The sequence below is a fragment of the Juglans regia genome, chromosome 5 (genome assembly GCF_001411555.2).
Source record: "Juglans regia cultivar Chandler chromosome 5, Walnut 2.0, whole genome shotgun sequence".
Lineage (NCBI taxonomy): Eukaryota > Viridiplantae > Streptophyta > Magnoliopsida > Fagales > Juglandaceae > Juglans > Juglans regia.
Genome location: NC_049905.1, coordinates 1,778,510 through 1,896,882, shown reverse-complemented (window position 1 = coordinate 1,896,882; position 118,373 = coordinate 1,778,510). Strand labels below are relative to the sequence as shown.

The 118,373-nt window shown below is 35.4% G+C and overlaps 18 protein-coding genes, 1 long non-coding RNA gene and 1 other non-coding gene across 29 annotated transcripts; 11 read left to right on the top strand and 9 right to left on the bottom strand.

The window, feature by feature from the left end:
• The first annotated feature begins 1,513 nt into the window (after window positions 1-1,513).
• Window positions 1,514-5,200, top strand: LOC108990061 (RGG repeats nuclear RNA binding protein A-like). Its single transcript, XM_018963911.2, has 7 exons — window positions 1,514-1,973; window positions 2,809-3,121; window positions 3,215-3,277; window positions 3,410-3,542; window positions 3,846-4,001; window positions 4,107-4,163; window positions 4,866-5,200. Exons 1-7 carry the CDS (start codon window positions 1,766-1,768, stop codon window positions 5,037-5,039), a joined length of 1,104 nt encoding a protein of 367 aa, XP_018819456.1. The 5' UTR covers window positions 1,514-1,765; the 3' UTR covers window positions 5,040-5,200.
• Window positions 5,201-7,091: 1,891 nt separating this feature from the next.
• Window positions 7,092-9,880, top strand: LOC108990054 (protein mago nashi homolog). The gene is made up of 3 exons (XM_018963905.2): window positions 7,092-7,369; window positions 8,957-9,133; window positions 9,603-9,880. The coding sequence occupies exons 1-3, from the start codon at window positions 7,136-7,138 to the stop codon at window positions 9,660-9,662; spliced, it is 471 nt and encodes a 156-aa protein (XP_018819450.1). The 5' UTR covers window positions 7,092-7,135; the 3' UTR covers window positions 9,663-9,880.
• Window positions 9,881-10,374: 494 nt separating this feature from the next.
• Window positions 10,375-14,727, bottom strand: LOC108990012. The gene is made up of 5 exons (XM_018963849.2): window positions 14,145-14,727; window positions 13,117-13,551; window positions 12,910-12,999; window positions 12,188-12,327; window positions 10,375-11,057 (listed from the first exon to the last, which is right to left on the bottom strand). Exons 1-5 carry the CDS (start codon window positions 14,565-14,567, stop codon window positions 10,616-10,618), a joined length of 1,530 nt encoding a protein of 509 aa, XP_018819394.1. The 5' UTR covers window positions 14,568-14,727; the 3' UTR covers window positions 10,375-10,615.
• Window positions 14,728-16,512: 1,785 nt separating this feature from the next.
• On the top strand, window positions 16,513-24,724 carry LOC108990020 (ELMO domain-containing protein A-like). 6 transcript variants are annotated; one of them, XM_018963877.2, is made up of 11 exons: window positions 17,022-17,128; window positions 17,265-17,364; window positions 18,163-18,272; window positions 19,582-19,663; window positions 19,955-20,043; window positions 20,303-20,418; window positions 21,762-21,816; window positions 22,932-23,052; window positions 23,357-23,404; window positions 23,692-23,786; window positions 24,162-24,724. In XM_018963877.2, exons 2-11 carry the CDS (start codon window positions 17,337-17,339, stop codon window positions 24,261-24,263), a joined length of 846 nt encoding a protein of 281 aa, XP_018819422.1. In that variant the 5' UTR covers window positions 17,022-17,128; window positions 17,265-17,336; the 3' UTR covers window positions 24,264-24,724. The 6 variants fall into 6 exon arrangements, 5 of the variants coding, with proteins under 5 accessions (XP_018819427.1, XP_018819415.1, XP_018819406.1 ...); XR_004801571.1 differs by lacking the exon at window positions 17,265-17,364 and having other exon boundaries at window positions 16,522-17,128; window positions 23,332-23,404; window positions 24,162-24,189; XM_018963870.2 differs by lacking the exon at window positions 17,265-17,364 and having other exon boundaries at window positions 16,522-17,128; window positions 22,944-23,052.
• A 221-nt stretch (window positions 24,725-24,945) lies between these two features.
• LOC108990044 (nucleoside diphosphate kinase B) lies at window positions 24,946-27,388 on the bottom strand. The gene is made up of 4 exons (XM_018963893.2): window positions 27,107-27,388; window positions 26,602-26,650; window positions 25,727-25,958; window positions 24,946-25,251 (listed from the first exon to the last, which is right to left on the bottom strand). Exons 1-4 carry the CDS (start codon window positions 27,155-27,157, stop codon window positions 25,137-25,139), a joined length of 447 nt encoding a protein of 148 aa, XP_018819438.1. The 5' UTR covers window positions 27,158-27,388; the 3' UTR covers window positions 24,946-25,136.
• A 2,032-nt stretch (window positions 27,389-29,420) lies between these two features.
• On the top strand, window positions 29,421-31,983 carry LOC108990005 (F-box/kelch-repeat protein At3g23880-like). The gene is made up of 2 exons (XM_018963837.1): window positions 29,421-30,671; window positions 31,632-31,983. Exon 1 carries the CDS (start codon window positions 29,462-29,464, stop codon window positions 30,668-30,670), a length of 1,209 nt encoding a protein of 402 aa, XP_018819382.1. The 5' UTR covers window positions 29,421-29,461; the 3' UTR covers window position 30,671; window positions 31,632-31,983.
• A 792-nt stretch (window positions 31,984-32,775) lies between these two features.
• On the top strand, window positions 32,776-36,300 carry LOC108989999 (pentatricopeptide repeat-containing protein At1g02150-like). The gene is made up of 2 exons (XM_018963824.2): window positions 32,776-33,221; window positions 34,605-36,300. The coding sequence occupies exons 1-2, from the start codon at window positions 32,853-32,855 to the stop codon at window positions 35,862-35,864; spliced, it is 1,629 nt and encodes a 542-aa protein (XP_018819369.1). The 5' UTR covers window positions 32,776-32,852; the 3' UTR covers window positions 35,865-36,300.
• Window positions 36,301-39,086: 2,786 nt separating this feature from the next.
• Window positions 39,087-40,546, top strand: LOC108989997 (cyclin-U4-1). The gene is made up of 2 exons (XM_018963809.2): window positions 39,087-39,466; window positions 39,979-40,546. The coding sequence occupies exons 1-2, from the start codon at window positions 39,132-39,134 to the stop codon at window positions 40,277-40,279; spliced, it is 636 nt and encodes a 211-aa protein (XP_018819354.1). The 5' UTR covers window positions 39,087-39,131; the 3' UTR covers window positions 40,280-40,546.
• A 3,065-nt stretch (window positions 40,547-43,611) lies between these two features.
• Window positions 43,612-46,737, bottom strand: LOC108987499 (ankyrin repeat-containing protein BDA1-like). The gene is made up of 2 exons (XM_018960427.1): window positions 46,159-46,737; window positions 43,612-44,394 (listed from the first exon to the last, which is right to left on the bottom strand). Exons 1-2 carry the CDS (start codon window positions 46,735-46,737, stop codon window positions 43,612-43,614), a joined length of 1,362 nt encoding a protein of 453 aa, XP_018815972.1.
• Window positions 46,738-49,777: 3,040 nt separating this feature from the next.
• On the top strand, window positions 49,778-51,636 carry LOC108989991 (trihelix transcription factor ASIL2). The gene has a single exon (XM_018963795.2). It carries the CDS (start codon window positions 50,154-50,156, stop codon window positions 51,237-51,239), a length of 1,086 nt encoding a protein of 361 aa, XP_018819340.1. The 5' UTR covers window positions 49,778-50,153; the 3' UTR covers window positions 51,240-51,636.
• Window positions 51,637-52,807: 1,171 nt separating this feature from the next.
• On the bottom strand, window positions 52,808-52,879 carry TRNAW-CCA. Its single transcript has one exon. It is a non-coding gene; the product is annotated as a tRNA-Trp (tRNA).
• A 949-nt stretch (window positions 52,880-53,828) lies between these two features.
• LOC108989980 lies at window positions 53,829-58,786 on the bottom strand. Of its 2 annotated transcripts, none has more exons than XM_035690341.1 (5): window positions 58,189-58,786; window positions 57,138-57,236; window positions 56,158-56,202; window positions 55,361-55,498; window positions 53,829-54,477 (listed from the first exon to the last, which is right to left on the bottom strand). In XM_035690341.1, the coding sequence occupies exons 1-5, from the start codon at window positions 58,576-58,578 to the stop codon at window positions 54,133-54,135; spliced, it is 1,017 nt and encodes a 338-aa protein (XP_035546234.1). In that variant the 5' UTR covers window positions 58,579-58,786; the 3' UTR covers window positions 53,829-54,132. The 2 variants fall into 2 exon arrangements, with proteins under 2 accessions (XP_035546234.1, XP_035546235.1); XM_035690342.1 differs by having other exon boundaries at window positions 53,841-54,477; window positions 55,361-55,453; window positions 58,189-58,727.
• A 3,721-nt stretch (window positions 58,787-62,507) lies between these two features.
• Window positions 62,508-67,899, bottom strand: LOC108989969 (heterogeneous nuclear ribonucleoprotein Q). Of its 4 annotated transcripts, none has more exons than XM_018963759.2 (12): window positions 67,450-67,899; window positions 66,059-66,633; window positions 65,880-65,969; window positions 65,540-65,779; window positions 64,759-64,980; window positions 64,361-64,652; window positions 63,952-64,274; window positions 63,717-63,826; window positions 63,510-63,613; window positions 63,334-63,410; window positions 63,140-63,239; window positions 62,508-62,952 (listed from the first exon to the last, which is right to left on the bottom strand). In XM_018963759.2, the coding sequence occupies exons 1-11, from the start codon at window positions 67,688-67,690 to the stop codon at window positions 63,141-63,143; spliced, it is 2,373 nt and encodes a 790-aa protein (XP_018819304.1). In that variant the 5' UTR covers window positions 67,691-67,899; the 3' UTR covers window positions 62,508-62,952; window position 63,140. The 4 variants fall into 4 exon arrangements, with proteins under 4 accessions (XP_018819304.1, XP_018819308.1, XP_035546003.1 ...); XM_018963763.2 differs by having other exon boundaries at window positions 66,059-66,630; XM_035690110.1 differs by having other exon boundaries at window positions 62,508-62,883; window positions 67,450-67,889.
• Window positions 67,900-70,678: 2,779 nt separating this feature from the next.
• Window positions 70,679-78,954, bottom strand: LOC108989961 (2-dehydro-3-deoxyphosphooctonate aldolase). The gene is made up of 15 exons (XM_018963752.2): window positions 78,783-78,954; window positions 78,510-78,553; window positions 78,300-78,397; window positions 77,704-77,800; window positions 76,580-76,645; window positions 75,437-75,496; window positions 75,242-75,316; window positions 75,049-75,133; window positions 74,723-74,781; window positions 74,055-74,099; window positions 73,324-73,422; window positions 72,922-72,969; window positions 72,710-72,757; window positions 71,759-71,839; window positions 70,679-70,938 (listed from the first exon to the last, which is right to left on the bottom strand). The coding sequence occupies exons 2-14, from the start codon at window positions 78,543-78,545 to the stop codon at window positions 71,783-71,785; spliced, it is 873 nt and encodes a 290-aa protein (XP_018819297.1). The 5' UTR covers window positions 78,546-78,553; window positions 78,783-78,954; the 3' UTR covers window positions 70,679-70,938; window positions 71,759-71,782.
• A 3,047-nt stretch (window positions 78,955-82,001) lies between these two features.
• LOC108987480 lies at window positions 82,002-83,894 on the bottom strand. The gene has a single exon (XM_018960408.1). The coding sequence runs from the start codon at window positions 83,892-83,894 to the stop codon at window positions 82,002-82,004; it is 1,893 nt and encodes a 630-aa protein (XP_018815953.1).
• A 2,255-nt stretch (window positions 83,895-86,149) lies between these two features.
• On the top strand, window positions 86,150-87,547 carry LOC108987890. The gene is made up of 3 exons (XR_001995594.2): window positions 86,150-86,210; window positions 86,299-86,376; window positions 87,464-87,547. It is a non-coding gene; the product is annotated as an uncharacterized LOC108987890 (long non-coding RNA).
• Window positions 87,548-90,366: 2,819 nt separating this feature from the next.
• LOC108987746 (uncharacterized protein At1g28695-like) lies at window positions 90,367-93,604 on the bottom strand. Its single transcript, XM_018960739.2, has 3 exons — window positions 93,408-93,604; window positions 92,889-93,287; window positions 90,367-91,171 (listed from the first exon to the last, which is right to left on the bottom strand). Exons 1-3 carry the CDS (start codon window positions 93,519-93,521, stop codon window positions 90,638-90,640), a joined length of 1,047 nt encoding a protein of 348 aa, XP_018816284.1. The 5' UTR covers window positions 93,522-93,604; the 3' UTR covers window positions 90,367-90,637.
• A 10,610-nt stretch (window positions 93,605-104,214) lies between these two features.
• On the top strand, window positions 104,215-105,955 carry LOC108989923 (cytochrome P450 71D8-like). Its single transcript, XM_018963690.2, has 2 exons — window positions 104,215-105,139; window positions 105,296-105,955. The coding sequence occupies exons 1-2, from the start codon at window positions 104,222-104,224 to the stop codon at window positions 105,902-105,904; spliced, it is 1,527 nt and encodes a 508-aa protein (XP_018819235.2). The 5' UTR covers window positions 104,215-104,221; the 3' UTR covers window positions 105,905-105,955.
• Window positions 105,956-111,661: 5,706 nt separating this feature from the next.
• LOC108989932 (cytochrome P450 71D8-like) lies at window positions 111,662-113,806 on the top strand. Its single transcript, XM_018963704.2, has 2 exons — window positions 111,662-112,673; window positions 112,913-113,806. Exons 1-2 carry the CDS (start codon window positions 111,741-111,743, stop codon window positions 113,531-113,533), a joined length of 1,554 nt encoding a protein of 517 aa, XP_018819249.1. The 5' UTR covers window positions 111,662-111,740; the 3' UTR covers window positions 113,534-113,806.
• A 1,839-nt stretch (window positions 113,807-115,645) lies between these two features.
• On the top strand, window positions 115,646-117,393 carry LOC108989947 (cytochrome P450 71D8-like). Its single transcript, XM_018963735.2, has 2 exons — window positions 115,646-116,609; window positions 116,773-117,393. The coding sequence occupies exons 1-2, from the start codon at window positions 115,677-115,679 to the stop codon at window positions 117,391-117,393; spliced, it is 1,554 nt and encodes a 517-aa protein (XP_018819280.1). The 5' UTR covers window positions 115,646-115,676.
• Window positions 117,394-118,373: the final 980 nt, after the last annotated feature.

Here is a 118,373-nt window from a genome sequence, read left to right as displayed (position 1 = left end):
CTTCAATGAGATTATATACAGGGCCCCTTTTGTGAAGTAATTGAACCGAACAAAACAAAACTTAACTAGCGTAGACCCTTCACTAAAGTTTCAAGAGAACATTTTTTTTTAGTAGTGCTACATATACTTATAATTTTTATTTATACTTTTACTTACAAGACTCATTTTGTCAGTTTTGTTTTCAAATCCAAATCCAAATTTTAAATTTTAAATTTTAAATTTCATAATTTACAGCATATCAATAACTGATACGCGGAGAAGTAGGTTTTTCTTAAGTACAGATAATATATATATTTTTTTGTGTAGGTGAATAAGCAACCAACTGATATGCGGAAAAATAAATTTTTTATAAGTTTGTCTAGAATACAGATAACATTTTTGTTTTGTAGGGGTGAATAAGCAACCAAGATCAGGTGGTAATGCATGTTTGTATTCATCACAAAGCTTCATAATTCACGAGAACCTAATTTTTCTGTCCAATTCCCACATTCTCTCTGCAACCAAATACTTAAAAAAAATCCCCTTTCTCCACCTAAAAATTTGATCAGCTAAGTAAATAGAAGAATAAACTATTTTTCTAATTATTAAAAAGTCTTGTTAAGTATAAGCAATTTAGTGTACCAAATCGCGTAACGATGTTGACATAATTTTTTTTATTAAAAAACAAAACAAAATAAAACAAAACAAAAAAAATCTTGAGAAAAAATAATAATTTGTCTCGTAAAAATTATTTCTACCTTTAATTCGAATCATTTTATTAAATATATACTTTATATGTCAATATTAATGCATGATTTGAATAAAATTATTAAGTATTCTCGAGATGTGATAACGTAATATTCTCAATCTATAGATGTATCTCATATAATTAAAAATATATATTAATTTTAATTAAAATAATATTTTATAATATAATAAAAATAGCACGTGTATGTACTTAAAAAAAAAAACACCTAACAATAACAATTACTCCAATGAGTTTGTTTAGAGTTGCGGCACGAGTCCTTTTCGAATAATTTAAAATGTAGTTAAAATTTTAAAAATTTTATTAATAAATAAAAATATTTATATAATTTTAAAATAATTATAATTTTAAAATTTTTAAAAATATGATCATAAAAAATTAAATGATCATAATTTATACTTCAAAAAATACTTTTAAAATTATTTATAAATAAATATAACATATTTAAAAGTATTTTAAATAAATAATTTTTTAATAATAAAATTTATTACTTATATAAATCTTAAAACTATATAAATTATATTTCTGACGACAATGTCAAGAATACACGTAGATGAGATGAATATGACATTGCACAGTTCCTTGGAGATGCCAATTGCCAACGAATTTAAAACGGATAATGGTTCCCACTACTGTCACTGGCATATCCGTAATTAACTCAAAAAAGAAGGCCCCATTGGAAACAAAATAAATAAATAAATAAATAGATAATATGGTACACCGACCACACTCAACTCCTGCTCCACTGTCTACACACCAACAATAAATTCAGCCATTCAGGATTAGATTCTTTTCTCTTTCCTTCTCCCTCTTTCTTTTGCGCACTCTCCTTGCGGCTAGGGTTTTACTCTCTCTCTACCTCTCTCTTAGCCCCCGGCGGATCTTTACTGAATACTGTTCGTAAATTTATACATCAATGGAGGAGTTATTTAGTTAGGGTTTCTTTGTCGCCTTTCGCGGTACAATCTCTGAAAGTTTAGCTCGTTTTCTTGGTTGGGATTTTTATCTGTTTTGGAAAGAATGGCGACTACCAACCCCTTCGATTTGTTGGGCGACGATGACGCCGAGGACCCCTCGCAGCTGATCGCAGCTCAGCAGAAGCTTGCCGCCGCAGCGGCTCAACCCAAGAAGGTGGCTCCAGCTGCACAGGCCAAGCCGTCCGCTGAACAGCAGCAGACCAAGCCGCCTCCTAAACTCCCCTCTAGGCCTCTGCCCCCTGCTGAAGCCGGTGAGCTTCTCGATTCATCGTTGTTTTCTGCTTTTGCTTTCTATTCTAAAATTTTATTTAATTGTGTCGTGCTTGGATTTTTATGATTTTCAATCTATTTGAAAATAAAATCGAAAATGTTAGTAAAAAAGCAATTTTCTAAATTCCGTTGTTGCTGTACACTTTCTAAAATGGAGAATGAGCGATTAGAACTAAAACTTGAGGTGTGACTACTTTTGCGTGTGGTTTTTTATAGAGTAGTTTCTTATATTTGCGCGGAGTCTGATGTTGGAAAGGCGCTCGCGCGCCTCTGAAATCTTTGTGCTTTTACTGAATGGTTTAGTATGCTTCTGCTCGTTGGCATATTTTCAGCGCTACTTTTGTTCTGTCTTTGAAAACTGCACCATGTAGAGCATAGGGAGTATTTGGCTTATGATTAGCTGCATCTTTTTATGTCCATTTGGGTTGATCCATGGATAGCTGGTAAGTTTCAGTTGTTTTACAATAAAAATCAATTGAAGTTCTGTTGGGATCATGGAGTTCGTTCTCTTGTGGAACACAGCTGTTGTTTTTTACAAGTCGTTGGTAGAATATTTTAGTTTTCGTTTTTCTTTTATTTTATTGGTTGTTTGTACAGTCCGTGCATTGCCTTTTTAATTCCTTTTCACTCGTTATTATTCAGAAAATTTTCACCCTATTTTTTATATTTATGAAAATGCTAATTTGGACATGCAAAAAAGAGTTTTCAACTTGGTGGTAATACATTCTCTACTTTCTTGTTTGGAGTCATGTTATTCTTTATCAACTTCTTCCTATCGTATTTACTGGGTTTTTTTTTATTTTCCTGTTTGACTAGTGAGGGAGGCAAGGAGTGAAGGTGGTCGCGGAGGAGGTCGAGGAGGTGGACGCGGATATGGGCGTGGCCGAGGCAGTGGTGGATTCAATCGTGACTCTGCCAACAGTGAAAGCTCATTCAGCAACAGTGGAGTTCCCGCTGGCCAAGGCATGATTGAAGAAGGAGAGCCTGGGAAGTTAACTGAAAGGCGTGGCTACAGTGGACCACGTGGTCCATATCGTGGTGGTCGCCGTGGTGGTTTCAGTAATGGAGAAGTTGGTGATGGGGAACGTCCTCGGAGAGCATTTGAACGTCGAAGTGGGACTGGGCACGGGTGAATACTTCTTTAACTATCCATTTAGTATATACTTTTTTTTCATGGCAATAGTTCTCCATAAAAATGCATTCAACCTATGTGTATGTGCAGAAATGAGGTCAAACGGGAAGGTGCTGGCCGTGGGAACTGGGGAACCCAGACTGATGAAATTGTGTATGTCCATCCCGTACACCCCTTCCTTTTTGGCTACTTTAGAGATATAATTATAATTTTTTTTCCCAACGATGTGCTTTATTTTTATGAACTAGTGAACTTTACTTGTTCATCATCTTTTGTCATACTTAGCTTGACTGAAGAAGTTGTCAATGAAACTGAGAAGGATGTGGTTGACGAAAAGCCAGCAGGAGAGGAAGAGGCAGCAGATGGCAACAAGGAGAATCCTGCAAATGAAACTGAAGATAAAGAACCTGAGGATAAGGTGAGCGGCTTTGATTTTTATTTAAAATATTTTGTTGCTGACAAAGGACATTTCTGTTCTGACTTTTCTTCTTTATTTTCTACTTTTTGAAGTTATAGTCTATGTTTGTACCTTTTTTTCCCCCTGATGAGTGAGTTTGACCCCCAAGAGGTGGGGGATGGGGTCCGACCCATGATCTCCACTTCATTAAGCATGATCCTGATCATACTGCCCTTTGGGGTTCATATGGTCGTCCTTACCATAAAGAGAACTTAAATGCAAAACAAGAGGGCTTTAGTTTGTGGTTTCTTTCCTTGATAATAGGAGATGACTCTGGAGGAATATGAGAAACTGCTAGAAGAGAAGAGGAAGGCCCTGCAGACACTTAAGTCTGAGGAAAGAAAGGTGGATGCTAAAGAGTTTGAATCCATGCAGCAGCTATCAAGCAAGAAGGACAGTACTGACATCTTCATTAAATTGGTGAAACCCGTTTACCTTTGGGAACTTCTGAAGTTTTATTGATCTTATGTACCTGGCATCGGTACATTAATCATCTTTTTCTGGGTGATGTTTTCTTCTCATCAGGGATCTGACAAGGATAGGCGGCGAGAGGCTTTTGAGAAGGAAGAGAAGGCCAAAAGGGTAGTGTTACGTCTCTATTTATTCTTCTGTTTTTTATTTCAATTTTAATTTTATTGCTCGTTGGTTTTAGCAATTCCATCAGATCTGAAGCAGGGCTCATTGGCATTGTCTCTTGCTGAAAAATCAGTACATGGATTAACTATGTTTTTTTTTTCATTTTATTTTGTCTTGGATGAACCTATTTTCATGTATTGCCCCCCTCCCCACCAAAACCAGCAAAAAAAAAAGGAGGGGCGGGGGGGACATGGGCCTTCAGGCTTCCAAGGAGTTATATTGATTTATTTTGCCATTGCTGAAGTTGCTGGATTAGGAAAACCAAACATTAGAGTGGTTGCTCTAGAAAATTACTCATTTTTTTGAAAATGTATTATTGTAATATCAACCCTTTAGTTTTAAATGTTTTTGCTTAGCTATTTATATTAACTTTTGAAAAATGCTAATTCATTCAATGGAAGCATTAGAGTGGTAGACCACTTGGTATGTTGGAGAGGCTGGTGTGATCACTGATAACCCTGAGAGGGCTACTTTATGGAACCTGAGTTATTTTTTGACATGTCTATCCGAGAGTTTTATATCTTTCATATTATTTGCTGCTTAATACTTGCTCCCTTGACTTAATTTTTTCTGCTTCTCATTCTCGCCGGGTTGCCTGTCTCTTCCTGGTTAATACTAAAGTGCTATTATGTGGTGTGGTTGTTATAGTCTGTCAGCATTAATGAGTTCTTGAAGCCTGCTGAAGGAGGAAGGTATTACAGCCCAGGTGGTCGTGGTCGTGGTCGTGGTTCAAGAGGAGGGTTTGGTGGAAGTGCAACGAGAAATGTGGCAGCCCCATCTATTGAGGATCCTAGTCACTTTCCAACCTTAGGTGCCAAGTGACATTTTCCAGGCATTACATTCTCAATGGTTTTTTTTTTTTTTTCAGTTTTGGGTTCTGTTCTTAGATCTCTAGCAGGAAAATGACTAAAATAATTGGATTTCCTGTATTTAAAGGATTGTTTAAATTTTATGCCTTGAAATGTATATTTCATGTTCATGAATCATGTGTTCCCCTGGATCCCTCCTCCCCCAACCCAAAAGAAAAAACTATGCTGTCCTTACTGTTGTCGAGACTAGGGGGGGCATATGAAACAATTTTCTTATGACTTCAATTCGTAGTTGCTCAGTTTTTTTTAGGGGTGGCAATATGCAACACAACCTGATAATCTGATACGAATATAATACGATAAAAGCGAGTTAGGGTTTAGCCTTAACAGATTCGGATCAAAACGGATTGACTGATTAAGATACAATTGCTTAACGGGTTGATAATGAATCAACTCGTTATAACCAGTTAAGAAAGTTAAAGTTGCAATTATACCTTTATATCTAAAAATAAAATTGTTGAGATTTTAATTTTGATATTTTATTGTTTGAATTGTAATTTTAGACTTGTAGTTAGTTTTATATTTTTTTCTATAAATATTATGATTTTAATATTTATATAAAATTATACTAAATTTAATTAGGTCAAACGGATTAATTTCGGATCGGTTTAACCTATTTACATAAACGGGTTAAAATGGATTGACACGGCTTGTTATGTTAATAAGTCATGTTATAATTTAAAATTTTAACACGATAAGCTCAATGGGTCGGGTTAGGATTGATCTATATAATATAATATACATATATTAATATGATACGAACAAGATCTTTTAACACGATTTGATATTTTTAATTGTTTTAATAGATTTGAAGATATTTTAGTCTTTTATCAAAAAAAAAAAAAAAAAAAAGAGTTGAGAATGAAGGTGCTTGATTTTCGCATTTGCACTTTCCCTTGTTCGGACTAAAACAACATCAATGACACCAAGAAGCAATCTTATGTGGAATCTTTTAACCAATCAGGCAAAGCAATTGTGAAATTATGCCGTGTGCCTAGCTAGCTAGCTAGCGTTAAGAGTGTACATAGTGTTAGTTTCAAGCTAAATGTAAACTAACGAGTACGCTTCTTTTGTGGTTTTGGAATGGGAAGCATGAGTAGTAATTAGCTACTAATACAAATTATTCGCGACTCGTCCTATATTAAATAATTGAGTTCTACTGTAATGTTCCGACGGAAGTCTCAAGTCACGTGATTTATATTTTAAAAGAATTTGTGAATGATATAATTAGAATATTATTTGAACATTATATTTATGTGGCACGGCTGAATTCTTATATTTTTTTGTTGGAATATGTTTTGATATTATTTGTAAATGTTTTAATGGAAGGTCCAATCCACATGGTCTATATTAAAAAAAGATCGGTCAATAATATAATTGGAACTTCATTTAAACATTATAAAGAACAATAACTTTTCATTCTCAAGTAATGTGAAATTTTATATACCTCATCATATAGAATGGGGTATCATATCTATTTTCTCGCACCTTTAACTGCATAAACATGAGGTTGTTTTTGCCTCTCTTTCTTGATCTTTCTCGAGGTGTGTGGTGTAAAGGCAGACGAGTAGAACACCTCGCACGTTGTTCATTGTTGGCGACCGTGCTGGAGCACAATGTATTTTTCTTTTTTAGTTTGGCAAAGCACACCAATTAATTGCAATAGAAATTTTCGTCTTTCAAATTATATATTTAGGATTTATACAAATTATTTATTCTTAACAAAAGATAAGTATTACAGTCATAAAAATATTTTATAAAAATAAATTCATTTTAGTAAAATCTAATTTATAATAAAAATAATTATATTAAATTATATCATTTACTTTTATAAGATATCATTTTGTATAAAAAATTTATGAGAATTTTATATACGCCGGGACTCTCTTCCTCTAATAATTGATCGTTACAGGCCCAGAGCCCAACAAACGGCGAGTCCACACAAAGCCTCAGCCCAACCCGAATCCAGAAAATCCTCGAACCCTTCTAGTTTGCGAATTGCGACTAATATAACAAGTCACGAGGATCTGTGCGCACTTGCAATTGAGAATGGCGGGAGCACCGGCAGGAGAGATGGAGGAGATGGAGGAGTTCTACGTGAGGTACTACGTGGGGCACAAGGGGAAATTCGGGCACGAATTCCTGGAGTTCGAGTTCCGCTCCAACGGCATGCTACGCTACGCCAACAACTCCAACTACAAGAACGACACCATGATCCGGAAGCAGGTCTACGTCACCCCCGCCGTCCTCAAGCAGTGCCGCCGCATCATCCTTGAGAGCGAGGTACCCGCGACTCTTGTCCTTTTCTTTTTCCATTTTAGGGTTTTGTGTCTTCAGAATGGGGGTGTTTATATTGCGTGTTTCTTTTTAGGGTTTAATGGGTGCTCTCTTTTTTTGTGACCTTATCGGGGCTTCAGGGTTTAATTTTTAGTTTCTGGTTCCGGATTACCTGTTTAGTTGCTGGGATTACGAAGAAATACCAAGAGAGGAAGTGAGACCAATGGATTTACTTATGTGGTTTTTTCCCGGTGCTTTCCTTCTAGTTCTAGAGGATTGAGCCATTTCTCCGATATTTACTCTTTCTAGGGTTTTTGTTTGTTGGACTTTTGATTGCTTTTGAAGATTCTAGGGCTCGGCTTCCCGTGTTTGTTTATTTTGGTTACTTTCGGGATTTTTTTCTCCGACTCATGAGAAAAAATGCAGGAGAAAATAAAAAACTGATTTTTTGCATTGTATCCGCTACAAAATTAGACTTTCATAGAGGGAGGGTGGGGACTTGATAAAAGCGTAGTTTTCTACGATCGAGTTTACATTTAGGTTCAAGAAACTGCGGTTGTGGTTCGTTGGCGCTCATTGTTTAAATATTTTTACATATTGAGGTTTTGTACTTTGGGAATTTTAAGTGCTCATAACCCCTAGGGGTTGGCGCACAAGTGGCATCGGCCTTTGTCTTGAGGGTTTTCTTCACCAGGTCTAAGGTTTGAAGCCTTGAATGCAAACAATTTCTCGGGGCCTAGTCCCATCGGTGAAAAGTCGATGAAATAGCTAATTCATGTGTTGTGCGGGTCTAGAGTTTAGTCAGGAAATTATATGTGGCCCTTTTTCAAATACAACAGAGTTGTTAGAGAAAAGCTTCAAAGAAATATATATATATATATATTAGATAATTTAAAAAAGAAACATTTTTTAATCCGTTTCCATTCCTTCATGCATTGTTACCTTGAACCGGATGGTGCTTACACTTGCTGGTTTATGCTTCTATAAGTTGAAGCTACATTTTTCACTTAACAAAACAAGAAGAAAAAAGTGAAGCTAAATTTTTATTCACTTTGCAACTTTCATCTTCAGAATCCCTAGAAGCCAAACCCCATTTCGTGGCATCGTCCATATCTTGCCAAACAGAGTAAGGAATTCTACTGATTCAAACGTATGTATGGGGGGAATTAAAAATTGAAAGAGAGAAATAGAGAGGATAAGTAAGTAACACGGAAGTACCAGAGTCCATATTCTAAATGAATGGCTGCGTGACTGATTTTTGGTGCAAGTTACACGTTGGGACACTAGAAAAAGACATTGAAAGTAATGTATGAGGAGCCGTATGAGGTGAAAATCTCATGTACCACTTTGACTTATTTGAACAGTCGTAAAGTGACTTGTCTGTTGGCTTGTTTGAAGTCTCTGCTGATATTGACCCTCTAGAATTCGCATTGGAATTCTCTTCTGATTTTTGATCAAGTTTGATTCCTACAATTGTTAACATCATGTTCTATATGTCACTAATATGTAAGTTTTTCTATTATCTTTTTTTCAGTTAGGTTTCCTCTTAATATTGTTCAGTCTAATAATCTGGTTTGTTGGCGTTTTGTTCAGATCCTGAAGGAAGATGATAACCAATGGCCAGAACCCGACCGTATTGGGAGGCAGGAACTTGAGATTGTGATGGGGAATGAGCATATTTCTTTTACCACTTCGAAGATTGGATCCCTCGTTGATGTCCAGAGCAGTAATGACCCGGAAGGTCTTCGCATATTCTATTACCTTGTTCAGGTATGCTAATTTGTATATTCATTTTAATGGTTTCTAGGATATTATTTTTATGTAATTTGCATTAGAAAGGGTACCGACCTAATCCATACCATTAGGTTACTTGAGATGTTTGGAATGGTGAGCTTTACAGGCCCATAGTCTAGTCAAAGGGCATTTGGCCAGCTTGATATCTTGGATAGAAATGTGGCTTGGTGGCCCTTGTTTTGAATGTCTTCTTGTGGAGGATAATTTAAGGTGCAAGCTTCCTAGTCGGTGTTTCCTTAATAATACCCTGGAGAACTATAGGGGCGATCCTCTTTTGGGTTAATTGTATTTCTACTCTTTTCTTTTTGTCGATATAGATATGGTCTCCCTTCCTTTAATGTCGCTGGTATTGTTTTTTCTTTCTTATGAGTATACTTCTGTCATTACTGGTTATACACGTTTTATGTCGCTTGGCTTGGTTCTTATTGGTCTTCTGTGGTTGCAGGATCTGAAGTGCTTTGTATTCTCTCTCATTTCACTCCATTTCAAGATTAAGCCAATATAAGGATGGATCAAGAGTTCCTGCTTTTTTTCTCTGCGATGTCCATTCCAAGTATTGTGTTTGCAATTGTAACAGTTCCTTTTTTATTTTTTGCGTGCGATCTTTCCCATGTGACAGTTGAGTACTTTTTTTTGTTATTCAGTATGTGAATGATCGGTTAAATTAGATTTGAGACTGTGCACACTTGACTAGAAATGGCATACTAATTGCTTCCCATCTCATTGCATTTCTAAGCCCCCAATTTGGATTGAAACGTGATCTAAGTATCATCATTACAATTTTTTCAGATTTCCATACAAAATATGGAAAACAATTAAATTTTTTTAAATTTCAAAATAGTAATAATAATAATAATAAATAATATTAGAATAATATTTTATTCAATTCATCTAAAATCATCTCATCTCTCAATCCAAATAGAGCCTAAGTTGCGTGGATGCAAGAAGGTGAGAGTTGAAGAAAACGTAATTATATAGACTCAAGAGGAACCCTCTAGCCCTCAATTATATGAAAAATGTATTTTCATGGAATAGGTGATACAATCTGAACTATTTAACTAAAAAGTGATTCTGAGGATTTCTAAGAACTCTAGCTTGAAGACCATAACAAGAACTTTTAGAACATCTTGATCGTAGATGCGTAACTCTATGTTTGTGCACGTGTGCATGAGAAAATTGGCTCATTTATTGTGGAAAGTAAAACTATTTTCAGTCAATTGTAGTTCCAATCTTTCTTTTATTTTTACAAAAAAATGAAAAGAAAGAACATGTATCTCAAATAATGAACTCACATTCCTACTATGTGTATTCATGCGCTCAAACGTTTTTTGGCCAATTGAACTCTCAAGCACATGTATAAGTTTATTTAGATTCAGGGTGTTCTACTTTCCTTGATCCGAATAAATACACGAGCATTTACCCCAATATACATACCAAAACTGTTGAAAAGTGAAAGTTTTACTTAGGGAGTGGATCAGACCATCTTCTCTTTAACTCTGACTTCCATCGAACCTCCTTAAGCTTCCCATCTACACCATAATCTCTCTCCATAACGAGATTTATTCCTTCATCTGAGTACCACCCAACTCCAATACAAAGGATGCCATCCTTGTTTACGTCAACATAGCATGTGACACCACCTGGAAGCCAAAGGATGGTGGCATCCTGCATGTCTGACATCTCTTCCTCCTTAAAGTAGACTGGGTTTTCAGGCAAACTCCTCTTCTTTAAAGTTTCAGTACAGAGGTAGACATATGGGGTGCCATTGCTTCCCCCCAACACCACCTCCTCGCCAAATACCGGAGTAGCACTAATCTCGAACACCTTCCAGGAGCCAGTCAGCTCTGATCGTTGGGTACGCTTCCGCTGAGAAAATGGCTTCAAATCGAACTCCTGATCACTGCTAATCATAATTTTATAATTAGTTTTCTCATGTAAAAGCGGAAGGTATAAAATGTTTACAAGTCAAACTCAAAACGGTAAACCCCTGGAAATTAGGAAACCATGCACCTGAACAAAATAATGGCTTCTTGGTTTATTTTAGAAACAATAAAACATGTACCCTTGTCATTTTCATTGAAGTAATGCTGACAGCATATTGCTGTGAAATCAAAGGCATTCAGGTCACCCGGTAAGGTTTCCCAGGAAAGACTGGTTAGTCAGAGTTGTGCCTATTGGTTAGAATCACCCATTTATTCAAGCTTTTGTGCACAAGACATTGGTTAGAAACATCTAGTATCAGTCAATCATTGAGATATAGTATTATTTAATCCAAAGCAGCGTTACATAATGAGATGTTAAGTCAAGTCTAAGAATGCACAGATTATAGAGGAAGTAAAAGGTTCTCCTATATTTCCTGTAAAAGGAAATACTTCTTGACTAGTTCATCCTCATGTCATGGCAATATCTCTGACCCTAGGGAGCCAAGAACATTTGGATATCTCCAACTCTGAAAAGTAATGACAAAAATAAATTGCAATAATGCATCCTTTTTTTTTATTGGTACCGGGTGTCTGGAAACAACATCCCGACTAATCTTGGGGGCAATTGCAATAATGCATCCTTATACTCCTCAAAGAAAGAAAGGAAAAGAAGAAGCGAATAAATTGAGCACCTCATGTAAATGCCAAGTTCCATTTAATAAATCTTCCAGGCTAAATTCTTTCCTCTTTATCCATAGCTATTGAAATCAGGAGAAAATCTTTTCACATAGAGAAATTTCACTGATCTTCCACTGAACTGTAATTAAGGCTAGTTTTACAAGCATGGTAATGAGAAGCCTATTAGCTGCACCAATATCGGGCATAAATGGAGAAGCTATCGAGGGATTTCATATGGTTTAAGATTCCATCTCTACCAATACAATAACAATAGGTATCTAAGCTAGTATATCAAATGACCATACTGGATTTTCATATTGTTTGATGTTTCTAGTCGAACGAAGAGATCTTTTGAATTATATTCCTCTGATGATGAAAGATACATTGGAACAATAAGCATTTAAACTGTAAAAGTGAAGCACAACGGTACCTTTGGTCAGGAAGACTAGCAGGACTGACCCACTCTTCTTCATATATGGCTACTCTCATTATCTGTATGTCTGAACCACCATCGTTGAATTCTATAGTGTGGATGATCCGAAGTCTTTTGTGGCAACCTTTTACCAAACACTAAGGAAAATCAAGAAACTCAATTTACATGCATTGAAATTGATTTTTTTTTTTTTTTTTAACTCCTGCAGTTTCGAAGCAATTCAATAGACAATAAAATATTTGCAGACATGGATATATAAATGGGTATTTTTTTTTATCAGTAAATAAGAACTTTATTAGTAAGAAAATTAGGCATAGCCCAAATACACGGGACATATATTTAAACACGTTAGAAACCATTTAAATATTTTCTTGGAATAGCTCCACAATATTTGGAAGAAAAAAAACAACAGACAAATCCCAAAATTAAGGAAACTAGAGTTTCAAATAACCAAAAGATAAAGGCACCATTTATCGAGTCAATATCACATATTACCACATACTTATAACAAAAAATATTACTACACATGGTGTATATTAGTTAAATGAAATTATAGAGACATCAGTTTGGCTCTGACACACTCTAGACCTAAGGATCAATCAGTGACCGGCAAAAGTAATGGTTGAAAGTGTTAAACCACCTGTTATGCCACTTAATAGAGGCAGCTACGGGAAAGTATTTCTGCTGACAATTATCGTCAAGTGTCAAGTTAAACTTACTTGTTCAAACTTTAAAATTGGAGAAAGGTAATATTTGGAATCATCAACTTCGATTGGAATATCAACGGGACCCCGAGAATAAGATCCATCCTGCCAATAAACAATTAGATATCACCTGAAAGGTAAACTCTCAATAGCATCATTTACTTCCTCCTGGCTCCATGGTACTCATTCTGTAATCAAAAGGGGGGCAGGGGTAATCCATACCTCAAAAAAGACAAGACCAGGTTCTTTGTCCATGACATCTTCTTCCATTACGTCACTGGCTTTGAAGTCAAAAGACTCAAATTCAGGCAAAGTATGACTTGGTGTAGTTTTACTAGCCATTGCCTTTGTGGGTAATGATGCACCTCCAACTTCATGCTCTTCTTTACTTCTGTTACTGCCACCAAGTACTTCACCATAAGGATTCAAAGTCACCCAATTTATCTTCCTCCGGATTTCAGATGTATGCCCTCCAGAAGGGGATGGCAATGCCTCAATGCGTGAAAGAGTATAGCAATCGTATAAGTTTTCATTCCTGTTTCCCATATCAATTGGCTCCATTTCAGCAGTGATGGGTGAAAATACTGCCCCCACACCCTTCCATATTCCACTGACACTACTTGCAAATGTATTCCACACTGGTTTTATCACAGGTTCCTGAGAGTAGAAACCACCCTTGTCATTAGGTTAAACACTCCACGAGTCCAAGACACCAAAAGTAGCTAGTAAATTTCTATGTAAGGTATGCACTAATCGTTGTAAAAATCACCTAGTTTGAACGTTGAACGTTAACCCTAAGCTTCAGCCACTTCTGAATGTATTCTAGTTAATTCCCTACGTATAAAGGATTACATTCTCGTCATTAATCCTTTTTTTTTTTTTTTTAATAATTAAGATACAAAATTATATATATCACCAATTCAAAGTTATAGTTTTCTACTTCCTTTTCCTCGAATTTCAGAACTCGGAAATACTAATTTCTACACTTCATTTTCCAACCTTTACTCCATATCAGATCAAAGGAATCAGTAGAATACATCAAACTTTCAGAATCTCAATTTATTATCTCCAACTTCAATTCAAGACGCACAGAGACAATCACGTTCATATCGCACTAAATATTCGAACATTAAACTCGCCTGAGTTTACCGACGTATTAAAGCTTTCTGAAAAGCCCAATCCCTAAATTCCCCAGAGTAAAGCATCTTACTTGCACCCCATAACTCCAAACTGAATAAAAATGACAGTACCTGAGTTTGTAGAACAGTCTCAATCTCCATTAGCATAGCACCAGAGACCACGACCCTAGCATCAGCACCACCGGGCTTAATTCTCTTCCTCCTGGCCAGTCTCTTCCCCCTTGGCATTCTTCTACTGGCTCTCTCTTTCTCTCTCTCGTTCTGTGAGAGCTCGTTGTCCACACTCCACACATTATCCTTGTTTCCCTTCACGATTCTTAGACTCCGCTTCGGGGTAGAGGCTTTGTTGTTGCGATGGTGGTGGGGTTTGTGGGCCTGCGTTATAATAAGGCTTCTGGGGCTTCTTGGGTTTGGGATAATGGAGGTGAAGAGGGCTTGGGTGGATGAAATCGTGTGGTGAAACCCCATGTAGCGGTGGTGGGTTGTGGCGGCTAACGTTTTGGAAAGCTCGATTGTTGGAGTTGGCGATTGCATGTCTGAGGTTTGAGCAGAGAGAGGGATAGATCAGAGAGAGACCACATCAGTGAAACGTATCGGATTGCAAGACGGTTGAAATCGAACACCGGTTGCTGTATAAACGACGTGTAATGGAAAGGTTGTGTTTTCCTTAGACGACCTGTAGCACGTGTATCAGGCCGACGTGGGAAGACTTGCTCTTATGTTCATTCGTCCCAGCACCTAAATATAATGCTATACACCATTACACCTGGAAGAGGTCCCTTGGCAACAAGCCCACCACCAGAAGATAGGTTCAACATATGGGCTACAGATTGGGGACTCACTGTCCAAGAGCCTATATGATCCGTGGGCCTAATCGTGTGATATGATAATATCGATAGATCAGAGTGATTATCTAATCCACTTATTACAGAATAACTAATGCCTATTTATGTCATCAGTACCTCTATAAATAACACTTAAAAGTAATAGATAATGCATTTTACTTATATACTCGTATTGAGATTATGCATCGGAGTTCTTCTGGACACCCAGTATCGTCCTCTCATATGTTACAAGTCATCTGAACAGTTGGTGGTGTGAAACACGTCATTTACAACATCATACTCTCATTCTGTATTTATCTTACTATATAAGTTTAATGATAAATAATTGTCTAATAAATAATTATCTAATGGTGATAAATGTACTACATTTTACATAATGGGATGAAAGTAGAATGTGAGTGTGGTGTATAAAATTTTCCATGAAGATAAACTATTACTAGCTTGTTATTTACGTCATAGACTATTGTTGGCCTCTATATCTTCCATTGTTTATATGATATAATTTAATTTAGCAGATAAATTTTAGAATTTAAATTTTACAAATCAAATTTTACCATTTAAGTGAAGTTGTGGTATGTTTTACACATTAACTTGAGAATATAATAATTCTTACATCATGAAATATCATATCATTAATAATTCAAAAAAATATTACTTTCAAATTAATAAATTTAGATAAAAAAAATTATATTTACAACTTAAGTATGGATTATTTAATTTGACAAATTAAATAGGTGGAATGAATAGGTACTTCTTAACTGAATTTTTTAAAGTTAAAAAATATATTTCTAATTATTCTGAAATAATTAAAAGATTTTATAAAATAAAGAGTTTTGATATATATAAATTGTTGTGTTAACACACTATTTATAATGAGACTCTTTATAATTTTAAAATATTTCAAAATATCAATTTTCTTTAAGCATAATTGAAGTGAAAAACTTTCACATAAACAATGTGTAAAAAATAAAACTTATAAATATATTTTCTCTAAAATAAATTGGATGATGCTTCTATGCAATGCTTGTCTAGTCTTCGATGTTGATGGAGTCAAATCAACGTAATGCTATTATATTTCATAATTTATATCATTCATTTTATTTCTGACGTGTTATATGTAATTTTTAAAAAAAATTAAAAATATAAACATAAAATATTATAAAGAATGATTTTAGTTTACATCTTTTTATATTTTTAAATGTTATTTTATTTTGATTTTATATTTTTTAATGTATTTTTAGATGATGACACGTCAAATAAATAAAATAGCGATATCAATAAGAAAAATATTTTAATCATAAAAAAATTTTATAAAAATAAATCTATAAATTAATGTAATTTAAAGTAATACGTTAAGATTATTTATATTTTAAAATAGATTTAATATATACTTAAAATTATATTAGTATGAAGATTTAATTTTTCAAAATCTTGGCTGTAACAGTTATTAATAAATAATACATACACGCATGGGTTAAAATTTAGAAAAAAGATATTTATAATATTAAATAATATAATTATTGCGTAATTATTTTTAAAAAAATATGGTATTTATAAAAAACAATTAATTTTTAATAAAAAAAAAATATATTTTTAAAGCCATTAGTAGAAATTTACGCATTGTTGGTAAAATTACTTTTGTAACACACTGCGCCAGCCATCCACCGAAAACAAACACGCAGGGAGAGAGAGCCCCTGCGGGCTGCGATAGCTATATATTCATTTCCATCCCTTCCTTCACAAAATATTCTCTCCATTTCCCTCCCCGCAAGAATCCTTCTCGTTCTTCTAATAAACTGTTCCGACCTCGGCATCCGCTGCGTTCCGATCCCTTTCTCGTCCGTTTCCGTGCACTTTTCGCCCGAATCAAACTCCATTTCCTCGATCTTTCTCGGAGTGATAGGATTGTTTTTTTAATTTTTTTTTTCGGATACTGCGATTCCGGTGAGTTTTAGACTGTTTCTTGCTGGTTTCTACGGAAAGGATCTGTCGCGGTTTCCATTCGGTTTCGGTGAATTTTTGTTGCAGCAGTGTTACTTTTTTTTCGCTAGAGTTTGATTAGACTGTTGGCTTGAATTCCGGTTGTGGATCGCTGAGGAAGATAATTTTTAGGGTTTTTGAGGTTGTCGATGAAGGTAGTGATGGTATAGAATATTGTGGTGAATATGGACGATAGAGAAGGGTCATTTGTCGCTGTTAGGAGAATTTCTCAAGGCCTGGAGAGAGGCAACACTTGCCATTCAACTTCCGGTAATTTTCCTCCGAGTCAATTCCCTTACTGTTTTAACCGTCTCCAACTTTCTCTCTCTAGAAGTTATCGCCTCACCCCAAAAGTCCCCCCCCCCCCCCCCCCTCCCTGAACTTTTCTTTCCTTTTCTTTTTTGAGGTTTGGATCTGTGACTTGGAAGTGACTCTTGGATATATAACCCTAGTATAAGTGAAGTTCTACGCTGACTTCATGTCTTCTGCTATTCTTGGTTGCTGTGGTGGGTGAAATTTTGAGATGGCTACTGTATATATCATAATTTCTTATTTCACATGCATTTTTATTGTAGATATTGTATGAATTTAGTGCCTGCGAAGCTCATGAGAGCGAGACTGTGATGATGACAATGTCGGTTACTGGCTTATACGTCCATGTTATATTGGATTGATTTTTCCTACAAAGCAATGGCAGTAGATGGTGCCTATAAAATCTTATTAGTGTGCCTGTGGAAGATGGCATAAAAAACGAGCTCATTGATCCGTTATATTGGATCATTTTGTTGTTTGATTTCAATTTTCAGCTGTTTCTGTTGAAAAAATTTTAATTTACCTGTTTCTGTTGAAAAAACTGTTTCAACTGTTTCTACTTTTTGACAGGACTTGTAAAAAAAAAATTCAACTGTTTCTGCGCATTTCATGCTGTATGGGGTTCTGACTACTGGAATTTTAATTTACCTTTTACTACTACATGATGCTTTCTAATTTGTGGTCTGTGCAATTAGTTTGTTCATTGCTTTTACGTCGCCACATGATCTGATTTTGCTTTTTATTTTTAATAATTTTGTATTCTCAAATCAATTCTCACCTCTTAGTAGTCCTAAAATACTTTTGCATCTCCCCCAAAAAAACTTTGGTCTAATCATTATTCATTAGTGGACTCCACATTAATATAAACCTAAAAAAAGTCAACCATTTTAAAAAGTTCTGAAATATTTTGATGTGCAATCATGGACTAAAAATTTGCAGCTGAACATTTTAGAAACTTGGTTTTCATTAGTGGGTAATTTTATTTGTTACAGCTGAAGTTGTGGCAGGATCAGCAGCATGGCTTGGCCGAGGTCTTTCTTGTGTGTGCGCACAAAGTAGCGAGAGTGATGCTCGCCCTTCATTTGACTTAACCCCTGGCCAGGTTTTTTTTTAATGATTTGATTAATTAGCAGTAGTTATGAACAACTGTATCAGTTCCTTTAATGTTCTGTTTGGGTACCCTTTCAATTCTAAGTCTCTAGTTTTCAAGGGGAAAAAATGAAACAGTTATGTTATTACACTTAGGGAGATATTTGGATTATCTATTAACCATCAAAGTAATAAAAACTAAGACCTCGTTTGAGGAATGAGATGAGATGAGAAATCCGTGAATAGTAGTGAAATGGTTTGAGTTAAGATGTTTTATTGGGTTTTGGGAAGTGAGAGAAAAAAAGTTGAATAAAAATATTATAAAGTTAAAAATTGTTAGAATATAATTTTTTAATATAATTTTTGTTTTGGAATTCGAAAACGCTAAATTGTTTTTTGTGTTTTGTTTGGAAGTTTGAGAAAATTGTAATGATTAGGTAATGATTAGATGAAAAAGTGGAAGATTTGAAGTTGAAAAATGTTTGTGTTTGAGTATGTTTGGGAAATAAATCATGAGAAATTTTGAGATGAGATCAGATGATTTGTGTTCCCAAACGAGGCCTAATTTAAACATTTGACGAGTCGATTAATACTAGAAGAAACATGGTCTGATGTTTTTTTCCTTCTTGGTGGTCCTGGATACCATATTGTTGGACAGTAGTCCGATATTTTTAGTTCTTAGTTTCATCCACATAGAGATTGGTGTACAAAGGCTAGTTCATTTTTTGGGCAATCTAACTCACATTGGGCTTTCACAAGTATATTTGAGGATTTTGGAGGCCCACTTCAGGTTCTTGAAATCTTGCATTTCTGTTGTAACTCCCCCCTACGAGGCAACCTTCCTCTCTGGTTCACCACCCCAAGGGTATGAGAGGCACTTTGAAAATCAATACGGGCCTTCACTTCTATGTTTGTTGAGGGATATATCGCACAATCATGGTGCCCTTTGGACAGCTTCTATAGACTTCAGTGAGCTTAATTTACATGATTTTCTTGTATCTTTTGTATACATCATGTGAACTTGAACTGATTGCGCCTTTGTGCTTTTAATGATAGTACTTTTTATAAGTAAATTACTTTAGAAAAAGTGTCATCCTGATGTTACGGACAATTTTAATGTCATTTAGTGTTTTTTTTAATATAAGTAACGTCATTGGATGTATTCCACTCATCGAACCATCATCCATTTACATTTTTCTCTTTTATTAAATGTCATTGGGAGTTGTAAGTTTGGTGTGGAATGTACCAGGCTGACGTGGAAACGCGTCATGCTAATGAAAATTGATTATGAACTAATATTGTGGCTAATTTTGAATTTGTAGTGTCTGGTATCCCTGATTTTGAAGTTTCATAAGCCCTTGCCACTTGCTTTTGGGTTTTTTGCATCCGTATGCCCTCCCATATGTACGTAACTGTCCACCTATTCTGGTGGGGCATTTTTTTTTTCACATTTGGCACTGTTTGAAGTTGGCATGAACTTTTTATATACCTTTAACTTTGTTGTGGTTTCTTATATTTGATGAACATCTACCTTAGCTCAGCAAAGTCATGGTGCTTCTTCCTCTTCTTCTTCTTCTTCTTCTTTTTTTTAATGACGGTTTTATCATCTTATTCCTCTATCATTGCTTGTGAATCATTTAAGTTTTGAACTTGTCTTTCAAACTACTCTCTATGATTTATTGTGATTTGTATCAGTTCGACTTTGGTGTTGTCAGGAGGAATGCTTGCAGAGGCTGCAGAGTCGTTTAGATGTTTCCTATGATTGTTCAATCCCTGAGCACCAGGTACCCCTTTGGCTGCTATCATGTTTAATTCTTGGAAGTAGATTTGGTTTTCGGGTTAATTGATAGATTATGTGGGTGTGTAATTTGCATGAGTTCCTACATTTTCTATCCTTATGGTTTATTAGTTTGTTGAATATACTTGGAATATCTGTACATTTAGACAAAGATTGTTAAACACACATGGATCATCCATAAAATCCAGTAAAAAAATATTGAATTGTGAATGCTCGAATGTTTATATGTCTTATCTTTATTTCAGGAAGCTTTAAGGGCTTTATGGAATGCTGCCTTTCCTGAAGAAGAACTCCGTGGTCTTATATCTGAGCAGTGGAAAGATATGGGTTGGCAGGGCAAGGATCCATCAACAGATTTTAGGTAGATATTATCTGTTTCCTATTCTTTGCTTGCTTTTAGGATTAAATACACATTTTTGTGCACATAAACTACAAGGTGTTTTATAGTTTGTTTTTTTTATAAGAATCTTTATTGATCGAATGAAACTAGGCAAAGCCCATGTACACAAGAAGTGTACAAAATGAGACACCTAATTACATTCTAGAAAGCTGAAAAGAAAACAAAAACTCATGAACATTCCCTCCCTTGAGTACAATAGGAGAAAACCACTGAAAAAGAGAAGACACAAAGAAATTCCAGATTTCCTCCATTGCTTGCTCCTTGTTGTTAAAGCACCTGTCATTCCTTTTTGTCCATAAACACCACATTAAGCACAAAGGAATCATCCTTCATCCCGCTGCCAGTTGAGAGCTATTATGATGCCTATTCCAGCATGCTAGTAGTTCAACCACACTCTTTGGCATAACCCAACTCAGCCCAGCTCTACTAAGAATGCCAACCGATAACTCCCCAACCACCTCACAATGTAAAAGTAAATGATCAATCAATTCCCCATTCTTCTTACACATGAAGCACTACTCCATAACAATCACACACGTTTCCTTAGATTATCAACCGTCAAAATCTTTCCAAGTGCAGCTGTCCATATAAAAAAGGCAACTTTAGACGGCACAAAAACCCACCAAATGCTCTTCCACAGAAAAGAGATATGCTGTTGGACTGTCAACACCTTGTAAAAAGATTTAACTGAAAACTTATTACTCCCCGTGTGTTTCCACAGCATTGGATCTCTCCCATTTCCTCCTATCTTCACAGAATACAAAAAGCTGAAAAAACCTGCAATCTCATCAAGTTCCCAATCCTGAGCATTTCTAGTGAAAATAACATTCCAATGCACAGTCCTAATAGCACGACACAACACCTCTGAAACAGCAGCGTGCTGATTTCCAACCATGCTGAAGACAACCGGAAAAACAGTATAAAGAGCTCTCTCACCACACCATTCATCAAACCAAAAACGGATTCTTGCACCATCTCCAACCTCAAACTTAAGATGTTTTATACTCTATACCCGCTCAACTACCATCAAATGTGTCAAACAGTGCCCTTTATTGAGATTTGATGTGACATTCAATATTGTGTCAGAACTTATTTCTTGTGAGCTTAGCAGTTAGAATTGGATGAAGGGTGCTATTTGCCAGTTCCTAGCCTTTTGAGGGTATAATGTGTGAGTTTTGGAAGTTTAGGTTGCAAAGTGTAAAACCCCTGGTAGTTTTGGGATTAAAAGTGTATTTAACCCCTGTTTTAATCTTGGTTTTCCTTTTTCTCCTCTAATTAATTGAATTTTGATTTTTGTCTGGTAGGGGTGGTGGTTTCATATCATTGGAGAATCTGTTGTTCTTTGCCAAGAATTTTCCGGTATAGCCTGTTTCTTTTATTGTTCTCTATACCCCTCCCGCTTCTTTTCCATAATTATTTCTAATGTTTTCAACTAGATGTTTTGATATATGGCAATGCTTTTGTTACCAACAATTCTGAAGAAATTTGATCATAGAAAATGGAGGAGCACTTGTGAATTCTATGAGAGATGAGCTTCCTTCTACATTGCAGTGAATGCGAGAACTAATGCCACTTGTTTTTGTCTTGTTAAATTAATTGCGTAGCATTTCCTCTAAATATGGTAAAATTGGCTAGATGTTTTTTTCTTATATTAGTAATGGCATTTAATGGCAACATTCGGTGAACCCATTTGTTTTTGCAATATCATCCAATAATGAAGTTAGTCACATCTCGATAACCTTTCTCATGTTTATTTTTCACTTTGAAAGACACAAACTAAAAGACTGCTAATTTTGAATGAAAGTGCTCAAAGGAAAGGGAAGAAAGCTAGATGATTAAAACGTGCAAAAGGGCAACAGAAGCCACTGGAATTTGGTAGTTGCTTCTTTGTTGGCTATGAAATATGTTCTCTTCCCCCCCTCTCAATCAATTTAGAAACCTTGGTAAACCCACTTGCCTTGTGTGATTTTTCACATTATCGTTTCTGTTGAATGATGAAGTATTTTGGAGGGCAATTGTATTTCCTTCCCCAAGATAAACAATGATCCTGTTAATTTTTATATTTTTTAGCCGTCTTATGCTCCGGACTGTAGTTCTGCTTGACACAAGTAACCTGAGCAAATGATAGTAGGTTATTTCATACATATACCTCAAGTGCACTGCTGCCTTGTATTCCATTAGAGTCTGGTAGTATGAAATAGTTCATAAATTTTGGACATTGCATGTGTTCTGGGTTATTTTACTAAAGTGTCTTTTCAAGTTTTTCATGCTGACAACAGGGCGTGGGAAGTTTTATATCTTGTATGGTACTAGATGCATATCACCGGCTATTCTATGTGCCTCATCAACTTGTTATTATTTATGGAGTTGTGACACTCTCCCAACTGGGTTAATTTTTAGAGTCAAGCAAGTTTAAGTACGGCCTTCTATGCTATTCTTTTTGCTCATGAAGCTCACTGAACCTTTAAATCTAGAAAACCTTCCAGGATCTTCTCCAAAAGCAGGAAGGTGATCGGTCAGTGTGGGAATACCCATTTGCTGTAGCTGGTGTGAACATCACATTCATGCTTATTCAGATGCTTGATCTGGAAGCAGGTTAATATTTTTTTTCTTGTTCAATTTGTGTTATGAGCAATTATCTGCTTTTTTGTTTTATTTGGGCAGGAGGGGCACTGAAATAGAATTCTCGGTACTTGTACGATGTTATGGATTTTATATTTGATAGAGATCTCTGTTGATGTATCTTTGTAAACTTCTGAAATGATTGTCCTAGAGTATAGTGGTGGATAAAAATTTCAAATTTGAGAGGTGCACCTATGGGTTTTTTGTCTTTCAATCAAGTAATTTAAATAGGAGTTTAATGCTTTTCGTCAGTTGATTGTGTGCATCAACTCTACAGTCAAACCACGGACACTGGTGGGAGCAACATTTTTGAAGTTTCTTGCAGGTAATATTTAGCTGGTTCTTAGTGTATACTGCTTATTCTACATTGTTGTTTATGGAAGTTGGTGTAGAGCTTATATGGGAGGAAGCTCTACTTTCACCTAATTCATCATTCTTTTCTGAAATGCAAAATTTGTAGGATTTGCCGATCCACCACATTAAAAAAACAATTTCTGATATGAATTGCTCAATATTTAGAACTTAATCAACTTTTTTCATTCAATTCTACCTTACTGTTTGCTATTTCAAGTACTAATGTTAAAAATAATCTTCAACGCTTTTGCCTGGCAGAAAGTGAATCGGCATTTGATCTGCTTTATTGCATCACGTTCAAGCTGATGGATCATCAGTGGCTTTCTATGCGAGCATCATATATGGATTTCAATGTATGTTCTCTCCAACCAAAAAAATATCCTTGTAGATATATATAGGAAAGGTCTATGAAGAGAACGTTTCAGTTACCTGAGTACTTTGTAGATAGATAATAGTATCATGGACTAACAGTTTAAAGGAATGCCTTATGCTAGTAATGCCTCTTGCTTAATAATTGCTGGAATAAACCTTTCTGGAGTGGTGGTACTCTGGATGCACAGATGCTATCTTTATATTGCAGCAGAGGCTATTCACCTGATTGCTTTTATGATTTTTATTTTTTTTATTACGTGTAATTTTTCCTGATAAGTTGTGTTATCTTATATTACTTTATATATAAAAAAAAAAAAAAAAAAAGGAAAAATTGTTTTCACTCGTGTTCCTTACAGGCGGTGATGAAATCAACGCGTCTTCAGCTGGAACAAGAGCTATTGCTTGAAGACATAACAAGGTTGGAACAGTTGCCATCATACGGCCTTCTTTCCCAATAGTGTTACAGTTCTCAGATTTAACATACTGGCATTTAACGGCAACATTCGGTGGAGACACTTGTTCTTGTGACGGCAAGATTTATCGCATCGCTGGAGACAATCGTTTTTACGTATATGGCATGTTGTATATGATATGTTGCTTCTAGTTTCAAATATTGCTTGATTTCACCACAGCATGTTACCATTTGATTTCGCAAAGGGTGGGTTTCCAGAGTTTGTAAGGCTGAGAAAGTACCCAAAAAAAAAAAAGGGATTTCAAGCAGCAAGTTTAAATGCTGCATTTATCCTTCTCCGCAGTTGACTTCCCTAAAACATTTTTTACAATTTCAGAACGTTTGGGCACCAATGTGGGATTTGTTTTGAATAAATGGTCTCTTCTTGGGCACCAAAATGCAAAGAAACCTCATTTTACATGTATTGTTTTTGGGCACCAAAAATTATGGTTAGGATGTTCTCAGCCAGTGAATGAAATTCGGGAGTCCTCTTGTTCTCTTTTTGAGAAATATGTACTATTCTCAGTGAGATTGTCTTGTAAATCGTCATCTGCGATGGTAAATGGATGATAATTTAGGAGGCTCGGAAGAAAGCTCAAGATGACACTTCGGTGCTATCCGTACAGCCTGTCCACATTTCTCCCAAGTCGTGTTATCATCTCCAGTGGGTTAAATCAACCATCCATGCATCCGCGCAAACCCACATCCAACTTTATATTTAATAAATATCGTTACATTAAAGGATATGCAGCAAGTCTAATGTTCCAAGGAAATAGGTATGACCCAGCCAGGTCAAAACTTCATAACTAGCTTCTCAAAATAGTCTAACAATAAATGAAAAAAAGGATGATGGGCATCAAGCACCAGCTCAATCAAGCATTTACTCATAGATCCAAGGGTGAAGGCTACTCTCCCAGTTAGCTGGGCCTTCGGGGAACCAAAGAGCAATTTCTTTCCTTGCACTTTCAACCGAATCGCTTCCGTGAATAACATTCCTGCAAACAAAGTAGCTTCAACATCAGATATTTACAAATCCCTGAGTATCTATCATTTATCAATTATCAGCATATCGGTTTCATGGTTGAAAACAATTCATTAGAAAGATATTCAAAAGAAATAGGAAACTAGGCATAGAGTGCTGTGACCAAAATGTGAAAATTGAGGTTCTTCAACTCATAATCTGCGTTTCTAAATAATTGAGACTAGCAGACAACTCGCATCCAAAACAGTACTTGCTAGTTGCTACCTCATTTCTTTAGGCTAACAACCACAGTTGAAAAAATCTGTTGACACCAGAGCCAAACCAAGGGGGATAATAAACATACATAACAATATAAAGGCAATTAATGCCTACATGAGATGACTATAACTCACAAGAAAAATACATGCAAAAGATAGTTCCAAGATTTCCAACTTCTGCAAGATGGCCAGACCCTGAATGTCAATTGGTACAAGGGCGGATGAAATTACCTGCCAATTTCAACTGCAAAATCACCACGAATTGTTCCAGGTGCAGAGTCTGAGGGGTTTGTGGCTCCAATAATCTTTCGCCCAGTTGTAACGACATTCTTACCCTCCCAAACCATAGCAACAACAGCACCAGAAATAATGTAGTCAACCAAACCACTGAAAAAGGGCTTTGCAGACAGATCCGCATAATGCTTCTCAGCAAATGCACGGTCCACAGTGATGAGCTTCAAACCTAAACAAGTCACAGGTACTCAACTAGAGAAGAAAAAAAGAGTTCCAATATTCAACAGCTAACTTTAAGCCATACCGAGTTGAGGCCATAGTATTTTTCAATCAAACTCAGACAAGATAAGTAAAAATTTATTTATTTTCAATAAGTTAAACATAGACTATAAAAGTTCATTTTTTAAAAACAACCAAGGAAAATTCCATCAAAATATTCCCTTTGCCAGTCACAACTTCGGGTCTGCACATCTAGTTCAGAAGTTTTCATGCTTCCTTTAGTTTTTCATTCCCTGCTTCTAGGACAGAATATAGAGGATTTGAAAATGAATAATTCTATTTTAGGACCTCTACACTACATACAATTCATATGACATAATTTGATTTGGAAGATAAATTTATGCCAAAAACATAATTTTGATGCAATAAAAAACATGAGTATTTTAGATTGACTTTCAAAGAGTACGCCACAGATGGCATAACTGCCATTTCAGAGTCCAATACAGAATTAAAAATCCGGTTATGACATTAAACCGCATCTATCGAAACCATCCTATATAAAGTTTACAAGGTCACAAACAGATCGGATGGTACAGCCAACCGCCAACTCTCACAGCTCATATTATAGGATGAATTGGTTAAAAGATATTTACCTTTCAGATAGAACCCCTTCTTCTCAAATCTGCTAATGATCTCACCAATCTGAGACAGATAAATGCTTTTAGAAAACTGAACTATCTTTGTTACCAAAAATTGCACGTTGTAAATTCAATAAAAATATTGACAGAAAAATAAAGGAATTCCATTTTCTACAGATGAAAATTCCCAGCCCAACCAAGAAAAGCAAGTTGCATGATAGATTAAGCGTATCCATTTTTAGATCATTCAGCCAATAAATTCTCTGTTATTTTTTAAAACTCTCATCGACCAAACACTAGATATATAGACAGCATCAACACTTTACATAATAAATGAAAACCCAGAAAGCCACTTCAGATTTATCGAAAACGAGCAAAATCACTGGACTCGAGGAAACAGGAAAAAAAAAAAAAAAACTTTCATTTCCTTCCCTACAAATCCCCCAACAACCACACAGCAGATAGATACACAATCAAAAAATTACAGTCCCAAACAAAAAAAAAGACGAAGCGGACGTACCAGGCCCCTCTGGACACCATCGGGCTTGATCATGATGAAGGTCTGCTCCATAATTTTCTCCCTTGAAGGCTTTTGGGTTGCAGCTCTAAAAAGTGAGTGAGAATGTGACGGGGAAATCAGGGAAGTGGTATTATATATAGGGCTGAAAAGAAAACCCTAACTGCACGGGAATATTCGGTTGAGACCAGTTTGTATTTATCTCTATGATATGAAAATATTTTCCTTATGAACAGAGGAACAGGAAGACGCCCTAGTCCCTACCACATATTAGGGTAGAAAAATAATAATTATAATCGTGAGTAAGTGTATAAATATTGTGTAATTTTATTGAATAAATATAAGATTTATATAAAAAAATTAATTTTTTAATAATAAATTTTATTTTTTTAAAACGATTGTACGATATTTATGTATTTTATAGCTATATATATTATTACTCATTAAAAGAATCCATCCACTTAAATACATGATAAAATATTTTTTAATTTTAAATAAGCTAAAATATAAGTTTTAGGAAAACTTTTACTCAAACGTACTTTTGTTTTTTATGTAGTTTAAATTTTAAAAAAGCCTATCAATTAATAAAAATATTTATATAATTTTTAAATAATTACAATTTCACTATTTAATCTTTTCACATAAACGACAGTACAAATTACAAATAAACTTTTATATCATTTCTACTCAAAAAATACATTTTTATATTGTTTCTAAACAAATATAATATATTTAAAAGTGTTTTAGATTTATAATTATTAAATAATAAATAAAATTTTAATAATAAAATTTATTACTAACACTCTAATTATAAATCTTAAACTAAAATTTATATTACCGACCACAGTTCCAAACATGCCCAAATAAACAACGACTCTAGAGGATCGTGCAGTAGATGTGTCAAGTTCAAAAGTCTCTCTTCCTCCTGCTGCTGTTGGAATTGTGTGTTTGTCTCTGCCTGCCGACAATCAATGGTATTAAGGGAGTACTTTTAGACTTCCTTTGTATTTACGGTCTATCTTAATTCATCTCACAGTCTATTTCAATTCATCTCAACTCATCTCACTATTATTTATTATTATTCAATAATTTTAACTCATAAATTTTACTATTATTTACAATTCATCTTATTATTATTTACGGCTCATCTCAACTTATCTTTGAATCCAAATGTCACTAATTTTCGGCTCATGCATGTCTTGCTGCAAAATATTCACATAAGATCAGAGAATAGAAAGAAAATCGCAACCAATCAAATCCGGCACATCCGATCAACAGCTTGGAGGTATGGCTGAGTGGTTTAAGGCATTGGTTTGCTAATTTAAATGAAACTTACTAAAATTTGACATATTAATTACCTGTTATTGATTGAGTTAGTTAGTAAATAATCTAATACTATTAACTAACTAATCACTTATCATTGTCAATAACATTATATCATAAAATAACTAATACTATTTTCACAATCTTTTAGGTTTTTACATAAATATATTTTAAATAAAAAGTATTTTTATAAAATAATTTATATAAAAATAACGTCATTTTATAATAATATCCTCATTTTATAATAATAATTCAAGAACACAGTTAACAAAGCATCACAAAATAATTCTTTTGACTTTAGTTGTAATATAATTGTTTCCGTAACATTTTCCCAATCCCTTTAAGTAACAATATCATATCTCCCATGTTATAAAAATTATTTGAAATTTTCAATCTTTGGTTTTTCGAAAATTAATTTAATCAAAATAAAATTTATATATTTACGTGATTTGAAATAATATATTTGATTAAAATTATTGTTATTATCAAATAAATTTAATATATTACATAAAATCATAGTGAATAAAATGTCTTTATCTTAAATTGGATTATGTTTCGATGTTGAATTGAGTTTAATTCTTTATAAATAATAATGAGTTGAAATGGTGAACAAGTTTTGTAGGATCTATTTAAGATGAGTTTAAATGTATTTAAAAGTTAAGATGAATTTAGATGTATTTATAAAAAACTAAAAAAGATTATGGATCTCGCATGTAAAAAAATATTAACTTGAAAAAAGTTATTGATCCCATATGTAAAAATGTTTTAAGTTGAGGTGAGTTAGTGATTTGAAAATTTGATGTTTAGATGTTAGATTCAGTTTAAAATTAGACGTTTGAGAGTCTGCTATAGAGAAGCTGATCATGAAGATAAAAAAATAAAATAATATATTTTTAAGTAGTTTATTTAATTTTTCTAATTTTCAGGTAAAAGCATATTGGAATCTTCTTTTAACTGCGGGTAATTTTTAAACTAATTTTTTTGGTGCCGGGGTTTGAGTCAGAGGTGAAGCAGAGCATCGCAGAACTCGGAAGAATGTCGAGCTATCTGCCCGAGGACGTGGTGGTGAGAATTCTCTCGTGTCTGCCTCCAAAATCCTTGATCCGATTCAGGTCCGTCTCCAAAGCTTGGCTTTTTCTCATAGGGAACCCCGATTTCGTCTCCAAAAACCTCCTCAGTCAATCTATTCTCACCCAAAATCCCACTTCTCGTCTCCCTCTCATCCTAGTCAAAGCCACACACAAATCCAATCCCGGGAAGCAAATTTACTCTTTCCTCTCTCATGGGAACCTCGACATCGTGTCTCAAGTTCCTCTGAATCTCCCGGAGTCACCGGACCGTCGTTTCCTTAATTCAACCCAAGGCGTATATTATGACCTTAAGATCGTCGCTTCCTGTAATGGTCTACTCTGCCTATACCACTATTATGTTGGAACCAGAGACATCTATATCTGGAACCCCTTCGCACCATCGGGACTCAACGCTCTTCCGAGCGTATCCCATCACGGTCAACCCGAGCTCACAGTCCTTACCTACAGTGTCGGGTTCGGTTTCGACCCGAGATCAAACGACTTCAAGGTGGTGAGGCTTCTTGCGTTTTTGTCCACCACTGCTTCCTTCCTAATGGATACTCATTACGAAGCGGAAGTGTACAGCATGAGTGACGGGTCTTGGAGACTGCTCGACCTACTCGTGCCCGTGAATATTTATTCAGATTCGCCGACCGTCTCTTTGGGAGGTCTTTTTTTATGGTATCTTGGATTTCACTACGATGAGGCCACCGATGAGGACGAGACGATTTTTGCTTTCGACTTCAGCGATGAGGTTTTCCGAAAGACGCGGTTCCCGGATGCTAGTGTTTTTCGGGATTACGGTCAATGCGCGCGGACTCTCACTGGGCTAAAGGGCTCCATTGTTATGCTGGTTTTCCCTCGCGCACCGTTGAATACAAAGTTCTGTTTGGATTTATGGGTTTTGCTTGAATTTGGCGTCAAGGAATCGTGGACTAGACTTATATCGATTGGACCTTTATTGGATGTGGAAAGGCCATTGGGGTTTTGGAATAACGGACAATTGTTCCTGGAGAATGGTGAAGGGCAGCTGGTGTTGTATGATCCTTATACAGAGACCAAGAAGAATCTTCAGATTGAAGGGGTTAAGGGATCATTAGAAGTTGATCTCTACATGCAGAGTCCGGTGGCAATCAACGGAGCGGTTGAGATTAAAGGGCAGGACAACCTGTGAGGCAAGGCTCATGGTCCTTTTTTTTTTGTTTGATATATGATTCTGTTCTGACTTTTTATTGATAAGTAGTTGGTCGTCTTAGAATTGCTGTTGAGTGTTACATTATTGTGGAAAAAAACAAAACTTTTTTAAGAGCAATTTGTTTGAACGTAGCTGACTTGATATAGATCAATCACGAGTTCTGATATTGTGATCCGAAATTGAATCTGCTCTCTGTAGTTTTGATCAGGAGGGGTCATTACTCTTATGAGTAGATCGGTGGAGAATATATAGCTCTCTTTTTGGGTGGTTATGTTTGGCCTAAACATTGCAAGAATGCTACAGAAATTGTTTAGTTTTTGAAATTCCCCTATCTCAAGGTAGAGCAAAGATATTAGCCCTAGATTTTGTTCCTACATTTGCACCACCTCTCTGAACAGGATTGCCAAAATCTATAATTGCCAGGTTAAGAATCTTGAAGTCAATGTGTCAAATTCTATTGAGTGCAAACGATTTCTAGGAGCCGTTGGACTAGAGGAACTTCTCCTCGAATTATCCAAAGTGCACTCACAAGAAACTCCTTATCGAGAGCCTGTGCACCTCCGAGATTAGTCGGGACTTTGTTCTCGAACACTCACTGCCAATTAAAAAATATATATATATATTGGGAGTCAGGAGTTGGAACCATCTATTGTGGGTTCCAACATTTCTTGGCCTCTGAATTTAGAACTATCCACCATCACTTTTACAGGCCTTGGGCATCTTGATTTTTGCCCTTTTGCATACTCCTTTCATTTGGATAGTATAACCTGATCTTTTTGTACAAAAAGATACAAGAATTCTCCTCCCCAACTTTTCTTGTTTATTCCTCTTCTGTATATTTTTCTCATCGTTAGTAGAATTCCAAAGGACATGTTTTTACTACCAATGATTGAATTTGACTAAAATAGCCCAAGTTCCTTCTCATGATTTACTTTTGCAGGTAAAATATAACAGAAGTGATGAGACAGACAAAATAGCAAGATATGAAAATTTGAAGTCTCAATTCAATCAGATCCCAAGTTCCAACATGATTATTCACCTTGACAATACAAGAATGGAAGGGAAAACAGAAAACAGAAACAGAAGAAACAGCATGTCAGTGATAGAATTGCATTATTTGTCGTCAAGCATTAGGAATTGAGCAGAGCTGCCTCTCGTTTTTTTTTTTTTTTTTTCTCTAATATCCTTTTGTAGAATTTTCCTTTTATGCGAACATTTCATATGTGTGTGTATATTTACATAAAGTTTCTACATTCTCAATGTCTTATTCAAGAAAGGAATTAAATTGTGCATCAGAATTAGTCGGGATGTTGTTCTCGGACACCTCGTGCCCATAAAAAAGAAAGGAATTAAATTGACACATTCTCTTCTAAGGTGGCAGGGTCAGGGTGGCTGCAATTCACAAAGATGTGGTTCAAATGAGAACAAATGTTGAAGACGTATAATAGGAATAAAATTATAAATGCCTTCCATTTACATGTATAATACTATTATAATAATAGTATATATATAAAATGAGGACTTTCAAAAAAAAAAAAAAGGGAAAAAAAGATTTTTTTATTACCATACATAGTAAAAAAAAAAAAAGGAAAATATTGCTCTTTCCGTTGGAGCTCTTGTTGGAATTTTTTATTTTTTTTATTTAGTAATTAAAGAAATATTTTTTAATGATGTTATAAATTTTTTATTTTTTTTAAAATATTTAAAAGTATTAAAAAATATATGTAAAAAAATTAACAAAAATACATTTAAAATACACTAGCGGAACCCCAACGTGAACTCCTAATGGTGCTGTAGAGCCGCCCTAAAAAAAAAAAAAAAAGGCGTTGCTACACCCACACTGCTAATTTTTTTTTATATTTTTTAAATCACAAACTCAATAAAAAAATGACTTTATAACTATTAAGTTTTTTTTTAATATATATGTTAAAAAAAAAAAAAACCTCGAGTCTCGGTGGCATTTTATTTTCATGGAATAATGTGTCGTCGAAGGACTCTTTTAGCCCAATAGTGTACGAAGAAACAAAACAAAACGCAAGGGCCTTTAAGGTAATTCTGAAAACTTATCTACAAGCACGAAGGGAAAGATCAGACCCAGACAGCCAAGCCCTCTGTTTTCTTCGATAGCAAAACCAAAGACACACCAAAAGCCCTACTGAAAATGCTTCTCCAATCGCCTCTTCACCACTACAACGCTTACCTCTCCTCATCCCTCTGCTACTCACGGCCGCTGCCATGCAGGACTCCCACTTTGAACCTCTCCACAGCTGCAAATTACCGGGGAGTGCCAATCACACTCACCTGCTCAATCTCAAAAATCCACAGCTATGGGACTATTGACTACGAGCGGAGACCCATGGTGAAATGGAACGCCCTATATAAGAGAATATCGTTGATGGAGAACCCCGAGTTGGGTTCTGCGAGCGTGTTGAACCAGTGGGAGAAAGAGGGCAGGAAACTCTCGAAATGGGAGCTTTGTAGGGTGGTCAAGGAGTTGAGGAAGTTCAAGAAACACAAGCTAGCTCTTGAGGTGAAAAATAAAAAATGATAGTTTCGTTTTTTTGGGTCAGTTTCGCTTTGTGGGTTGTTTCTTGCAGAAAAGCCAAGACCTTGAGTAATGAGAAAATTGTGCTGTTACTTGACTCTTTATGTGTTTTACTTAATGGGTATGTGCTAGTTTTCTATAGAAATATGTTAAGTTGACTAGTTCAGTTTATGGGGCTGCGATATCCTGTCGAAATTTTGTTCTCTATGCTGCTATGATCTTTCTGTTGAGCAAAAATCTGATTGTGGAATTTGGTATTACATTTTGCATTTTTAGTGTGTTTTGCTTAATGGGTAGCATTACTATTGGCTTAATTCCTTTGAAATGATGTGCTTGTTCGATGAGGTTGCTAGTTTTTGCATCATTTCTGTTTCTCTTTCTTGGTATAATCTCTTTGTAAAAGCTACTTAATTGGTTATTTGGTGCTTTATCAACAAAGTCTGTGTATAAACAGAAGCCATAGAGAAGTCAGGTGCTTTATTAACGAGTTCCTCATGATGCTTGGGTACCAGTCTTATTCCACACAATTCGGACTACAACCCAAAAAAGATTTGGGCCAAATTGTACAAAGGTTAATGTTATCTAGTAAAGCCACATAAGAATTTCCATGATCCTGGTATTTTTTTTCTTGGTTATGATAACGTGTTAGGTCTTTTGGTTTTCCAATAAATGTTTTTCGTAGATGTTCTTGCAATAATAGCAATTTTCTATTGGGAGCATTAGAACTTCTTTTTGTAATTGGCAGTTGTTTGGATGAATATATACTTATTTTACTTATAAAAAAAAAAAATAGCAATTTTCTATGCTAACCGTCTAGCACCTTATTCATTTGGTTGGTATATCTTATTTGGTTTTCCCATGTTAAAGAATGAACTATGAAGAGCATTTATTCTGCTTGATTCTACTGTTCACGAGCTGCTCTTTATTCTATGGGGCCATAAAATTTTATCTAAAAGAGATGCTAGGGTTATCATTAATGAGTGGGCCCATGAACTAATTTGTGCTAAGGGTTTCAGTAGCTGTGCAATTTATAAAAAAGAAAAGAAAAGAAAAGAAAAGAAAAGAGAAAGGCTTTCGGCAGTTGTGCTGGTTGTTTCTGTTCACAAGATCCTCTATCTTGGATGCAGGCATAAACTTTCTAATTTGTTATATGAACGAGTAGATTGTAAGCTTATATGGAAATAGTCTTAGTTCTATGCATTGCATGTGTCTTTATCAAGTGTCTGTTAATGGAATGCTCATCCCTGATTTATTTGGTTGTGGCTCTATATCATGTCATTGAATGATTAGCCGTATCTTGCTACCTTAGTTTTCTTTTTTTGGATCGTGAGCCTTTATTCTCAGCCTTCTATTTTATGCACTTTGCAGGTATACGATTGGATGAACGACAGAGGAGAGAGGTTTAGATTATCCGCTGGTGATGCTGCAATTCAATTAGACCTCATTGCCAAGGTTCGTGGAATTTCTGGTGCCGAAGATTACTTTCTGAAGCTGCCTGATACTTTGAAGGACAGAAGAATATACGGAGCTCTTCTAAATGCGTATGTGAAGGCTAACATGAGAGAAGAGGCAGAATCTTTGCTTGAAAAAATTAGAAGTAAAGGTTATGCCGTACAGTCACTTCCCTTCAATGTGATGATGACTCTCTATATGAACCTCAAGGAGTATGATAAAGTTGACTCGATGATTTTAGAAATGAAGGAGAAAAGCGTACAGCTGGATATATATTCCTATAATATCTGGTTATCATCTTGTGGATCACAAGGATCTGCAGAAAAGATGGAACAAGTATATGAACAGATGAAACTAGACAGAACTATTAATCCCAACTGGACCACATTCAGCACAATGGCTACCATGTACATTAAGATGGGGCAGTCTGATAAAGCTGAAGATTGCTTGAAGAAGGCAGAGAGTAGGATAACAGGTCGGGATCGAATGGCTTATCATTATCTAATAAGTCTTTATGGGAATGTTGGTAACAAAGAAGAGGCTTATCGGGTGTGGAAAGTTTACAAAACAATTTTTCCCAGTATCCCGAATTTGGGATACCATGCTATAATATCTTCTCTTGTTAGGCTACGTGATGTTGAAAGGGCAGAAAAAATATATGAGGAATGGTTGCAGGTGAAGTCATCCTATGACCCCAGGATAGGAAATGTTCTCATGGGTTGGTATGTTAGAGAAGGAGATTTGGATAAAGCTGAGAGTTTCTTCAACCATATGGTCGAGGGTGGAGGAAAGCCAAATGCAAGTACATGGGAGAATCTTGTTGAGGGGCATATGGGGGAGAAGAGGATTTCTGAGGCTTTATCCTGCTGGAAAGAAGCTTTTACGGCTGAGGCATCAAGGAGTTGGAGGCCAAAGCCTGCCAATGTGTCTGCCTTCTTTGAGCTCTGTGATGTAAAAGATGACAAGGAGAGCAAGGAGGCTTTGGTTGGACTGTTGAGGCAATCAAGATATCTTGAGAACAAAGAATATGCATCACTAATTGGCCTATCTCCTGGTGATGTCATCGGTAATGAACTGTCAGTGGGGATTGATAAAACAAAGGTTAACAATGAGGGTGATGAGGACGAGAATGATGGGTCTGAAATGCTTCTCAACCAATTTCAGGGTAGTGTATGATAGTTATGCTTCTGTTGTATTACATTGGAATTTCGATTATTAGCCCAAAAGGTGCAGGAGGGAAGTTCTTGCTGAAGTGGATTTCTTTCAAGTTCCAAAGAGCTCTCACGAAAATGGCGGTTTAGTATTATTATAAAGTTCTGCTAATGGTTGCCAAGGATATGGATTTTGGAATTTCTCCATTGGCCCTTGGCAACCATGCGCGTGTTAACGCATGAAACTTTGCTTGCAGAGGAATATCTCAGATGTTGGTGTCTGAATTTCTTCTCCCATTATCTTCTGTTGGACTCATTTTTGTGATTATCATTGTCGCTAGCTTTTGGATCATGCAAGTCAAGTTTTTTTCCTGCTTTTACCGTTAGCGGATGCAATATGAGTCATGTTACCGATTGTGGCTTCAATCTCAAATTCCAATTTAATCCGTTTCTTCATCTCTTTTGGGAGACTGTCCATTGATCATATGCTTGTCTTTGTGGTGTTCCTTCATCCGTTGATGGATATTAGGTGTAAGAGTTTTGATAGGGATCAGCCACTGTAGCAGTGTGCACACCCTACGTGGCAATCCCGTCTTTTTTTTTTTAATTTATTTATTTATTCCAAATGCACCATCATCTCTCTCCAGCACATCTCTCTCTCTCATCAGTGGCTCTCTCTCTCATTGTCTCTCATTCACTCTCATCTTGACTCTCTCTCTCATCGTCTCTCTCTCATATGAAATTTTTTTAAATGAGTGGAAAGATCGTATGATGGGAAGAGCGTGCGATGGGTGCCACGTAAGGTATGCAAACTGGCTGATGCCACACAATGGCGGATGCAAAGACTTTTTGTAGGTGTAATTCTCAACCGAGAAATACTTGATCCTGAAAAGTAATTACAAAATGTAGTAAAATATATCTAGTGTATATTTAGTGTATTATATCAAACTACCACAATATAATTTTTTTTTTTTGTTTTGGTCATGATCATTGTTTAGGACAAGTTGTATGGATAGACTTTTCTATTTGGACCTTCAACTCGAAGGGTCATATCCCAAAGGGTTGGGGAGGCCCACCTTGCTAGCTTGATTCCAATGGAGTTAGATCATGTGGCTTGGTCTTATTTTCAGTCGTTATAAACTACACTCATTTTATTAGGCAAAATGTGACTTTTTTTAACCTTTAGATCATCATTTATTTTTTTAAAGAAAAAAAATTATAAAGTCGACAGATAATGTTATAACTTATCACATGAGATGATAACGGGATGAGATTGTACTTTGTAGAATTTTTATTATCTTCCACAATAAATTAGAAATCATTTCAATTTAATTTGCGAGCCAATATGGCAATTTAGTAGCGAGAGAGAACTCATATGGGATAGCATGCACATGGAGAAGTGGTCCTTTTTGAATAGTTAAAGTATTTCATCTCATCTATCATTATAATTTTTTTAAATTTTTATGTAAAATATAATAAACAATTTAATTTTTTTTAATTTAAAAATAATAATAATATTTTATTCAACTTTTATTTTCTATTTAAAATTATCTCATTTCATCTCACTATCCAAACTGTAACTAAGTTAACAACGGACAAGCTTTTGAGTTCTGATTACAATTCAGCTGCTGACAATTTCTCTATAAAAGACATGCATGCTTTAGGGTCTTTTATACTCCAAGAAAAACATGCTTAATTCCAGCTTGACAGTTTGTCTCTTTGGTACCATTTTCTCGAATGACCCTTTGACTTAATTATTAGCTAAACTTAGTGGTTAATTGTGTGATTATCAGAAAGTTGTGGGTTAAAAAAGGGTTTTAAACTCTTTCTACTACTTTGCAACAAAGCTTTTTATGTTTGAAGAGCCTCGAAAAAATAACAGGGAAAAGCCAATTGTGGAACTTTGAACTCACCTTGATACAAGTGCATGCTTAATCCATAGCATAATTAATGGCTCACTTATGCCTGTAACATAGTAAGATTGCAATTAAGAAAATAGGGATATATCATCCATTTCAGTAAAAATTGTTAATATTCTTGAATTATAAATACTTACTATATATTTTGATCATTACAAAAATAGTTTATATTTTGTCTCAATGGATATCGTTAATTTCAAGTGAAATAAATATCTTCAATCATATTCTAATTTTAAAGCATATTGCACTTACGTCTCGGCTTGTTCAAAGTGGTTCGTAAAATATATACATATGTGTATGTGTGTGCACACGCGCCGTCACAAGTGATCATCTAAGAGATCTACAATGAGATTATATTCTTGCCTCCTACTTACAACTTTATTATTCAAGCTTGGTTCTGAACCAAATCATATAGACAGACAGATATACAAACATACATAGATATATGTCTGAAACATGAATCCAACCCTCCAGTACTTAAAAAACTGATCATGATTTGCTGTATGCTTGGAATAATATGTAGCAGCATATAGTAATGCTACAAATCAACATTGCAAATTCATGTTATGTCACCTAAATGTGTGGAATCAAAACACATGCAATATTGCAATACCTCTCAAAAATGTGGGACCTCCCATTATATTACTCACTAATTTCTCACATGTACTCACATGATCATCATGGGGTACGACATCCATCCCCATCACCATTGTCAAAAATAAATCACCGAAAAATACCATACTTTTTAAAGAAAAAACAGATATTAATTAATCTTGTTGGGGAGATTTGTCACTTACCATATTTCAGACAATTAGTGATTGAAAAAACCAAAGATCATAAAGCTCATTACTGGAAAATATTACCCTAAAGTTCAAACAAATTATCTTCAATTATCTGTTGAGGACGAAAAATCAATTTGTTAATGCATAATCATACTAGTTTTTTACCATTTTTTTTGAGCATTTTTTATTATTCGAAAAGAGATAAATACAACATATAGATCTCATAATATTAAATGTTAGAATTTATAAAAAAAAATCATCGAAAATCAACATTGTTCTTGACCGACCCTATGTTCCCTCTTTCACAAGTTTTGAAATCAGAGAAAACTAAAATCATTACGATTCCACTCAAAATCATAAACTTTTGATTCAAAAAGAACTTATTAGACCCACTAACACATGAGTACTTTGCCGTCAATGTTTAAATTCATGAGGATCTTTTGGTCAATTGCAACACTAACGACCACTGTACCTACCTTTTAATTTTCCTAGTAAATTAAATCCTTAAATATTATATTATATGGATCCCAACATATATTCGAACCCACAAACTTCCTTCAAAGCCTGTGAACCATAAACAGTTTCACAACAATGGCGGATTTAGAGAACCCAAATGAGATGCCAAAGCTCATAACATTTGTCTCTTCTCTTCTCCAAAAAGTGTCTGAGTTGAACGATCTAAACCGTGGATTCCAGCCCCAGAAAATCTCAGTCTTCCATGGCCTGACTTTGCCTACCATCTCAATTCAAAGCTACCTAGAGCGAATCTTCAAGTATGCAAATTGTAGCCCTTCTTGTTTCATTGTTGCTTACGTTTATCTTGATCGCTTTGCTCAAAGGCAACCCTCTTTGCCTATCAATTCCTTCAACGTTCATCGCCTACTAATCACAAGTGTCATGGTGGCTGCAAAATTCATGGATGATATGTAAGTACTCATGTTCATCAAGCTCTACTTTTTTTTTTTTTTAATCCCAAAACCAGAAAGCAGAATTTCATGAAATCCCTGCAATTTATTTTCCCTGGCCGGCCTTCAACTTTCATGAAGATATACATACTCGTGTCTGCAGTCTAATTTGAGCTGTAAACAAGATGGAAACCAGCTTGGAGATTAAGGACAAGTACTACTTCAAGTTGATCTTGTCTTTGCTAATTGGCTTTGTAGTTTGTCTTTATGTTGTAGTGGTCGTTTCCGTCTGCTTTCTTTTCTGGGTTTTGTATTTTGGTTGTCTGATCTTTGTAATCGCCCCAAAACGGCAATTTTATTTCCGACCAACACAAAATCGCCGGAAAAAGTACTTTTTCTTACAGTGACGAGACCCTGATTAATCTTTGGCAGATCGCCATCCAAGAACATTAGGGGATTTTGGCACTTCATGTGTATTGGAATTGCAACGTCTAATATTCCATTTTTCTGCTCATGTTTTTACAAATTTCCAGGTACTACAACAATGCTTACTACGCAAAAGTTGGAGGAATCAGCACAACAGAAATGAACTTTCTTGAAGTGGATTTCCTGTTTGGTTTGGGGTTTCGATTAAATGTGACCCCCACCACCTTCCATACCTATTGCTCATACCTTCAAAGAGAGATGTTAGTGCAGCAGCCTCCTCTTAATCCAGCAGCTGATCAGTCTTCTCTAAATCTAGGAAGATCACTAAAAGTTCACTTGTGTTTGATCAATCATGATCAGGATGAAGTAGTACCCTCCCATCATCAAAAGCAGCAACTAGCTATTTAATCTCATGTATAATGCACATCTCTTGATGATCATCATGTAGTTAGAAAGAACTCTAATTTGTTTTCTTCCTCTATATCTTTTTCTTTAGATCTCTGTCTGGCCGGGGTTTTGGATTTGTAAGTTAGTTGGGTATGTACAGATGGGACTTTCGTCTTTACAGTCTGGCTCTCAAACTCTCTCTCAGTCTCTCTCTCTCTCTCTCAGTCTCTCTCATGCCATTAATATATAAAAGTTGTTTTGTTGTGGATCGATGCATGTTCTTATCCACGTTCATATTGTCTGACGTTTTGGGTTTTACCAATATAAGTGCAGAGGTTGCAATAATGGCTAGAACTTGGACACAATCTGTAAAAGAAGAGTGAAATGATTTTAATTGCATAGATATTCACAAGACAAAATTCAATAGATGTGCGAAGAAATTTATAGCCTAATTTATTTCATAAAATTAATTTTATAAGAAAAATTATTTATTTTTTATAAATATATTTAAGATCTTATCTATAAAAAATATGTGATTATTATTCAATAATATAAAATTATGTTTGTAAATTTAAGTTTCGTTTGTCTTTATAACTACTCTCAATTCATCTCATCTTATCTAATATAATCATTATAATATTTTTAAATTTTTACACAAAATAAAATAAAAATTTTTTAAATTTTTAAATTTTAAATAAATATAATATTAAAAAAATATTTTAAAAATATTTTATTTAATTTTTAATTTTTAATTTTATTCTCGTATCATCTTATTTTATTTATAAAAACAAACGGCATCTTATTTTTATAATTTTTTTTTTTTTTTGAATTACCTTAAAAATCAAGTTGGACAAGGCAATGACAGTTGATTCTATCTGACAGTTGTACTGATTGTTTAAAGGGCAGACAAGGAACATGTGCAATCATGGGCAACTGTTTTTGCTACAAACTAGGGCTTGCTTTGTTCAATGCCGATTATGACCTTGAATGTTGACCCCAATCATTCTGTCAACTTGGCCAAGTTTTGGGTTTATGGAAAGTAAAATGACACATAATATTTTTTATAATATTTTACATAATTATATTTTAAATAATAAATATTTTTATAAAATATCTTATAAAAATAATATTATTTTATAATATTATTATACAATATATTATGTAATATGTTGGGTATATATCATTACTCTTATAAAAATTTAGCTATAACCTATATGTAGACTTCAATAACCATATCCAAGCAAGTGTATAGTGCTCATTGTTATTGTTAGTTATTTTTATAATTTTTTTATTTATATTTTTTAAATTTATTTAAATATTTTTAAAAAATAAAAAAATACATCAATATATTTAAAATTATTTTTTTAATCATTAAATAAAAAAAAAATTAACCAATGATCAACTAGAGTGGTCAAATATAGACAGTAAAGAAGCTTTTTTCGTGTTTCTTTTCACTAAACTCAAGATCTCCTACCAAAAAAGTGCCAAATTTGTAATAAGAGTAGGATGTTATGCTAAGTTAGTTAAAAGGAAGGAAGCCATTCATCGCTCTTAGGAAGAGAATTATCCATATTCTTACTGTAAAAATATATATATTTATATATATGAGATAAATATTTTAACTATAATTTTTTTTTATAAAAATAAATTTATAAATTGACATAATTTGATATAGTCTGTCAGATTATAATATTATTTTTATTATAAAATATTTCTAATATATCACTTAAAATTATATTAATTTATAAAATTATTTTTATAAAATTTATTTGTGACCGGAAGACTACTTAAAAAAAAAAAAAAGGCAGCATAATGCTTGTCTTAAATGCTCTTTAGGGTGAGTTTGGTTGCCAAACTCATCTCAACTCATTTCAATTCATCATTACAACTTTTTCAAATCTCAATATAAAATATAATAAATAATTCAATTTTTTCAAATCCTAAAATAATAATAATATTAAAAAATAATATTCTAACAATATTTTATCATCTTAACTCAATTCAACTCAACTCACTTTAATATTCAAACACACCCTTACTTGGGTGGCGTTTTCTCACAGTGGTGAATGGACCCACCCCAAGAATATCAGCTATAACACGTTTCTCTTTTTCATTTTCCTGAAAATGAAGGAAAGAAATCAAGCTTTTGCAATTTATTTTGATAAAAATGAAGAAGGAAAAATGGAAGCTGAAAAGAAAAAGTTAAGGGAGGAAGTAGCTAGCAGGCCGGGGCATCCATTCATGCACGGGTCATCCCAAACTTAAAATCGTTGTCCATTATTTATTACTGGAGATCAAGCTGTATCATCCTCTTGCTAGCTTTGATCACTAAAATTGTGTTTGATTATAAGACTTAACTGAATTTAATCTAATTTTAAATTGAATCTAACATTCAAATATCTAACTCTTAAATTACTAAACTCATATTAATTCAAAATCTCTTTACACGTGAGATCCACAATTTTTTTCAACTTAACACATTTTTATACGTGGAATCTACAACCTTTTTTAACTTTCCATAAAAAAGTATTAAACTCATCTTAACATTTAAATACATTTTAAACTCAGTTTAGATGAGTCTCACATAACTCCATCCACTACTCAACTCACTACTATTTATAAAAATTGAACTCAACTTAACATCCAAACGCAGCCTAAGAGACAGCTTTCGCTATCCCTGGCGTAGAGAGTTTCCTTCTTGGTAGCAGCTACCCAACACAATGTTCTATTTTTAATTATTTTTTTAAGAAGATGGATGGTCCTTCCAATTTTCATGATAGCTTTCATTTTATTTTCAGAAAAATAAATGTTTTAATTATAAATTGACGTAATTTGATATAAGGTAAGGAACAAATAGATGGATAAAAATGACATATGTATTCAATAGGAAAAAAACAAAGGCTCTCTTTGAGGGGAGCTCTTCCACTAATCGAACAGTAGAGAAATTTATGAAGGTTCCAGATGGTTCTTTAGGTTGTTACTACACTAGTGATATGTAAATATTAAAATATCTCTTAGCACATGCTATTACAAAGAAAATGATAAAGTAAATAGTAAAATAATTCCTGAGCCAAGCCCTCAGCCCTTTCATGTCCACGCCTTAGGCCCAACACACACCCCAGCCTTAGGCTCAACATCTTCCCAAGAAACTTTAGGTTATCAACATTCTTGTAAGATACTAAGATATGAGGTCTTATATATATATATATATATATGTCGTGTAAAAGCACACTTTTTGCATAGTTACCATTAAACACAAAACAAACGAAGGAAGAGTGACAATATTACAATCAAACCCCGAATCGATTACTTGTAGAGGAACATGATCTTGATCTTTTGAAAGGAAGAACACCCTATTTCCTCAGCAACCAGAGCATGAACCGAGCAAACTCTGCAAAGACACCCACTCCCATTAGCGCAGCCACAACATACACAGTTCCATCATTCGTAGGGGCAATGTAGAAAACTCCGATAACAAAAGTAGCAGTCATTGAAAGCATAGCAAGCCGCAAGCCTGCCCTCAGAGGAAATCCTTTGCTGAGGAGTGATATTATGCCAATAGATGCAATGAATCCTATGCCGTTAAAAACACTGAAAAAGGCAAAAACTTCAGGATCATTAGCCATGGCAGCTTCTCCAGGCGCTACATATCTCCTTCTAAAATGAGTAGTACCGAATTTATAAGTCCTTCTGCTCTCTGGTGACAAAATACCACTCGGAGGGCTAAGCATTGCTTGGTATGTTATTGTTGCTATGAGTACAGCCACAACCATCAGAGCATTTTGGCTTTCCATTGATGATTCTTCTATTTCTTTTGTCAGTTCCTTCCAGATTTTTGATAGACGAGAAGAAGGAGGAGGTATTGTTGTCCCTGATGATGGATTTGCATCAGGGTGCTGATCTTTTGCTTGATCATTTCGATGACAAGCTGTAAGAGTTTGATTTATTGTGATCATTTCCCCAGATTTCAGTGCACCAGCATGGTGAAACATTTCAACTAGATCATACAAAGAGGACTCGTCTCCACTTTGAAGCATTAATTCTAGGACATCTTTGGGTGTGAATCCACTCGAGTTCACAGAATTTACATCGACCCCAGTAGCAATGGCATCTTCTCCAATCAGCATCCCTATGGTCTATCCATAATATGCATAATGTGTCATTTGATGATCATTAAGAGTAATATCAGATACAACTTTAGAGTGTGCAAACATCGTGCACTCATTTAGAAAAAAAAAAAAAAAGAGTTTAATATTAAAAAAATAATTTTAAAAATGCTTTTTTTATGTGGATCCCAAATTAATCATCTTTTTTAAAGAGAGTACATGAGCTTACATATATATCATAAAATTAAACCCTAGTAGGATTGTGCCATGAAGCAATTTTTTTGAAAGATTGACTTTCAAATACTACATATAATTAGTTCAAATCCAATCCTTGATAAGCAAGCATGCATGCATATAGACTGCATATATTAACACTTGGGTTATCCTTTCTTTACAAGCAATCTACTACTCCCCATAAATCTTTTTTTTTTTGTACTTTTACTTTCACCATTTTTTAAAGCTATTTAGATATTTTTTAAAAATAAAAAAAATCACATATTCATTTAAAAACACTTACTTAATCACTAAATTAAAAAAAAATCGGTATTAATATTTATTTCTTTACAACCGAAATCCACTGTGAAACTAGTGTTTTCCATGATCTAATTGCGTTCAGGATTGGAAAATATTGGAAGAGAGAGTACTCCCTAATCCTCAAAATGTAATTAGGCGTATTAATATATATATATATATATATATATATATTTATATGATGATTTAAAAAAGGGAAATGCTTTGGGTCCCGAATTCGGCACTCAAAGTGTGTCCCGAATATTCTTTTTTTCTTTTTATTTTTTTTTTAACTGAATGATTAAAAAAAGATTTTTTTAATAATGTTGTGATTTTTTATTTTTTTTAAATGTTTATGATGATTAAAAAAATATATAAAAAATAAATAAATAAATAAAAAATTTATTCGAGACATAAAATGAGTCCCAAATTCGAGACCTATAGCAGTGCCCTTTAAAAAAAAAACATTGATATACGGAAATAAAACATGGCTGTTTGATCTCTTAAAATGTTGTTAAACTTTCTTTGACACCTGTCTGGCGGTAGTACTTGAAGCAGCTAGAGCTAATCTATGGAGATAATATGAAATGAAATGAGAAATATGTGAATAGTAATAAAATAATTTGTGAATAGTAATGAAATAGTTTGAGTTAAGATGTTTTATGAGATTTTGAGAAATTGAAGAGAAAAAGTTAAATAAAAATATTATAAAATTAAAAATATAGTTAGAATATAATTTTTTAATATAATTTTTGTTTTGAAACTTAAAAAAGTTGAATTATTATTTATATTTTGTTTAGAAGTTTTAGAAAGTTATAAGGATTAGATAATACTTAGATGAAATATTTGAAAATTTAAAATTAAATAATATTTATATTTAAATAATGATATTTAAATGTTGAGATATGATAGATTGAGACCATGCCATTTGTGAAACCAAACGGGGCCTAAGTAAACTGTGAGCAAGGCTTTTATGTCTCCTAAGATGAAAGCTATTTGTTAAGGATTGTTATACTCGGTGGTGCCACCTAGTGTAAATTATATATATTTTTTTAAAACTATTTTTTAATATATATATATATGTATATAAATATCAATATATTCACTTACTTAACTATTAAAAAAAATACAAAATTGAAATATATGAACAGTAAAACTGAAAAGGCAAGATAATTAAGGGACAAACTAGCATTTTTCATTTGTTAATTTGTTCATATGGAAGAGTAGATCATTGAGAGACTAGTAGATGAAGATCATTCGCAAGCAAAGGCTTGCTAAACTTACCTCATGTTGTTTCCCCAACGTTGCCAAGTGCAATACTGTGTTCCCCTTCTTGTCCGTACAGTTAATGACCTCCATCATCATGTCCAGCCTCTTCATCTCTTCAAGCAAGACCCTGACAACTTCCAACTGGTTATTCTTCACTGCAAGATGAAGCGCCGTTTCACCTTGAACCGTCACCTGTGCTAAAGACTCTTTACAAGCGAAAACCAGCACCCTCACAACATCAACTCTACCTTTGATTACCGCACAATGAAGTGGAAGCTTGCCATCTTTTCCCTTCAAAAGACAGACATCAACTCCAGCATTATTCAAAAGCTCTCTCACTATCTCAACATGCCCATTCGCGGAGGCGATGTGCATGGGGCTAAACCCTTGTTGATTTAGCTCCCAAGCAAACTCTGGCTTTCGCAGAACAATATCTTTTGTGATTGCTGTATTTCCAGCCAACGATGATATGTGTAGAGGGTTATCGATCGAGTTGAGGGCAACACGATGAAGTAAAAGCGGATCTTCTGCCAGTAGTGTGTGAAATGCAGCAACGTCGTCGTGAAAAACCACCTGAAACAATCTTGCATCCATCCTAGCTAGCTAGCTAGCTCGTACGTACGTGTGAAATGCAGAGACGTTTTACGGTAAGAGCTACTTTTGGTGTTGATTATTGAGGTGATCAGATCTTGCATTAGTACTGAAAGATTACCTGCATTTCAAGTTTCATAGGGATTTGGAATTAATAATAGGTAAGTCATCTACTCGGAATTCACTTTGCTTGAGAATATATATTATCTATTCTCTCTTACAACTTTTGGCCTCTCTTTGAATATATAGCATATTCACTGTGTGATTAATGAATCAATTCCAACATTATATTTAGGAATTTACTTCGTAACGAAATCGACTTTACACATTGCAATTTTTTTCTTTATTTTAGAATGTATATGTTTCTTTTCTTTTTTTTTTTAGATTTCTGAAGTTTTTTTTAATTTATTAATTAATTTTATTTTAGGATCCATTTGGATAGTGAGATAAGATGATATAGTTTTAGATAAATGTTGAATAAAATATTATTATTATTTTAAAATTATTATTATTTTAAAATTTGAAAATGTTGAATTTTTTATTATATTTTGTATGAAAATTTTAAAAAAATTATAATAATAAAATAAGATGAAATAAAACCGTTTCTACGTCAACTTATTTTTATAACATAAGTTCTCAAGTTATTAAACATATTTAAGTTGTTTTAACACTTGGCATGTCATTTGACATATCATATCAACATAATTACCAGTTTATTTACGAACTTTTGATAGATAGATCAATTTCATTGATATTAAAAGTTTGTAGAATAAAAAATTTGATTAAAAAGTTAAGAAAAAGCAAGCATTTCCGTTAGTTGGGCTTGACATAGTCACATAACTGGAATCTGAAACAGGCCCGTATGCTGGGAATGGTAGATGCTTAATTGGGCTTGGCCTTTTGAAAAAACTTTATCCTATATTATTTCTTATACGACAAATACAAAAATTTATCAAAATAAATTTATAAATTGATTTTCATTTATATAATCTGTTAAATTTATTTTTTAATAAAAACTTTTTACAATTAAATATATTATTATCTTGTTTATTTTTACAATACATCTCATCTTATCTCATCTCATTTAAGAGCATTGGCTTAGCCAGATACATTTTTATCTTTAAATTTAACTAATATCATCTAATTTTGCCTATATTAAATTAGTCAAATTGATTTAATCTAAAATATGAATTATAGTAATTCTTTAATTATTTTCAAACATGAAATATATGTAGCAAGTCTAAATATTTTTTTTTTAATTATATTTGAGCAGAACTATTGCCATATGAAGGGCTATTGAGCTGTTATTTTGTTATATGCTTGTGATCATGTGATTTTTTCATATGTGATTTTGTTATATTTTGAGATTATTATATTATAGATTATTGGATTGTAAAAATAAAAATGAATATGATTGTTGGAGATGATTGAAGATTATGAAAATAAAATAAAAAAATAATTACAATAACTTTGAAGATTGGGATGATCAATCTAATATCAATGTTCTAATCATTATAATTTTTTTAAATTTTTTTACAAAATAAAATAAATAATTCAAATTTTTTAAATTTTAAAAAATATATATTTTAATTAAATTTATAATATTTTTTTTCTTTTCTTTCTTTCGATGGCAGGGAGAGAGCGTAAGTAAAGATTCTCAGTAGGGGTGTAAACTCAAACCGGAAAACCGGACCGGACCGGACCGAACCGGATCGGTTTTACCTGTTTTGAACCGGTCCGGTCCGGAACCGGTTTTTAAAACGTAAAAACCGGCCGGTTCCGGTCCGGTTCCGGTTCCTGAATTTTTTGGACCGGACCGGACCGGTTGATTAAAAAAAATATAAAATAATATTTTTATATATAAGTTTTATACAAAATATTTTATATATATTAAATATTAATATATATAAGTTTTATATATAATGTATAATTATAAATTTTTATGTGAAATTTTATATATAACATATATATTCATATATGAAATAATTTCTTATTATAATTTATAAATTATTACATAAAATGTTAATACTAAATCACTAAAAGTTTATAACTAATACTAATATATAACTTATAACTATACCAATAGTCTAATATTAATACTATTATATAGTCTAATATATTAATAAAAGTATAAAACAGTTTTTTTTAAATCAATTTTTTTTTTTTTTATAAACAAATTTTTAATGACAAATTGTGAAATTTATATTTTTAAAAAACCGGAAAACCGGACCGGACCGGACCGGAAACCGGTAAAACCGGAAGTACCGGTTTAGGAGGGTAACCGGTGCGTAATCGGTTTTGAAAAATATAAAATCGGTACATACCGGTTCGGTCCTAAATTTTATCTAAAACCGGACCGGACCGGACCGGTTACACCCCTAATTCTCAGTTGTCTTGGCAGACAGCTCACCCGAAGTGAGAGCCAAACCACAACTGCCCCTAGTTAGAGTAGAGTTGGTTTGAACTTCAAACTAACAAAACTTTAACCAAATTCCAAAGCAAATCAGATTGAAGTCTGGCTTTCACTTTTGGGGTAATTCCTTCCTTTCTTTTACTGTACCAAGCCATGTGAATTGATGGACTTTAGACTCGGATTGCCCCTTGGAATACGCAAACGCAAAACCCATTCCTCCCCCACCACCAGAAATAAAAGTTGCTTTCACGTCCTCCCTCCATTCCTGCCCCTACTCCTCCTTCTCTCTCTCTCACCCCTAACACACCAATAAATACAATTCCCCCCACCACCTCTTGTCCCCCCCCTTTTCAGTCAAACTCAACACGCAATCACACCCAAAAAACCAAAAACAAAACACTACATCCAAGCACCCAAAATAAAAATAGAAATGGGAACCAATCACCACTTAAAAAAAAAAAAAAAGAGGAAATTAACAGCCGCCCACACCCACACCCACGCCCAGAAGAGGCGGTGGCTAAGATGTTTCACTGTTGAGAAGGAGATGATGGAATGTGATGAATTGATGATGATGGGTGCGTAGTGGCCCAAGTCAAGAGGAAAGAATGGAGGGAGGGAGGGAGGGAGGGAGGGAGGGGTGGGGGGGGGACCTAAATGACTTGTTGTTGGGAACGGGTGCGCAGCCTATCACCCTCCCCCCTTCAACCCCCCTCCACCTAAGCGGTGGCCTCCACTCCTCACATCTTAGATACATCTCAAAATCAGCCGCACACCAAATCATGTATCACCAAACTCCACCTTACTCCACCTCCTCCACCCCATCCTTTTCTCCCTCTTCTCTTATTTTCCCTCTTGCTTTTCTTCGCCGCCCTCCTTATCCTTCACCCCTCTCTGATTTCTCAATCTCTGCCTCCTCCACCACCGCTGTTTTCTACCCTTATTAACCGGTGCTTCCCTTTCTCCGTTAGACCGAGAAAAGTGCCTCCTTTTTACCTATTCCTCCGCCATGGCTTCCTCATCCTCACCACCACCCACGTCTGACATCACCACTCCTCCGGGCCCACCCACCGCCATGCCTCTCCCGCTCTCTCTACCTGCTCCACCCGATCCGCAACTCGATTCCCAACCCCCCACCACCACCACCACCACCGCTTCCCGACGCCTCCCTCCTCCCTGCTGGTCTCATGACGAGACGATGGCTTTGATTGACTCGTACCGTGACAAGTGGTACTCGCTCCGCCGCGGTAACCTTAAGGCCACCCACTGGCAGGAGGTCGCCGATGCCGTGGCCCAACGGTGCCCAGCGGCCTCCCCTCCCAAGACCGCAGTCCAGTGCCGCCACAAGATGGAGAAGCTACGCAAGCGCTACCGCACTGAGCTCCAGCGCGCCCGCTCCATGCCCGTCTCTCGCTTCACCTCCTCCTGGGTCCATTTCAAGCGTATGGATGCCATGGAGAAGGGCCCCTCCTCCAAGAAACGCGCCAACTTGTCCGATAGCGATAACGACAACGACGACATAGACGCCGACGATGATGAAGATCAAGATTTGTATGAAGAATTCAAGAATGGAGGAGGTCCCAATATGAGGCACATGAGTAAATTGTACAGAAACAATGGGACTGGTGGTGATAACGGCGATGGTGGTAGTGGAGGAAGTGGGTTCCGGATTAGAATCCCGACCGGGGTCAGTATAGCGCAGGCCGGATCGAAATATTTCGGCAAGGCTGAGCACAAGTATAACTCCAACCCTAATTCGACCCCGTACCCTAACCCTAGTTCAAATTCTGGTGGTATTTTCGGCGCTAGGGTTTTGAGGGAATGTAATTCGGCGAAGTCGGCAGGCTCGGGTAAGAGGGAGAGGGACCCGTTGACAGAGATTGTGTCGGCGATACAGGTACTGGGGGATGGGTTTGTGAGGATGGAGCAGATGAAGATGGAGATGGCGAGGGAAATCGAGGCAATGAGGATGGAGATGGAGATGAAGCGGACCGAGATGATCTTGGAGTCGCAGCAGCGGATTGTGGAGGCGTTTGCGAAGGCCGTCTCGGAGAAGAAGAAGAAGCCAAAGAGAATGCCCTCTCCAGAGTCTTAGATTGACCCTGGTAATTGGAATTTGTGGGTTTCTTGGCCTTGCTATTCCCACTCCCCCCAACAAAACAGCAAAAAGAAGGGTGTTTGCCCGTGAACTTTTTGTGCAACTGAGATTTGGTGAGTGGGTTTGACATTGGACATTGATGGAGCTTGCTCTAGAGGCCAAGTGACTGAGCTTATGTGAGTTTGCTAGTTTAGTTGTCTCTGTCTAATCTGGGTTTTGTCGCTTTTCTAAGAGAGAGTAGAACGACGTGGGATTTAACTAGTTGTAGCTTGATTTTCACTGGAAAAAGGTAGCTTTAATATTCTGTAATTGCACTTGACGACTCTTTGAGTTTTTGATTCAAAGCTTAGTGACAATAGTTTTTCTGATGAATAGTGTATCTTTACCAATGTCATCTGCATATCTAACTTCACTACCAATGTGCTTTTCTTCTCTGGGGTATTTGGTTATGTTGGTGGTAGTATTAGTATGTTTTGTTTCAGTTGATCACACTTGGGAGATTAGATAGCAATTCATAAAGTATCAATGCCGAATGTCATCTGTCTAAGTGCTCTGCTCGAAGAAGAAAGATTGTGAAGTGGGTAGAGATTATCCCAAACTCGCGCCGACACACACATTTATGTGATTCCAGAACATTTTGACAGTAGTTTTCTGGGATTTCAATTGCTGTTGTAAGGATTCCATGTCTGAATGTGTGTTAGGAATGTAATTAAGTTCTTGCTTATCTTAATACAGCTGGACATAATCAAGTTCTTTTTGCTTTCAGAAATGGTTTTTGCCCCCTGAAAAAAAAGGGTTCTCTTGGGCGATGGAGGCCAGATGGTTTCTTACCTTGTGTTGATTGTAAATACCATGTTTCCCACCAAATGTCTCCTTGACTAGTTTCAATTCCAGCCACGTGATTCTGCAGTTGATTTCTACAGACACCAGGACCTGGATTTGAACATTGAGGGCCCATTTGGATAGTAAGATGAGTTCAGATTGTTTGTGAATAGTAGTGAGATTATTAATTAAAATTGGATTAGATGAGATGAAATGAGATGTGATAAAAATCTCACATCTTTATCCAAACGGGTCCAATGCTTATGTTGTACATCTTGTTGGACCTCAGAGATCTTACATATCATTGCCAGAAATCATATGGTCCTATTCACAGTGAGGGAAGTGAATCTATAGTGTTGTGGTGGCTCAGTTGTCACAACCGAACCGGTAGCTTGATTGGGATTATGGCGTTTGGTAATGTCTGTCAAGAGTTGGGCACACTCTGCTTTGGCGATCAAACCTTTCAATCTTTATATATTTGCTGCGTGATGTCTGCAGAAAAGGAAAAGTGTGATCCCACAAAAGTTCAGCATCTTTGATTCTTTATTCTTTAGTGATGTTACTCAAACCCTTTATGGGTAATCCAAAAAGAAAAAAAGAAAAAAAAAAAGGTAATTTAGAAACGAAGGAAAGTGCGTGATTCCGTGAGATATAAATGAGGTTCCAATTAGCATTCGAATGCGATGTTTTATATATTTATTGAAAAAGTGGGTTTGAGAAAAATAATAAGATCCGAGGGGAATTGAACCCGACGTGAATCGAACACGCAACCTTCTGATCTGGAGTCAGACGCGCTACCATTGCGCCACGGATCCCTTGAAAGTTTAAAGTGCTTTAGATTTTATTTAACTATGTGTCTTTAATCAGCTAGTACCTTCAGAATTGCTCGATTTGTGTTCTTGGGACTCTCACCCAGGAAAATATTCCTTGATAATTATTTGTAATGCGTAAATAAATTTTATATTCCACTGAGATTATTGTCTGCCGATGCTACAAACTTTAGAAGTTAAAAATAGGTTTCGGGTTCAATTATTCTTCATTGTGTAAGTTATTATAGTTGCTTATTATTTTATGTTTTACGTTGTTAATAGGGCTATAAAAATAAATCGGAAAACCGGTTTGATTCGGTTTGGGACCGGTTCTTTTATTTTAAAAACTAGTCATAATCGGTCTGGTCTCGATTTTATATTTTTTAGGACCAGACTAGTTAGCTATTTATATATTTATAATTAATTTTTAATATTATTTATAATATCTTTTATATTATTTATAATTATTATAAATTATAATTATATATGAAATAATGCTATATTATAATTTATAATATAAAATTTTAATATTAAATATGAACATTTATTTGATCATATGTTTTAAATATAAAATATATATTAATTACATTTTATGGCTTAATAAATTCTCAAATATTCATTTTAAAAAATATAAGAGTATTACTAATCTACATTAGTATATTAATTACTATATTATCACTGACATATAGTAATAGTACTATACCAATAGTATTACTATATACTAATAATATTAGTGAATTACTAATATTTATATATATTAATATATATATATATATAAGTATAAGAGAATAGAGATTTAATATGTATTAAAAATCGAAAAAGGGGACCAAACCGGACCGGAACTAGTAAAACTGTAAGTACTGATTTAGTAGGGTAACCGGTGCAATCAGTTCTTGAAAATGCAAAACCGGTATATACGAGTTTAGTCCCAAAATTTGTTTAAAACCAGACCAAATTGAACCGATTACACCCCTAATTGTTAAATTGATGAAGTTTAGGTCCTGTTTGTCAAACATTTCCGTAAGGTTCATAACACGGTTACAGATCACAAGCTCCATTAGGGTCCAAAATGACTCCTTTTTATTTCTATGTAAAAATTTAATGGCTAATAATAGTTAAAAATCTACTGTAGAACTACAGAGAAGTTTCCCTTTAATCACAGCCTTGAAATCTGGGAATTTCAGTGTCCATGACTTGATTCTTCCCAACCATAGTGAACAAATGTCTATGACCCACTTGAATCTCCATCCATGTCTGCTTCAAATTTGAGTTTCAAGACTTGTCTTGATTCTTTGAAAACGAAAGGCAACAGGTTTCTCCAAGACAGAGACATTAATGTTACTCCAAACCTCAGGTTTGGTAGGAAGACGTACAATTTTCTCCACCATTTCCATATCTTCGGGAAGAACAGAACCGAACACAGTATATGCTTTTCTCCACTCATTGTGGTTGGCTAGGCTGATAAAAAATTCGGGACCAGAACCAACCCATCCAACTGATCCTCTTCTTATGGAGGGGCATGCTTCCCTTGGAATATCCTCAAATATGGTCCCATAGGCTTCAAGTGTACCTTGAACTACAGCAAAGGGAGGGCCAAAAGGAGCCTAGATAGCTCACATAAGAAGCTCTTTTAGTATGAAAATGAAACATACTAGAAGAAAATACAATTTTAATAGAAATGATAAATCTGCTGAAATTAGTGCTCTTTTTAAAGCAATTATCTTTCACAATCATTCTACAAAGAACAAGATAGTTCACACAAGAATCCATTGCGGTCAAAGGTTTGGAGCCTCAAACATATATTCCATAAAGGAATTATATTTGTCAAGGCTAGATTATTACTCATTTCATACAATAAAACTCAGGCTTAACAATTCACAGAATAACAAAGCTGGGTTTGTGTGAGAAAATTCAGCATCTAGGAGGTTCAAAAGTTTAAAGCCATTAGATAGCACTGAAATAAATGAACATAGAAAGAGCAGGGCGGGTTTTTTAGTTACTTTATGAAGAACATCTAGCTTTTAACTCAATTACTACATTTAAATTCTAATAAGAAAATAGATTTTATGATAGGTACGTCTGACGCGTCTACTAGAGTACTGCCCCTTTATATATGAACCATACTTAAGATGAAGGGGTTTTAGTTTCATTAAAACCTTCACTTTGACGAAAGACGGTCCCAATTTCTCTCATGATGACTGTCAGTTCCAGGGCAATCAACAGTCATGTAAGTACATTAGATCTGGGGTAGCACAACCCCTTGCGTGCAACTGTGTGGGTGGGTGAGAGAGAGGACCAAAATAGACAAAATATCTGTTATAGTTCTCTCCATCAAAATTTCTTAGTCTGTGCTAACATAATCTCATTCAAAATTATTTCATATTTAAGATAAAATTGGAAGTGGGAAAACAGATGTTGAACTATTATCAGTTGGCAAGCACCATAAAGCAGCCTGTGATGATTGGCATATCAAATGTAAAATCTTACATTTTCTATGTGATTTCCTTGTGAATCCCAAGATCTTCCTCGGCTTTCCGCACGATAAAATTTGCAACCCACACAATGGTTCAATGCTAACAGCTCAAGTATATAAGAAACAGAATGTGGGGCACAATCAGGGAATAGCTGCAGAAATCAAGATCAATATAAACTTGAAAAGTTGGAGGAAGTAGTATTTGTTTAACATTGAAGAAACAGATCAAAGTACTTCCAACACAGAAAGTTTAGCTCCTGTTTGTCATCAAGGTGGCAACATAAAGGAAAAAAAACTCTAGATTGCACAGAAATTGGGAGCCAAACATTTACAAGGTTGCACCCTCTTTATTTTCCCAGTCTTTTAGGCAAATGGAGGGTGCTCAAATAATATAAATATTGAAGTCGTCAGAGCAGCTGCCCGCAATAAAAGAGCACAGTAAAGAAACATAGCAAGGAGAAGAGGGAAAAAATACGCTATTGTGGACATTATCTGGTAGCATTAACAATGATAACAAAATCTGCTTAAAATTGTTGTGATCAGATCAATGTTGACCCAAACAAAAAATATCGTGTCATATAATCTGAAGTTTAAAATAATATTAAAACCATACTACACAGCGTTGATCACCATGATTCGACATTAAAAATTAAGAGGCACATTGTGTTGAAGCAATAGAGTACAATTAAGAAACAGAAACTCATTCAATGAACTTGCATGTATAATTAACATTGGCTATATAATAACACTACCCATGTGGAGGACCGTACAAAAATACCCAGGAACCTTAACTAGAATAGATGGCACTTACTTTTATGTGAATAATCCCATATCCAGTTTTCAAGCCAACAATATCCTACGAGGAAAAATGAAAGAGAAATTATATATGAGGAAAGAAAAATGATTGAGGGTTCACTACACCGGCTAATATGAACATTAATAAAAAGTTAAAGACTTTTTTTTTTTATAGGTAAAAAAAAGTTACAGACTTGTTCAAACACCATAAAATTGAAGAATTAGTTGTGGATAGAGCAATCTAATATTTTTACAGGTGAAATAATGACATTGCTTGTCAAGTCATGTAAAAGGATAACTAATTGATGATATGAAAATAGAGAAGTGTGTATGCAACAACTATTAATCTTCTTGCTAAAATTATGAAAAATAAGATAATTCCTAGATTTCTTGAATTCATAATCAGAGATGAAGAGCTCCTCGATATGGTCAATTATCAGGCATCTAAGTTTTCCTAAGTAGTTAATGATGGGTTCTCAGCTACAAACTGTGGCTCAATACAAGGCCAGAGTAAATTTCAAAATAAACAAAACTGAGCGTCTTGTTTTGATATAAGAAACCAAGGATGGCTTTGATAAAAAGCTTTATAAACAAAAATTATCTTTGAAACAATCATCATCATGTTGAAATCGGGGATGTTTCTGCCTGTTTGATGGAGCCAAAAAATATAATCTCAAAAAAAAAAAAAAAGTGAAAGTCAATACCTGCTCTATTACTCCTGAAGAATATAGTAACTAATTTTTTTTTCCTTTCATTTCTTTCTGATAACCTCTAAATGCTGAATTACCATTTTTTTTCCTTTCCCTGATAAGAATCAATCAATTTTTTTTAAAAATATATGTTCATCAACCAGTAACTGTACATGAAATGAGCCCAGATCCATGTCATCAAAAGTAATCTGCGAGGACTATATGTATCAAGTTATGTTGATCTGCAATAATGTAAAATCTCAGACACCGTAATAACAATTTAAATGATGTTCACAAAATAACGTACATTTCCTTTTCCAAAGATAAGCCCAGAAGTCCACATGACTTGATCCCCTGAGTCTCGCCGATTTGGATCCAATGTATCTTTCTGTTTCTTCAACCAGCACTAAGAGCAAGAACGTGAAGACAAAGATCTGAGAATCAGGCTTGTTGAAGTCTCTTGATGCATGTATATAACCAGATATGTCTATTATATTCATAAGAGCTATAATTATAATTTCTAACTTTATTCATTACAACGCCTCAAAGTCCAGCACAAAACTATGCCCCTCTCATGCATGTTACCAATGCTAAGGGTCAGGTCGATCAGACTTCAAGCCAACTGATCAATTACACGACTAAAATTCTTTTATCTAGTTTCTACATATGTTTTTTCCATCCAATTTCTAGAATTTGCAACTGTCTTGAATATCAATGCTGGGCTCCACGAATCATCATCATGAGCCGGGGATGACTCTTTTCCTGTTCCAGCCTGTTGTGCGATTTTTGGCATTAACAAGGTCCATTTTCAAAAATCCTCTCTGTGAGTATATTGAGTTCAGGAAGGAGAAGCTGAAAACAATTTTTCAAGACATTGACAACAGCCAGGCACATTGCATGTTGGCAATCAGATTCTGCCTGGGTATCAACACTAAAATGGGAGTGGTATGAAATGTTTTACAGAAATCAGATGTCTTGTCAGGCAGAGTTAAGAATAAGCAGAGCGAAAACTATGTATTTGGAAATGTGGTAGTGCCATTAGGAATAGATTTCCTGACACTCTAAATTTACTTTTTCATTGCCTTGGTTTAAACATCCACTAGGAAGAAAAAATGGTGACAAACTGGGCTCACATTATGGTATTGCATGTAGGTCAATCATGAAACAAGCTATCATCTGAAAAGATTTCCCAGTATTCAGGACGTTGCCTCTTCTTATAAATAATTCATATATAACAATTTATCAAGATATTGTGCAACATCACATGAAGATTGCCCAATGCAACATGAACCAACCCAGATCAAGTATCAGATTTCATCAAACCGAATATAAAATTGAACGTCAAAGAGAAACAATACCTCACCAAATCTAGGACCACAAGCCTCCTTATTCCCACAAAACACCCAGGAATCGCACAAACAAGGTCCATCCTCACCCCTACACATACGTTTACAGGCCATGCAACACTCCTCCGAAGAATTGAACTTGAACTCGGAGCCCCATTTGACAGCGTCACCCCAAAGTTCCAAATGCTCGATACCTCTGCAACACTCTGCCTCTCCTCCCTCTTGACCTTCGTTTTCAAACACCTCTGAAGAAGAAGAAGAAGAAATAGTGGAAACGGTATTTGGCTTGTTAAAGACCAGGGACAGACAAACATAGACCATGCAACAGGAGATTGTCCCCATCAAGAAAAGAAGCAGAAGTGCACAACGGCCGAGTTCTGAATCAGTTTGTCTGCGACCCATTGGAGTTTGTGGACGTAGATGTCAAACCCAGAAATGGTTTCTCTTATAATTCCTTCTCTCTCGATTGTGGATTCTGGGATTTTGATGAGATGGAATAAAGAACTTCGTCAGATACTGTGCGGAGCTGTCATAATGACGCAATGAGAAGATACGTCCAACTCACATATTATTCCTTCCATTCCACTATAGTCCCAATTAGCAAGTTCTTAATTAAATGCTTTGTATTTTTGGTTTTTTGTTTTGGTCGTGCATTTTGCTTTTTATTTTTCTAGGCTTTGCTTCGTTTTCGATGTTGATTGTCTGTCCGTAACCTCCCTCCCTCTAAGCTGTCCATAACTTTTATGTTCTATTTTACTTTATTATTTAATTGTTTATTTAAAAGTATATATAGAAGGGAAATATATACAAAAAATTCATAAATGACATTATTTATTGATCCACTCTACTCTTCTAACTCTTTAATATCCTCTCGTTAAATAAATATATAAATAAATAATAGTAATCCTAGATACAATAGTAGAATACATAAACACTGTACAATCATTTTAAAAAAAAGTGAAGTACACTATTAAAAATTTAGTTTTTTTTAAAGTAAATTTTATATTTACTCACTTTTTTCAAAAGAATTACATATAGCTTACGTACTCCACGATTGCAAATATTCTCACTAAATAAACAACTTTGCCTGTATATTAGTTGTCATCTAGACCAGATCAGATTCCCCAATAATTCATTTCCTAGGCCGAAGAGTTATAGGGATATTTCATAGTATGAAATCTGTGTTCATGTTCTCATTAGGATAATCTAGTACTCTCCTTTCTTTAATGGAAAAGTCTAAATGCAAGCATTGTGGCAACCCTTGCGCACGAAATGTGACCTGGCAAAACAAAAACATTGCATTTTGCGTTTTGGTGTGGGACTAATCTTTGAGTTTCACGCCTTCTCTCCCCTTCCCCCATAACCGAACCTTCCATTCTCTTCTTATCCAATTGACTGAAACACGTCTTGTAGCATTCTGTTCTCTTCTCTCCCATTCCAACACGCTTCTTGCAAACTCCTACAGACATTGCCACTTAAACCCTAATTATCTTTGGATTAAAACCTAGAAATTTACAGACCCAAAAAACAGAAAGCATGATCTGAAACCCATAAACTGGGAAATATCTATTTTGTATTTGACTTTCACACTTTTATTATTATTATTATGATTTTTTTCTCTTTTTGGATTTTTTAATGGTTTATGCGGGTTAGTTCAATTCATTTACATGAAATGAATTGAAATAAGTTGTATCGTGTTGACCAATTTATAATTAATTATTAAATGTATCAAAACGGATGATACAGTATGACTCATTATTTAAATAGATCATGTTAGAATTTGAATGTCTAACTTGTTTAGTTTAACGGGTCGAGTTCAAGTTGAACTATATAGTTGAATATCCATGACTTCACACAACACTAACACTATTTGCAAAAACGAATTACCACCCCAAACTGCATCGTTTACGAAGAGCAACTTCAATTTGTAATTCATTTAAGGATGCAAGATAATTAACAGCTATCTATATATAATTCAATGCAATTCTTCCTTATACAAGAAGAACAAAGGACGTGAGCAGAGGAGGAATGGTGGGGTTTGGTGTTGATGGGATTTCGGAAACAAGAGTTGCATTGTTGATCAGATTATTACAACCCGAAATCCAAAACCACGAACAAGAAGAGTGAAAATAAGATAGCAAATCTGAGAAGGTTAGGAATCTTTTCACGAACATGTGGTCGGCATATTGGAAAGGAGCATTGGGCCAGAGAGTCAATTTAGAGGGCATTATTTCTTCAGCTATGGTGGCGGGTGATAGAGGAAGGGATGAGACGGTAGGTTATTTTTATGAATGACTTTCTGAAATTATTTTTTGATTCTTTAGTTTTATTTTTTGGATGACTTTCTGGAATTATTCCTCATAGACGTGAGGTTGCTGCTACTGTGCTAGTGGAAAGAGAGTAGTTGAACGCTTGGGGGAGGAACGAGAAAGCATATGGCTTTCGTCTTCTTCTTTTTGTGTTTTTTTAATAAAACAATGCGCCTAGTCAGTTGGGGTACGCAAAATCGTCTGAATATAGCAGAACAGTTCTTTAATTAAGATAATTTGTAATAAATCAGCAAGTACAAAAATAAGCATCACCGCAAATGGAAAAAGATCACATCAAATTCAACTTGAAGGCCTTAAAGTGAAAAAGATAGAAGCATACATTTATGACTGTTTATGTGAGTTTTTTGAATAAACACACCTTAAATAAATTAAACGATCAAAGGCCACATTTTGGGTCAGTTCATTAAGAAAGAGGCTTGACGACTTAAAAAAAAATGGAGGAAATCACATCCAAGGACACAAACCAGCTTTATCTGTTCTGCAAAAGCTACCAAAAATGAAGTTTTTTTCATTTCTCCATACCTGATTTTTACAGTGTAAAATAAGGCCTGCAAATTTCTAGAGGCAATATATCTCGGAGCATCTCCTATAGCATCGTTAGCAATAAATAAATATTCATAGAGAGAGAGAAAGAGAGAGAGAGAGAGGAAAACAATTTCAAGCAATCCAAATATCACTTCATTTTACATAGTGTTCATAAAAAAAAAAAATTTACATAGCCAAATTGGGAACAAAGACTAGCACCTAAAAGGTTAAAAGAGTTCCTAGGCTAAAGTCTTTTGCTGCCAAACAAAAACCAGTGAGCAGAGCAAAACTGTAAACGAGATAGATAGATATATATCAGTTCTGTCAAAACAATATGAATTCTTAGAATTCCTGTTCAAAAACTGACATTTATTACCAAGTTCGAGGGACCCAGAGAACCCATCTGGATTTTTCTAAAAACAGGCACAAAACCCAAAACCTTGCTCTATTTCTTCTTCTTTCTTCTTCCTAGGTGGCCTGTGGGTGTATCCATTTGTACAAGTCCCTTGCATTACACCCCTCGGCGCCTTTAGTAATTAAGAATGATAATAATAAAATGGGTATATAACCCAAAGAGTGATAAACAGCAAGAGAATACTCGCTTTGTCCAAAGTCTCACAATGTAAACAGCAGCCTTCCCATCGAGAAGGAATAGCTAATGAAGATAACTCCTAAACGAACAATCACACCAAAACTTGAGACTCAATTACTGCTGAGAGTGATCAAGAAGACATTTACCCTACCCATAGAAAAGGTGAAACATAAAGGAAAAATTATTAATAGAATTTAACCCTTGATCGGACAATCCTCATCGAAGTGCGTAGTAATCAAATCCCCAAGTTTTCTCCATCAGTGTAGCATTACTAGTCTATTATGATCCAGATATCATACTGCCAATTCAGGATTGTTAAAATTCTGGAATGATGGGAATCACAATAAATCAAGTTCTCCATCCTTAACTTCTCCATTAATTATAAACTCAAAAAATTCAAGTTTCCAATGAATCCCTCACTCAGCTAAGTATTATCATTAAGACATACCAATCAGGAAAAAAGACAAGTCCATTAACAAGAGCAGGTCAGTTGATATTTCTGAAACAAAAAAATTTACACTCCATTAATTAGCATCCATTTAAGCTTGTCTTCTACATTTCATTGGTTATAGTCTACCCAATCAGTCGGGAACTAGCACTCCCAGTCCATATCATTCCCAGTCCATACAGTTCCCGGTCCACAAAAACCGGCCAAAACAAACTGACCCATAAGTATGTAGCAATCATGTCAATTTTTGACATAGCACCAAAGCTTATAAGCCAACCATAGAAAATCAAGGCCAACAATTCTATGACCTCATTCCCATACTTCATGGCTATTCCAAACAAGCTCAATAATTATACTACCTTCAAGAAGTAGCTGGTTAACTCACTTTCATATTCAATTAAGTTTGTATCGGTTGAAAAGAGCAAGTGATCCAAAATAACCAAAATGTCTAGTAGGAGCCAAAACTTCTCCAACGAATTCAAGCACGATGATTTCCAAAAATTCCTTAACCAAATACAGAAATCTCAATCTCATCATATTTCTGTCCAGAAGAACAGATGATGCAGCATATCTCCACATTTGTCCATCAAATGCGGTCTACACAGAAAATAAAATGTGATTCATACATATAGCAGCTAAGCACTTCTTGTACTCCTTTCTGAATAATTTAAGGTTTCCTTACAGCATAAAATTCCAACTTAGAAACTAGCACGCCAGTAGATTTCTAAGATGGCTTGAACCAACAGAGTCTCTTTGTTCTGTAAAAGATTGTCACAACATGCGGGCTCTTAGGCTTGTCAACAATCACTCCACTGTAAGCATCACAATGCATAAGCTTCATTTAGTTCACATCCTAGAGCAGCATCTTTTTCATGACAGATCTGTTCCATAGACAAATTCACTAGTGACCACACTGCTCGAAGTTTTAGCAGCTCACCTCTTGGAATATCAAAAGATGCCATGCTTCCGGGAAAAAGTCGGTTTCCAATAAAACGGTACTTGGGCACATAAACTATCTAATTCCTCATGTGCTTTTCCAAAGGAAATAACAACAGTATAAAAGCTTACCTCAATAATATGAGCCAGAACCACCAGTTCCCCCCATGTAACTGCTGCTGCCACCCACACCACGACCAGAGTACATTGATGAGTAAGAGCTACCGCCAACCTATGATACAGACCAGAAATATAATAAATACACAGAATGGAAAAAGACTTAATTGTCAACACTGCCATTCAGTTGGAGAAGGTTAGAAGCATACATCACTTCCACGGGACACATAATCACCACCATAACTCGATGAGTAAGCTCCACCAATGTCACTACCACTGAAAGAGCCTGGGAAAACATACAAAATTGGAGAATAGGATCACTACAACGAATGCACAACAATTACAAAAGTGAATGCTAAATCAGGTTACTACCAACTTAACACACCTCCTCCATAACTCGAGCCTTGACGATTGCTATAAAGCCCATGTGAATCCTGACTAGAAGCAGAAGTTCTGCCACTGCCATATCCTAGATTAGACCTTCCAAGCCTACAAACATAACACAGTAAAGTGGGTTAACACGGCAACACATCAGTCAGAAAAAGGGGACAAGAAGAAAGAATCATTTTCAATTCAAAGAACAACAGTGTACCTATCACCATAAGCATCTCCATATTGAGAAGCACTGGCCCCATATTCATAGTCTAAGCGAGCCCTAGATTGGCGGACTCCTGAATCAGCATAACGTGGTGGCACATCATCCTAGAATTTTAAATTCATGTATCAAATACAAGTAAAAAATTGTTCAAATATGAAAGAAGTAATAAAACTTAATATGATATTAAAATTTAGCATTGTAACAAGACTATATAATCAAAAATACTAACCAGTGCAGCATATGGACGCTTTGACCCAGAAATGGAGTCATAATCACGGGCACGTCCCTCATGGTAACTTGGAGGAGGAGCAGCTCTTTCAAACCTTTGGCCATAGCCATCATCCACATAAGCTCTCCTTGCTGCTGGGCGTGATGTAGTTCTAGGAAGATCAGAGTAACCCGGACCACGCACAGTGTAGTCATCTCTATATGATTGCTGTCTCTCTGGGATGGCCCTAGGACCATAATATGCAGCAGCTCTGCTCCTTGGAGGAGGAAGCTCATCACGCCGACTATATTCCCTCCTCAAGCTACTTTTCGGGTATGAAGGAACTGTCCAGAAAGCGCAAATCAATATATTTATTCATACATGCAAAAGGGGGGGCCTGCAGCCCTGAGATTCAAGAAATTAACCATACCAGGTGCTCTCCTGTCATAGGGCCTAACTGGAGGAGCCAAGGGCCTGCCTCTTGTTGGCATGGACAGAACATGGCGTCTATCTCTCAAACCACCAGGTCTTTTCATGCTGGCTGGTGGGACACGACTTCCAAATCTTCTCACTCCATGTACAGGCAGAGTATGCAGTGATGGACGAATCCATGAACTCCTCGCAACTCGTCCAGCCCCACGACTAGATCGGAAATCTCCACGACCAACATGCTTTCCTCTGCCTCTCTGAAGCGGTCTTGACAATCTGGCCCTAACTTTAGCCTGAAATGTGATCATAACTATCATACAAGCCATGCACAACTGATGCCAGCAGGCATATTATTGAGAAATACTGAAAATATCAAAGCTTTTAAGAACTAATACTAACCTTGCCGTCTCCTTCACCCAACTCCTGATTGTTAATGCTTTTAGCACATGTCACTGCAGCATCATGAGTGGTAAATGTGACAAAACCAAAGTCCCTTCGCTTGGCAGATGGCATATTCCTGGCGAGCTCAATCTTTTCGATCTCTCCGTGTTTCCTAAGAACCTCTCGAACACGTTCCTCATCCCATGAAGCAGGCAGACCATCCACAAATACAGTTTTAACCTGTATCTTAAATTAGGTTATCAAAAGTTCCAAATATATTTGCTAAGCACATTCAATTAAAGGGTATAACAACATCACGCAATTCCTATACCTATTAAACTGTTTTGAACTCTCAATGAATCTCTACCCAAACGAAAAAAAAAAAAAAAAAAGCAGAATACCAAAGGCTATAATCTTTTTTGACAGGTAATCAAAGATTTTATTAAAAATCTCAAAAGGCATTGCCAAAGTACACATACCGAGTCTAGATTTAACAAATACTAGAAAACCCAGAAAAGGTCCTCAAAATGCAAGTTTAGAGAACTTCACACAACTTTGTCCAAAAGATAATGTACTTACTAAAAAATAGATTCTGTGATGATAGAATAGATTGAAGCCAATATCCAAAATCCATTCCAAGAGACAATTATAAGTTCCAATTACCCAAGCCACAATGTTACTAGCATCCCTAAAAGCTTAACCCGGCATCCATGAGTAACAACAAAATCTTAAATACAGCCAATCTGCAGGAGCTGCAATCACCCTAATAGAATGCAGAAAGTTAGACCCAAATGATTACCTGTGCCATAATTTCATCACCCGGGTCAATGAAGGAATCTGCAAAAGAAACCTTTGCAGGCCTATCAACTCCAAACACCACATCTCTCTTCTGAAGATGCTTAAAGGCGTCCATCGCATCTGAATGAGATGAAAATTCCAAAAAAGCAAACCCCCGATTCATTCCCTCATTGTTGCTATCTTCAACCAATGTCAAATCCTCAACATTCTCGACCCCATAATGTTTCAACTTCTCTTTCAACTGTAACCAAAATTTATAACCAAACAATCAGGCATGTAGCAACTCTTCTTTTTTTTTCAAAAGAAAGCGTTTAGCAACTCCTGCTAAAGAATATACTTACGGCTTCTTTTGTCCATGTCTTGCATATGTTACCCACGAAAAGGGTGTCGCTGTCTTGACTTGGACTAACACCACACTGTTTCCCATTAATCTGGAATTGCAATCATTAACATAAATACAATTTACAAGGAGAAGACATAAGTTCCTATTTCAAACTACAAGAAGATTAAAAAAATTTACCATCGGGTGTTTGAGCTCAGTAACAGCTCGTTTTGCTTGCTCCACAGTTGCAAAACGCAAGAATGCAAAACCCTTATTCTTCTTAGTCTGAGGATTCATCATCAGCCTGACTTCAGTAACCTCACCAATTGCACCAAAAACTTTCCTAAGATCCTCCTCAGTTGCATCCTTGTCCAAGCCACCAACAAACACTTCAAACTCTTTACGTTTGCGCCTCTCTTTCACAACTTCATGGTGCTCCTCTTCATCTGCATCAACCAGTGTAGCATGCTCTTGCTCCTCGCCAGCATGCTCACCATCCTCTTCGCCTGTAAGTTCTTCATGAACATCTTCCTCCTCAATCATATCACCCTCTCCTTCTCCTTCTCCTTCTTCTTCTTCTTCTTCACCAACATCCTCCTCATGTTCTTCTTCCCCATCATCTCCCACCTCCTGAACATCCTCTTGTTCTATTCCCTTCTCATCATAATCAACCCCACCATATTCTTCGGGTTCATATTCAGGGTCATTATCCTCCAGTTCCAACCTTTCATCTTTCTCATAATCATCTACAGACTCCTTCACCTCCTCTTCTACTGTCATGAAATAAGGGTATCCAACCCAGTCAAATAGGCAAGAAAAATAAGTGCAAGGAAACTCATAAAGCAAAAATAACATAACCCACAAAGATTGCTCATCCTACATGGTATTTATACGATTATAGCCATCCAACTGTTATCCTAGGCCCCAACTTATCCAAAAAAAAACTGTTATCCTAGGCCCCCACAAGAACAAGAATCTCAAGAACAAGGAAAATAATAGCACATGATCTCTTCGTAGTCACTAATTGCTGATCAAACACGCTACATGAGTAAATGGACCATCAGGATTAAAAAAAAAAAAAAATCAGCTCCTTACCATGAAAATGGATAAAACACCACAAGCTCCAACTGAACCATTCTCATTGAGAGCCTTTCTGCTCTGTCATTCTCTCTTTCGTAAATTAACCAAGTTTTACCTTATTGTTAAAAGCTTCAAAAGGGCTATAGACAAACGAGAAATTTACACCAAATAAATACGAGATGCAACAAATTGCCCACCCTCCCAATTCATCTATTCACAAATACTATCACAACTAAATCGAGTCCAAAAAACTAAAAAAAAAAACATACGTAAAATCCAGACATAAAGTTACAGAAATTTCTCTTACCAAGACAATTTTTAAATAAAAAAACTATACGCAAACAGGGAAAACGAGTATAGAATCTGGAGCAATTTTTTTTTCTATGACCCCATAGAGAAACGCAAAATCTGTGAACAAGTCCAGCAAGTCCACCGGACACACGAAAGGAATGCATAATAATTGTAATACAAATTTCCATATCCAATTCGATGGCCCAAAAGAAACTTACTTTTCATGGGACCCGACCCGTTCGCATCCGGTTTCGCCTCCTGTTCGAGATCCAGCACAACTGGCTTTTCCACGATCTTGACTTCCTCCACGACCGGAGTCGAAACATCCTCGACCTTCACTGGATCTTCTACCGGGGCCTCCGGCAGCTGAGTCTGGGCCTTCGAAGTCCCTCTACTAGCTCTCGGCGTTCTCTTCTGCCCCGCCGATGCCGCGCCCCTCTTCGCCACCCGTGGAGGCATTGTTTCACAGTTAAGACGAATATAAATGATACTTTTGAAACCCTAATAGAGCTGGGTGAGAACTCAAGGAAAGCCAAATATTGAACAGATTACGAATAGAAATAGACAAAAGACACAGCTGATCCCTAAATTGAAAGTCGGAATGGAACCCTACGAGAGAGACATGCGACCCTAACCAATGGGAAAGCCTGGAAAAGTACGGACCGTTTGGACTGAAAAATCTCTCGGACCATCTAATTTCGTTATTATAATTTCTTTAAATTTTTATATAAAATATAATAAATAATTCAATATTTTTAAATTTTAATTCAATTTTTTAAAATTTTAAAATAATAATAATATTTTTTTTTATTCTTTTTAATCTAAAATCATCTCATCTCACTATCCAAATCAACAATATAAACGTTTATTCATAATAGAGCACTCTCATTGGATTATCTCAAATTAAAATACATTTTTTACAAATATAAGATGAATTTAACTTTTAACTATTCTATTTACATAAGTCTTCATATTAGAATAGTCATTTTTTCATTATATGATAATAAAATAATATAAGATGAATTTGACTTTGACTATTCATATCAAATCTCCACATTAAATTATTCATTTATTCATTATATAGTAACGAGTAATTAATAATTTTAAAAATATTTTAATTTTCTTAATTATGAATTGATTATATTTTATCATATTTTACTATTCATAATATTATATATTAATTAGTAATCATATTCTAATTATATTTTTTCAATTGTCATTTAAAAGGAAGATAAATAATTGATATAAAAGGGAGAGAGAAATAATTAATATAAAATGTATTTGATGAATGAATAGTTTCTTTCAAATTTAGAAATAATTTTAGAAGTGATTATAGTTAAATTCTAATTATTTAGAATTTTGATATTCCAATGTGATCATATTTTATGGTTTAATAGCCAAATCTTCAATAAATTTAACTTTTAACTAATCCAATGAGAGTACTCTTTGAGCGGCTATTCGAAATCTTCACTTGTCTACTATTTGAAATAGTAATGCTATGTTTTATAAACGTAATTTCCTCTCACCTTATAAACGTGATACTCTCCAAAAAAAAAAAACGATATTTGTAATGGAGTTATGCTACATAAAAATCTATGATTTTACTTTTTTATTCTTATATTTTATACTTCAATTCAATATAAAATATGAGAGTAAAAAAGTAAAACCATATATTTTTAAATGGTGTGCAGGGTGTGAAGCTTATTTCTAAAATTTTTCTTTGTAATGAGCTTGCAAGTATTGTGCAATTTTTTTTAAAAATAAATTAATATAAAATTTACATAAAAAAATTAAATTTTTAATAATAAATACCATTCTTTTTCAAAATAATTATACGATACTTATACCTTCTACGACTGTATGTAACATTAATTTCTATATTATTCTCGTAATTTCCTCCCACTTTTTATAAACGTGATACTTCCCATCGAAAAAATGTATTAAATGAGAGGTATTTTTAAAAATTAACTTACAAAATTAATATTATTTTACATAAATATCATCATTTTAAATGGATGGTGCTAGCGGGCCCCAGCGGTAAACCCTGTCATACCGCTAGTTATAAATTTGTTCTTTTTTTTTTAATTTTTTTAAAGTATTTTTTTTAACATTCTTAATCATTAAGAACAAAATAAATAAATAAAAAAATGCATGAGCAATAAGATTGACTAGTAAATTTGAAGAACTCCATTAGTATTTTTCTTTTAAAATATGGTTGTATAAATAGTTATAAAAAGAATTGTACATATATCTCTATTTTACGATGATCATTTACTTTCTAATAAATAAATTAAGAGGTTGATGGATAACATCACCTCGTCTTCATGGAATAAAAGTAAGATAATTATGTTACATTTTATATAAAAAAAAAAATGTGATAAAAGTAGAAAAATAAATATGGCACGTGGCATTATTCAAAGCCGATGATTTATGCTTCGCTCAATTCATCTCAACTTATCATTACAATTTTTTTAAATTTCAATATAAAATATAATAAATAATTCAACTTTTTTAGATTTTAAAATAATAATAATAATAAATAATAATATTTTAACAATATTTTATCATCTCAACTCAATTCAGTTCAATATCTAAACGCACCCTTAGAGCAGAAATAGACACATCAAGTTGACGACAATATTTAAATAGACACGTGGCAAAACTTGATTGATACGAGGTTTTAATTTTAAAATTTTTTAACAAATTAAGTTTTGTCCAGTCAATTAAATGAAATGTATGTTTTGCAAACTGATTTTCATATAGAAGAACATATCATATATATGGGTGTAACGGGTCCGGTCCGATCCAATTTTGGACAAAATTTAAGACCGAACCGATATGTACCGATTTTGTATTTTCCAAAACCGATTACGCACCGGTTACCCTCCTAAACCGGTACTTCCGGTTTTACCGGTTTCCAGTCCGGTCCGATTTTCTGATTTTTTTAAGACTATTGTTATAGTTATAAGTTATATATTAGTATTAGTTATAAATTATATATTTAATATTAGTATTAGTTATAAACTTTTAGTATTAATTATAAGTATAACTATAATCTATATTAGACTATTAGTATTATTTATAAACTTATATATTGTATTAACATTTAATGTAATAATTTATAAATTATAATATGAAACTATTTCATATATGAATATATATATATATGAAATTATAAATTAACATTTAATGTATAAATTTATAATTATACATTATATATAAAACTTATATATATTAATATTTAATATATATATAATATTTTGTATAAAACTTATATATAAAAATATTTTTTTTATCAACCGGTCCGGTTCGGTCCGGTCCAAAAAATCCCTAAACTGGAACCAGACCGGAATTGACCGGTTTTCACATTTTAAGAACCGGTCCGATTCGGTCTGGACCGATTTTCCGGTTTGAATTTACACCCCTAATCATATATGACACCTGCAATTTAATAAAATAATAATTTCGTTCATGTTTAGACAATTCAACCACAACTGAATTATTGTGGGGAGAATAATTCATAAATATACTGTGCAAAAAATGTTTTCAAATTCCATGTAAAAACTCATAAAGCTTCATGTAAAACGACCAACAGTAAGTGAAGACAACATATAGGTTATAGATTTTATCTTCCACCCATTTCTGTGTCAGCTTCTTTGACTAACTTCCATTCTGGTCTGCATCCTTCAAACTGCAAACAAAGCAGTCTAAAAAAAACAGATATCATAAATGGGAAAATGGCAGAATTTCAGGGGATAGCATCAGATACCAAAGAATTGCAGATCAAGTTTGTACACAGCTAGCATAAGTTCCATGTAACCTTTCATGTTGGCAAGCGTGGAACTTGTTATGTTACAAAGATTGTGTGGGTCATGTAAACAGACCGACCATACCGAAAATGCAATAATGTTTAATAATTCCACTCATATAATCAATGTCTTAAACAGACCCCCCTCAGGTTCCTACATCTAATTCCCTCCAGCAAAAAGCAAAATGAGAGTCATCAGGTCACCAGCTACTTCTATGGATTTCAGTGGTTGCATGATCTTGATAAAGGAATTAATAAATTAAAACCATACGAATTAGTTTTTTGTTTTTTTTAAACTAGTCTGTGTTTTTACATCATTATTTGTTTTTTTTTTTTTTTTTAAAAAAGGTTTTACTTAAGCCAATAAAAGCCTAAGATGTCGAAGAACTTGAAACCCTATAAGAAACACTGAAAGTGAAAGCAAGACAAATTCTGACATAAGAAAGGCAATGAAACTCCAGTAATAATCCATTTATTCTGGGTCACACTCTTTATAGTCTTGGAACCCTCCAAATCATGAACCGAGATTGATTGGTTTGACCTAGAATAATTTTGTAGTATCTTAAGTATTATATATGTATATATATATATATATATATATTTAACGGTATATCTTAAGTATTATATCAGACAAAATAATCATAATTCTAGCAAACAGGAAAAACCAAAGAACCAACAACAACTAAAAAAGGGAAAGAAAAAAGGTTGTATGTACTCACCACTGAGAGAAGCTTTTAGTCTTTCTAATCATGAAATGGCGTGAGATCAATGTTAAAGTGCTGCTTCCCCTTGCTTACCCTCTACAAGATGTGAAAAGAGGAAAACATATACGTCAATATTGAGCTTTTGGTGAGTGGAGGGGCATTGTTAAATTAGTCCCAGCTAAAAGATTCTGAAAGATAGACTTATATAAAAAGGAACTCCTAAAGATAAAATGAAAATTGTGTATTTGCTATTTGGACACCCGCGACAGATTGCATTATTTAATTTGATTTCACATACAAAACCGATTAAGTATGTTTTTGTCATTCAGCAACAACGAAATTAAGTTTATGGTTAAATGAAAACAGCTATTTCTAGAATTTCCTGAAATGAAACTGTCTCGGGTTTCATATTTTTCTGTAACATTGGCTCCAATTTTCGTAGTGCCACCCAGCCAGTTATGATTACAACTGACTCGTGAATTTTAGTTAAGTATTCCAATGTCATGCAAGAGAGGATGGTGGCAAACGTGAAATTTCAGTGTTATATGGTTCCATTCCTTGAGTCCCTAGAGACCAGTTACAACATAGGTATTTGGGCATCTACTGATTATCAAATCTACCCAATATAACACATATGTATTCTATACTACAGAAGATATAAGAACTCTGCACTATCTAAGACCATAAAGTAAGAGAGTAACATCATAAGCTGAATAGTCTAATCTATTAACAATGTATTTAAAGATCTGGTCAGCCGCCCATATGACAATGACAACTGCAGCAGTACCAAGATTTCAACAACCACATGCGCACGACATGACTCAGATCTCATGCTTCCCATGTACATGCATTGCTCAAGAACAGAGTTCTTCTCCATTAAAACACAAAATTATAAGAATTATCACTCATCACGAGTATGGCAACAGACTTATCATAAAAACTCAATGAGCATGGCAACAGACTTACAGCGATTGCCACAAGCTCTTCCAGAAGTTCCTCCAAATGACGCAAAGGCTATTTACAAAAACAACCAAGTACCAACCAGTTCAGAGCTTCAATATAACTCTTCTCGATAAAATAATAATAAAAAAATCTCTACATACAGAAGAAACCTCAAAAGGGAGTAATGTCTCATAGAAAAGTTCCATAAATCCGTGAAGGTTATAGATAAAACTCACCCATTGAGTGGGACCATCACATGGCGCATTCAAGGGATCATCATGCACCTAAGCACCCATAGCAGTTCTTAGAAAATAATTATAGCAACAACAACTGCAGCAACAACAATAACAACAACAATGCAATGATAACAATGATAATAATAACAGCAGCAAAAAAATGACAATGTCATACATCTAAAAGCTAAGGCTGTTCATAATTCATATCGCACTCATGTGACTAAGCATTCAAGATATACTAGACAAAAGAGAATATTTACTGAAGACAGTTCCTCCTCTCTGGCATACTTGAAGAAACAGTGTTGACATGCAGGAGGTACTGCCAGTAACTTGATTACTAACACTCAAACATTCTAGTTTCACATGGACAGAACATAACCAGCTTTCAGCAGATTCCCCTACCTCCATGAAAATTCCATCCACTCCAACAGCAACTGCAGTCCTTGCAATACATGGTATCAGTTCACGAAGACCTCCACTGGCAACGCCTCCACCATCCAGCTATACGAGAAAACAGATGTTTAACCCCTTGATATGGGAAAAAAGGAAAAGCAAAAGCAAGTTTAGGAGATGACATCCTACTGTAATTTTTTTATGGCACTAAAACAGGGGAAAATCTTGTCACATAAGAACAGCATAGAAACATGGCAATGAAAAGCATGACATAAAATTGAATGCTCCAGTTAGGGTATCAGTACAAACAGGGGAAGGAAAAAATCATTGGGCACAATTCATGCCATCAAGAAGATATTGGTTTCATATGAAAGACTTGAGTTGAAGAGGACGATACCCTACACCCTGCGGCTGTAAGCTTAACAGAGGATCAAATGCTTTTTTTCTTGTTCTTTTTTTTTTTTTTTTTCTTTTTAGAGAAGTCATGGGTCTAAAATGTTAATTGAACATTGACCATCAACCACGAATACCTAAAATATTCATTTTCTCTTGCAAGTATCCCTATTACAACATAAAACCAGTATATTCTATTCCAAATGTCTATATTCTTTTCCATAAATGATTGCCCACGTAGGCATATATAAAACTGACGCCATTCATGATTTCTCTTTCAAGATGAATAACAAGGTCCTCTACATAATTCACAGAGAAGTAACTGCCCAAATCAAGATTATCCACACCTTTTTCCCAGCGGGCTGTTGCAATGAGTGTGTGACATCAGCTACCTGTAGTGGAACACATAATCAGATTGGACGGTATTCCATACAATAGTACACACACACACATACATATATAGGCAGCATAGAGCAAATATCACTGAGCATGCCAATAAAAAAACAAGGATTATGTCAAAGGAATAGATCTTTGAAAGCATGTGCAAACTAAAGATCATTTTAAACAATCACTTAAATGTCAAAATTTTTAAATGCGCAGCATCAGGTGAAACCAGCTATTGTTCCTACATTTTAAAAAAGATATGCATACATAGTATGATAGTCTTCCTAACAGTTCCATCTAGTCTTTTTAGAAACATTTTTGTTGATATGGAATGTAAGATGTAAAAATCAGAGTTATTGAAAAGATTACGAGCCATCTAAGAATATGTCTGCATGTGCACATGCAATGCTCTCTTTTGATCTGATGCGGTTATTCCTATCAAAAAAAGATATACAATTCTCTTTAGTTTAACTGTTGAAAAGTTGATGCAAAACTAACACGGAGATGGATTGTATGTAAGAAAGAAAATGGCCTGAATCTTCACCATACAGTTCAAGGCCTATTTAGAACCCTTTTTTTCGTAAGTGTGGCCTATTTAGAACCTTGAAGGTACTAAGCAAGTTTGACTTACAACAGGACAATTGGCCTCTCTTATCCATTCTAAATTGCGAGGATCAACAATTAAATCGTCTGCAAAACAACAACCAGGTATATGATCAAACTGGCAAGTAAAATTTCAGGAATGCATCAATGACTTGAATCCAAACTCCAACTACAAGCACCATTCATAACCTTATGAAGTATAGAGCAGTGTTAAATTATCAAATGTTTTGAAAGAAAATAAAGGACCCAAAACAAATTATATTAGCTTCCAATTAAGCCTTTATATTGCAGAGGGACTGCAACTAGCACAAGCAAATATTCTATGTAATTTGAAGCCAAAACCAGAAAACTTACTATAACCAAACATAGTTCCTCTTTCACAAACCATCACATTTGGATTTCCAGCCAATCTAATCTTCTCAGCAGAATTTATCATGACCTGCAAAATATGAAAAATGTACAAATTAGAACAGTACCATATTGAAGCATAAAGGCTTTATGCGTGTCAACAGAGGTTCTGATTTTTCAGGTTGATAAAAATACTCACAGAAGGAGCACAGAACTGGCCTTTCTTAATATTAACAATTTTTCCAGTCTTTGCGGCTGCAACTAGAAGATCTGTCTGTCATTATAAGAGGTAATAAATAAATGTTTTGGATTAGAAGAGGTCACATATCCATTAAACTAGAAAAAATTTCTGATCAAGGATGGACACCAAATGTTCATCTGAAAAAATGTTAACCTGACGACATAAGAAAGCTGGAATCTGAATAATATCTGCAACTCTGCCAACTGGTTCACACTGGCAAAAGATAAAAACCTTATTAAATTGGGTCCTTGACATTGTGAACAACACCAGTTCCAAACTTTGCAGGTTATTTATATTGGCAGTAGCTTTTCCTTAAGAAATATAGGTGTCAACAATTCATGCAACCATGCCAGAAGGCTTTAAGTTACCGTCTTTAGTTTGATTTTAAGATTTATCAACATAGAGCTTTCATTTGTGGCAGTAACAAGCAACTTTCAAATTGTATTATTGTCTCAGGGATACAGCATTTCCTGTAGAGGGCTAGATCTGGAATTTCATGATTTTAGTCTTGTTAGGACTATTTCCTCAATTGTATTGATCTAGAATACTGTAGAATTTCTAATGGTGGATATTGCACAAGTCCAAAATCAAGATTTCCTACTATTGAAGTACAATACAACATTGGTCACAGCTCTTTTTTTCCTCATTTTACACAAATAGATGCATAGACTGGTACGTTTGGGTAGTGAGAAGTGTTGAGAAGTATTGAGAATGTTTGTGAATAGTAGTGAAAAAGTAATGAAAAAGTAATAATAAAATATTGAATAGTAGTAAAAAGTAGGTGAAAAGTAATGAATAGTAGAAAAGTAGGTAAAAAGTAATAATAAAGTAAAGAATAGTAGTGAGGTACTCTCACTTGCCAAACATACCTTAGTCATACAGGTATACAAGCACAAATGCTCCTGAGGTACACAACTAATCCAGTGAAGTTTTCACATCAATGCATTTCCTAGTCAACATAAATCACAATTTTTTATTTCGGCCCTCCTCTTTCCCCCGTTCAATTCACCGAGACTTCATCTTATGTAAAGAAACATGCAATTCACTCTTATCATCCCAAAAAAGATGGCTATTATCATTTGCTTAGGGAAGATCATGAAATAAATATAAACACGTCATCGTGAAAGCAGCAAATAATCAGGATGAATTTGGATATTATGCCAAACTATTATCCAATATTGATTGAATAAGAGTGTAAATCCGGTCAACAAATATGGATGCCGCCATATGTAAAGAGATATCCAGGTAGAAATAAAACAGAAGGAACACGGCTACCACTGTAAAACAAAAGCTTGCCTGGATAGCTTCGTGGACATCAGTCACTATAGGAATGTCATACGCTAGTTTTACCTTCTCAAGTATCTGCAGATAAAGAGTAGAAATAAAAATACCATTCTAGATATGCATGTTCAATATTGGAATTTTAATCTTGGAATTTTAATCTGCAGATAAAGAATTTTAATCTTGGAATTTTACTGGGTTTTCAATATTAAATCTCAGTGTAATTAATCCATGTACAGAAAGAAGATAATGTTCTTCCTTTTTACTCAAGAAAAATACTATTCTAGATAGGCAATCATGGTTCCTATGCAACCTTTTATTAGAAACAATTTTTTAATGAGTACTGTATCATAAATAAACATAGAAAAACTGCAAGACGCATAAAAATGCATCCAATCACCCAGCACTTTGTTTGAAACTCAAATTAGAGCCTACATTTAATTTCTTAATTTCATATCCAATGTTCACGGCTATCTAATGTATATCATAATGGCAATAGTGATCTGAGCAATGTGTACTTTAAACTAATACAAGTGATACACAGACATTTCAACCATAATTTTTATGAAAGAAACTTCCAGACCTAAAGATGACAGCACTCAGCCTTACCTGGTGCAAAAGGATAATGAATTGACTCCGATGTAAACTTCGGTGGCTTTGAAATATTTGTTATTCTTAAATGATCTGGTGTTATATGCTATATACAATAGGCATGCATTTGCACCTATACTGGTCTTAATATTCATGGATAGTTCTTCCTTTGCCTATATACATTTTCTTCTAGAACATTCTCCATATTTCACAAAATATCTCTAATTTCATTTACTGCTTCCTGACTATAACTTCAACGAGCAGATCCAGCCTTCGTTAACTGCATGTATCTTGCAAGTTCTCAATGAACTCCTCTCTCTGTTTTTTTTTTTTTTTTATCGGTGATGAACTCCTCACTCTGTTACCATATAAACTTTGTTGTCCTAACATTTGAGAAGTAACATCCGAAATTTCAAACTTCATTCCCACAACTTCAAATGTATACAGATATTGCCTTTCATTATGTATGAGACATCTGGCAGTATCAAGACTCAAACCTCAAAGAAAACAACACGTGAGAACAAAGTAATAATAACTGAGTCCAAAACCTTCAAGCCTTCAATCATGCCAGGGCCTCGAAATGATTTTGAGGATGTTCTGTTAGCTTTATCAAAGCTTGACTTGAAAACCAGAGGTAGCCCAACTCTACATGGTTCAAAAACAAACTCTGTATCAGAAACTCTACATGTTTAATTAGCAATCAAATTGAATCTCTTTAGCTGAATTTCTTGAATAGAATAGATAAAGAATATAATTTATTTGCCTTTAACTTGTAGAAAGCTACTAAGAAAAAAAACAAGAGGTACAATTTCAAAGTTCACCTTTTTGGATGTAATACAGTTGAACATACAAGCGAGTATCAAGGCCATTTTGGGTTTTCTTTTTAATATAATTCCATTAATCATTAACTAAATTAACGAGTGATACAACTTTCATGTCTGGTGTACCAATTACAAGTAAAAGTCCTATGTGATACAACTTTTAAAGAAAGAAATAATTCTGTATCTACATAGAACAAAGGAAAAGGTTGTAATTTTTCTCAACCAATTTATTTCTGTATCAGAACAAAACTACGCCATTTCATTTAAATGCATTACTTTCCCGTTGCAGACGACAGATTAGATCAGAAATAGAGGAAGCATACTTTGATGCAACAGTCTTTATGTGCTTCGCCATTCGTAGAACATGTTCCTCAGATTCAATTACATTGGGACCCGCTAATAAGAAAAATGGCTCCGCTGTCTGTTAAGATTTGCAAAATCAAATAAAGTATGAGGATTTCGTCTTACATGAAAATGATCCAACACACGTCCTTTTAATGAGATAGACAGTCAAAGAAGCTAACAATACAAACCTTGAGCTGATTAAATAGCACTGCGGATGAATCCATCTCCTCCACTATGCCAAGATACAAGAGAAGCAATAATTCAGAATAAAATAAAGAAAAACCAGAGAGAAACTTCAATGAAGCCAAATCATCGTAACTATTCCTGCATTTTCTTAGCAACCAACCAGAGTGTAAAGCGAAAAAGAAAATTCGGTGATTTTTGTCTATCAGAGTGAACACGATCTAAGAGCTCTCTTTGCGGTGCAAATCTGAAGAATAGAAAATAATATCAGTCCATACCTGATTGATCCGATGCGCGAGCGAAAGAGAGAGAGGGGGAGAGAGAAGAGACAGATCTCACTGGAGTGACAGAGTGAGCGGTCCAAGTGAATCAACAGAGTTTCACCAACAACGAAATGACAATATTGTCCTTGCGTTCTCTCTCTCTCTCTCTCTCCGAATGCACCTTCGATTTCCATAGTGAAATTGCACTTGAGTTAAGAGTCATTGATTTCTTTATTCTTCTTTCTTCTTTTTAAGCTGTGCAGTGCATGATCAGGCTGCAACAGTTGCTATCCATCATCCATGGTACCGTGTTCTGTCTTTTTGTTATGGATAAATTAGTGAATTTATCCAGAACTTAGACAACCGAATGGAAGAATAACACTCTAGAGAGAATAACATGAACAGTATTGAGAAAAACCCAAGAATCCTTTGTTGATTCTCGGAAGAGGTATTCTAGGAACCTCCAACCTCCAAAACAATTGCCTTATTGATTCTGATGATACTCTGTAATTACAATGCACTTAGTATTTATAACACTCGAGTGATCAAAATGCCCCGTATTGAAATGTAACAAACTCACCGCCTTAACCAATTTCAGTTAAAATCGTTATTCCCTTACACTAAACAAAACTCACCGTTTCATTAAAGATGAAACTCCCCGTTTAAACCCCTTAACAATCTCGACTGCTCTCTCTTTATTAACTAACTGTCTAACTAACTTTTAGCCATTACATCCCCTTCCCCTTAACAAAGTCCTTGACCACAAGGACTTAATCCTCCCCACTAGAGGACCTTGCCCACAAGGTGGGGATAACAATCTCTCAATGTCCACAGAAGTTCCCAAGTACTATCTTCAATAGGAGCTCCTAGCCATTTCACCAATACTTCTGTGACAACATGGTTTCTGATTTTCTTCACTCTTCTTTGTAAGATCACTTCAGGTTCAGGTTGCACTTGTCCTTGAGAGTCCAAAGGAGGTAGTGTAGGAAGTGGAATCACATTCTGACCTAACTTTTTCTTCAAACATGACACATGTACAACAAGATGTATCTTTGTAGAAGGAGGCAAGTTGAGTCTGTAGGCAACTGTCCCAACTCTTCCTAAAACCTGAAAAGGTCCAAAAAACCTTGGAGATAATTTCAGATTGTGGTGTAGGGAGACAGTTTTCTGTCTGTATGGCTGCAATCTAAGGAAGACCCAATCACCCACTTGAAATTTCCTCTCAGTTCTTTTTCTATCTGCAAACTCCTTCATCCTGTTCTGTGACTTCAGCAAATTCTCCCTTAGCATTAACCAAAGCTGTTCTCTGGTTTTAAGTTGCTAGTCTACTGCAGGATTGACTGAGGTACCAGCTACATAAGAAACCAATTTAGGAGGTAAGTATCCATAAAGTGCTTCAAAAGGGCAGACTTTAATGGAAGAGTGACAAGTGGTGTTGTAACACCATTCAGCCAAAGGAATCCACAAACTCCACTCATTTGGTTTGTCACTGGTATAACATCTCAAATACCCTTCAAGAGTTTTATTCAAGGCCTCAGTTTGCCCATCCGATTGAGGATAATAGGCAGAACTGAAATTGAGGGAAGTGTCTTGCAATTTGAAAAGCTCCTTCCAAAAATTACTAGTGAAAATAGCATCACGATCTGATACAATTGATTAAGGTAGCCCATGCAGTTTAAAGACACCAGAGAAGAAAACCTGAGCTACTTTACTTGCTGAATAGGGATGTGCCAAGGGAAAAAAATGTCCAAACTTGGTGAATCTGTCCACCACAGTAAAAATCACATTGTAACCACCAGAAAGAGGAAGACCCTCAATGAAATCCATAGAAATATCTGCCTAAGGTGAGGAAGGAACAGGTAGAGGTTGCAAAAGGCCAGCTAGATGCACATTTTCATGTTTGCATGTTTGACATACTTCACATTCTCGAACCAAAGTTTTAATATCCTTGCGCATTCCTTTCCAGTAGAAATCCAACTTGGCCCTATGTAGTGTTTTATGGTAGCCCACGTGGCCAGCTTGTGGACTATTGTGAATGTGATGCAATACTTTAGCCTTGAATGGTGAATTTGAAACCACCACAAATTTCCCTTTCCTTAATAACAAGCCTTGTTGTAATGTGAAGTGCTTAGGACCCTCTGATCCTTGTTGCAACTTCTCATAGATGTCTTGGATTATGGGACAAAGTTGATAACTTTGTTTTAATTCTTCCACCCAAAGAGAGGTAGGAAAAGTGATAAGCGCTAAGGTTGCTGATTGTTCTTCAGACTTCCTAGAAAGAGCATCAGCTACCTTGTTTTCTTTCTCTCTCTTGTAATCTATAGTAAAATCGTAGCCAATCAACTTCAGAAGCCATTTCTGTTGAGTTTCTGTGCCAACCCTTTGCTCTAGTAAGTACTTAAGAGCTTGCTGATCAGTCTTTATTTTAAACACAGTCCCCAAAAAATAAGGCCTCCATTTAGCTACAGCTGAAACAAGAGCTAGTAACTCCTTCTCATAGGTGGATAAAAGTAATGCTTTACCTTTTAATGCCTTGCTATAAAAAGCAATAGGTTGATTGTCTTGCATGAGAACAGCTCCTAACCCAAAGCCTGAAGCATCACACTCAATAGTGAAGCTTTTAGAAAAATCAGGCAATCTGAGTACTGGTGGACTAGTAACAGCTTTCTTCAAGTGTTGGAAGGCCTGAGATGCCTCCTCAGTCCAATGGAAAGCATTTTTCTTCAACAACACTGTTAATGGGGCAGCAATGGATCCATAATCTTTGATGAATTTCTTGTAATAACCAATAAGTCCGAGAAATCCTCTCAAGGCCTTCAAGGATTTTGGAATAGGCCAGTCAATCATGGACATAATCTTGGAAGGATCAGCTTTAACACCACAACCAGAAATGATATGGCCGAGGTAATCAACTTCATGCATTGCAAACTTTCATTTTGACCTCTTTGCATAGAGTGTATGTTGCCTTAAAACTTCTAGCACTGATCTCAAATGTGCAATATGGTCCACCAAGTTCCTGTTGTAAACCAATATGTCATAAAAAAAAACCAAGACAAACCTTCTTAAAAAAGGTTTAAACACATCATTCATCAAAGTTTGAAATGTAGCAGGAGCATTAGTAAGCCCAAAAGGCATTACTAAGAACTCATAGTGCCCCTCATGAGTTTTAAAGGCTGTTTTCTCAATATTCACATCTTTAACTCGAATCTGGTGATATCCAGATCTCAAGTCCAGCTAGGAAAATATTGTTGCTCTATATAATTCATCCAGTAACTCATCAATCACATGAATGGGGAACTTATCCTTGATGGTTACTTGATTTAATGCTCGATAGTCCACACACATCCTCCATGAACCATCAGACTTTTTAACAAGAAGCACTGGTGAAGAAAAGGGGCTCTGACTTGGCCTCACCACCCCAGATTTCAACAAATCCTGAACAATATTCTCAATCTCAGTTTTCTGATAATGAGGGTATCTATAAGGCTTGATTGAAACAGGACCAGTTCCCTCTCTAAGAGGAATATGATGATCGAAAGATCTTATGGGCGGTAAACCCACAGGTTCAGCAAAGACATGCTCGAACCCTTGTAATAGTTCTTCTACCTCGTGCACCTGACTTCCAGGTTTCTCTATTGAGTCCTCAGTTCTCAGCTGCAAAAACCAACCCTGCTGTCTCACCAACGCAGACTTTAAATTGCCCTCTCCATTTTGAAGCTTCATGCCATCAGACTTCAACCCATGTAAGGTGATCTTGGATTGCCCCACTGTAAAACTCATAGACATGGAATTAAAATCCCAACAGATTAGCCCCAAGGTCTTTAGCCATTGAACCCCCAATACTATGTCACAACCACCCAAGGCTAACACATGAAATGGAATTCTAAACTTTGAGTCTTGAACCTTGATGACTTCTTCACAACTGCCACTGCTTACCAACTTGTCACCATTGGCTACTCTCACTTGTAACTTCAAATCATCATGTACTTTAAGTTTTGCTGCTTGTACCACCAATGGATCCAAAAAATTATGTGTACTCCCCGAGTCCACTAAAATTTCAACCACACAACTTCCAATCCTGCCTAACAACTTCATGACATTATTGTTAGAGCAGCCAGATATTGCATTAATGGACACCTCCAGCCCTTCTTCTTCTTCTGTCACTAATTGTTCATTGGTCACTAGAGTCTCATCTCCCTCCTCCTGTATTTCTAAGGTACTACCAGCAGTATCCTCAACATGTAACAGATACACTTTGGGAGTCTTACATATGTGCGTGGGGTTCCATTTTTCATCACAATGGTAACATAACCCTTTCTTCCTTTTTTCATCCATTTGTGAAGAAAAAATTCTCTTAACTGCCACATGAGGCTTCTGGAATCTGTTGCCTTCCACCATAGATTCACTCATTGCTGAAACACCTCTCCATGGTTTTTTAATAGCTGACAAGTACTCTTCTTGGATTTTTGCCAATCCAAAAGCAGCTCCAAGATTCACTGGATTGAACATCTTCACAAGTAACCTGATTTCATCTTTCAGACCACTCACAAAACAACTAAGTAAATGCTTCTCAGACAAGCCTATCAACCTATTTGTCAAGGCTTCAAACTGTGATTTATACCCAGTAACAGATGTGGTCTGTTTTAACTTGGTTAATGCCTCCATTGGGTCATCATATGCAGATGGCCCAAATCTCACTTGCATTGCCATAACCAATGACTCCCAATAATTGAACTGACCTGAGTTAAAAGCAGTTTGGTACCAAACTAACGCCTCACCCTCCATATGATATGAGGCCACCATTAATTTTTGATGAAATGGTGTTTGATAAAAATCAAAGTACTGATTAGCTTTAAAAACCCATCCAACAGGATCACATCCACTAAATCGTGGAAAATCCAAGCGAAAACTTCTCTGGATTGCCCTATCTTCATGACCTCTAGGTTCACTTGTATTAACACTAGAAGACTCAACCAAAGATCGTAGCATATCAAAAACTTGTTCTAACCTTGTTGACATTGCAGTAATGCATTGTTGATGGTTCTCCAACTGTCTATGCACCATTTCTTGCTGCTTCTGGGATCCATCTTGCTGATTCTTCAGAGCTCCATGTGTGCCGTCTGCCATCACAGGATCGAGTACTACTGATACCAATTGTTATGGGTAAACTAGTGAATTTACCCAGAACTTAGACAACCGAATGTAAGAACAACACTCCAGAGAGAATAACATGAACAGTATTGAGAAAAACCCAATAATCCTTTGTTGATTCTCGGAAGAGGTATTCTCGGAACCTCCAACCTCCAAAACAATTGCCTTATTGATTCTGATGATACTCTGTAATTACAATACACTCAGTATTTATAACACTCGAGTGATCAAAACGCCCCATATTGAAATGTAACAAACTCACCACCTTAACCCATTTCAGTTAAAACCGTTATTCCCTTACACTAAACAAAACTCACCGTTTCATTAAAGATGAAATTCCCCGTTTAAACCCCTTAACAATCTCGACTGCTCTCTCTTTATTAACTAACTGTCTAACTAACTTTTAGCCATTACACTTTTATGCGCTTGGCCCTGAATTTTCCAGCCGGCCCCCAACATTCAACCAACCGTGCATTCTCTTTTGTTGCGAGTTTTCCCTCCGGCCACCGGACAATGAATTATGAATGTTCCGCTCCTCTCTCAGTTATTTCTCAATACACTGTCGAGCCCGTTTCTTCCGGCGAGTAATTCTATCGATTTCCAAGGACGCCGAGCATAGAGGACGCGATCGGGGAACTAACGTTGTTCACTGATTCTGTCTTTTATTCGGAATAAACTCACACTACACATGTCGTTTATGTAGAATCGGGCATTATCTGTTGAAATCAAGGACGCTTGTGAATCATGTACTACTGCTATCCTTCCATCAATTTAAATCTTAAATTTTAAAAATAACGTCGTATACATCTTTAGAATATGGAAGCATCGTATCTAGAATTTTTTTTTATTATTAAAAAAATAATTTTATTCGTGTAAATCTTATATTTATATATTCTTCTAATAGAATTATATAGAACTTGCATATCTAGAACTATACAAATCATTTTTCTAAATTTTATCATTTCTAATAATATTAGTTGGCGTGAGACATTTTAAACTCTGTTTGGATAGTAAAAATATTTCATCTCATCTCATATTTTCAGTATAATTTTATTAAATTTTCACACAAAATATAATAAACAATTCAACTTTTCAAATCTCAAAACAATATTCATCTCATCTCACTATATCCAAACCACACATTAAGGAATAATTGACTTATAGAGTCATTTAAAAAATGTACCACATCATTATATTGTCACTATGAGAAAAATGACCTATTTTATTTTGTTGCAAAAAAAATCGCCGCAATAAGTAACTATTTGCGGCAAAAATAAAATCGTCGTAGCTTATTCACATCGACTTTGAATTCAAATTCAGTGGTGCAATATTTTCTTTATTGCAGCGATTTTTTACTATATTGTGGCGAAAATAATCGCTGCAATAAGAAACAATGTGTTGCAACGGAGGAAAATCGTTGGAACATTTCTCTTGGGTGCCAAAACGCATTTTCTTTTATTTTTTCCCCCTGTTTTGTTCCCTAGTACAGGTCCCTTCTCCACTTCGACGTTCTTCCCATTTTCGCCTACCTGCAAATCCCCCCACCCCCACACGGCTTCATCTCCATTTTCAACATCAAGGTACAAAGCTATGTAGTCCTCTTCATTTCCCTTCTGCGGAAGCTAGGATCCTCGTCATTTCCACCCTTCTCCACTTCGACGTACGTTCTTTCCCATTTTCGCCTACCTGCAAATCCACCCACCCCCACACGACTTCATCTCCATTTTTGACATCAGGGCACAAAGCTTCTACTCCTCCACTTAATTTTCCTTTCGCGAAAGCTTGGGTTGTCATTTCCTCTCCATACAAAATCACATGCCTCCATCATTCGTCTCAGAGTGATTTGCTTTCACTATAGGTATCTCTGCAACTCATTTTCTGTTCTCTCCCCCTTCATCCGTGCTAGTTACTTCACAAAAATTGGCCTTTTTGTTTGTAGACTAATTTCTAGATGTTTGAATCTAAAAGCAGGTCCTTTCTTGTACAAGATTTTTTTGTGTATTGGGATTTTGTATACATGTTGATGTGGGTATCAGATTAGGGCAAGATTTTGGCATTGGGTATCTGTTTAGAGAGAGAGGGAGGATAGAAGTGTAAGGAGGCTGCATGCTTTTCATTTATTTTAACTTTCTACGTATATTTAAAATATCTATGTGTATGTGTGCACTTGCATTTTTTAATTAATTCATTAATTAGTTCTATTCATTTCATGGATTATGTTTCGTTATGCAGGATGAGTTTGCTAGCTTGCCTGCTATTGTTCCAAAAGGTCCCATTGCCATCTTTGGTTTGGTAATTGTTGGGAATGGCATTGATACGTTCTTTCTGAACCAAACATGTAATTTCCAGAACTGTACTCATATTATTCTAAATGTTTTAGGGTGGTGGAACTACTGCTCGGCTAATGCTTGACTTGTGGCCTTCATTGCAACTTGATGGCTGGGAGATTGATGGAATTGTAAGGAACCCCTAAGTATCTTTTCCAGTAGACTTATATATATATATATTAAGAAAAATGATGATTTCCATCATGATCTGGTTTCTTCCTAATAAATTAACTTCATTTTATATGAAGTCTGTATTTTGCTTTTCTATAGGCCTATTGTTGGTCTTGCAATGTGTCAGTTAGATGGTTACTGTCAGTAATATACTTTTAGATTTGAGACCCCCAAAGACCAGTGAACTTACTAATTAAAAAGTTACTTGAGGCTATATATATAAATATATATACACATTTGGGACCAACTTCAAGCTCAAAATGCTTTAAATTACTTTTCTCTTCAACTAATTTTCAAGAGGGAGCCTAGAGGAAACTCATTGCAATGTGCTAGTTATACCACCCAGAAACTCTGATAATTGGAAGGCATTGGATTGTTTTTCATGTAGTTTTTTCAATATCTTGATAAAGAGCACATATTTGCATACCACATACATCTATAAACTTCTACAAATTTTCAGTACCTTTGATCGATTGAAATGTTAAATAGGCAAGAAGACATTGAGACTAACAGGTCTTAGCACTGGGATTGAAAAATGTGCACTGTTTCTGGTTCATGCACGCTGTAGAGGGCTGCATGTATATTATCTCTACTTTACCAAGTCTATTCCATCAACATCTAAGATATGCATTAAATAGGATTAATGGACCTATTTCAGGTAGCATGCATAATTTACAAGCCCATGGAATTTATTAATTATAGGATTTGAAAACCCACATGTGAGACAATGTTAGGATTTAACAGTAATTTTCATCCTTTTTTTAAGGTGCAAGTACAATTGTGGCTATTAAATTGCAATTGTTATCTACAGTAGTCATAGGAAAAAGGAAGTTGCAATAATTTTTTATGGTTATAACGGTGGTGTTGTATAGTGTTCTGTCAACGTAGAAGGAATGCCATCTTTATTACAATGGTCTCAAGTGTTTTAACTCTTAACCAAATCCAAATATATTCTTTCTCTAGTACCATATCTGTATCATTTAAATGCTTCAAGCTTTTTGTTCCCAAGGTGACTACATCCTTACATGATTTTTTTTTTTTCATTAGTTGATCGATAAAGCAAGAGAATATCTTGGGCTGTCATATCTTGAGAAACATACTGTAGCTGGTGGCATCCTTAATGTTCATATCAGTGATGCCCTTTCACAATTAGTTAATGTTTCTGAAGGATATGCTGGTAAGATCCTTGTCCGCCTAGCTTTTTGTATTTCCTAGCTCACCTCCTACTGTTTCATTTTAACACTGTTGGATGGGTTGTACGCCTTCTTGGTAGTGTCTCTTGACCTCTTTACTTGTCTCATAGAAAGGAAAAAATAATGGTGAAGGAGGATTTTCTTTTGCAATCCATATATAATTTTCAAGTCTTTTTATTCCACTTCCATCTCAAGAAAAGTCTATATTTTACTTATTTCGTCCATGAGGAAGGAAGGTTTTTGTTTTGGTTTCACTAATATGTGCTTGCAACAATGTCAGGCATTGTAATTGACTTGTTTTCTGAAGGAAAAGTATTGCCACAGTTGCAAGAGGTACACATCTCATTTGTTACATTAAAATTGGGCCTTGGCTTTTGAAATAATGTTTTGGTCTCTGATGCTCAATGTTACCAGTTTTCAAACAAGGCATTTTGTTTATAAATATGTATTATGCGGTCAGCAGCTGAGTGAGAATTTTGTTTCAATTGGTGCAAAGTCTAACTAAAATAGATAAATACAGAACAAATTATATAATACTATTTTGGCGGAACAATTTTGATGATTTCAATTCAAAAACTAGAAAAACGTTGATAATTGATTAAAACTTGGTGCCTCTCATTAGAGATTGAAGAATCATTGGTTGGCAAGACCAAAACCAAATAAGTGGACTTACATTTCAGTTAACCAGATTCGTGATGTTAAAAATGAAATTTCACTCCTTAAGGTCATTAATTATTCTCATTTTCGTCTCATCTAACTGCATTGTATAGGGATTGCCTTTTCTTTTTTCTCTTTTTTGATTGCTTTGTTATTCACTCATTTGGTTATATTATAGGGAAATCTATTTTGAGAACGTGATATTCCGTCAATGAAGTTAATGACACACTAATGAAATGTTGGATGTTGTGTGAATCGCTAACCTCAAATGAAATGCTTTATATGTTATGTGAGTTACAAACCTCAGGGAGCAGATGTATTTTTGAAGCTAGGAGAAAACTTTCTGACATATCCCAAACATCAGGAGAGGCAGGCATAGTCCACACATAAAATTAAATATGTGGAGTTCAAATTATGTAAAACTATGAGTACACTAGAGAGACTGGTGAAAAGTTATGGCCAGTGGATCTCCAGAAGAAAATTTTTCTTGTTTGTTTGGTGATTGATAAGGGTGTATTGGAGATGAAAGTGCCTATTAAATTTGAGATGGATTAGGAGTGCTAACGAGGTGGATTCCTCTTCAAACCGTCCTCCAGGTTTCCAAGAGGTTTCATTGATCCCCTACCTTATGTACAATGTTTTCAAATTGTCCCTGTTCTGCTTGCTTCATCCCTACAAAAGAGACTTCATCCCTTTTAGCCTTTATGTCAACAGAAAGCTCATGGTTTTGAAATTTGACCATTACAGTTGAGCTGGAAGAGAATGCCTAAAAGGGATGGTGAAAATTATTTTGCACTAATGCATTGGGTAATTAATGTAGATTACAGAGTTAATCCAAAAACCATAGCACTTATAATATGAAAACTGGAGTAGGAGTTCTTGGATCAGTACAATTTATCACTAGCTAATCCAAAACCGTGGCATCTAATAAATCAGTCATTTCTATCTTTAAAAAGCTCTAGATAAAGTCACTTTTTATGGAGTTAAGTGCAGTGGATTAGACCATGAACATTATAGGTGATTGCAATTGCAAAAATAATGGACAAAGCACTAATTATATGTCATCTTTTGTTTTCCTTAGTTTTGAACAATAGAATGGATATATGTTTGATAAAAAAAGATGAAGTACAACTTGGGTATAGTTTATTAGGATTAATTTTGTGGATTTTTTTTTTTTTAAATTTTTTGAAATATCTTTTCCGGCAACTAAACTTCGCCGGGAATAAGTTTTTGTACACAAAACATATTTCCGGCGATTATATATCGCAGGAAATACAGTTTATCAGCACCATATGGTATTTGCGGCGAATATTATTCACTGCAAAAAAGATTTCGCAGCGATTTAACTAAGCCGTTGGAATAGATCTCACATTAGCGGCGATTTATTCTATTAGCAGCGATTTTTACATTGCTGGTATTGATCTATACCGGTGCACTATTATCGCCGCAATTGTTATTTCGAAGCCGTTTAATTAATTGGGCGATTATAAAAAATTGCTGGGAAAGTATATTGCCGGCGATTTTTCCTCTTTTAGCGACAATATTAAATCGTTGTAATTAATCTTTCGCAACGATTAACAACTGAATCGGATCTTGCAATTGCGGCGATCAAAGGTACTTTTTGCAACAAATAAAAATTGCTGGGAAAGAAAATCGTTGCTAACCATTTTTAGCTTCCGTTGGAGTAGATAAAAAATGGGACTTTAATACCGACGAACTTCCAGCGATTTATAAATCGCTAGGATAGGTGAGAGGCGGCGATTTTGTTGGTTTTGCCAGAGAAAGTGAATCGCTGGTAAAGGTGATTCCCCTTGTAGTGTGTAACTATACTCTTTATCTTAGATCATGTCATTAACGTAACATATATTAAATAACTTTATATAATATTTATAATTTAATAACAATCGTGTAAAATGTTTCATATGAGGCTAAGAATGAGAAACTTTAAATACATTGAACTCTATTTATATTTGCTCTCATCGAGACTGAATACAAAAAAGAATTTTTTATTTACAAGTCGATGGGTAAACACACTACTTATTGTACTGAAACGATCAAAATATGGATATGCATATGAAAAAATAAATAAAAAACAAATTCTACGACAATGATTTAAACAAATTGGTCTTATTTGCTTTTGCAACAATATTACAATTAAGAGAAATGATAGTTGCAATCGTGAGTGTCCAAGCGCCACATAATCACTTTGAAAAAAATGAATAAATACGAAACTTACATAAAAAGAAAATTAATTTTTTAATAGTAAATCCTAATTTTTTTCAAAGCAACTACACGACGCTTGCGTACTCCACGACTGTATGTAGCATTACTATATAATTAATAAGTAGTGTCTCATATAAGGCTACTAGTCTTATGTATAACTACGTACTGATCTCCAAGAATTCCAACATCCAAAGTGACCCGACCACACCAAGTTAGCAGTCACATTGGCCAGCCTTTTATAGGAACTAATCTTCTTGAATCGTTTCCAATCACGAAGGACAACCTTCAAGTCCTTAACCTTGGCATTGATGCTCCGACAACAGTTGGCATGGACGGTCGTCACTGCCCTGAAATCCTTGCTATTCTGGCAAAACCCACTGAAATAAACGGTGTCCAGAAACCTTACACTAAGGTTTAGTTCTCTGATTATGCCACCAGCTTGTATTAGGTTTAGTAACACATCCTGCTCTTTTTGTCCCGTGGAGTTTTCCTTCATGGTGTACCATTTGTCAAACATTGCTATTGTCTTGTTGCTTGATCGGACATAGTAAAATCCGGTGTTGATAAGTTGTTTTTCCGGCGACGGATCACCGAGAAACACGTCGGTGCTTATTTGGAGATCCTCGCTTCCGTTTTTGCTTAGCCTTAAAAATGGGTTCCTTAACCACATTACATCAGTATCCTGTTGCAAAATATATATATCATTAGCCACAAGAGATTAAAATATATATATATATATATATATCTTCAAAGTTGAATATTAAGAATCTTATTTCCGATAAAAATGATATTTTTTTTATTAAAATGAGTTCATTTTTATTATAAATAATTCGTTATAAATAATTATTTTTATAGTGATTATTGTCGCCCAGAGGCCACGACAACTTCTGAATAATGAATAGTTGAAAGAAACAAATTTTTCTTTTGGAATTGGGACTGCATGCATGCACAGTTATTAGAATGCATTTTATTGGGCCATGCATGGTGAAGAGCCAAATATCAATCATTCAATTCAAATATGCACATACAATAAAAATGAAAAAAAAATGATACTTGTAAATTTATAATTATAGAATATGTAAGAGTCGTATAATCTATTTAAAAAAATAATAAATACGGTTTATTTATATAAAAAAATTAATTTTTTAATAATAAATTTTAATTTTTTAAAATAATTACGCGACAAACATTACTTAAAATAAAATTCAGATCGAATCGAACAACAATGTAGCAATAATTGGGTGCATCATGGATAGCTAGCTGTCGGCAACAAAAAAACTATTAGCTAGGTCATGCAATACCTCATATATATATATATATATATATATATCTTTTTGACATATGGTCTGAGAATAATTAAGTGCCCCCACGTTAATACTTTTTTTCTTTAGTCGTACATGAATTTACTAGCGACTCATATGTGTGCTTGCTCGTTCTCCTATCGCCATCTCTTCTTTAGCTAGAAGTGATACTCCGTAAGGAATAATTTCTCTCTCTCTTTCTAGAGTGGTCACGTGACTAATACCATTAGCATGTAATTCAAAAAATTCTACTCATCATTATTTTTTTTATCATCCTTTCATCATCTCATGATGTGGTATTAAATAATAAGTTCATAAGTAAAATATAATAAATAATCTTTAATCATATAATATAATATCATATCATGAGATGATGAGTAGTATTATTCATATAATTCAGTTTCCCTTAAAATGCATGTCTTCTTGTCAGCCAAACCACACGACATTATATATATATATATATATATATATATATATTTATAGTTATTTTATTTTTAAGTCTGTGTGTATGACATACTATCTACATCACTTAACAAATAAGATTTAATTTATAAAATTTAAAATTTATCTATCAAATCAAATTTAAGTATTTTATTAGGTATACTCTACTATTATATACACTAATTTGATAATAAAATTTTCTTTATACCTATTACCACTAAACTAATACTCTTGTGGTCACCAATTCCTTCATTTAAAACCAAATTGAACCAAAAAAAAAAAAAACTAATCCGACCTGCCGTTGTCTTAAGGCATAAGACTCCTGCATGCCCAAACAAAACCATCGCAATGACATGAGTTGGAGGGATCTATGAATTAAGTATTTCGTTGTTCATCAATTCACTTTACATTTTATATCTGATATTTTTTTTTTTTATATAAAATGTTTGATATAAGGTAATAAATAATGAATAATATTGATGAATTAATGTTTCATGTGAATGAGAGGATGTCCACCGCTGGCCATCCCATCCCATGAGCCACCACTACTTGTTACTGGCTGTACATTAATTACTTTCAAGACTTCCGAGCCTCTGGCACTGATATTTACTGCATGCCGCACTAAAAACAATAAAGTAATATCAATGTCGCACGTACCGTAAAGATGAAGCTGTAGCCACGCTTGAGAACTTCCAGGAGAAAATGGGTTCTTCTCCACATCATTTTGACGAAATCCTCGGACATGTAAATCTTTTCTCCCCCAAAATCCACACCGTCTGTCTCCAATCTGTAGCAGTTCAACCGTCGAAAAACGCAGCGATTGTAGGCTGTCTGATCTACGGCAACGAGCAACAGGTGGTCAAGTAGTGATCTAGTGTCCTCCCCAAGCCAAAAGCTTTCGAGGAACAGGTCCAGCATGGTGGTGTCGGCTCCCACGTCTTGCTCCGCGTAGGCCTTGTTTACGATGGTGATTATTACCGTTTTGTTCGCCATTGAAGCTTTGGATAGAGCTTCTTCGAGGTCATCTTGATCATGAGGAGCGTGAATGTCGGTGGTCTGCGCGAGCGCAGGAATTAGTACATGAGATTGACTTAATTTCTAAGTAAAATTCTGAAAACCCATGCATGTTTGTGGCCGGAATGAAGAAATTAGAAGCGGGAATGAATGTATACTTACTGTGTTTGAGGAATCGTTTGTGATGGAGGAAGACCAAAGAAAGAGATAGAAGACACCAATGAAGAACAACAAGAGTAGCGCAGGATTTCCAACAGAGTGTTTTGCATAATCCATGTGTCTGCTAGCCTTTTGGAAGAATTGATGTTTTTTTTTTTTTTTTTTAATGTATATATACTGTATAGATTAATGCATAGATCAAGCTATTTGTCGGTGTAAAGATGTGAGAGAGGGAGAGAGAGAGAGGTGGGTTAGGTAGAAATTCATTCAATGTGGCGGAGGAGTGAGACCAATGGTCATTAATTTTCTCATTAATAATTTTATCATATGATATGCGGAAAATAATTTTTATGAATTTAGAATGATCGAATAATGTTATATATAAATTTTAAATAAATAAATTTTTTATAAAAATATAGATTTTGTTAATAAAGAATAATTATGTTAAAGGTAAGTAACTTAGTTGACATAACTTTTAACTTTTAAAAAGATTAGAATTTGAAACTTCTTCCATTAAATTAAAATAATAATAATAATAAATAAATAGTTATTTTTATATATTTTTTAAATAAAAATGGTGTGCATTTTTTTTTTTGAAGAAAAAGGTTCAGTATAACCAAGTACTGTCATACTCAAGCCATTGTTTTTAGTAAAGTAGATACGAAAAGGACAAGTCAAGATGCATGTTTGAATCACTGAATTACTTCAAAAAACAACCCTTGTGGCCAATTCCTCCTCTCTAGAAAAAAAAAACCTCTTCCTTCTCTCTAAATCTCTAAAGCTCTAGATTGAAACGAAAGGAGGTGGGAGCTTCGGCTCCTCCCCCTCTTTCTCCTTCCCCTACCCCTTTTCGTCTGTTCAGTTTTATTTCTGTATAGTATTTTTTATTTTGTTTTGTTTTTCAGGCCGAATAAGAGAGGATTGCCGTTCGGGTCTTTGCAGCCGTCTACCTCCTACACGCGCCCCACTGGGATGAAGCCCAGTCGTCGATCTTCAAGTCCACCAAATACGGCATTCATCGGAGTGGAGCGTATCCCGCACGCGCGGGACGAAGTTCTGGAAAGCATAAACCCTTCCTTCTATTTTTCTTCACAATGAAAGCATAAACCCTTCCTTCTCTTCTCATCCATGTGAGAGGCATTCACTTTCCTCCAAGGAAGAGCATTCTTGCTGCCTTCCTCACCAAGATCTTTAAGTGCATTCTGATTAAGTGGCCATTTCTCAGCAAAATGAGGATTTGGTCTCCAAGGTTTCCTTGAAGACAACACATACTCTTCCTGTAGCTTAGCCAAGCCAAGGGTAGCTCCTAAATTCATGAGATTAAACATTTTAACAGGGATTCTAATGTCATCTTTCAAGCCACTGATATAACAACTCATTTTATGTCTATCAGACAAGCCTTTCAGCCTGTTAGACAATGCCTCAAATTGAGTGGTGTACAGACCAACAGAACTAGTCTGTTTCAATCGCATTAAAGCCTCCATTGGATCATCAAATGCTGATGGTCCAAACCTAATTTGCATAGCCACCACCAAGGTCTCCCAAGAGTTAAATTGGCCCGAATCCAAGGCATTTTGGTACCATACCAATGCCTCACCTTCCATATGATGTGATGCCACCATTAACTTTTGATGGAAAGGTACTTGAAAGCAATCAAAGTATTGATTAGCTTTAAAGATCCATCCCGCAGGATCAAGACCATTAAAATGAGGAAAATCCAACCTAAATCCTTTCTGAAATCCACCTCTTCCCTCATGAGTTCTAGGAGGTTGATCTCTATCGCGAGATACCTCTCTATCCAAATGAGACATGTCATTCACAGATTCCACAACAGAACGCAACATATCGGAAAGTTGATCTAACCTTTCTGTTATCCCTGAGATAGTGTGCTGATGATGTTGAAGCTGTAATTGGACTGCTTCATACTGTCTCTGAGATGCATCCTGCTGACCTTTAATTGCGCCACGCGTTCCTTCTGCCATAGAAATCGCTGATGTAAGGATCGCCTACTGCTGATACCAATTGTTATGTACCTTCTTCTTCTTCCTTCTTAATCTTCACGAATCTATCAATTCCGCTTCATACAAATACTCAGAACCTTAAAATGTTACAAACTCAGAAATGGAAATGCTCAGCGTGGAAGATTGAAATCACAATCTTATTGAAGTAAACGAGAGAGACTTTCGAGCAATCTCCAAGCTCCTTACAAAGACTGTTTACAGAAGAAAAATCATCCCCGATTACACAATCGCGCCCCTATTTATAGAAAAACTCTAACAGAAATAACAGACAACTCGGGAAAAGCTTCCCAATTAAAGAAGAAAGACAAAACGACGCCGTCTAAGCTTATTTCTATAAGCTACCACTAATTCAAACGAACCGTTTCATTAAAACTCAGCCCTTTGTAACGCAGCATTTTACTTAATACTGAACGCACTGTATTGAAGAGTCGTTAAAACCGTTACTCCTGAACAGCTATTCCTTCGATGCCCCACTGCAGATTCCACAAGGCTCAACCCCAAATCCCACATGACATTCTCCCCCTCTCAAAGGACTTGCCCACAAGGCCTTCAACCCAAATCCCACATGACATTTTATAAAACGGTACCCACCAAATGGGGATACAGTTGCCTCAATTTCCACAAACACTCCCAAGAAGAATCCTCAGGAGCAGCCCCTACCCAACTCACCAACACTTCAGTCATAGCTTTGTTACCCTTCTGCTGTAGTCTGCGATCAATGATTTCTTGTGGCTCAGGTTGCAAAAGACCACTAGAATCAGTTGGAGGCAAGATTGGCAAAGGAATGACATGCTGCCCCACTTTCTTTTTCAAACAAGAAACATGGAAAACGGGGTGGATTTTTGAAGAGGATGGTAAATCAAGTTTGTAAGCGACTAACCCCACCTTCTGCAGAATTTGGAATGGCCCATAAAACCTTGGAGCTAATTTCAAGTTGTGGCGCATAGCCACAATCTTTTGCCTATAAGGCTGCAGTCTTAAGAAAACCCAATCACCAACCTGAAAACATCTTTCTGTTCTCCCTTTATCAGCAAAAAACTTCATCCTGTGTTGGGCCTTTGCCATATTCTCCTTCAATAACCTGAGCAATTCATCCCTTGTTCTCAACTGCTGGTTAACAGCATGATTGGAGGAAATTCCAGGCACATAAGAGAGAAGCTTAGGTGGTTCATAACCATAAAGAGCCTCGAAATGAGTCATCTGAATAGAAGAGTGTAGAGTAGTGTTATAACACCACTCAGCCATAACCAACCATGAAGACCAGACTTTTGGTTGTTGACTGCAGTAACATCTCAAATATCCTTCTAAGCATTTATTTAATGCTTCGGTTTGGCCATCAGATTGAGGATGATATGAGGATGTAAAGTCCAAGGAAACACCTTGCAAGTGAAATAGTTGCTTCCAAAAAGAGCTTGTAAAAACAGCATCTCGGTCAGAAACTATAGATCTAGGGAGACCATGCAACTTAAAAACCCCATTAAAAAACACATGAGCTACTTTAACAGCTGTGTAAGGATGGGAGAGAGGAAAAAAATGAGCAAATTTAGTCAACCTGTCCACCACAGACAGCACTACAGAAAGGCCATTAGAAAGGGGTAAACCCTCAATGAAGTCCATGGAGATATCAAGCCATGGAGAGTCAGGAACAGGTAAGGGTTGTAACAACCCAGGATACTTCACATTCTCACTTTTACTGACTTGACAGATTTCACATTCCCTGACTAATTTCCTCACATCCTTCCGCATGCCTGGCCACCAAAAATCCCTTCGTGCCCTTTGAAGAGTCTTGTGATAACCCACATGACCAGCTTGTGGATTGTCATGAATGTATTGCAATATCTTAGGCAGAATAGATGAAGAGGGAACAACTACCAATTTCCCTTTTCTGAGTAGCAACCCTTGTTGAACAGAAAAGTGTTTTGGTCCATGGTGACCTTGTTGTAACTTAGGAACCAATTCAACATAGTCAGGAGATGAAACATAACTCTGCTTGAGTTCTTCAATCAACAAAGGAGTGGGAAAAGAAATCATAGCCATCACAGCTTGTTCCTGCTCATCTTTCCTCGAAAGGGCATTAGCAACCAAATTTTCCTTGCCATACTTATAATGCACAGTAAAATCATAACCAATGAGTTTGGAAACCCATTTATGTTGTGCCTCAGTACCAATTTTTTGTTCCACCAAAAACTTGAGAGCTTGTTAGTCAGTCTTAATCTGAAAGGAATGGCCCAGCAGATAGGGTCTCCATCTCTGAACAGCTGATACTAAAGCCAACAATTCTTTCTCATATGTTGATAATGACAAAGCTTTCCCTTTCAAGGCTTTGCTATAAAAAGCTATGGGTTGAGATTCTTGCATCAAGACTGTCCCAAGACCCATACCAGAAGCATCACACTCAATGGTGAAGACTTTTGTGAAATCAGGCAACCTCAAAACTGGAGGGTTGCTAACAGCTGTTTTCAACAATTCGAAAGCAACAGCAGCCTTATCATTCCAACAAAAAGAATTTTTCTTCAACAAATTGGTTAAGGGAGCTGCTATTGATCCATAAGCCTTGATAAATTTCCTGTAGTAGCCTGTTAATCCCAAAAAACCTCTCAAAGACTTCAAGGTTGTAGGAACAGGCCAATTCACCATAGCTGCAGTCTTTGCTGGATCTGTTTGTACTCCATTCCCAGATATGATATGGCCCAAATACTCAACTTCTTGTACTCCAAACTTGCACTTTGACATCTTGGCATAAAGAGTATGTTGTCGCAATGTACTCAAAACAGTCCTTACATGCAATAGATGCTCAGCCATATCCTTACTGTATATGAGAATATCATCAAAAAAAACCAAGACAAACCTTCTCAAGAAGGGCTTGAAAATATAGTTCATTAAACCTTGAAATGTAGCAGGGGCATTAGTGAGGCCAAAGGGCATCACTAAGAACTCATAGTGGCCCTCATGAGTTCTAAAAGCTGTTTTTGGAATATCCCCTTCCCTCACTCGAATCTGATGGTATCCAGCTCTTAAATCCAACTTGGAAAAAATTCTAGCCCCAAACAATTCATCCAGCAATTCATCTATAACTGGAATTGGAAATTTGTCTTTGATAGTTTCTTGGTTTAAGGCCCTATAATCGATGCACATACGCCAAGTTCCATCAGCTTTCTTGACCAACAGTACAGGAGAAGAAAATGGACTTTGGCTAGTCCTGACCACACCAGATTGTAGCAAGTCATTGACAATCTTTTCAATCTTAGACTTTTGATAATGAGGATACCTGTATGGTCGAACTGAAATAGGAGAAACACCCTCCTTGAGGATGATTGGATGATCAAAGGCTCTTCTTGGAGGCAACCCCACAGGTTCAGCAAAAACATCAGAGAACTCCTTGAGTAAGTCAGTCATGGGTCCTGTTACACAAACCTCCTCATTGTGCTGCTCAACAGGGATCAACTGCAACAACCAACCCTGTTTATTAACAAAAGGGGACTTAAGGCCTGAGATGCCAGACATCATTTGTATACTAGCACAGTTTAACCCTTGTAAGTGTACCAATTTACCATTCCACTCAAACTGCATGGACATATCAACAAAATTCCAAGAAATAGAACCCAAGGTCTTCAACCATTGAACCCCGAGGACAACATCACATCCTCCCAAAGCCAGAACATGGAAAGGCACAGAAAATCTAGAGTCTTGAATTTTAAATGTTTCCATTCCAGAACCTTGACTCAAAATCTTCTCCCCATTGGCCACTCTGACTTGCAAACTAGAGGCATGGTGGATTCTCAATTTAGCCCCCTGGACCACTAAAGGATCCACAAAATTATGTGTGCTCCCCGAGTCTACTAAAATTTCAACAGCACAAGACCCTACACATCCATGTAATCTCATAGCATTAGCACTACTAGAACCAGAAATAGCATTAACAGACACTTCTAAGGTATCAGCAACTATAGGATCTGGTTCTGCATCTTCGATACACAAAGGCCCTTCACCATCAGACTGGTTTAAGTCATCAACATCAGCTTGAATGAAGTAAACCTTAGGCTTTTTACAAACATGATTAGGATTCCATTTTTCTTCACAATGAAAGCATAAACCCTTCCTTCTCTTCTCATCCATATGAGAGGCATTCACTTTCTTCCAAGGAAGAGCATTCTTGCTGCCTTCCTCACCAAGATCTTTAAGTGCATTCTGATTAAGTGGCCATTTCTCAGCAAAATGAGGATTTGGTCTCCAAGGTTTCCTTGAAGACAACACATACTCTTCCTGTAGCTTAGCCAAGCCAAGGGCAGCTCCTAAATTCATGGGATTAAACATTTTAACAGGGATTCTAATGTCATCTTTCAAGCCACTGATATAACAGCTCATTTTATGTCTATCAGACAAGCCTTTCAGCCTGTTAGACAATGCCTCAAATTGAGTGGTGTACAGACCAACAGAACTAGTCTGTTTCAATCGCATTAAAGCCTCCATTGGATTATCAAATGCTGATGGTCCAAACCTAGTTTGCATAGCCACCACCAAGGTCTCCCAAGAGTTAAATTGGCCCGAATCCAAGGCATTTTGGTACCATACCAATGCCTCACCTTCCATATGATGTGATGCCACCATTAACTTTTGATGGAAAGGTACTTGAAAGCAATCAAAGTATTGATTAGCTTTAAAGATCCATCCCGCAAGATCAAGACCATTAAAATGAGGAAAATCCAACCTAAATCCTTTCTGAAATCCACCTCTTCCCTCATGAGTTCTAGGAGGTTGATCTCTATCGTGAGATACCTATCTATCCAAATGAGACATGTCATTCACAGATTCCACAACAGAACACAACATATCGGAAAGTTGATCTAACCTTTCTGTTATCCCTGAGATAGTGTGCTGATGATGTTGAAGCTGTAATTGGACTGCTTCATACTGTCTCTGAGATGCATCCTGCTGACCTTTAATTGCGCCACGCGTTCCTTCTGCCATAGAAATCGCTGATGTAAGGATCGCCTACTGCTGATACCAATTGTTATGTACCTTCTTCTTCTTCCTTCTTAATCTTCACGAATCTATCAATTTCGCTTCATACAAATACTCAAAACCTTAAAATGTTACAAACTCAGAAATGGAAATGCTCAGCGTGGAAGATTGAAATCACAATCTTATTGAAGTAAACGAGAGAGATTTTCGAGCAATCTCCAAGCTCCTTACAAAGACTGTTTACAGAAGAAAAATCATCCCCAATTACACAATCGCGCCCCTATTTATAGAAAAACTCTAACATAAATAACAGACAACTCGGGAAAAGCTTCCCAATTAAAGAAGAAAGACAAAACGACGCCGTCTAAGCTTATTTCTATAAGCTACCACTAATTCAAACGAACCGTTTCATTAAAACTCAGCACTTTGTAACGCAGCGTTTTACTTAATACTGAACGCACCGTATTGAAGAGTCATTAAAACCGTTACTCCTGAACAGCTATTCCTTCGATGCCCCACTGTAGATTCCAGAAGGCTCAACCCCAAATCCCACATGACAGAACCCGTGGCCTTTATATAGGCCAAGCATGACGGTTAGCAAGGCATGCGTGTCGCACGGGTAGAAGAAGAGAAAATGGCAGTGTAAGCCATGGAGGAGAAGAAGGCATTGTTGCAGACGTGTGGCGCAACGGCAAAGACAGCACATTTGGAGCCCATGCCCAACGCCACCGAGATGCTCACGGACGAAGGAGGTGGTGGCTAGGGCTGTAAACGAGCCGAGCTCGAGCGAGCCTGGGGTGTGCGAGCTCGGCTCGTTTACTACTCGAGTCGAGCTCGAGCTTGGCTCGTTTATCAGTCGAGCACATTATAGCGTCCGAGCTCGGCTCGTGTAGAAGGGAAGTAAGTTCGAGCTCGGCTCGAGCTCGATTTTGTTAACGAGCCGAGCCCGAGCTCGGCTCAAGCTCGGCTCGCTTATGACAAAAATTTAAAAATTAAAATGTTTAATATAAAATTAAAATAAATGCTCATAATTTATATATTTTGTCCAACATTATAATTTATTACTCATAATATAATATTGTATTTATATTAATTAGTGTAATATAGTAGTGCTATTATACTAATTCCATATAAAACTAAATTAATATGTAAGTTGTAACACATGTTATATACCAATACTATAACATATTATATTTATATTAATTAGTATAACACGTCATATAAGTATATAACATTATCTAACTTTATCTTTTATCAAACATTATAATCTATTATTCATAATATAATATTATAGATCTATTATATACTAATACTATAATGCTATTATACTAATATGATAAGGAGATGGTGTAATTTGTAAATTTATAATGTTATATATTATGTAAGACTATACTACTAATAAATTAATAATAGTATATATTTATTAATACACCACTAATACTGATACACTACCATATGTATATACTAATACACCACTAATATTGATACACCACCATATGTATATACTAATACTAATATGACATGTTAAGATTATACATCATCATACATAGTAACATATACTAATATCTTATAGACTTATACTAATACACCACCATCTTTCTTTCATATATTAATATTAGTATATTAGCATATTAGTATATCATACACGTAACACTACCATACATTAGCAATAGTATATCAATGTATCATCTTTCTAACACCACTAATATATTAACATACATTTACTATTACTAATATCAATATACCATCTTTCTAACATTCATATACTAATATGAATATATATATATATAATATGGACCATATGGTGTAATTTGTAAATTTATAATGTTATATATTTATTGGACTCATGTATTCATCATATCTTCTAGTTCTATAAAACTAGAAGTTAATATTAAAAATTTATATATTGTATATGTAGTGGACTATAAATCTATAAAACTAAGTCTATATACATATTTATGTATATTATAAATTATATATATCTAACTTTTGGCTATTATATATATATAAATATTGTATTATATATATATAAATATATACGAGTCGAGCTCACGAGTCAAGTCGAGCTTCAAACGAGTTTGTTCACGAACATTAATCGAGCCGGTTGAGCTTTATACGAGTTTGTATCGTTTAATAATCGAGCCTAATTCTATGTTTACGAACGGCCCATTTAATATTCGATCCGAGTCGATTTCGAGTTTAATCGAGTCGAATTCGAGCTGCCTGTCGAGTAGCTTGTTTATTTTACAGCCCTAGTGGTGGCCATGGGCCGATGGCTTGACAGCAAGCTATCGGAATCTAAAGCCGAACGACACCGAGAAAAATGGAAGGAGGAGGTGGAAGTGAAAAGGGTGACTCAAGGCGGCTGCTGGAAGGAAGAAAGAAAACTGAAGTAAGAAGAAGAAAGCAGTGCACGGCGCATGAAGGGAAAGTGATGGAACCCTCCTCAAAACGGCGTCGTATGCAATTTAAGGGGGAGGGGCTGGGTTACAATCCGCATGGGCTGGGTTCACTACACGGGTTGGGTTTACACATGCACGGGCTGGGCTTCAAAGGCACACACGGGTTGGGTTAAAACTTAAAAAGATTGTGCTTCGGGCTTCACACAACACACGGTCCAAAAACAAACACACCCAGAGACCATAAAAACACAACAATTAAAGAAGTCCAATCCGGAAACACACACAAAATAAAAATAAAATTAACATAAATAAAATACCATAAATAAAATAACGCTCTTAATAAAAATACACAATGAATTATAAACACAAAAATTTATGGATCTCACAATATAGATGAGATAAGATAATATGAAAAATTTATAAATAATAATAAGATAATAGTGAAATAATTTGAATTAAAATTTTTATAAAATTTTAAAAAATGAGATAGAAAAAATTAAATATAAAAAATATAAAATTAAAAGAGGATCCGATAAGACCCATGTAAATAATCAAAATTTCCATTGATCATTTATGAAATAATTACCTGTTTGTTAGGACTTCTAATTCTTAATTAATGCATACTGTTGGCAAGCTAGCTAGCTAGCACTGAATATTGTATCTGCCCATGCAGTTAGGGTCCAAATTAAGGAAGGCATTTCCCCCAACTAAAGAGAAAATTAATGAAGAGTACAGAGTCTGAATATCCTCAAACATACACACGTATTAATTCATGAATAATTCTATTAATTGCATAATTAATATGTACGTACGTTACTACTTGTGAAGCCATGCAAACAGCTGACTTTCGTCCATATAGGCCATGCAAATAGCTAGCTAGCTGACTCGTACTACTACTTACTTCTCGTAGCAAGTTAATGAAAAATTAAATAAATAAATATAGATAAAAGTTATTATTAAGAATATTTATTTTATATATATATTATAGCATCATCTAAATTACACATCTTTTTAAGTGAGTATTGTGAATAATTAATTAGAAATAACTACACAATGAGTATAAAATATATACTATTATAATGACTTATATCTAATATTACTAAAAAAAAAAAAATGATACGACTCATATCATATACACGTACAAATTGTTATCAAAGTGCGAATTAAAGAATATTATAATTAATATATAATTGATTAATTATATATTATATTTAAATATTTATATGTATATATAAACTAACAACTAATAAAATAAATACTACACCACAACGGAAAGTTTCGGCGGCCCAAACAAAACGAAAATTAAAACTATGATTAACATAGCTAGCTACCCCAAAAGCGTGTGGACGTAAGGCATCCACAAATTTCAAGATCCGAGAGGCAATAATAATAATATATGGAAAAGATAAGACTTCCACAGCTTTACTCCACAATGCTCCAAATTCTTCTCTCCTTTCCAACTCTTTCATGGCTCTTCTTCCTGTTTATCCTGGTTCTTTATTGTAAAAGATCATCTAAAGCCAAAGACCAAATACATAGAAAGTTGCCACCAGGGCCATGGAAACTGCCTCTTATAGGGAACTTGCACCAGCTGGTTTTCTCTTCATTGCCTCATCATTCCTTGACAAAGTTAGCACTGAAATATGGGCCAATCATGCAAGTGCAACTCGGTGAGGTATTGGCTATAGTTGTTTCATCACCAGAAATAGCCAAAGAGGTGCTCCATACACATGACACTGTATTCATAAATCGGCCTACCAATCTTGCTGTCGAAATTCTCTCCTATGGCTATTCAGGTATTGTCTTTACTCCCTATGGCGACTACTGGAGACAGATACGAAAAATTAGCGTCATGGAACTCCTGAGTGCTAAGCGGGTGCAGTCCTTCAGATCAATCAGAGAAGAAGAGGCTCTGAATCTAGTTGAATCAGTCTCTTTGTCCGGGGGACTTGCAATCAATCTCAGCGAGAAAATCTTGTCCATGACGTATGGTGTGACTTCCAGGGCAGCAATTGGGGCGAAGTGTAGACAGGAAAAGGAGTTCATATCATTGGTTAAGGAAATTCTGCTTATGAGCGGAGGTTTTGACGTGCCTAATCTGTTCCCTTCGCTAAAGTTCCTTGGTTTCCTTACTGGGATGAAGCCAACTTTGGAGAAAATGCATAGAAAGACAGACAGGATTCTGGAGGATATAATCAAGCAGAAGATGGAAAGGAGTACCAACAGTTCTTCAGCCGGCTACGCTCAATCGGCTGAGCATGAAGATCTAGTTGATGTGCTGTTGAAACTTCAGGAGAATGGTGGGCTTGATTTTGATATCACAAGAGATCATATCAAAGCTATGACTCTGGTATGTATTTAGTTGATATCTTCTAATTTATTATCAACATTTCTTAATCGTCTTTTCTTTCTCTTCTCCCATTTAAAGGAAATTCATTTTATATCTCTTCATACTAACATTTAACACAAGAGTCAAACTGGATGATAGTTTGAGTGGCTTTGTTAGGACATTGTCATTGCGGGGAGTGAGACTTCAGCATCAACAATAGAATGGGCAATGTCAGAATTGGTGAAAAACCCAAGAGTCATGGAAAAGGCACAAGCCGAAGTACGAAGAGTCCTTGAAGGGAGGGGGAACATTAACGAGACAGACATCCAGAAACTAGATTACTTGAGAGCAGTTGTCAAAGAAACTCTGCGGTTACACCCTCCAGGTGCCTTAATCGCAAGAGAATCAAGAGAAAAGTGTGAAATCAGTGGATATGAGATACCTAGCAACACAAAAGTGCTCATTAATACATGGGCTATGGGAAGAGAATACTGGATTGATGCTAATTACTTTCATCCAGAGCGGTTCTACGACTCCAGTATTGATTTTAAAGGGACCAACTTTGAATACATTCCATTTGGAAGTGGTAGGAGGATATGCCCAGGCATATCATTTGCTCTTATAAGTGTTGAACTTGCTCTTTCTCACTTGTTGTTCAATTGGAATCTCCCCAATGGAATCAAACCAAAAGAGCTTGACATGTCTGAGTCTCCCGGAATAACCGCCACAAAAAGGAAGGATTTGTACATTATTGCCACTCCTTGGATTCCTCTATTTAATAATTGAAGAGATTGAATTTAGATGTATGTACGTACGTACTACCTACCTATTGTTGCAGAGGATTGCAGTATATATATATATATATACACTTATCTGTAGAAATGTTTGGTGTCAAGAAAAAGGAAAATCGAAATACTTTAATGTAATACACCACTTTGTACGCGGTGAAAGTTTGATTTTCTCTAAATTTCTTATGTATGATTCATCCAATTAACAAATATCTTAATGTGAAATATAATTCTAGCTGATTTTGCTTTTTGTGCTTTCAGACATGTTTGCTTCAGCATGTCTGTATCTGCCATATTAAAGGATATAGAGATGCATCAGAACCTGCATGCATAAACTAACAGTAAAAGAAAATCCTTGTACATTTATTTGCATTTTGATATCATGGGCTTCTCTCAAACATTGATCAGGCATTCATCTTATTGCAATATATTTAGTTTTAATCACTGCATTCAGTCGGATTCAGAGCCTTGTCAAATTAGCAGCTAGTCGATTACTCGAAAAACCAACTTGTGTAATTGGGTTAATTTTAAGAGAAAAAATGTTTTTGGCACGTAAAGATTTTATAAAAGTAAACTCACAAATTGATGATGCGGCTTGATATAGTACGTTAGATTATAAAACAACTTTTATTATAAACTAGATCTAACATATTATATAAAATCACGTCAGTTTATTATTTTATTTTTATGAAATATATTTTCTAGTTGTAGTAATTCTTAAGAAAATATTGAAAAAAAGCTCAAATGTCTTAGATTTTCTTGTTCTAAAATTTATGGGTTAAAACTGTATATATATGAAATCCCATTGACCTGCAGTGCACTTAATGAAACAAGATCATGGGGTACTGATATAGCTGTATGTAATCAGAATCGGACCCTAAAAGCGGATTGAGTTTTTATATTCTAATTAATTAGATATTTATGTTATTTTTTAAAACGTTTTAATTATTTTTTTTTTAAGAAAAAAGAATCAAAATATATAAATTCAGATAAGACTCATATGTAAATAATCAAAATTTCCATTGATATCTGAAGTAATGACCTGTTTGTTAGGTCTTCTAATTCTTAATTAATACATGCAGACTCTTGGCTAGCTAGCTAGCTGTAAGTCTTGTATATATCAGCCCTTGCAGTTAGGGTCCAAATTAAGGAAGTCATTTCCCAACAATTTACTAATAATCACTTTTTTAATTATTAAAAAAAATAAAATAAAATATATAAACAGTCAAATTAAAGATATAAATTAAGGTAGAATAGTATCATTTTTCTGTATAATTTATACATACCTACCATCCTATTAACTGCCCAATTAATATGTACGTACGGCACTACTTGTGAAGCCATGCAAACAGCTAAGTTCAGTCCATATAGGCTATGCAAAGAGCTGACTTTCAAGTACGGCAAAATATCATTTCTGTATAATGCTCCAATTTCGCTCATTCCCAGTTTTTACTAACTAATTGGCTCTTAATCATCGTGTACATCAAAATCCAAAGGCTAAATAAGCCATACAAAGTTGCCTCCAGGGCCATGGAAACTGCCTTTTCTAGGGAACTTGCACCAACTGGCTTTCAGAAAACAGCCACATGACTGTTGCTTGAAAGGCTTGGCCGATAATATGTATGGACCCCTTATATATGCAGTTGCAACTGGGTGAGGTTTTGGCTGCAATCATTTCATCTCCAGAACTCGCCGGAGATGTGCTCAAGACAAATGACCCTCCGAACCGCCTTAATTTCGTTGAGATTATAACACCTACAGTTCGAATAATATTATCAAATGCTCCCTATGGTGATTACTGGAGGCAGATGCAAAAGGCCGTTTGTGTAATAGAGCTCTTGAGCTCTAAAGGAGTCCAATCGCTTAGATCAATAAGAGATCAAGAATAGAGGTCGGGAATCTTAATAATGAATTCTTATTGATTTCCTGCTCCGGCCGCGGAGGAGGAATCCCGATAATCAATCTAACCGAGAAAATTTCTCCTTGATGCATAGAATAATGAGAAAAGATATTTGCAACGATATCGTTAAACTCTCTAGATGTTTTGACTTGCATGATATATATCCTTCGCTCAAGTTTCTTTGTTTCCTTTCAAGGACACGGGGTGAGTTGTTGAAAGTCATGAACATAAGAATGGATGAGATTTTGGAATATTATATACTCAACGAGCTTAGGATGAGAAGAAGTGGCAGTTTTTCATGATGATATATATACATAGTTGATGTGCTTTTGAACCTTCAAGAGGTGGGTGAACTTGGATTCAGTATCATAAGCAAGCACATCAAAGCTATTGTTACGATCCCACGTCGACTTTGACTACTTAAATAAGTAAAGCCACGTACACTTCAAACCGAAATACAAGGAAAACTTATTGGGTGATGCTACAGCTCCCGTTGGGGTGTAGTGTTATTTTATATGTATTTTGTTTAAGTAATTTTTTATATAGATTTTTTATTATTTTAAAATATTTTTAAAAAATAAAATAAATTTAAAACATCATTCAGAAAATATTTTCTTAATTAGAAAGTAAAAAAATATAAATTAAAAAATACTTTCTTAATCATGAAGTAAAATAAAAAATTATAAAAAATATTTTTAAAAAAATAAAATAAATTTAGAATATTATTAAAAACACTTCCTTAATTAGAAAGTAAAAAAAAATTCATTAAAATATACTTTCTTAATCACGAAGTAAAATAAAAAAATATTTTTTTATGATTTTTTATTTTATTTCGTGATTAAGAAATATGATTTTTTATTTTACTTCGTGATTAAAAAAAATATTTTTTAATAATATTTTGAATTTTTTTATTTTTTAAAACTAATTAAAATTATTAAAAAAATCTATATAAAAAATAATTTTAAAAAAAAACACAAAAAAAATACACTAAGGGAGCTCCAAGCGGGAGCGGGAGATATAGCATTTCCCAAACTTATTAACTAAAAACTGGACCACAACGCACGTAAAACAGAGCATAAGACAAAGCATGCAAATATGTAAAAATAGAACAAAACTAACGGAAATAAATGACGTAGAACTCGCAACTACTAAGGACCCATTCCACTTCTGCACGTTCAGCCATGACCCAGTCCACACTACATTGTTCTTCACTTCGCTTAATGGTCCCGTCCGCTGTCTACGTTGCCTCATTCCCTGCTGCTCGCATGCAACATCTTCCTCATACGTGCATGCAACGTCTTTCACGTCTCCTACGTCCACTTGTTTCCCAGATACTTGGGATTTGGCTTGGGGCCTTTCTCTGAACGTCGAGGCCTATAAGCTATCACCATGGTACTACGTACTATATATAGATATGTAATTATTTTCCACCAACATTTCTTTATTTGTTATTTTTTCCACAGACAAATAAGCTGACTTTTTTTTGTTGCAAAGTATTTCTACTTGCAAGTCAGCTTAGAGTACATGTCTTATAAAACTAGCTCAACAGCAGCAGATTAAAATGGTGAAGCAGCAATGTCCGAAAGATGGATGGTTTAAATTAAATGTGGAGGGGAGTTCTCTTGGAAATCTCGATCCTTCAGGTGCAGGAGGGGTGATTCAAAATTCCAAAGGGGAGTTGTTATGTGCTTTTGCAACATTTACAGGTCATAGCACTAATAATTTCGCTGAAGTAATGGGTGTGTTTCATGGACTTAGATATGTCTGTACGTTGGGTTTGATAAATGTTGAGATTGAACTAGATTATATGCTAGTGATAAAATGGCTACAGCAAAAAAGATGTAGTCTTTGGTATATGGAGTATTATTGGGAGGAAATACGAAGAAGGTTAGCTGGGCTTCGGGTTTCTTTCTCTCGATCATTCTTATAGAGAGACTAATATAGTGGCAGATAGTTTAGCGTGAAGAGGTGGGAATGGTTCAAATGACATATGGTATTCGGCTTCGAATCTTCTTCCTCTCATTAGAGGTTTTATTAGATTGGATAAGGGGGTTTTCCTTATATTCATAAAAACTGTAAATGATTTTGTTTACGGGGCTAAGTTTTTTATTATTTTTTGGTTAGTGATGTCCGTTTGGAAGTGGAATGTGTTTGTTACCACGGTTTTTGCTTCCGCCATAAGTAAGGATGATTTATAATAAGAAGGCTTGACCTTCACGATTAAAAAAATAAGAGTACATGTCTTATACATTGTTGACGTGATAGGACTGCAAGCAGAACCCTTCAATTTGATATTGATGTCATTATGCTATTTGTAAGACTAATCCATTCTCAGGACATTCTCTCGGCCGGGAGTGAGACTTCAGACACTACAATAGTGTGGAAAATGTCAAAACTGATGATGAAAAACCCAAAAGTGATGGAGAAGGCGAAGGCTGAAATGCGAGGAGTCTAATTTGAGGGGAGGAGGAACATTGATGAGGAACACATCTAGAAACTAGAACATGCGAAACAAGTTGTCAAAGAGTCTCTTCAATTACATCCTCCAGGTGCCTTAATCCCTTGAGAATCAAGGGAAAAGTAGTGTGAAGTTGGAGGGTATGAGATACCAATTGGGGAGAGACCCAAAATATGGAATGATCATGCTGATTGCTTTCGTACAGAGAGGTTCATGGGTTCTTCTGTGGATTTTAAAGGGACCAACTAATTTGAATTCCTTCCATTTGACATGTCTGAGTCTACTGAAATAATCTGTGAGAGAGATGATGATTTGTATGTAATTGCTACTCCTTGAACTTCTCTTTCTTAATAAAGACACTGAAAATGTATGTATATGCAATGCCTATTGTTGCAAGGAATTTTCATGGTATTTGCCAATGGAAACGTTTAATGGGGGAGGAAAACTAGGCAAGGGAAGGGATTTACACTTGGTGTCAAGGTAAGGTAGTTAATAAATTATGATGTAATGTATTGTGATTGTGACAAATGGTTTTATCCCACTTAATATGTAGATCAAGGGATTCAATATCCCTCAAGTACTTCCTCCATGAATCTGGACCCATTAGGAATAAAACATAAATTAAGGATCATGGTGTTACCAACTCAACAGCTCATCACTCACAAGCTCTTAATTAATGAATTAAAAGTTCAATATTCATAAAGACTAACTTTGAACAAAGATAAAATTAAAAAATAAAAGAGTGGGTGGCCAACTACCTTAGAAAAAACAAAAAAGGTTGGCCGGAGCGAGTTGTCTGACTACGACACCTAAGGATGTCCAAAGACACTATTTTTGAATATATGCAGCCACTTGTAAATAAATAATCTGTATTCACACAAGAATTGCCCAAAAAAAGAGGAGGAGTAAAAGGACAAAAGCCTTGCAGGCCTTCACCAACCAAATGTCTTCAGTCAATATGAGCATATAATTATGTTGACTCATAAGAGGATGAGTCAGCATGTGCTGTTTTCAGAAATATAAAAAGGTGTCGGCCTATGAAGATTCAAACGCATCTAGAGAGTAATATGATTAAATAAATACAAGTTGGAAAAATCTAGAGAGAAATATCATACAATTACGTGCTTTATCTCAAGAAAGTCTAACATGATTAAATAAAGGATTGCATAAAGTAACATATTAAGATTGGTTTTGTCAGAAAGTCAAAAACAAAAAGGTCATGTGATGTCACATATCTGTCAAAGTAATACAAATGACCCTCTTTCCTTTCAACTCTATCGCCAACAATTCAAAAGAAAAGAAATTTAGCATTTTGCTGACTTTTTAACTACTAGGAGCAATCAATGAAAACATGAAAGTTGTATAAATATAGCCACCCAAAATGCGTAATGCATCTGCAAATTTCAAGATCCGAGGGGCAATATATATATTGTTTCTTTCATGACCTTTCAAACCCAAAGGCTCAGGTAAGAGCTTATGCAGCTTTACTCCACAATGCATCAAATTCTCTCCTTTCCAACTCTTTCATGCCTCTTCTTCCTGTTTATCCTGGTTCTTTATTGTAAAAGATCATCTAAAGCCAAAGGCCAAATACATAGAAAGTTGCCACCAGGTCCATGGAAACTGCCTCTTATAGGGAACTTGCACCAGCTGGCTTTCTCTTCCTTGCCCCATCATTCCTTGAGAAAGTTAGCACTGAAATATGGGCCAATCATGCAAGTGCAAATGGGTGAGGTATTGGCTATAGTTGTTTCATCACCAGAAATAGCCAAAGAGGTGCTCCATGCACATGACACTGTATTCATAAATCGGCCTACCTCTATTGGTATCGAAATTCTGTCCTATGGCTATTCAGGTCTTATCGCTACTCCCTATGGCGACTACTGGAGACAGATGCGAAAGATTAGCGTCATGGAACTCCTGAGTACTAAGCGGGTGCAGTCCTTTAGATCAATCGTACAAGAAGAGGCATTGAATCTTGTTGAATCAATCTCTTTTTCTGGGGGACTTCCAATCAATCTCGGCGAGAAAATATTGTCCATGACGTATGGTGTGACTTCCAGGGCAGTAACTGGGGGGAAGTGTAGACAGGAAAAGGAATTCATATCATCGGTTAAGGAACTTTTTCGTATGAGCGGAGGTTTTGACGTGCCTGATCTGTTCCCTTCGCTAAAGTTCCTTGGTTTCCTTACTGGGATGAAGCCAGCTTTGGAGAAAATGCATAGAAAGACAGACAGGATTCTGGAAGATATAATCAAGCAGAAGATGGAAAGGAGTACCAACAGTTCTTCAGCCGGCTACGATGAATCGGCTGATCATGAAGATCTAGTTGATGTGCTGTTGAAACTTCAGGAGAAGGGTGGGCTTGATTTTGATATCACAAGAGTTCATATCAAAGCTATGACTCTGGTATGTACTTAGTTGAGATTTTCTACTTTATCATCAACATTTCTTAATCGTCTTTTCTTTCTCTTCTTCTTGATAAATGTCTAAATGAGCAACCTTATACAAGTATTTTAAGGAAATTTATTTTATATCTCTTCATACTAACATTTAACACAAGAGTCGAACTGGATGATAGTTTGAGTGGCTTTATGTATTTTTCCTAATAAGACTCTATCCTGTCGTAAATCCAACCCCTTTTTTAGGACATTATCTCTGCGGGGAGTGATACTTCAGCATCTACAATAGAATGGGCAATGTCAGAATTGGTGAAAAACCCAAGAGTCATGGAAAAGGCACAAGCCGAAGTACGAAGAGTCCTTGAAGGGAGGGGGAACATTAACGAGACAGACATCCAGAAACTAGATTACTTGAGAGCAGTTGTCAAAGAAACTCTGCGGTTACACCCTCCAGGTGCCTTAATGGCAAGAGAATCAAGAGAAAAGTGTGAAATCAGTGGATATGAGATACCTAGCAACACAAAAGTGATCATTAATATATGGGCTATGGGAAGAGATCCCCAATACTGGATTGATGCTAATCACTTTCATCCAGAGCGGTTCTACGACTCCAGTATTGATTTTAAAGGGACCAACTTTGAATTCATCCCATTTGGAAGTGGTAGGAGGATATGTCCAGGCATATCATTTGCTCTTGCAAATGTTGAACTTGCTCTTTCTCACTTGTTGTATCACTTCAACTGGAAGCTCCCCAATGGAATCAAACCAGAAGAGCTTGATATGTCTGAGTCTCCCGGATTAAACACCAAAAAGAGGAAGGATTTGTACCTTATTGCCACTCCTTGGATTCCTCTGTTTAATAATTGAAGAGATTGAGTATATTTCCTGTGTACTTGGGCATCGCCTAATTTCCTTCACATCAATAAAGATTATTACTTATCCAAAAAATAATTGAAGAGATTGAATTTAGATGTATGTACTACCTACCTACCTACCTATTGTTGCAGAGGATTGCAGTGTATATATATATATATATATATCTTTGTCCGTAGAAATGTTTGGTGTCAAGAAAAAAGAAAATCGAAATACTTTAATGTAATACACCACTCTATACATGGTGAAAGTTTGATTTTCTCTAAATTTCTTATGTATGATTCATCCAATTAACAAATATCTTAACGTGAAATATAATTCTAGCTGATTTTGGTTTTTGTGCTTTCAGACATGTTTGCCACAGCATGTCTGTATCTGCCATATTAAAGGATATAGTTGCAAGTTTCCTTTGAAGTTTTGCTCTTTGAAATGTTTGTTTCAATATTTAAAGGATATAGAGATGCATCAAAACCTGCATGCATAAACTAACGGTAAAAGAAAATCCTTGTACTACGAACTGCTATCATGGGCTTCTCTCAAACATTGATTTAGGCATTCATCTTACTGTAATATAGCTTTAATCACTGCATTCAGTCCTTGTCTAATTTGCAGCTAGTCGATTACTTGAAAAACCAACTTGTGTAATTGGGTTAATTTTAAGAGAGAGAAAAATGTTTTAGCCACGTAATGATTTCTCAAAAATAAACTTACAAACTGATCACGTAGTTTGATATTGTACGTCATATTGTAAAATTATTTTTATTGTAAACTAGATCTAACATATCATATAAAATTACGTCAATTTATTAATTTATTTTTATGAAATATCTTTCTAGCTATAGTAATTCTCTAAGAAAAATTTGAAAAAAAGCTCAAATGTCTTAGATTTTTCTTGTTCTAAAATTTATGGGTTAAAACTGTATATATGAAAGCCCATTGACCTGCAGTGCACTTAATTTCAGGGTTTTGGTACAATTAGCGGTCTTAATGAAACAAGATCGATCATGGGGTACTCATGCAGCTGTATGTAATCAGGATCGGACCCTAAAAGTGGATTGAGTTTTTACATTATAATTAGATATTTATGTTATCTTTTAAAATATTTTCATTTAAAAAAAGTATCAAAACATATAAATTCAGATAAAACATGTAAATAATCAAAATTTCCATTGATATCTGAAGTAATGACCTGTTTGTTAGGTCTTCTAATTCTTAATTAATGTATGCAGACGCTGAGAAAAAAAAAAAAAATTAATGTATGCAGACTGTTGGCTAGCTAGCTAGCTGTAAGTCTTGTATATATCAGCCCTTGCAGCTAGGGTCCAAATTAACGACGATGGTGTATTTGTATTTTTTTAAAAATATTTTTAAAAAATACATCAATTACTTTTTTAACTATTAAAAAAATAAAATAAAACACGTGAACAGACAAATAGTATCATTTTTCTGTATAATTTATACATACCTACCATCCTATTAATTGCCCAATTAATATGTACGTACGGCACTACTTGTGAAGCCACTTGTAAATAAATCATCTGTATTCACACAAGAATTGCCCAAAAAAAGTGAAGGAGTAAAAGGACAAAAGCCTTGCAGGCCTTCACCAACTAAATGTCTTCAGTGAATGTGACATTCAAGAAGAGGATGAGTCATGTGTTGTTTTCAGAAATATAAAAAGGCGCCGGCCACAATATCTCATATAAAGATTCAAACACATCTCATATAGATCATGTACTTTATCTAAAGGCAGAGCAATATGATTAAATAAATACAAGTTGGAAAAATCTAGAGAGTAATCTCATACAAGTATGTGCATGTCAAGAAAGTCTAACATTATTAATTAAATAAAGACAAGATTGATTTTGTCAGAAAGCCAAAAACAAAAACCTTAAGAAACATTAGCTATATATTGGTCCTATGCAAACGGTCATGTGATGTCACATATCTATAGTCAAAGTAATACAAAAGACCCTTTCCTTTAAACTCTATCACCAACAATTTAAAAGAAAAGAAATTTAGCATTTTGCTGACTTTTTAACTTCTAGGAGCAATCAATGAAAACATGATACAACTCATACCGCACAAAGTTTTTTTTTTCATGACCTTTCAAACCCAAAGGCTCAGGTAAGAGCTTATGCAGCTTTACTCCACAATGCTTCAAATTCTCTCCTTTCCAACACTTTCATGGCTCTTCTTCATGTTTGTCCTGGTTCTTTATTGTAAAAGATCATCTAAAGCCAAAGACCAAATACATAGAAAGTTGCCACCAGGGCCATGGAAACTGCCTCTTATAGGGAACTTGCACCAGCTGGTTTTCTCTTCATTGCCTCATCATTCCTTGACAAAGTTAGCACTGAAATATGGGCCAATCATGCAAGTGCAACTAGGTGAGGTATTGGCTATAGTTGTTTCATCACCAGAAATAGCCAAAGAGGTGCTCCATACACATGACACTGTATTCATAAATCGGCCTACCAATCTTGCTGTCGAAATTCTCTCATATGGCTATTCAGGTATTGTCTTTACTCCCTATGGCGACTACTGGAGACAGATGCGAAAGATTAGCGTCATGGAACTCCTGAGTGCTAAGCGGGTGCAGTCCTCTAGATCAATCAGAGAAGAAGAGGCTCTGAATCTAGTTGAATCAATCTCTTTGTCCGGGGGACTTGCAATCAATCTCAGCGAGAAAATCTTGTCCATGACGTATGGTGTGACTTCCAGGGCAGCAATTGGGGCTAAGTGTAGACAGGAAAAGGAGTTCATATCATTGGTTAAGGAAATTCTACTTATGAGCGGAGGTTTTGACGTGCCTGATCTGTTCCCTTCGCTAAAGTTCCTTGGTTTCCTTACTGGGATGAAGCCAACTTTGGAGAAAATGCATAGAAAGACAGACAGAATTCTGGAGGATATAATCAAGCAGAAGATGGAAAGGAGTACCAACAGTTCTTCAGCCGGCTACGATGAATCGGCTGAGCATGAAGATCTAGTTGATGTGCTGTTGAAACTTCAGGAGAAGGGTGGGCTTGATTTTGATATCACAAGAGATCATATCAAAGTTATGACTCTGGTATGTACTTAGTTGATATCTTCTAATTTATTATCAACATTTCTTAATCGTCTTTTCTTTCTCTTCTCCCACATTTTAAGGAAATTCATTTTATATCTCTTCATACTAACATTTAACACAACACAAGAGTCGAACTGGATGATAGTTTGAGTGGCTTTTTTAGGACATTGTCATTGCGGGGAGTGAGACTTCAGCATCTACAATAGAATGGGCAATGTCAGAATTGTTGAAAAACCCAAGAGTCATGGAAAAGGCACAAGCCGAAGTACGAAGAGTCCTTGAGGGGAGGGGGAACATTACCGACACAGACCTTCAGAAATTAGATTACTTGAGAGCAGTTGTCAAAGAAACTCTGCGGTTACACCCTCCAGTTGCCTTAATCTCAAGAGAATCAAGAAAAAAGTGTGAAATCAGTGGATATGAGATACCTAGCAACACAAAAGTGCTCATTAATATATGGGCTATGGGAAGAGATCCCCAATACTGGATTGATGCTAATCGCTTTCATCCAGAGCGGTTCTACGACTCCAGTATTGATTTTAAAGGGACCAACTTTGAATACATTCCATTCGGAAGTGGTAGGAGGATATGCCCAGGCATATCATTTGCTCTTATAAGTGTTGAACTTGCTCTTTCTCACTTGTTGTATCACTTCAACTGGAAACTCCCCAATGGAATCAAACCAGAAGAGCTTGACATGTCTGAGTCTCCCGGATTAAGCGCCAAAAGAAGGAAGGATTTGTACCTTATTGCCACTCCTTGGATTCCTCTGTTTAATAATTGAAGAGATTGAATTTAGATGTATGTACGTAAGTACTACCTACCTATTGTTGCAGAGGATTGCAATATATATATATATATATATATTTATATATCTTTGTCTGTAGAAATGTTTGGTGTCAAGAAAAAAGAAAATCGAAATACTTTAATGTAATACACCACTCTGTACATGGTGAAAGTTTGATTTTCTCTAAATTTCTTGTGTATGATTCATCCAATTAAAAAATATCTAAATTGCTGATTTTGCTTTTTGTGCTTTCAGACATGTTTGCCACATCATGTCTGTATCTGCCATATTAAAGGATATAGTTGCAAGTTTCCTTTGAAGTTTTGCTCTTTGAAATGTTTGTTTCAATATTTAAATAAGCATGTCTGTATCTGCCATATTAAAGGATATAGAGATGCATAAGAACCTGCATGCATAAACTAACAGCAAAAGAAAATCCTTGTACATTTATTTGCATTTTGATATCATGGGCTTCTCTCAAACATTGATATATATACATAGTTGATGTGCTTTTGAACCTTCAAGAGGTGGGTGAACTTGAATTCAGTATCACAAGCAAGCACATCAAAGCTATTGTTACGATCCCACGTCGACTTTGACTACTTAAATAAGTGAAGCCACGTACACTTCAAACCGAAATACAAGGAAAACTTATTAACTAAAAACTGGACCACAACGCACGTAAAACAGAGCATAAAACAAAGCATGCAAATATGTAAAAATAGAACAAAGCTAACGGAAATAAATGACGTAAAACTCGCAACTACTAAGGACCCATTCCACTTCTGCACGTTCAGCCATGACCCAGTCCAAACTACATTGTTCTTCACTTCGCTTAATGGTCCCGTCCGCTGTCTACGTTGCCTCATTCCCTGCTGCTCGCATGCAACATCTTCCTCATACGTGCATGCAACGTCTTTCACGTCTCCTACGTCCACTTGTTTCCCAGATACTTGGGATTTGGCTTGGGGCCTTTC

Bases quoted from the DNA above. Each gene is read 5' to 3' on its own strand.
- LOC108989923 (XM_018963690.2), top strand. From the start codon at position 104,222: ATGCTCCAAATTCTTCTCTCCTTTCCAACTCTTTCATGGCTCTTCTTC. The intron at 105,140-105,295 runs GTATGTATTTAG...TGGCTTTGTTAG, and splicing joins ATATCAAAGCTATGACTCTG to GACATTGTCATTGCGGGGAG.
- LOC108990044 (XM_018963893.2), bottom strand. From the start codon at position 27,157: ATGGAGCAGACCTTCATCATGATCAAGCCCGATGGTGTCCAGAGGGGC. The intron at 26,651-27,106 runs GTACGTCCGCTT...TATCTGTCTCAG, and splicing joins ATGGTGTCCAGAGGGGCCTG to ATTGGTGAGATCATTAGCAG. The intron at 25,252-25,726 runs GTAATTTCATCC...CTTTGTTTGCAG, and splicing joins TTTGCAGTTGAAATTGGCAG to GAATGTTATTCACGGAAGCG.
- LOC108987746 (XM_018960739.2), bottom strand. From the start codon at position 93,521: ATGGATTATGCAAAACACTCTGTTGGAAATCCTGCGCTACTCTTGTTG. The intron at 93,288-93,407 runs GTAAGTATACAT...GCGCTCGCGCAG, and splicing joins CAAACGATTCCTCAAACACA to ACCACCGACATTCACGCTCC. The intron at 91,172-92,888 runs GTACGTGCGACA...ATTTTGCAACAG, and splicing joins GCTACAGCTTCATCTTTACG to GATACTGATGTAATGTGGTT.
- LOC108989999 (XM_018963824.2), top strand. From the start codon at position 32,853: ATGCTTCTCCAATCGCCTCTTCACCACTACAACGCTTACCTCTCCTCA. The intron at 33,222-34,604 runs GTGAAAAATAAA...TGCACTTTGCAG, and splicing joins AACACAAGCTAGCTCTTGAG to GTATACGATTGGATGAACGA.
- LOC108989961 (XM_018963752.2), bottom strand. From the start codon at position 78,545: ATGGATTCATCCGCAGTGCTATTTAATCAGCTCAAG. The intron at 75,317-75,436 runs GTTAACATTTTT...TTATAATGACAG, and splicing joins CAGCTTTCTTATGTCGTCAG to ACAGATCTTCTAGTTGCAGC. The intron at 71,840-72,709 runs GTAAGTCTGTTG...CACATCTTGTAG, and splicing joins AAGAGCTTGTGGCAATCGCT to AGGGTAAGCAAGGGGAAGCA.
- LOC108989991 (XM_018963795.2), top strand. From the start codon at position 50,154: ATGGCTTCCTCATCCTCACCACCACCCACGTCTGACATCACCACTCCT.
- LOC108990012 (XM_018963849.2), bottom strand. From the start codon at position 14,567: ATGCAATCGCCAACTCCAACAATCGAGCTTTCCAAAACGTTAGCCGCC. The intron at 13,552-14,144 runs GTACTGTCATTT...TTCTACTCTCAG, and splicing joins AGACTGTTCTACAAACTCAG to GAACCTGTGATAAAACCAGT. The intron at 11,058-12,187 runs GTACCGTTGTGC...TATGATTAGCAG, and splicing joins GCTAGTCTTCCTGACCAAAG to TGATCAGGAGTTCGATTTGA.
- LOC108990061 (XM_018963911.2), top strand. From the start codon at position 1,766: ATGGCGACTACCAACCCCTTCGATTTGTTGGGCGACGATGACGCCGAG. The intron at 1,974-2,808 runs GTGAGCTTCTCG...CTGTTTGACTAG, and splicing joins TCTGCCCCCTGCTGAAGCCG to TGAGGGAGGCAAGGAGTGAA. The intron at 3,122-3,214 runs GTGAATACTTCT...GTGTATGTGCAG, and splicing joins CGAAGTGGGACTGGGCACGG to AAATGAGGTCAAACGGGAAG.
- LOC108989969 (XM_018963759.2), bottom strand. From the start codon at position 67,690: ATGCCTCCACGGGTGGCGAAGAGGGGCGCGGCATCGGCGGGGCAGAAG. The intron at 65,780-65,879 runs GTAAGTATATTC...TTTTGGTTACAG, and splicing joins AGACATGGACAAAAGAAGCC to TTGAAAGAGAAGTTGAAACA. The intron at 63,827-63,951 runs GTTAGTATTTTT...TTAAAATTCTAG, and splicing joins AGCGTCCATATGCTGCACTG to GATGATGTGCCACCACGTTA.
- LOC108989980 (XM_035690341.1), bottom strand. From the start codon at position 58,578: ATGGGTCGCAGACAAACTGATTCAGAACTCGGCCGTTGTGCACTTCTG. The intron at 56,203-57,137 runs GTACGTTATTTT...TTTTCCTCGTAG, and splicing joins TTATCTTTGGAAAAGGAAAT to GATATTGTTGGCTTGAAAAC. The intron at 54,478-55,360 runs GTAAGATTTTAC...TGAGCTATCTAG, and splicing joins AAGGAAATCACATAGAAAAT to GCTCCTTTTGGCCCTCCCTT.
- LOC108990020 (XM_018963861.2), top strand. From the start codon at position 17,044: ATGGACGATAGAGAAGGGTCATTTGTCGCTGTTAGGAGAATTTCTCAA. The intron at 17,129-18,162 runs GTAATTTTCCTC...TATTTGTTACAG, and splicing joins CACTTGCCATTCAACTTCCG to CTGAAGTTGTGGCAGGATCA. The intron at 20,044-20,302 runs GTACCCCTTTGG...TCTTTATTTCAG, and splicing joins GTTCAATCCCTGAGCACCAG to GAAGCTTTAAGGGCTTTATG.
- LOC108987499 (XM_018960427.1), bottom strand. From the start codon at position 46,737: ATGGATGCAAGATTGTTTCAGGTGGTTTTTCACGACGACGTTGCTGCA. The intron at 44,395-46,158 runs GTAAGTTTAGCA...TATTATGGATAG, and splicing joins CGTTGGGGAAACAACATGAG to ACCATAGGGATGCTGATTGG.
- LOC108987480 (XM_018960408.1), bottom strand. From the start codon at position 83,894: ATGGCAGACGGCACACATGGAGCTCTGAAGAATCAGCAAGATGGATCC.
- LOC108990005 (XM_018963837.1), top strand. From the start codon at position 29,462: ATGTCGAGCTATCTGCCCGAGGACGTGGTGGTGAGAATTCTCTCGTGT.
- LOC108989997 (XM_018963809.2), top strand. From the start codon at position 39,132: ATGGCGGATTTAGAGAACCCAAATGAGATGCCAAAGCTCATAACATTT. The intron at 39,467-39,978 runs GTAAGTACTCAT...ACAAATTTCCAG, and splicing joins GCAAAATTCATGGATGATAT to GTACTACAACAATGCTTACT.
- LOC108989932 (XM_018963704.2), top strand. From the start codon at position 111,741: ATGCAGCTTTACTCCACAATGCATCAAATTCTCTCCTTTCCAACTCTT. The intron at 112,674-112,912 runs GTATGTACTTAG...CCCCTTTTTTAG, and splicing joins ATATCAAAGCTATGACTCTG to GACATTATCTCTGCGGGGAG.
- LOC108989947 (XM_018963735.2), top strand. From the start codon at position 115,677: ATGCAGCTTTACTCCACAATGCTTCAAATTCTCTCCTTTCCAACACTT. The intron at 116,610-116,772 runs GTATGTACTTAG...TGGCTTTTTTAG, and splicing joins ATATCAAAGTTATGACTCTG to GACATTGTCATTGCGGGGAG.
- LOC108990054 (XM_018963905.2), top strand. From the start codon at position 7,136: ATGGCGGGAGCACCGGCAGGAGAGATGGAGGAGATGGAGGAGTTCTAC. The intron at 7,370-8,956 runs GTACCCGCGACT...CGTTTTGTTCAG, and splicing joins GCATCATCCTTGAGAGCGAG to ATCCTGAAGGAAGATGATAA. The intron at 9,134-9,602 runs GTATGCTAATTT...CTGTGGTTGCAG, and splicing joins TATTCTATTACCTTGTTCAG to GATCTGAAGTGCTTTGTATT.